The sequence below is a fragment of the Hemitrygon akajei genome, chromosome 1, assembly GCF_048418815.1.
Source record: "Hemitrygon akajei chromosome 1, sHemAka1.3, whole genome shotgun sequence".
Lineage (NCBI taxonomy): Eukaryota > Metazoa > Chordata > Chondrichthyes > Myliobatiformes > Dasyatidae > Hemitrygon > Hemitrygon akajei.
The window spans coordinates 106,142,313-106,286,491 of NC_133124.1; the positions used below are offsets into that span (position 1 = coordinate 106,142,313).

The window sequence follows — 144,179 nt, forward strand, 5'->3', positions numbered from 1 at the left end:
GAAATAAAAACAGAAAATGTGGGAAATAGTCAGCTAGTCAGGTAACACCTGTGGACAAAGAAACAGAATTAACGTTTGATGTCAATTGTCTTCCATCGGAATGAATGAAAGATCTAATCACAATTTGATTTCTGTTCAATATCTTCCCAACCTACTCCAAACTCAACTTTCTCAGCAGAAGATACGCAGAGTTTCTAAGTTCTTCTAGTCTACCATTCTGGCTGTCATATGATACAACTGCAACAATGTAAGGAAAACCTCAGTAATCCAAAGCTTTGTAAACATAGAAAACCTACAGCACAATACAGGCCCTTCGGCCCACAATGCTGTGCTGAACATGTACTTACTTTAGAAATTACCTAGGGTTACCCATAGCCCTCTATTTTTCTAAGCTCCGTGTACCTATCCAGGAGTCTCTTAAAAGACCCTATCGTATCTGCCTCCATCACCCTCGCCAGCAGCCCATTCCACGCACTCACCACTCTCTGCATAAAAAACTTACTCCTAAAATTGTAATTGCAGGTTAAAAGTCACCTGTTCCTCCAAACACACTACAGCTACCAGCTAGCTTCCTTCTTTTGAACATAATGATTTCTAGGTAACTGGATTGGTGAAAGGAATTTGAAAAAATGAGTTATCCCATAGACTACATACATATCAGGGATTAAAAGGGCAGGATCAATAAAAGTGGGTGCATTATTGCTGAGAATGAGAGGATCAGAGAGTGAAAGGGAGCGAGGGAGAGAGAGAGAGGGGGGGAGCATATGTGCAAGTCATAGAGTGATAGAGATATTGAGAAGTACAGCACGGAAACAGGCCCCTCGGCCCATCTAGTCTATACCAGAACCAGTTAAACTACCTACTCCCATCGACTTGCACCAGGACACTAGCTCTCCATATCCCTACTATCCATGTCCCCATTCAAATTTCTCTTAAACACTGAAATCGAGCTCACATGCTCCACGTGCTGGCAGTTCATTCCACACTTTCACAACCCTTTGAGTGAAGAAATTTTTCCTCATGTTCCCTTTAAATCTCTCACCTTTCACACTTAACCCATGACCTCTGGTTGTAGTCCCATCCCACCTCAGGGGAAAAAGCCTGCTTGTATTTACCCTATCTATATCTCTCATACTTTTGTCTACCTCTATCAAATCTCCTTTCATCTTCTGCATTCTAAAGAATACTGCCCTAGCCTATTCAATCTTTTCTTATAACTCAGGTCCTTCAGACACGGCAACATCCTTGTGACTTTTCCCTGAAACCTTTCAACCTTGTTCACATCTTTCCTGTAGGTAGGTGACTAAAACTGCATGCAATACTCCAGAACAGACCTGATCATCGTCTTATACAAATTCAAAACAACATCTCAGTTTGGAGTGTTTTCCGTGTTGGGTCTGAGGAAAGCAGGCCTCAAACTAAAATTGTTGAGAAGTTGGCACTGCTGTTCCTAACCAACTTATTTAGAGCCATAAATGAGAAGGGGAGCTTTTTTAAAGTTTTAGGAAATTGAAAATGAAATAGGAAATCAAAAGCTTATTGGTATTTATGCAAAATATCCCCAAGGTATAGAAGCAAACAGCAGAAGGGAAATATCAGGAATTTGTAAATTGGATACAATTGCTTGCCTGTCCTAAGCAGTTATAGACCCTATGGTGTGTCACTCTTGCCAGCAATTCTTAGAAGTTGGAGTAGGTCAGGTGGACCCTTCAATCTGTTTGTCGTCCACTGAGATAGGGCTCATTTGTGAACCAACTTTCTTGTACCTGACATTCTTCCAGATTATTGATAGTGGGTTTTTTTTTAATCAAAAATTGGTCAATTTCAGACATAAAATTCTCAATTTAACCATTCACCTGGCATCAATTACTCTTTGCAGAAGATGGCTCTAAATGGGGCAGCGCAGGTGCTTAGCAATTAATATAAGGCTGTTACAACACTAGTAACCCAGATTCAATTCTGCTGCTATCTGTAAGGAGTTTATACATTTTCCCTGTGACCATATTGGCTTCCTCCCACATTTCAAAGACGTACAAGCTGTGGAGTAATTGGTCACATGGTTACAATTGGGACAGTAAGTACACATTGGGCCAGAAAGGTCTCTTCCCATGCTGTATCTCTATATATAAATAAATACAACTTCGACCCAGTTCTGTGCAGAATCATAGAACAATACACCCTGGAAACAGACCCTTTGGCCCATCAAGTCCATGCCAAGTATCAAGCACTTATTTTTACAGTGATCCTACATAGACCCATCAACTCCCTAGATTCTACCACTCACCTACACGTTATGGACAACCCAAACAAAACGCACACAGTCAAAGCGGCAATGTGCAGCCTCGACACGAGCAATGCTGGAAGGCAGGATTCAACATGAGTCACCTGAGTTGTAACTTGATGTAAAGGCAGCGGCTGCACTACCAACCATGCATGTAGAAATGTTTCCTGAATTCACGACTAAAAGGCCTGGCTCTATGTTTTTGACTAGACAAACAGCTAACAGGAGGAGAATGCTCCAGTGGAAGTATCCAGAATATGAGCACTAAGTAAAGAGCTGAAGAGTTCACAGTCATTTTTGGCCAAATTAATGGCTGACACCAGTTTCCTCTGAGATGCACAATTTCACAGAAGCCTGTCTCCAGCCAGTTTCATTGGTCTTTATTTTAATAAATATGAAGTAAGAAAGTGGGAAAATTTTGGTGTACCTTTTGGGACATTGGTGAGCAATGTATATTATTTTGGTCTCATATTTAATGAAGGATGCACTTGCATAGGAAGCAGTGCAGAGGAATTTCACTTGGTTTAGGATTCACTGCTTTATAGATTGATACATAAAGAGCGATTGAGTAGGTTGACCTATACCTATGGGTGTTGAGATGACCTTATTGCTACATGTAATATTCTGAAAGCTGGAAGCCAAAAAGATACTTCCCCTTGTAATGGTTTCTAGAAGGAAGCAAAACAGTTTCAGAATAAAGTGTTGACTATTTCAGACAAAGATGAAGAGAAATTTCTTTTCTCAAAGAGTTTGTCATTCTCTGGAATTTTCCACCTTAGAAAGTAGGAGACAGAAATATTGTCAGTGTGAGGTTTTAATTACAAGGAATATGGAAAAGAGGGAAAAAAATGTCTTTAGGACAAAATTGAATCAGACATTATTTCATTATATTGTTGCAACAGTGAAGACACATGGGACAGAAAATGCTGGAATCTGGAGCAACCCACAAGATGCTGGAAGAAATCACTCAGCTAGGCAATGCCTATGAAAGGAATTGGACAGACAACATTTTGGGTGGTGACTCTTCATCTGTACTGAAAGATAGAGGGGAGATAACCAGCATAAAAAGCTGGAGAGAAGGGGTGGAGCAAGAGCTATGAAGCGATAGGTAGATCAAGGTGAGGAAGTGCAATAGGCAGAAAGATGAGAGGAGTGTGGAAATAATGAAGATGATGTGGGGAGGGTTTAAAGGGCAGACGGTGATGGAATCTAACAGGAGAGGAAAATGGATCCTGGAATCCAGTGAACAGGGCAGTGGGATCATGGAGTGGGAGTACAGGCTCCTTAGAGATGACATCAGAATTGAACTTCGAACTCCAATGCCACGAGCTGTAATAACATCACGCTAACCACTACACTACCCTGGCAACATTTTGGGATGTTTCAAGAAACCAGAACATTAAGAGAACAGCCAGTGGTCTTCAGGAAAATATGCAAACTACACACAGGCTGCCTCCAAGATCAGGACTGGATCAAGGTCTCCAGACCTATGAGGCAGCAGGCTTTCTAGATACACCACTATACCACCTGAGGCTGCTCGGGGAAGAGCACAGATATCAGCAGCCTGGGGATTCTTCAAGATCTTCCGAAGGGAACTGCAGAGGAGCCTTCTAAGTGCATGGTTCTATCCATGATGAAATGTTACTATGAAGTTTTTCACTATTTCATGTAATCCATGCATTTGTATAGCAGAAGAGAGGGAAAGCCCATTTTCTGGGTACTGTTCTCAAAAACCCACCAACCACAATTCTAATGGCAACAGCCAAAGGCTGTTCTGTGGGTTGGTGAATGCAAATATTTGTCTTAAAAGATGAAGAAATTAGCATTATCAAAATTGAGAGCAGATGCTGTCCACTTCGTGTTAGGGGTGCCCATGTCCTTTCTGACCACCATAACAGGGGTGCAGAACACTTGAGACACTATTCCTGCATATCCATATTTCCAGGTCAAGAAACAATGTCAAGTCTCTTGCTAACTTACACTTCCCTCTTTTCTCAGATCCTGCCCAATTTAACACAAGGGAATGTCTTGAATGTTTTCTGACAACTTGAAGGAGTCCCTGTAGTTCTGCTGACTGCTTTAAGTTGCTGCTCATAACAGATGATATGATTTCATAGCAGTGCATGAGCACATAGGCTTGAATTGTCAGTACCTCCAGTTGAACTTTGTCTTTTTGTGTGTTTTCCCCCTAGTTGTCAGTTGTATTGCCATGTGCACTTGTTTGTTTTCATATCCCATGTGCTCCTACCCTCACGCCTGCTCTACTCCAGCCCCTGTATTACTGATTACTCCACCTCTCACCTGTTTCTCATTATTACCCATCTTGCTGCCACCTGTGTCTCATTGTGCTCCACCTATCATCTGCCTCTCTGTTTATTGCCCAGTGTATTTCAGTCCTGTATTTTCATCTGTTTGTTGCTAGATTGTGCCAATGAGTTTTCCTGAGCCTTTCTAGCATTTGTATCTGAACTCTGTCTGTCTGAATATTAGCTCTGCTTGTTTCTGGATTCTGGTTTTTAGATTTTTCTGGAACTTTAATGCCGACTTTGTTGCCTCTTTGGATTTGCTATTCAGGAAAAGTACAGTGTGCACAGTACTTAGTCTGCATTTGGGTCCCTACTTCAGTGTCCTGACACGAATTCACATCAGTGACAGGCTGCAGTGAGATTCACCTGCCCACTAAAGAGCTAACTGTGGAGTAATTGTATCTGCTAGTTTTATAGCGAAATCAGGAGCAATTTGAACTTATCTATCCTTCTATATCTCTTTATATACTCAAGGGCATAGATTGGAAGTGTCAGGGAGAAAGTTTAAAGGAAATTTGTGAGGCAAGTTTTATTACACTGAGAGTGGTAGGTGCATGGAACTCTTTTCCAGGGAGCTGGTACTATACGTATACTAAAGAGGCACTTCAAACAGAAATATGAACAGGCAGAAATGGGACCCTGTGCAAGCAGGTGGGATTAGTTTGGACTGGTGTCATGGCAGGCCAATGTACCTCTTCCTGTACTGTACTGCTGAGTTTTGTGTTGTAGCCTGCTGAGAATGAGGGAGAATGCTATCAAAGAAAGAATCAGGCCTTCTCACTGTGTTCTCGCCCAATATAATTTTAAGAGCAAGGTTTTTTCTTTCACTTGGTGATCCATTTGCCATAGATGGAAGAATGCCTTGTTCAAACATTAACATCACACGCTGATAATGTTCATTTCTTTTTTTTTGGACTCAGTAAGGTTACACAACATATGAACAAAAAGTGGTCTAGCCTCTTGAACCTATCTTATGATTCAATTAGATCACCACACCTCTCTATTTCAACTACATTTACCCATCTTTTGCTGCAAGAACATGTTTTACATGAAAATCAGCTTCTTTGCCACAGGTCGGTATAAGAACATCTCTCATCACTTCTGTCTGCTGCAGAGAGCTGTGCTAAACAAATTATCAGTACCTTGTTCAGCTCCTCAATCTCAGCATCAAAAGAGAATTCTATACATCCATTCCAGAGGAATAAACATCATAATGAAAGTTAAGAGACCATTTGTATGATTATTGAGCACCTTAGGATAAAGCAGGGGTGTAGATTTCTCCATTGGCCTAGGAATTTCTGATATGATTCACCACAAGAATTCTCTTGTAGCACAGTGACTCCCTGCACTGCCTTCAGATATAAACTGCAGAGAAATGAATTTGAAGAAGACACAGAAGTAGATGAAGATCTCATCAAATGAAGAAGAAAGGGGGAGGACAAGAAGGGCAAAAGGAGGAGTAAAATTGATTCTTATGTGAACTTGAGATGCTTTTGAGAGGATGAGGAAGCAGCAAATTCCAAACACCATTCATTGCTCTTCCGTGTTCATTGAATCTCTTTTTGCATTGCACAAGACCGATGTTGATGACGCTGCCTCTTTCTGACATCTCTACTCAGGCATGCTTTAAAGCACTATTGTTACAGAGCTTCACAGTTATGAAACTCAAACATAACCTGACCTTTAGAAAGTCAGTTCTCCCTGTTGCCAAGATAAATATTGGGTCCCATCATTACTGTGTGCCTGGAATATACAGCCAGGGGTTGTAATTGTGGCAAATGCAATAGAGGCATTAACGATGCTCTCAGATAGGTGCAGGAATGTGCAAAGATGTGGACCTTGGGCAGGCAGAAAGGATTAGTTAGCCATTTGATTGCTAGTCTAATTAGCTCGGCAAATCATCATGAACTGAAGGGCTGATTCCTGTGTTGTACTGTTTTCTAGCCTCTACTGAGGCTCTACAAATGTTTGATTCTATTGCAGATGGCTTTTCAATTTTTGGGGAAAATTATGCATAGACTTTGCTTCGTCTGCCTCTTGAAAGCATGATCCATAATTGTGCAATGTAAAATTAAAGAAGAGTTGAAACTTAATTTTGGAAGATACCTACCTACCTTGAATAAACATCAGGAGCGGTACTGAAAGATGCAGTCTGACTTGCCATGTTGGCAGAATCTTGACATGTCCTGAGAAGAAAATACTGCCCAGCCCACACTTTAAACATATTATGGTTCCACCTTGAATAAGGTTAGGCTTTTACTTTCAAACAGTTATACCTCAATGGATCCAAATCAAAGCAGCATCAGCCTCGATCCACATGCAAACATCAGCACAAATGCCTTTTTTCAGTTTTGGGATGTGGAACTCCCTGCCAAAACCTACAAAGATTGCACAATGATTGTCTTCAGAAAGTGGTGGTGGACATCCTGGAACCACTGTCAGTAGTAGGTTATTTGCTCACTTCAGAGAGATATCACATTTCAAGCATTTCAAAAGCAGACTGGAGTCACCAATAAGTCAGTCTGGGTAAATAAACAACTTTTCCCAGGTTGTATTTTATAATTGCTCTTTGGCTTCATGTTCACTTCCATTGATAACCATTCTTTCTTATGAGTATTTTTAGTAATTGAATTAAAATCACAAAATGACTTATTTTCAATCAAGTTGTCTAGATTATTAGTCATAGCCTCTGTAGTACTGAAACAGTAAAGCACAACCCACTACAAGGCCGTACAAAGGCCGTATGAATCATCTGGTTGGCCTCAGAAACTAATAGCTCTTCAATGGCCAATCTCGCAAACCTCAAGTGTGTGCGCGTATGTGTGTGTGTCTCTATTGTCTTTCAGTCTGTTAGTGTGGTATACAATAACACAACAGAGACCTTTGCTCCTTCCACATCCCCTAAATCAGAAACCCTTCCAAAAGAAGGAACTTGATTTAACCCTGGTCCTGTATGAGAGGTAATCACCAATGACATTTTGACACTCAGCACTCTCGGTCTAATACAGCTGGACATTTTGTCAAGCATATTGTTGGAAACATTAATAAGTCTTGCTGTGGCTCTCCTACCCTGGCCTCTCTAAAACTCAAAGCACCTCACAGCACACAGTAAAGCCATCCAGCACCTCATAACTCAGAGCTCTTTAGTGAAAAAAAATAACCCCTTCACACATTGCTGCGTGTTTAGCACATCATTGGTGCAGTGAATGGACGCAGATTCTGGGCGTATGTGATACTTAACAAAGCGAATGACGTACTGCAGGGCCTAAGTGAGTAGAGGACAACTGCAGCATGTTAACCCATTCGTCAGCACTTACACTAGCTCCAGACAGATAACCCCATCATTTACTATCTCATTTTATCTTTACCATGAGCTTAAGCCACTAGTAAAACAACGAAACAATGAAAGAAAGTAGAGCTTTACAACTAAAACTACTGTTCTCTGATCTGGGGACACACCCTGCCTGCCTTCTTGTACCCCAGGCACGAAAGAGCTCTGTGCGATCAAAAGGAAAACCTGGATTTGAAGCTCCATTCACACTCAGTAGTGGATTATTCTGCCATAGCTCCCCCTCACTACCTGATCTGCTACCCCATTTTACCAAATGATGAAGCAGAATTATTAAATGTAGCATATATGCTAAACAAACAAAAATTGAAGTAGTTGCTTATTTTATGCCACTGCCCTGTTTTTCTTTTTTGTCCATCGCTTTCTTTGTTCCTTCCCGGACTGAAGTAAAGGAAATCATTAGCTTCCCAATAATCCTCGTAGGACAACTGAATATTCAGTTGACCACCATCATCAACAGCTTTCAAGCCCAAACTCAACATCCACTTGCTAACTTTAATCACCTATCCTCCCTTTGCTTCCTTGCATTTCGTCACATTTGTTCCTTCCACTTATGGTATTATTCTGCATTGTTACATTTTGGGCATCACAGAAATTTCCCCAAACTTTGCTTCTTTTTAACTTTCTATTTCTTTCCCTCTCCTTTCTAGTGACCGAGTTGGAATGTTTCTAACTAAATAAGAAACTGGAAAAGCTGATCCAGGTCAGCTGTTCACTCTGGTGGAGGTTCTAAATGCCTTAGTACATATGTGAAAAATTAAGAAGCAAAGAGGTTGTAGAAGGTCAATGAAAGGAAAAGTTTTATTGTTAGACACATGGAGAACAAGAGCCTAAAGGTAAACACCCTAAAGAGTGCTACCAAGCAATTAAAGAAAAAAGAATCTTGCATTTATACAATAACTTCTACAAACTTCAAGATATTGCAGTATGATTTTCACCCAGTGAACTAATTTTGAAATGCAGATGCTGCTGTAACGTTGTAGTCTAAATGAGCACAGTAAGGTTCCACGTATGGTAATATGATTATGGCCAGACTATTCATTTTGTTGATGTTGGTTGAGGACTCAACATTAGCCATTGGAAAACTCCCTTGCTCCTCTTCAAATTGGGATTTTATGATAAATTATTACAATTTCACCAATAATACAGAACTTCTGAAAGTATGGCACACCTTCAATGCCACATGAAAGTGTCAGGCAGGACGGTGAGCAGAATTTTTGTGGAGTGGATTTGAATTAGTGACCCGTGAGTTCATAGTGAAATTGCCATGTCTTTTCCAAGGCTGACATCTAGGGTAACTCACCCATGTCTTCCAGTGAGTGGCGACAGGCTGTAAGAGTGTATGGGAATATTATAGCAGAGCCCATTCCTGTTCCACCCAACATCTGCACAGAGCAGTCAGGAGTACAGATGGCTGATGATTTTTCTTTTTCCCTTTCCTCTCTCAGCAACACTAAAAATAACTGTGAACCCAGAACCATCACCTTCTCTACATACAAGCCCTTCATCCTCAATGAATTCAAGTTCTAACCAATAGATCGGGTCAATAGCCTAGGACTTTTTCCCAGGGTGGAAATGGCTAATATGGGGATGCATGATTTTATGGTGATTGGAGAAGTACTATATAAGGGTGATGTCAGAGGTACATTGTTTATACAGAGTGTAGTGGGTACATGGAACACCCTGCCAATACATTAGCGATATTTAAGAAACTCTTAGGTAAATAACTGTGTGGTAGAGAAATTGAGGGCTGTGTTGCAGGGGAGGGTTAGATTGGTCTTAATCTATATTAAAATGTTGGCAATGGGCTTGGACTGTGTTGCAGTGTTCTATGTTCTATGAAGGATGCTACAAAAAACCTTATACTTTTTGTCAGGCAGTCACTTAGGTTAAGGTCAAAGTTTACGTTGAGTGTATTGTCATATGCACAAGTACAGGTATGCCCAGGTGCAATGAAAACTTACTTGCAGTAGCATCACAGGTACATAGAAGCATAGACACAACAGTTACATTAAAAAAAAACATAAATTATGCAAAATTATATAACAGAGAACGTAATTATAACAAAATTGTCCATTGTAGTGCAAAGTAGGCACAGTGTTCTGATGATGAGGCAGTGATCAGAGTTGTGTGGCTTAGTTCAAAAACGGAATGGTTGAAGGGAAGTACCTGTTCTTGTGGGTCTTCAGGTTCCTGTGCCTGATGGTGGCTGTGATAGGATGGCATGGTCCAGGAGTTGGGGACCTTTGATGATAGATGTTGCCTCCTTGAGGTAGTACCTCATGTAGATGCTTCCAGTGATGGGGAGAGATGTGATGAATTGGGCTGAGTCCACTGCAGCTTCTTACATTCCTGCCGATCTGAACCTGCAGTTTGCTTACTTCTACTCTCATTTTGTAGGTTATGAGGCAGTTGACGAATCTACGTTGGGCCAAGAGGTGACTGATGGCAAGTGTTTGTGGATAGTTTTTTAGGCAGTATGCTCTTTCTGTTGCCTATGGATGGACTCAAGGTTATCAATGCCTTTCCAAATATTCCTTCTCCACTTTGAGTGCTCATGAGAAATGGACTCCCATTAATCATTTGGAATATTGGATTTTCTGATGCATTTACTTCTGTGGTTTTGATCACAGCTTTGAATGTTTTCCGGTCTCTTTAGTCTTCCAGTAACAGAACCGGGACTAGAGTGTGTGTTTCAGAATCTAGCGTCAAGTATGTGAGTGATGTGGCCTGCCCAATGGAACTGTCTGAATGTATTTAGTGCTTCAATGCTGAGGATTTTCCCCTGGGAGAGGAGGCTAACATTGATTTGCTTATCCTTCCTGTCAATTTGGAGAATGTATAGAGAAGGTGTTTGTGCAGATTTCTCAGAAGTGTCTACTGCAGGTGATTCATGTCTCTGAAACACATGGGAGGAATCATTGTTCTAAAGCCTTAGGCCAGGTATGACGTCCTGATCTTCAGATATCTTTGCCCTCAATTGACAAAATGCTAGGTGGTGTTGAGATTCTTCTTCAGTAGGAGGTGGCCCCTGAAGTGAAAGAAATGACTTACATTCTCTAGGACTTTACCATGAGCCTTCACTGATGGAATGCTATGTTATGCAGCAGGAGCATGTTACAGATGTTGAGTGTAAGGCCCATCATCTCTCAAGTTTCAGTGAATAAGTCAACAAACTCTTGGAGCTCAGCCTCTTACATCAACTGCTCATGGCATTTGGACTACTGAGGTTGAGGTGATCTTGGTTCTGCAGTGGAGTCAGCACAGGTTGAATAATTTTCCATTAGTGCTAAAGGTTAGTTCCACTCTCATGGCAATATTACAGCTGGAAGTACAGTACTTGTGAACTTCACTGTGTGACAATTCCAAAAATAATGCAGGATCTGTCACCAATTGTTATGTTGTTTTCAGTGACCCTGCTGAAGACTATTATTCCAATTACATTCTGCTTTGCTACAATGGTGCACTTCACTGCTAACAGAAGAATCTCCCTCATTCAATGCAAGCTTAAGTCCTGTTTGGGCTGTAAACTTTACAGCATTATTACTGTGCACTTCTTGGGTTAAAGATTGCTGATTGGCTATTTGGTCAAGAAGGAAATGTGAGTATGTCTGAATAGAGCAGGCATGGAAATTCAGATGGTAGCACTGGGGGAGTTTTAGACCCTACACTTAACCAAAAGGTATGAGGCTCTTGCAGCTTGTGTGAATGGGAGAAATTATTGCAAGGACGAGCAAAGTGACAATGTAACATGTTTCAGGGATCCTGTCAAGCTGGGGAAGCAAAAGGAAGACAGCAAAGACAGGAGACAATGTATCTGGGGAAAGGTATTGTTCTCTGGAGACATGCCAAGTGTTTGAGTATCTCCTCAGAGAAATTTAGAATGGAAGGGGAAAAGATCCTATTATTATAGAACATCTGGGAACAGAGAACTAAACAGGATAGACAAGGAGTTTCTACTGAAGAATATGAATATCTAAGGGCAAAATTAACAAAGAGAACCACAAGGTCATTACCTGTACCACTTGCAAGTTAGCATTGTCAATAACATTAGAGAGCTGGCGTAGGAACATTCAATTTATGGGGCACTGACATCACACATGAGCTTCACTTGAACTGGGCTAGGAGCAGTATCCTGGTCATTCAAATAACTTAAGCTTAAAGGTAAATAGGAAGGAAAAGACTAAGGAAGTGCTCGTTGAAATATTTAATGATTTTATAGTTTTGGGAATAGCGGTTCTCGTTGCTGGGGTGTCTCAGGAAGGGGTTGGTGGGGTCACAGTCTCAAAATTAGAAGTCAGACATTCATGATTGAGATGAAAGGGAATCTTTTTGCCTAGACAGTGGTGAATTCACTACTCAGTAGGGGTATGGAGACTAAGTCATCGAGTGTAGAAATGCTTTGGGATATCAAGGGAATCATCAGTATGGCAGTAGATCAGAAAAGTAAAACTGAGGTAAAAGAACAAACATAATCTTATTGAATGACAGAGCAGGCACAAATGTTTGAATAGCTTTTTTAATGCTCTATTACTTATTCACAATTTTATATACAGTCTACCAGTAGCACAAGGTTTCTGTACAAGAGCTGCATTGAGTGCAGGAGGTACTTGAGGAAGAATTCCTCTCTGGAAATACCTGTCTTTTTCCTGCCATGTTTGGAATTCTTCTCCACATCATCAGATTCTCCTTTCCCTTCATGTTATGCAGTTCCACTGTGAGCAGAAACCCTACACAGGTACATTTAATTTTCCTACTTTGTGTCATCATAATTAACTCTTCAGTTAATTATCGCTTGGTCTCTCCTTTTTTTGCGTGTTTGCGGTTCTCGGCTCTGCTCCTGGCAATAAGCTGAAATAAAAACAAAAGTGCTGCAATGACTCAGTGTGCCAGGTGGTTCCTGCAGAGATCAGACAGCTTTGTAGCATAGTGACAGTGGTAGCAGAAAGACACCAACAGTAGGGCTGCTGCAGCACCTCTTCAGGGACCCATACTCAATCCTCACCACTGGGGTTCTGGAGTTTGTTTACTCTCCCTGTGAATGCTTCAGCTTCCTCTCAATGCTCCAACGTCTTCCCACAATCTAAAGACGTGCTGATTGGTAAACTAAATGGCTCGTGTAAATTACCCATAATGTGCGTGGGTGGTAGAAGAATTAGGGCACATTTGGTGGGCAAGTAAAAGAGAACAGGCCACAAGGAAATAAACATAATAAATAGTGGAATGGGGATTGATGGGATTGCTCTGACAGCTGGCATTGTCTCAATGGGCGGAATAGTCTCCTATGTGGTAAAGAATTATGAGAGTTAATATATCATGCTTACTTTAAAAATGTGTACCTTATTACTGTTTTTATAATTTAATAAACAAAACCTGGGAGAACAAATTTTGCAGAGAAAGGAAGAGCAGTTTCCAAATGAACACTCCAGAATCTGATTTTTAAAGCAGAAGTCAGCTTCCCTATGCCTTTGAATGTTTGTGTTTCCTGGGGCTGGAGGGAAGATGATGTGGTTTTAATGCATTTTTCAAAATCTGTAAGTAACAGAATACAAGAGGCCTATACTGCCCTGAAACGTTCTTGCTTAAAAATGTTACATTTACTCAATAACAACATTCTTCATAAGAATTAATGATAACTCAAATAAAGCCTGCAACTTTAAGTATTTATACTGACAGAGAAAATTTCCCTTAAAGTGCTTTGATCAAGACCGACTCAAAGTGAAATCTTCCATGTCGGACAATCACATTATCAGAGCATACATTCTCCTATGAATATTCATACTGCCAGAGAGAGTCATCCCCTTCAAATATTCATACAGTTGAAGTGAATTTTCCTCTTTAAATATTCATAACGTAATAGAAAACCTTCAGCATGAGTGTCTTATCACTTCCATCAGCACTTACCTGCTGTTTCCTTTTAAACTAGGCACTCAACATTTTAAGCCTTTAATCATTATAATTTTACTGATGGATCAGTTACTTCAGAGGATTAAGAAAATTGCCTGTAAGCAATTTAGATGCAGTGCATTGGAGAGAAGGGTGGGAATCCTGAAATTTTCAATGGCCTAGAACATGTTGGGAAAGGAAGTATTAGAATTCCACTCTTTTATGTGAAGTGCTGCTTCCTGATTTTTCTCTTGTATGCCCTAACAGCAATATGAATAACTTCCATTGATATAGCATCTTTTACATAGTGAAAATAGCCCTGCTTGCCAAAAAAAAGATTTTGATCAAACCACATAAAGTATTAGGATGAATGATCAAAAGCTCTGCCAAACAGATTTGTAAAGAGCCTCTTAAAGGGAAAATGAGAGGCAGAGAGACAGAGGGTGCAGATTCAAGAGATTCAGACCTGGTGAGCTGAAGAACCGTTTTAATTCAGGGATTACTCAAGGGGTCAGAAATGGAGGACCAGAGTATCTTGACAGGTTGTAAGGTTAAAAGAGGTTGTTAAAATAGAGAGGTACAGGCCTATCAGAGACACAAAGTAGGAGGCAGATAAATCTCAGGTTACACTATTCCACTTAACCATCCCGAAACTACTCTATCATTTATGCACAGGCCAAGGGAACCACATGTTAGGTATTTTCCAGGAAACAATGCTGGGTCTGATACAAGACGACATAGATATAGAATGAAAAAAAATTAGCTCTTGACCTTTATAAGTCTACAGAATTGGAAAGCATTAAACCGCAGGTACTCCTGTACACCGGTATTAACATGTGAGGTCACTTATGTGGCGTTAGTTACATTGTTGTACCTATGTTTTCATCTTTAACAATGAAATCCACATTATAGCTCTTTCGATTCCTTAGTTTTACTACCATGCAAGGTATATTGCTCAGGAGGCAAGTGAAAATTTATTATAACATTGTACATTGACAGAGCAGTCTTGTTGCATGAAGCTAGTTCTGAGGAAAGGTCTTTGACCTGAGACAATAGCTCTGTCCCTCTCCCTACAGGTGCTGTCCAATCTACCAGGGTTTACCAACACTTTCTGTTTTCTTCAGCTTTATTTCTGTTGATTAAACTTCTACAGACCAAAGATGACACAGCAAGTAGCTTCTCCTCAGACTGAGCATTCTCATTTCTTATATATGATACCTTATATCTGAATATTTAACCTGCATATGCTATTGCCCTAGAAGCTGATATTTATACAGTGTAGTTTGTCAATCCCTTTCGGAATTCTGTCATACCCTTGAGGGCCGTAAATAGCTGCACTGCAATGCAACTTCAAAACCTTTGGGTTTGACTAAGTGGAGAATGTCTCTGATGGCTCCCATCTAGCTGACATAAACTATTTATGATTAAATTTACTAATTATTCCTTTTGTTCTGGTGTGTTATCTGCCATTAGTGACTGGCAACTCTGACAAGTAACTCGGGGTTAGAGCATTTGTAAATTTGGGGAGAAAAGAATACTGGCTGTGCTAAGGAGTTCCTCAGTGTTGAGGTGCTAGTAAAGAATGGGTCAAATAGAAGACACTGCAAGTTTTTTTTTAGGTAGAATATTGTAAATTGTAAATTGGAAGCCTGGGGAAATTAAATAAATGAAAAGACAATTTCTCTCCCCATTCAGATGAAGAAAGAAAAACAATAGCAGAGCCATGATATACCTTTATCCCAGCATTCAAAGAAATAGTGAATAGCTTCTATTAATTTCCTATGCCCTGTGGTTCCAATGCTGATGCACCATCAATAACTCACTCTGAGATGTAAGAAGCGAGGTATCGGCTTTTATTGACTGGAAGAATGAACAACACTACATCCTGGGGAATGAGGCCGGGCATCAGGCCTCAATCGCCTTTATACAGGGGTCTGTGGGAGGAGCCACAGGAGCAGTCAGCAGGGGTCTGTGGGAGGAGCCTCAGAAGCAGTCAGCAGGGGTCTGTGGGAGGAGCCACAGGAGCAGTCCAGACAGGTATATGTAGTTCACCACAAATGCAAGAGGTTCACTGCTGCGGAGATTGCTGGCAAGGCTCTATTCTCCCACTTTCTCCATAGCTCCCTCATTTCACAGGAGAAAAATACTGAATAGTTCACAGTTAAGAGTTGGGACATTGGGAAGGGTGTAATGGAAATTCAGAAAATGGAAATGATAAGTATATAAAGATAGACATAGAAAGTAGAAAACAACTATAGCACACAGCCCTCTCTGGAGATTCAATGTAACCTTAGTCTTCAGGTTGTTGGAAATTGTTATGTCCATTGTTTGAAGGGACCAGGATTTTAACCAAATTCCATAAAAGACATTGACAGGTAGGTGAGAATATTCAGAGTCTTGGCTCAGACAGAGTACATCAACTGTAATCCTTTTCTGGCTGTCAGAATCCACTTGAGGAGGAAAATTAAAATGAAACAGACTGGGCAGTGACAGGTGGAAACTTATCTACTTCACCTCTACCCAGAAACACCAAACTGTGCATTTAATCAGAAACAAGAGATAGAACATAGAGCAAAGCTCAAACTTCTGGAGGAACTCCATGAGTCAGGCAAAATTGAACAGTCAACATTTTGGGTTGAGACTTTGCATCTGGACTTCATTCAACAGTCCTAAAGAAGAGTCTGTTTCCCTCTTGGGATTTTAATTAGGCAGGGCTGGAATGGGCCCCTATTTTAGGAGGTTTCTTAAATGAAGAGAGGTGGTGGCCTTCGAAATTCCATGTTCGCAGCTTCCTGCTGACAATTTGTCGCAAGGAACTCTTCCCTCGGTCCCCAGAAGTAGGCCTGGATTGACTGATTTGGACATCCAGGCTGTCAGTTCTTACATCACTGCTTCGGCTTGGTTGTCATTCCATGATGAGTTATGAAGACCTAGCACGCAAGATTGGCAAAACCACCCCAGAGGCAAAACTCCACGTGGGACAGCTGCTCACTTCACTTCATTATCTCTGCAGCTCTGTGATAATAAACTGTGTAAAGCTAAAAGAACCACTCTGGTCAATCAGGTACATGTCAAATCTCCTAATCAGAGTAGAACAAAGGAGTTCTCCTTTGTACACTGGACCATATTATCACTCAAGTAATGGCCAAAATATATGATATTATTTTTATGTTGCAACGGTGGTTGTGCCTCATCAGCAATGAAGCACTCCGGGACAGTTTGAGATTGCAAAAGGCAGCGGAAGAGAGTCCTCATTTTTTTTATTTCAGCAGCCAGCAGGTGAAAAACAAGATGAGCACTGCGGGGGTTAAATGATGCTGACTGTTAGTGATTACAGTCAGAGGAAGGGGGAGTAACTGGAGTAGAGAGTGGGTCTGAGGTCATTCTTGCAACATTTATACAGCTGTTCTTCCAGGAGGAAGTGAGGGAAAAGAGTCTTACCACATATTGTAAAATAAAATGTGGCCTTTTCTGTAGAATTGGCTGTTTTTCTTTTTCAAGAGAAAAAAAAAGCCTGAATGTACAATTCCCTCACAAACTGTGGTATGGATTACTACAGCTGAACACATTCAGCACCTAAACCCAGTCACATCTCAATAGTGTTCCTGTAATGCTTCTTCAGCCACTGCCACGTCCAGTGTCCTTCCTCAAACACGTCAGTGCCCTCACTTCAGCTGAAAACACTCTCACACCAAACGTCACTACAGTCATTTCCCTATTACACTGCAGGGTTTGACTAACGGCCAGACTGAAGAATGGCACAGCAGGGGTGGACCCTGGTCTGCCTGCTGCTGGCACCTCACTCACGTTGCTGTCCTTTCCAAGTAGGGCTGATAAGTTGCCAAGCTGTGGAATGGTAGATGCTGGAGAACAGCTTGGTTATGATGTGGTCAGGGCCCATGGAGATCTGTGTTAGTCACCTGTCTCATAGCCTAACATTTTATCAGCCAACAGGCAGAGGGAGAGTTTCAGACGGGAGGAGGCAGACATCCAGGGAGCCAATGGAACAGTCCTCAGCATGAAGGTAAGTGGGTGGGAGGATGTGGAGGTGGTCAGCAGGAAAGGGAGAGGATAGCCAAGGGCAGGAGGGTCAATGTTTCCTTGTGTCGTTCACAGGATTATGCTTGCTTTTTCTACCCCATGAAGAAACCAAAAACCAAATTAAAATAGAGTTGCTTTTGTGGTCCTGTGTTTTCATCCCAACAAGTTGGGCAGGCAGGGAAGCCACAATAACCTTCCCACAGAGACCACAGGTTTTATAGTGAATTGGAGTCCAATCTACGTACTTAAACAAGCTAAAGACTGCTTACCCTGAGAGTGTACATGCAGGCAGTGAGAACAGGGTGTGTATTTTGTACAAGACACTTTAACTGCCTGACTGAGACCAGGTGTAGATTAAATTCCCTACAGGGAAAGCTACTGCTCTGAAGCTAACGATATTTAATGTTTTCTTTCAATTTTCTCGATTCCTTCACTACCTCGATGTGGTCAGGTTATTTGAACAAAATCCAGTCTCAGATGAACTGTAACTTCCTTCTGTTAGACATTTGGAACAACCAAGCAGTTAAGTTCAAACCCTTGTCTCCAATTCCTTCTCTGGGGCAGCTACCAAAAAGCTACAGTCCCAGCATCTTATTTGACTCTAGGACACGCCTCTGATCTCATTTAACTTTTCATTCATAAAGGCCATCATTTCCAAATCTATTACACCTCTATCTCCAATAACCTATCCACTGCTGAAAACTTCTTTCATGCTTCTGTTGCTCCCAGGCCTTTGAGCAGCACCAATCAGTGACCTGTAGAGTAATAAGGTGTAGCTCATTCAGGTTTTACCATTCAGTACACAAGACATCAATTCACAACAATGCACATGTGGTAAACTATGTATACCAGTCTGGGCAGGCCCCTCGGCTGACTGCTCCTGTGGCTCCTCCCACAGACCCCTGTATAAAGGTGATTGGGGCACTGCTCCTCCCTCAGTCTCCGACATGGTCGTGCTCCCTTTTCGCTGCTAATAAAAGCCTATCATTTACTTCCAGTCTCCTAGAATTATTGATGGTGCATCAATTTTATTAACAGCGAAAAGATAGTGGGTGATAGGTGAAACCAGCAGAGGGGGAGGGGGAGGGGGAGAGGTGAAGTAAAAAGCTGGGAAGTCGATTAGTGAAACAGATAAAGGGATGGAGAAGGGGGAATTTGATAGGAGAGGACAGAAGGCCATGGAAAAAAGGGATGGGGAAAGAGCACCAGAGGGTAGTAATGGGCAGGCAAGAAGATAAGGTGAGAAAGGAAAATGGGAATGGGGAATGGTCAAGGGAGACTGGGCAATTACTGGAAGTTCGAGAAATCATTGTTCATGCCATCAGGTTGGAATATAAGGTGTTGGTCCTCCAACCTGAGTGTGACCTCATCGCAACAGTAGAGGAGGCCGTGGACTGACATGTTGGAATGGGGATGGGAAGTAGATTGAAATGGGTGGCCACTGGGAGATCCTGCTGTTTTCTGGCAGACAGAGCATCCCAGTCTACGTCAGGCTTCACGGACATACAGGAGGTCACTCCAGAGTAACCGAATACAGTAGTTGACCCCAACAGACTCGCAGGTGACTCCCAATCTACGTTGGGTCTCATTTATTCATTAGTTTGGTGCTTTGAGTAGCACCAGTCTGCAATCCAACACATAACACAGGGTCACCAACTGAGTACATAAAGCTTCGATCTGCAGCAGCTTGGTGTTTTGAGCAGTGGCCAATCAATCATGATTGATTAGCAAGACCAAATTAAAATAAGACAGGGCCGTTGTTGGAGTGCTCAGTCTTAGCCTGAGGATTTTGAGGCTTTAGCTCTTCGAGGCTTCCGTGAAGGAAGGAAAAAAACCTGTAGGTAGATATTTATTGTTTTCCTTCTTTCTATTTGCACCATTAGAGCGGATGCCGGGCAGGATAGTTGAATGCTCCTCTTGTGACATATGGAAGTCAGGGAACTTCACCTGTGAGAAGTGCATCTAGGATGCAGCTTCTAACACTCCATGTTAAGGAGGTGGAGCTCAGACTGGATGAACTCCGGATCATTCGGGAGGCTGAGGGAGTGATAGATAGGACATATAGAGAGGTAGTTACATGCAAGGGCTGGACACTGGATGACAGTCAGGAAGGAGAAAGGGATTAAACAGCCAGAGCAGAGTACTCCTTTGGCCACTCCCCTCAGCAAAAGATATACCACTTTGTCTACTGTTGGGGGGAGATGACCCAGCAGAGGAAAGTCACACCTGTCAGGTCTCCACATTGAGTCTGGCTCTATGCCTCAGAAGGGAATGAGGAGAAGAAGCAAGTTGTGGTACATTAGGGGATTGTGTAGACAAGAACAAGATTCCCGGATGTTATGTTGCCTCCCAGGCGCCAGGGTCCAGGACATTTTGGATTGAGTCCTCAATATATTTAAATGGGAGGGTGAGCAGCCAGAGGTCATGGTTCATGTAGGCACCAATGACACAGGTAGGAAGAGTAACAACTTTCTACAAAGTAATTGTAGGGAGTTAGTTGTTAAGTTAAAAGTCAGGACCTCCAGGGTTGTGATGTGAGGATTGATTCTTGAGTCATAACATGACAAAATGAGACAAAGTCAGGAATCAAAAGGTTGAGTAAGATGCAACTAATGTTCTAAGCTGCATATATTTAAAAGCGAGAAGTGTTTTTGGAAAGGCAGATGAGCTCAGGGCATGGATCAACACCTGGAATTATGATATTGTAGCCACCAGTGAGACTTGACTGCAGGAAGGGCAGGACTGGCAGCTCAGTATTCTGGGGTTCTGTTGTTTTAGATGCAACAGAAAGGGAGGGATAAAAGCAAGTGGGGGTGGTCAGGGAAAATGTCACAGCAGTGCGCAGTCAGGACAGACTGGAGGACTCGTTTAGTGAGGCTTTAGAGGTGGAACTGAGGAATAAGAAATGTATGACCACGTTAGTGGTGCAATATTATAGACCATGGGATTTGGAGGAACAAATTTGTAGAGAAATTGCAGATTGTTGCAAGAAATATAAGGTTGTGATAGTAGGTGATTTTAACTTTTCACATATTGACTGGGAGGATAGCTAATGTTGTTCTGATGTTTAAGAAAAGGTCTAAAAATAAACCAGGAAATTATAGCCAGTGAGCCTGACATCAGAGATGGGAAAGTTATTCTAAGGGACTGGATATGTGAGTATTTGGATGGACATTGACTGATTAGAGATAGTCAGCATGGCTTTGTGAGTGGTGAGTCATGTCTAACCAATCTTATTGTTTTTCAAAGAAGTTACCAGGAAAGTTGATGATGGCAAGGCAGTAGTGGATGTTGTTCACATTGACTTCAGCAAGGCATTTGATAAGGTCCCACAAGGGAGGGTGGGTCAAGAAAGTTCAATTGCTTGGCATTCAGAATGAGGTAGTAAATTGTATTAGACATTAGCTTTGTGGGAGAATCCCAAGAGTGGTAGTACATGGTTGCCTCTCTGACTGGAGGCCTGTGACTTGCAGAGTACCACAGGGATCAGTGCTGAGCCCATTGTTGTTTGTCATCTATATCAATGATCTGGATGATAATGTGGCTAACTGGATCAGCATATTTGCAGATGACCCCAGGACTGGGGCTGTAGTGGGCAGTGAGGAAGATTATTAAAGCTTGCAGTGGGATCTGGACCAGCTGGAAGCTTGGGCTGAAAAAAGGCAGATGGATTTTAATGCGAGGATTTGCACTTCAGTAGGACCAACCAGGATAGGTCTTACACAGTGAACAGTAGGGCACAGAGGAGTACAGTAGAACAGAGGGAACTGGGAATATAGATCCATAATTCATTGAAAGTGGTAGATAGGGTCATAAAGAAAGCTTTTGGCACATTGGCCTTCATAAATTAAAGTACAGAGTATAGGAGGAGATGAGATTTTTATGTTGAGGTTGCATAAGACATTGATGAGGCCTAATTTGGAGTATTGTGTGCACTTTTGGCCACCTACCTACAGGAAAGAAGTAACTAATTTTAAAAGAGTACATAGAAAATTTATCAGCATGTTGCTGGGACTGGGTGATCTCAGTTATAAGGAAGATTGAATAGGTTAGTACTTTATTCCTTTGAATGTGGAAGACTGGAGAGATTTGATAAGAGGTATACAAAATTATGAGAGGTATAGACAGGGTAAATGCAAGCAGGCTTTTTCCACCGAGGTTGGGTGGGATTACAACTAGAGGTCATGAATAAGGGTGGAAGGTAAAATGTTTCAGGAGAACACAAGAGGAAACTTCTTCACTCAGAGGGTCGTCAGAACCTGAAATGAGCTGCCAGTGCAAGAGGTGCGTGCAAGCTCAATTTCAATGTTTTAGAGAGGTCTGGATGGGTACATGGGTGGTAGGGGTATAGAAGGCTAAGATCCGGGTGCAGATTGATGGCAGTAAACACAGACTAGGTAGGCCATAGGTCCTGTTACTGTGCTAATTTTCTATGACTCTATGACATAATGACTACAATGCTCTCCAACCTACATCCCATTCAACACCCCAGTTTTATCTCATAAACTAGATGCAGTTGCCCACATATTCTTCCACACCATAAACACAAGAGATTCTGCAGATACTGGAAATTCAGAGCAACACACAAAATGCTGGAGGAACTTAGCAGGTCAGGCAGCATCTATGGAGGGAAATAAACAGTTGACATTATGGGCAGGGACCATTCATAAGGACTGGAAAATAGTCAAGTCCTAATGATGGATCTCAGCTCAAAATGACAACATTTTATTCCCCTCCATACATGCTGCCTGAGCTGCTGAGTTCCTCCAGCATTATACAGTACATTTTTGAGATGCCTTGAAATACTTATTAATGATATAAATTGGTGTTAAAATGCAGCATTTTGTTATTCTTCCACACCAACTCCTAATAAGCCTGTCTTCAGTGTCTTTCCTGATGTACATTTGCTTTCAGTTCAAAAATCAAGTTCCCATCCCTGCATTTGTTTCTTTCTGATCGAGCCCACCTTCCCTCTTCAAACCATACCCTCGGTAAACTACAAATTTCCTAATGATTTACTCTGTTCTTGCTAATCTCCCTGATCTGTGCCCTCCAATCTCAGAATTCTTTCATCTATTCTTCAAAATTTCTTCTCTTGCTCATGAAATCTTCTCCTCCATAATGGCTTTGTGAAATCCACCTCTCTTTCTATCCTGCCTGACTCCAAGATTAAGTGAACTTCCAATCCCTTTGCCTACTGTCTCCTTCTTTAATTTGGTTTCCATTATTTTGATTGTACGGTACATTTTTGAGATGCTTTGAAATACTTATTAATGATATAAATTGGTGTTAAAATGCAGCATTTTGTTGCATAGGAAGTAAAATATCAATCTTGCTTCTGTAAAAATTAACTTTGACTTTTTCAAGTTTATCAGAGGTTTGCTGTACTCCTTTGATCATAATGGACTTAAAATGATAACTTGTTTTAAGTGGATCAACATTAGAAGAAGAATAAGATTCTTCCTTTGATTTCCAAGTTTCTATACATTTTCTCTTCTTGGTCATCTCATTGTCTCCAACCTTAAGTTTCAAAATTCTAATTCCTCTAACCACCTCTCCTTTCTCTTCTCCATACAAGATGTGCGTAAAACGTGCTTTGTAACTATTTCCTGCAAAATTCAAGTAATTTAGCACCTGCCTCTCTGATTTTCCTTCTGAAACAAAACTTAGCTCCATTTTTTTTGAAATGCCCCATTTTGAAAATTATTTAATGTAAAAATATTGAGAACAAGTATTAAAGGCTAGGGAAAACTATTTCAACAATATGAATTTTACTCTTTCTTCTTGCAGATTGGACATACTGTACCCATTCAAGTTGCATTATCCAATCTTAGATTCTAGCATTCGAGTTGTAGGCAAGCTATTCAAATCAAGTGACTTCGGTTGTGTAAAATTTTTTATGAAATAATTAAAAAACAAAAAGGATAGTTCAGTGGATAAATACAGTTAAGTCTGTGCTTATTTATAAAAGTCAAATCCTCATTTTGGACATCATAAATTTCAATTATTGAGGATAAGTGATGAATATGAAACAATATATAAGATATTTTGAGTCATTTGTCAGAGCTCATTGACTGGTCTTTGCAGTTACATCATGAAGTCTAATTACAATAAAAGTAATGTGATTGGTGTGTTTTACTGAATGTTACAAGGTGTGTGTGATACTTTCAACACTGAAACCACATATCGTAGCACCACCTGCAGGAATAACAGGTAATGCATGAAAGGCATGTTCCAACCCAAGGGTTAAACATATATGATACGAATGCTTGGGAGGGATCAGAACTTCTAGATTTACTAATGGCTAAGTCATACAGGATATATCTACACTGTCTTAACTGATGTCCCCCATTGAAAATGTTGGAGTGTTAGGGGAAAAAATCATACACCTAATGTTTGCATTTAAAATAAGATATATGGACTTCATTGTGGAGCATATGGTGGACAACAAAGCTGATTATGATCAAGGCCATATCCAATAGAAATGAATGAACAAAAATTGGACCTATATCTGATAAACCCCTGTGGAGATTTGTTAAAGTAATGAATCTGGCATTGTTTTCTAGAAAGAAGCAAAGTTCAAAGTTCAAAGTAAATTCATTATCAAAGTACATATCTTCCTCTTTTCGGTTGCCCATCAGAATCTGATGGCAATATCCACCCCTTTAATGGTGAGATCTTTGATGACTATACAGTCCTATCCTGGACCCACAAGTTCTATTGCAGGTGGGACATGAATATGTGGTAGTGGTGGTGGTGGTAGTGATGGCAACCATGGCTGCATTTCTCCTGGCTCTCTTCTGCTGTCTTCTGGTTGTTTTTTCCATCTCCAGAATAGGAACCCTATCCCTACACAGCTGTCGCCAGGTGGTACGGTCAGCAGCAACATCCTCCAGGTCCTCAGGTCTGATCTTGCACTTCCTTAAAGCATTCTTCATCTGATCCTTATAGCGCTTCTTCAGCCCTCCAGCTGAGTGTCGACCATGATGTAGCTGGCCATATAACACTCTGCGGGGTAGCCGACATGGGGGCATCCTTATCACGTGCCCCAGCCACTGCAGCTGATGCTGGGTGATCATCAAAGTACATATACTGTATGTCACAATATACGGCCCCGAGATTCATTTTCTTGTGGGCATACTCAATAAATCCATAACAGAGCAATAGCCATAATAGAATCAATGTAAGACCACACCAACCTGGGCATTCAACCAATGTATAAAAGGCAACAAATTGTGTAACTACAAAAAGAAAGAAACAATAACAACTAAATAACCAATAAATACTGAGAACATGAGATGAAGAGTCCTAGACAGTGTGTCCATGGGTTGTGGGGACATTGCAATCATGGGGCTGTGAAGTTGAGTGACATTATCCCCTTTGGGGTAATAACTATTCCTGAATCCGGTGGTGCGAACCCTGAGGCTCCTCTACCTTCTTCCTGATGGAAGCAGTGAGAATAGAGCATGTTCTCGGTGATGGAAGTCCCTGATAATGGATGCTGCTTTCCTGCGAGACGTTTCATGCATATGCACTCAGTAGTGGAGAGGGCTTTACTCCTGATGGACTGGGCTGTAGCCACCACTTTTTCAGGATTTCCTGTTCAAGAGCACTGGTGTTTCCATACCAGGCTGTGATGCAACTGGTCAATATACTCTTCACCACTCATCTTTGTCAGTTATAGATGTCATGCTGAATCTTCCTTCGCAAACTCCAAAGGAAGTAGAGGCATTGCCACACTCTCTTTTCAATTGCACTTACGTGCACTGATGAATTTGAAGCTGCCGGCCCTCTCCACCTCTGATCCTCCGATGAGAACTGGCTCACAATCCTCAGGTTTCCTCCTCCTGAGGTCAATAATCAGCTCCTCGATCTTGCTGACGTTGAGTAAGAGGTTGCTCAGCCAGAGTTTCAATCTCCCTCCTATATGCTGATTCATCATCACCTTTGATTCGGTCTACGACAGTGGTTTCATCAACAAACTTAAGCATAAACATTGGAGCTGTGCTTAGCCACACAGACATATGTAAGTGGAAAGTGAGCAGGGCAGGGGGCTAAGCACATAGCTTTGTGGTACTCCTGTGCTGATGGAGATTGGGGAGGAGATGTTGTTGTCAATCCAAAGTGACTGTGGGTCTACGTGTGAGGAAATCCAGGATCCAGGTATTGACGCCAAGGTCTTGGAGCTTATTGATTAGCTTTGAGTGGACAATGGTATTGAATGTTGAGCTGTAGTCAATAAGTAGCATCTTTGCTGTACAAATGTTCCAGGGTTGAGTGAGGAGCCAATGAGATGGCATCTGCTGTGGACCTGTTGCTCCGAAAGGCAAATTGGAGCAGATCCAAGTCACTTCTCAGTCAGGAGTTGATTTCATTCATCACAAACTTCTCAGAACACTTCAGCACTGTGGATATTAAGTGCTAGTGGAAAAAGATCACAAATTTTTTCACCTTAAATCAAGGAAGTCTAGAGGAAGATTGAATCCATGGATTATTATCTAGAATTTTCTGCCAAAAATATGGCGGGAATAGATTGGCAAGTTTCAAATATGATCGCAATATAAATATGTGGACAGTGAAGGCTGGATGAATACTTTGATTGTGGTGTTGCACAAGAACAACAGGCTGGATGCTCCATTTTAGCTTGAGTGTTTCATCTTTAAGAAGAAAGGAAAATAAACACAAGAGACTCTGTGGGTGCCAGATATCCAGAGCAATACACACAAGATACTGGAGGATCTCAGCAGATCAGGCAGCATCTATGAAAATGAATACACTGTTGACATTGTGGGTTGAAATTCTTCATCAGGACCGGAAAGGAAGATGAAAGATGCCAGAATAAAATGGTGGGGCGAGGGAAGGAGGACAAGTTAGAAGGTTAGAAGCCAGGTGGGTGGGAAAGTTAAAGGGATGGAGAAGAAGGAGTCCAATAAGAGAGGAGAGTGAAAAAAAGGAGAAAGGGAAGGAGGGGCAACAGAGGCAAGTGATAGGAAGGTGAGGAGATGAGCTAAGAGGCCAGAGTGGAGAATAGAAGAAGAAGGAAGAGGAAGAGAAAAGTAAAAGTGGGAAAACATACTGGAAGTTGGAGAAATTAATATTCATGCTATCAAGTTGGAGGCTACCTCGACAGAATATGAGATGTTGCTCCTCCACCCTGAGAATCACATCATCATGACAGAAGAGAAGGTCATGGACCAACATGTCAGAACAGGAATGGGTATAGGAATTAAAATTGTTGTCCACCAGGAAATTCCACTTTTGGCAGATGGGATTGAAATGCTGGACAAAGCAGTCTCCCAGTTTACGTCAAGTTTCACTGATATAAAGGATTCATATCGGGAGCACCAAATACAATAGACGACCCCAACAGATTTGCAGGTGAATTGTTACCTCAGCTGGAAGGAATTTTAGGGACCCTGAATGGAGGTGATGAAGGAGGTGAATGAGCAGATGTAACATTTCTCTTGTTTGCCGAGATATGTGCCAGGAGGAAGATTAGTGAGGAGGAGTGAATGGACAAGGAAATCACAGAAGGTGCAATCTCTGCAGAAAGCAGGGAGTGGGGGGGGGGGGGGGATGTAAAGGTATGGTTGGTAATAGAATCTCGTTGAAGATGGTGGAAATTGCAGTGAATGATGTATTGTTTGTGAAGGTTCATGGGATGATAATTGAAGACTAGAGGAACTCTATCCCAGTTAGGGCAAAGGGAAGACAGGGTGAGCGCAGATGTCCAGAAAATGGAGGAGATGCGGGTGAGGGCAGCATCAATGTTGGAGGAAGGGAAATCCTGTTCTTTAAAGAAGGACATCTCTGATGTCCTGGAAAGGAAAACCTCATTCTGGGAATGGAACCAGTGGAGATGAAGGAACTGAGAAAAGGGAATAGCATTTTTCCAGAAGACAAGGTGGAAAGGTATACAGTCAGGATAGCCATGGGGATGGGTAGGTTTTAACATATATTACACACATCATAAAATGGCTTTTGATAATGTCCTAAAACAGCTTTATAAACAATAGGCATGTCTTTTAGTTTGCCTTTATAGACATCTTGGTGGTCACATGATAAAATGATAATGGTTATTTATTAAACATTATATTCAGCCTCTGTCAATTGGAAATCACAAATCTATAGTCATCTGCTTCATCTCATCATAAGTCTAAATATATTGTCAAATTCTCTTATGAATTATAGGGGAGCATTTGGCTTTTTAAGTGTATGCTAACAATTGGATAATCCCATCAATCCCAGTTCCCCTATAATATGCTTGTAGCTTAGTTTCTTTTCCATGGCTGCCAATTCCCCCTGATTCTGGTACAAGGAGGAATAATAGAGTCATAGTATCAGAGCAATAAACAGTATGGAAAAAAGTCCTTTAATACAACTTACAATGATGACTAAATTGTCTTCTGGTGCTAGTCTCATTTGCCAGCATTTAGCCCATATCCCCCTTGTTCTTGCATCCCTTCTCAACTGAAGGCACATCAGCCACCCTCTAGTACCTCACCTATGGCTAAGGATGATACAGATATCACTGCCATGACCCGAGCAAGTGATTCCCTTACTTTGCGCTATGTCCTAGTTTACACTTAGGTCCTGAGGATTGATGTACTTTTATGCACCTTAAAACCATAACTCTCTTTTTGTAATATTGATTTGTTCCAGAATATTGCTGTTTTGTTCCCTGAGTTCCCTAGCTTCTATGATCTTGTCTATAGGGAGTACAGGTGAGAAGTATTCAACTTACTGATAGTTTAGCCACATGTCTGATCTCATCTCCAAAGAGGAAGTTGAATGGTGCCCTTCTCCTGTAGGACTATCTACATATTGCCTAAGAAAAACGTCCTCAACAATCTTAACAAATTCTGCCCCATTTAATGCTGTGAGATAAAATCACCTACTATTACAAACATATTCCTACAATCTCCATACATGTTTGCATTTGTAATTCCCATCCATTTATTGGAAGCTCCTTAGTACAATCCCATCAAAATAATCACCTCTGTACTTAGACCATAAGGCAGGAGCAGAATTAGGCCATTCAACCCATTAAGTCTGCTCCACCATCAGATCATAGCCAATTTATTTTTCTCCTCAACACCATTCTCCTCCCTTCTTCCCTTAACCTTTGACACCCTTACTAATCAAGACCTATCAAAATTCACTTTGAACATTGAACTTTGATACCATGATCTCTTATCTTGTTTAGCAGCCTCATGTGCGGCACCTTCTCAAAGGCTGTCTGAATATCCAAGAAGGCATCTGGATGGAACTCCCAATGTATCTGATCTGATGTTCCTTCCTTTACTTCTACAGATTAGTCTTGAAGTCACCCCTTTGAATATTTATTATTTTGTCTCCTTGGGGCACTAAACTTACCAAATCCAAACAGCTATTTGGAAAAGAGAATAAACAAAAAAAGACCAGTTAACACACACAAAATGCTGGAGGAACTCAGCAGGTCAGGCTTTGGCTTGGAATAGATAGTCAAAGTTGTGGGCCGAGATACTTCATCAGGATTCAGCCAGTAATGCTGAATGTTTATTCCTCTCCATAGACCTGCCTGACTTGTTGAATTCCTCCAGCATTTTGTGTGCGTTACTCTGGATTTCCAGCATCTGCAGAATCTCCTCTGTTTATGAAAATCCAGTTAATCTCAGTTTTCTGATGTGGTAAATTGGTTTCAATTCATAAAATAATTCTGGACAGGATAATGGCATTACTTTTATGTTCTTCATCATACTTTATTTACTTTCCAAGTGGATTGTTCAGTCAGACAAATGATATGTTTGGTCTGCATTTTAATCAAAGAAAGTGAGTCCAGACTTCCACAGCCATGGTAATCAGTGCTGTTAGAACTGTGGGAATATCATGGGTTTTGGATAGCAGGCTTCAGTGTTTGAGACAATGCTTCAGAGTGTACATAACGCCAGCTTTCTGGAGGCCGGAAAGCTTGGTGGTTGAATAGCCTTCTCTAAATTGCAGTCTGAATCCATATTGTTGAACTCACTGTGCCGGATCCCTGGATTTTAGACAATTTTTTCTCAGAATTTGTAAATTGGCTACACTCAGTGGTAGATCAGCCCATAAAAAATAATGGGTTTGACAAGTCAAACACTCTTTGTTCTATGTGCAATGTTCAGTAAACCCTTTTCCTGTCTCCACTATCTCTATCCTTTCCCTGTACAGTCTCTTTTATAATTCTACACATCACTGAGGTTTTCAAGGTCATAGATCAGAGATCAACCCTTTGATTTTACTGATTTGTGTGACCTAATGCCATGTGGAACAGTGTCCCACCTAGCCACAGTGGGAGTGTTCTATTTAGAAAGCCGCACACTCAGACTATTTTTTTCATGTTTTATAGGTCTTCAGAATGAAATCTGAAAGATCTCAATAAATTTTCAGACAGTTTATTATAAATCTCGCCAACTAATCTCTGTCTGCCCCAGAACCGATCCTCTGTATAGTGAAAGACTTTCTCTTATTTCCTTTCTTCATGCCAGCTAATTCATAAGTAATGTTAATGGGATGTTTTCAACCTCAGCTAGAGAGGCTGCACTTGATTATTGATGCATTCTTTGGACTGCTGTTGGTCTGTTTCAGACATGAAGCTGGTGTGCTTGACAGCAGTAAATAAATTTCACAGACCATTCTTAATATTTTCTTTATGATCTATCTCATGTACCCTTTTCGCTTCTCTGTCGCAACTGAAACACTCACTGTTGCCGGAGCATGGTTTCGTCAGAGTTAACCACCTTTGGACATTTCGCCAAAGTGGCCATACTCCACGGGAATGTTGTCAGGCTATTCGACCACAGAGGGACCCACAACCACACCCTTTACCCCATACTTACTCCCCCAACAACCACAGAGGCATACACAGCAGCAGAGGGTCATTTAATTCCAGTAAGAAGCCTTGGCTGTTTCCCTATTCTTTTCATCTCAAGATTGCTGAAACCATCTGCTATGTCATGCCTTTCACTCTGCTTCACATTGGTTGGACAAGGGTTGTATATTTATCCTTTTTCCTCTCTCGGCCAAAAGACTCAGGACAAGACCACTGATTATATACTGTCGGTGATGACATGGCTGCAAACACCATGAGGAAAATGCTGGAGATGGATTGGGCATGTGAGGAGAAGAGAGACCAACTCTGCCATCAGGACAGTACCTGAAGGGCAGAAGAAACGCGGGAGACCAAAAACTAAAAACAACTTGGCGCCGTACCGTAGAGGAAGAGATGAGGACTCTGAATCACACCTCGGGCACAGTAGAGAAGATGGCCGAGGACAGACAGAGATGGAGGACCTTCATTGCTGCCTTAAGTGCCAGTGGTGTTACGGGCAGAAAGTATGTAAGCAACTTGTTTTAATCTCATTTCTTTTTCAGAATGCTCCTTGGTTGTACACACATCGCATTTATTGTCCAAGCTATTTTACCTGAGAGGGTTAAAGGGTAATGGCATGGAGCCTGAGTCATATAATTTTTTTTAAAATGCAGATGTTAGAAATCTGAGACAAAAACCGAAAATGTTGGAAACACTCGGTGTGTCAGGGAATATCGGCAGAAAGAGATACAAAATTAATGCTTTCTGTCTTTATGATCTGAGTCATTTTTGGTCAAGCAACATTAAGTTAAATTCTATAAATCCAACACGTTCTTTTTCTGCATCACATAGTTCCCTGCTATAGGCTTTAAATCTGTTTGGTGTCAGCAGTAAACAAATCCATAGGCGTCCAAAACTATTCAGATGTGGCTCGATATCCAAGACCTGGGAGTGCAGTTTGGCCTCAGCAATGAACTGCATTTCAAAATTCCTTCTTCTGAATAACAGAAAATGAAAAAAAATGAATATTAAAGTTAGAGATTGGGCTAAATAAAGAATGATTAGAAATGAAAATCACTAATCTTCTTAATCTCACTGAAGGGAACTGGTACAACCTAACCTTCACTGAAAACACATGTTCTAAAGAATGTTGTTCAGTCTAACAATATCACTCTGACCCACTATAATTTTTCTGATCTATTCTTTACTTACTTTTATCTTTTGTTCAGTCCTTACTTTGGAAAGGGGAAATATCAAAACACCAGAATGAGGAGGTTGCCATTCTGCCATTTAAAGAGGCTATGGCTGATCCTGTCGATGGTAAAAATATTAATCTACCTTTGATCCAAATGGAAAGGAAATAATGGGAATCCTGCAGCATGGTCAGAAAACAGGAATCTCAAAAAGTTATGCCAAGTAAAGAAGGAAGGAGTTCCAGAAATCACGAAGAAGTGTAGAGTGCAACCAGGAAGGAGACACCGGTATTAATGGAAAGCGAGCATATGAAAACAGTATCACAATAACAGCATCAGCAAAAGCAAAAAATGAGGACAAATTCAATTCATCAGTTCACTTACGTGGTTGTTGCTGGTTTTAAATAGCTAGAAAATAGATCATCCATAAAACAAACAGAGCATAACCAAATGTGTATACATGTTGGAGTCATATTTGCATTTTGAGTGCAACTCTAAAATGATCATAGGCTAAAATGCCAATGGAGTTATTGTTGTAGTGTGGCACACTGACCTCTACCTTGCGGAGGCCAAGTGGCAATGCTCAGATGCCTCCTCATACCTACCCTTTCAAGAGGACCCACTCCAGACCATCAGAAAACTGTCTTCCACACCATCATCAACTCTGGAGAGCTCCTATCCACTGCCACCAAACGTATAGTTCCCTTACTCCTACACTGCTCACTTCTACCTCCTACCTAAGATCCTCAAAATGGACTCTCCGGGTACGCTGGTTTTCTTTGCCTGACATTTCTCATGCTCTCAATCTCTTCAGGAACATTCAATTCCTTGTCCCTGACCATGGATGTTCAGCCCATGTACACTTCTAGGCCTCATCAAGAAGGCATCAAGGCTCTCTGCTTCTTTCTTAACAAAAGAACCAAACGTTTCCCACGACCCCCCTTTTTCTAGCAGAACTGGACCTCACCCTCAACTATTTTTCCTTTAGCTCCCCCCACTTTCTCCAGATTCAAGGGGTAGCCAAGTGCACCCAAATGGGCCCTAGCTACCCAGCAATGCCTGATTCTTTGTTGGCTTGTAGGACAGTCAATGTTCAAAGCCTTCCCTGGTAATAATCCCCAATTCTTCCTCAGCTACATTGACAACTGCATTGCTGCTGCTTCATGCATAAATGCTGAGCTCAGCAATTTTATCAAATTTGCCTCCAACCTCTACACTGCCCTTAAATTCACTTGGTCCATTTCTGACACCTCCCTTCACTTTCTCCATCTCTGTCTTCATCTCCGGAGATGAACTGTCAATCAACATTTTTTATAAACCTACTGATTCCCACAGTTATCTTGACTTTACCTCTTCCCACCCTATCTCCTGTAAAAATGCTACTCCCTTTCCTCAGTCCCTTCGCCTCTGCCACATCTGTTCCCAGAATGCAGCCTTCCTTTCCAAGACATCAGAGATGTCTTCCTTCTTCAAAGAACGGGGTTTCCCTTCCTCCACTATTGATGTTACCCTCACCCTCAACTCCTCTTATTTCCCAAACAGCTGTGCTCTCCCCATTTTCCCACTTCCTAACAGTGATAGCATTCCTCTTGTCCTTACCTACCACCCTATGAGCCTTTGCATCCAACACACCATTCTCCACAACTTCTGCCATCTCCAAAGGGATCCTACCACTAACCATATCTTTACCTACCCCCTTCCCATTCTGCAGTGATCACTCCCTTCCCAATTCCCTTGTCCATTCGTCCCTGTCCTCCTTTTACATACCCCTGCAAACAGCCCAGGAGTTGCACTTGCCCATTCACCTCCTCCCTCACCTCCATTCAGATCCCAAACAGTCCTTCCAGGTGAGGCAACACTTTAGCTGCAAATCTGCTGGGATCATCGATTGTGCTTGGTGCTCCCAATGTAGCCTACTCTACAGGACCCAGCGTAAATTGGGGGACCACTTTGTTAAACACCTCTGTTCTGTCTGTTTCACCTCTGTTCCCGATAGCCAAGCATTTTAATTTTGACTCTTATTCCTGTTCTGAAGGAGCAACACCTTATATTCCATCTGAGTAACATCTAACTTGGTGGCATTAATGTCAATTTCTCCTTCCTTCCCATCCCCCTTCTCTGTTCCCCACTCTGGCCTTTTACCTCTCCTCATCTGCTTAACACATCCCTCCAGGGTCCCTTTCTCCTCCTTTCCTATCAGATTCCTTCTTCTCCAGCCCTTTACCTTTCCCACCCACTTGGCTTCACCTATTGCCTTCACACTAGTCCTTCTGCTCCTCCCACCTTTTTATTCTGGCATCTTTCCCCTTCCATTTCAGTCCTGAAAGAATGGTCTTGGCCTGAAACATTGACTGTTTATTCACTTCCATAGATACTGCCTGACTTGCTGAGTTCCTCCAGCATTTTGTGTGTTTTGCAACAGAGTTAGTGACTGGGCAACACAAAACAATTAGAAATCACTTCCATTCAAGATATGATTAAGCTAGAGAGGGCAGGAGATAGTAAGAAAGACTGATAGGCTGGATTTCATTTCCCGAAGCAAAGGAGACCAAGAACTGGCATAACAAGAGCATTTAAGTTATGAGAGCTGGAAATAGGAAAGGTAGCTAATGTCTATTTCCCAAGATAGTGGTGTCCAGAACTAAAAGGACTTTTATTTCAAAGTTCAAACTAAATCTATTATCAAAGTACAAATATATCACCATTTGCAACCATGTGATTCATTGTCATGTGAGTATAATCAATAAATATATAGAATAGTGAATAACCATAACAAAATCAATGAAAGACCACCCAACTTGGGTGTTCAACCAGAATGCAGAAGACAACAAATTGCAAATACAAAAAGAAAGCTGTAGTAATAATAACAAACAAATAAATAAGCAATAAATATTGAGAGCATGAGATGAAGAGTCCTAGACAGTGAGTCCATAGGTTGTGGGAACATTTCAGTGATGAAGCAGTGAAGTTGAGTGACATTATCCGATTTGGTTCAGGAACCTGACGTTTGAAGGGTAGTAACTGTTCCTGAATCTGGTGGTGTGAGTCCTAAGGCTCTCATACCCTCTTCCTTATAGCAGCATCGAGAAGAGAACATTCCCTGAGTAATGGGTGTCCCTGATGATGGATGCTGCTTCCCTGTGGCAGTGTTTCATGTAGATGTGCTCAGTGGTGGGGAGGGCTTTACCTGTGATGGAATGTGCCATATCAGCTGCTCTTTGCAGGATTTTTTGTTCAAGGGCATTGGTGTGTCCATACTAGGCTGTGATGCAACCATACTCTCCACTACGCATCTATAGAAGACTGTTGAAGTTTTAGATGTCATGCCAAATCTCTGCCAACTCCTGAGGAAGGAGATTCGCTGCTGTGCTTTCTTCATAATTGCAATTACATGCTGGGCCCAGGACAGGTCCTCTGAAATAATAACACAGAGGAATTTAAAGTTGAACCATTAATGAGGACTGGCTCATGGACCTCTGGTTTTTTTCTCTTGAAGTCTATAATCAGCTTCTTGGTCTTGCTGACATTGAGTGAGAGGTTGTTGCTGTGACACCACTCAGCCAGATTTTCAAACTCCCCCCATATGCTGATTCGTCACCACCTTTGATTCAGCCTACAACAATGGTTTAGTCAGAAAAATTATAATATGCATTGGAGCTGTGCTTAGCCACACTGTAATAAGTGTAAAGCAAGTAGAGCAGGGGGCTTAGCACACAGTCTTGGGGTCCACCTGTCCTGATGGCAACCATGGAAGAGATGGTTTTACCAATCGGAACGGACAGCAGTCCGCAAATGTGAAAACCCAGATTTAAGGCAAGGGTGAGGAGGTTTAGTGGGAATCTGGTGGGGTAATTTTTTCACACAAACAGTAGTTGGAATTTGGAAGGAATTGCCAGAAGAGGTGGTGGAGGCAGGGCTTGAACGAGCTGGGTACAAGGGAATTAATGCAAATGACATTAGTATGGATAGACATGAGTGTAGGCATTGATGCAGTGGGCTAAGGGGCCTGTTTCTATGCTTTACAACTGTATGACTTTATGATAAATCAACAAGGGCTAGTAGAACCAAAGCATCCATCGGATGTTCACCAAGGTGGCTTAGTCGTGGCTGGCAATTGCATCAAAGTGAATCAGCTGAGCCATTTATTCAATTATGTCACAGCTGCCATTTTACTTGATCCAAGGCAAAACTAATGATAAACAAAAAAGAAAAGCTGGATTCTACAAAAACAAACCACCCATTTACCAATAAAAGTGGTTAAGGGATAGTTTTCTGATGCTGATATACTGTGCTTCCAATGCAAATTGAAAAATTCTGGGAAAAGTTGCAATAAATGTTCCCTGTGTAAGGCGTGCCCATCTGTCTGGAGCCTGAGGCTTGAGATTTTTTTTCAGTCTCAAGAGGTGGAAATTTCACACAAGGTCTGCTGGCAAATTTTGGGTGTGTGCAGCAGAGAAAATCATGTGAGTAATAATCTTTTACTTTTGTTCTTGTGAACTGCAATACCCAGAAATGTTCTTCGACAGCCAAGCAGAAAATTTACAAATGGCAACTGGCAGTTCCTTTCCAGTGTGCTGATTTAAACTGGGCTGTAACTTTCATTTATTTAGTTAGGGGTACAGCACATTAACAGGCGCTTCAAACACAATGAGTCCGCTCCGCCCAATTACAGACATGTGACTAATTAACCCACTAAGCTCTACATCTTTGGAATATGGGAGAAAACCGGAGCACCCATAGGAAACCCATATATTTTGGGGAGAACATGCAGACTCCTTATAGATCAGTAGAAATGAATATTGCTGGCATTGTAAGAGCATTATACTAACCACCATGCTGTGATGGAAAAATATAATCATGCAATATAGTTCAAAACAAATAAGCAAAAAAATGTCAGCGTGGTACACATAGAGGTCAAGAGCTCAGGTTCAGTGTGGTATGGTAGTGCAGCAGTTAATATGGTGCTTTACAGGACCAGCAATCAGCGATTGGTGTTCAATTTCCAACACTGTCTGTAAGGTCTCCCTGGGATCACATGGGTTCCCTCCGGGTGTTCTGGTTTCATCCCACTTTCCAAAGACATGTGAGTTAGGATTAGTAAATTGTGGGCATGCTGTGTTAGTGCCATAAGCATAGTAACTTTTATGGACATGTTCCCATGCACATATTCTGACTGAGCTGCTGATGAAAAATGACGTATTACACTGCACGTTTTGATGTTTCAATGTACATGTGGCAAATAAAGCTAATCCTTAAAAAAATACACAGTAGACCAGGCAGGGTTGAAGGAGAATGAAGCAAAGTTTACAAAGCTCACTAGCCAGAATAAGAAATATAGCAATAATGCGATTTATGTAATGAAGAGAAAAGGATGAGAAGAATATAAGTGGGAATTATTGAACTCAGTATTGAATACAGAAGGTTGTAATTTGAAGAAGTAAGAGATGAGTTGCTATTCCTCGAATTTATGTTATGATTTTTTGTAATAGAGGATGAAGCCAAGAGCAAAGAGTGGAAATGAGAAATAAAGTGAGCAGGGGTCAGAATCCCAGAGTCACGCCAATGCAGTGAGATAGAAAATGCAAACTCATTCAATATTTTGACAGCATCTATGGAAAGAGGAACAGAGTTAAGTTTTCAAATATGAGGCCCTTTATCAGAACTGGTTCTGCATATGCCCTACCCAGTATAGGAGGGATTAAACTGAAATAACCAAATACACTATAGTAAATCGAAGGAAGTACCAGCAAAGCAGTGCAGAGTAAGAAGTTGTTGAAGGAAGAGGTGAGTGAAGAGCAGGTGATGCATCTGCTGCATTTGATGAGAAGACCCTTTGGAAGGGAGTAATCTGCTTGGGGTGACAGAGGAGAGGACTAAAGCATTGTGGAGGGAATGAATTGATTGAAATGCTGAAAGGCAAGTGGGGATAAAGATGCATACAGTATTAACGCTAAAGCTGCCAGATCAATCTTCCTTTAGTGAGCGTACTCGTGGCTTTCTATATCTAATATTAAGGTCTTTCATTTGAACATAGAACTTGGCAGTCAGCAAACCCAATACCATCACAGTTGGTGCCCAAAGTGGCCCCATTATACCTACAGTATTACTTAATTATGTATTATTATTTAGTAACTCAGAGTGCGCTCAACAACTGCTACGACACCCCACCTGGTACGATAAAATGGTTGTCATCCTATTTCCTGACATTGCATAAGCAAATGTTAGCTAATATTATAAATGTGTTAATAATATATCAGAAATATGGGATGATACCGTGGTTGATCCTCAAATTGAACATGATGAATATTTTGAAACCCGAGAAAATCTGTAGATGCTGTAAATCCAAGCAATCCAAGTTGGAAATCCAAACAACACACGTAAAATGCTGGAGGAGCTCAGCAGGTCAGGCACCTTCTATGGAAAAGAGTAAACAGTAAAGTGATGAAGGGTTTCAGCTCGAAGCATTGACTGTTCTCTTTTCCATAGATGCTGCCTGGCCTGCTGAGTTCCCTCAGCATTTTGTGTGTGTGTCGCTATGATAAATAGTTTATTCTTCAAGTCAGAATGATGAAGGGATACAACATAGGTTAGGATGCAGATTAAGCAGACCAACCCCCACTTTATGATCTGATGACCTCCAGACCATCCCGATTTGTAAAAGATCAGTAAACTCTAGAGGTGTTAATATAGCCTGGGGAACAGATGCACTGGAATTACTAAAATATTGACTACAGCCAGCAAAAGAAGAATACAGTGACCTGTTCCTGTACAGGGAACCGCTGTAGCTTCCTACTACAAGCTTCCTATCAAGTTTTTGGACCTTTGACTATTGAGAGTTTGCAGGCAGTATGTGCCAAGCCACCAGCTGATGCTGAAGGAATTCTGAAGTGGCAACTTCAGAATGCTGGGAGGTTGCAGGCTTTCTGGGCCAGTCATTCTCCCCAACATGTTCAGCAATTCATATACGGTTATTTCCCATAGCCTTGGCACCACGAGCATGAAGATCCACATCAGATAGATGTGTGCACTTGTAAACAAATTAATAGTGGAGACGTATGTAGAGGAGTTAGTATTGTACTGAGTGAAAGCCAGGGCTTACTAGCAGTTTATAGGTTCAGAGAACAAATGGCAAGGGCAGACTGGGACCTACTGTAGTTCATTCTATAATGTTACCTCTTTATCCCAGTGAAAGCCCTGCATCATGCGTGGAACAGCCCCTAATCAACACCCAACGCATGAACCATTTCAGGTTGTTGAAGAGATCTTGTGATCCCACACGGTGGTAGTAGGATTACAGCTTGTTCCCACGGAATGGCAATGAGGTGCCGATGCAGTGTTCTCACCTTTTCCATATCGGAAATGTAGGGACAGGAGCAAAGCCATCACAACAACTTCATTCCTTGGGTCGATCACAATCGCAGCATTCTCCTACATTAGGCCTTCAGCAGAGAAGCCGTAACCAACAAACCAGACAAGTTCCCCGGAGACTGCCTGCCTTAGGAAGAGATACCCACCCATAGCCCAGATGATTATTCGCAAGGTATAAGCTACAACATTTAGATCCATCCCCCTTTCCTTGCGAAAGGAAGTCTCAGAATGAGATACTCCTTCTGGGACAGAGGGAACATTCTGAGGCCCCACTGATATTATGGTGAAGAGTACAAAACACTTTTGATGGGCACATGTCATGGCCCACCTAATCCTTCACCCTCTAATATACTGTACAAAGGGACAGGGCCCACCTCAAACATGCACTCCCTCCCCTGCAGCTCAGTGAAATCAAAATGTAAAGCAGGGGAAAGCCAACATTAATGTAATAAAAATGGCAGAGGAAAATTTCAACAACAACTCTACTCAAAATGCTCCATCTGACAAATAGGACATAGGCACATCTAGTCTCGCCGTTTCATATGCCAAAGCTCATCTTTTTGGCAAAATTTGACCTTATCATTTTGATACACGTGCAGATGTTTCAATGCTAAATTCCGATATTAGTCAAGGTGATAAACAAGGGGAGCCAAAAGGGAAAATTAAAATTGTAGGCATAAATGGAAATGAGATAGAGTGCTCAACTAATAAAGTTCCTGTATAGATATACGGGATGAAATGAACAATAGAAGTAGCCGTAAAGTCTTTACATCAGTTTGCCCAGATGAAAGTAAACTATCACATGAAATAAGAACGTTGGATGTTTCTTTTTGGATTTGTACTACAATTAAACCAACAACTGATGCAACTGCACCGAATGAGGGAAACGTACATATTCAGAAACAGCTCAACTGTCATCAGGATAAAACGAACAGAGCAAAATGGAAATATTGTATACAAATATTATGACCACCTATAACAACATCCTAACTACTGTGGGATGGTTGATATTGAGGCAACTAAAATGGAATGCCATCCTTTCCCATGCCAGAAACAGTGGCAAGTTCCCAAACACAAAGGAAAACTATTCCAGCAGATTCCCCCTATAAACAAGGTGTTTTGATAAAAGAATCTTTTTGATTTAACTCACCCATTTTTGTCATAGCAAAGCCGGATGGAGGATAGAGATTGGTCATCGACAACATTGTTTTAAATAAATACTCAGTACCTAATCTGGCCCAGCAACAGGCGTTACAACAATGCAAAGCCTATTGTTTTTACATCAGAAGATTATGAAGCACTAGAGAAATTGATGAATGCAGTTCAGCAAGCTATAGACCTCAGGATAAGAGACCTAACCAGATCTCCTGTTCTGCTAATGCATGTTTCTCCAAAAACCGCTGTAGCTATCTGCTATAATGAGGGAGATGAAACACAATCCCCAATACACTATGGTACATATACATTGCCTTGAAAAAGTAGATAGATAGATAGATAGATAGATAGATAGATAGATAGATAGATAGATACTTTATTCATCCCCATGGGGAAATTCAACTTTTTTCCAATGTCCCATACACTTGTTGTAGCAAAACTAATTACATACAATACTTAACTCAGTAAAAAATATGATATGCATCTAAATCACTATCTCAAAAAGCATTAATAATAGCTTTTAAAAAGTTCTTAAGTCCTGGCGGTAGAATTGTAAAGCCTAATGGCATTGGGGAGTATTGACCTCTTCATCCTGTCTGAGGAGCATTGCATCGATAGTAACCTGTCGCTGAAACTGCTTCTCTGTCTCTGGGTGGTGCTATGTAGAGGATGTTCAGAGTTTTCCATAATTGACCGTAGCCTACTCAGCGCCCTTCGTTCAGCAACCGATGTTAAACTCTCCAGTACTTTGCCCATGACAGAGCCCGCCTTCCTTACCAGCTTATTAAGACGTGAGGCGTCCCTCTTCTTAATGCTTCCTCCCCAACACGCCACCACAAAGAAGAGGGCGCTCTCCACAACTGACCTATAGAACATCTTCAGCATCTCGCTACAGACATTGAATGACGCCAACCTTCTAAGGAAGTACAGTCGACTCTGTGCCTTCCTGCACAAGGCATCTGTGTTGGCAGTCCAGTCTAGCTTCTTGTCTAACTGTACTCCCAGATACTTGTAGGTCTTAACCTGCTCCACACATTCTCCATTAATGATCACTGGCTCCATATGAGGCCTAGATCTCCTAAAGTCCACCACCATCTCCTTGGTCTTGGTGATATTGATTTCACCCCCACAACTACCTTCACATTTTACTGTCTCATTTTCTAAATTTAAAATATATTGAGGTGGATTTTTGAGCTAACCTAAAACCATTACCATCAGGTAGGAGATACAGAGGCCTGAAGGCACACACTCAGCAATTCAGGAACAGCTTCTTCCTCTCTACCATCCATTTCCTAAACGGACATTGAATCTTTGGACACTACCACACTTCTTTAAATATACAGTATTTCTGTTTTAGCACATTTTTAAAATCTATTCAATACATGTAATTGATTTACTTGTTTATTTATTATTTTGTTTTATTTTATTTATTATTATTTGTTTCTCTGTCTCTCTCTGCTAGATTATGTGTTGCATTGAACTGCTGCTGCTAAGTTAACAAATTTCACATCACATTCTACAATTCTACCGCCAGGACTTAATAACTTTTTTAAAAGCTATTATTAATGCTTTTTGAGATAGTGATTTAGATGCATATCATATTTTTTACTGAGTTAAGTATTGTATGTAATTAGTTTTGCTACAACAAGTGTATGGGACATTGGAAAAAAAGTTGAATTTCCCCATGGGGATGAATAAAGTATCTATCTATCTATCTATCTATCTATCTATCTATGCCAGTGATAATAAACCTGATTCTGATTCTGAACATTGTACATCATGTCAAATCAAATGACAAATTCCAAAATCAGTCAACAATTTATTAAAAATTAAAGAACAAAATTGTGAGGCTGAAAAAGTATTCATCCCCTTTGTAATTGCTACTCCAGTTTTCCTCAGCTACAATACCATACATTACCTTACCAACACCCAATTTGTTGAAGTAGAAAACTGGAGGATCACCTGAATAAATACCCCTCTCTCTGTAAGGCCCAACAAAATGGTAGATCTTCAACAGACCAAACGAAAATGAATACAAAAAAAGCATTCAAGCCAAGTTAAGGAATTGGTATTAGAGAAGGACAAAGCTGGGGAAGGGTACAAGACCAACTCAAAGGCACTGAACACACCTTGGAGCTCAGAGTAGCAGATCATGAAAAAGTGGAATAAATATGAAACCAGTCACACTGCTTAGGTCAGCATGCCACTCTAAACCTAGTCACCAAAAAAGAATGGCACTTGTGAGAGAGGCGACTATGACACCAACAGTCACTCTCAGTGACCTGCAGAAGTCAGTGGCTGCAATTGGAGATGAAGTTCATGACTCCCCAGTCTCTAAGGCCTTGCATAAAAATGGTGTTTACGGAAGAGTGGCAAGGGAGAAGACCTGGCTAAAAAGAAAGGCAAATCCTTGCCCATAAAGGCTTTGCAAAGCGTCACTTAGAAGATACTGTAACGATGTGGAAGAAGGTCTTGTGTTCAGTTGAGACCAAAGTGGAAATTGTTGGCTTCAACACCAAGCGGTACGTGAGCATAAATCTAATACCGCTCATCGGCCGGGTAACACCATCACTACTGTGAAGTATGGTGGAGGCAACATCACGTTATGGGGATACTTCTCAGCAGCAGGGACTGGAAATCTGGTCAGGATTGAAGAGAAGATAAATGCTGCTATATACAGAGAGATCCTGGATAAAAACCTGCTAGCCTCTGCCAGAAAGCTTAAACTGGGGAGGAAGTTCATCTTTCAGCAGGACAATGACCCAAAGTACATTGCCAGAGCAAACATGGAGTGACTTCAAATTATGAAAATTGATGTCCTTCTGTGGCCCGGTCAGAGTCCTGACTTTAACCCGACCAAAAATCTCTGGCAGGACCTCAAGATTGCTGTCCACTGCCATTCCCCTACAAATGTGGCACTGTTTTACAAGGAGGAATATGGAAATCTTGCTCCATCATGTTGTGCAAAGCTAATACAGACTTACCCAAAAAGACTACTGTCTGTGATAGCTGTAGAAGATGGTTCAATTAAGTACTGAGCAAAGGGAGATGAATACTTCTGATCTACTAGCATTTCAGTTTTTATATCTTTAGTTTTTCATGCTTTACAATTTCCTCAGTTTTAAGGCTCTACTGTGAAAAAACAAGCATGTGATTCACAAATAAAAATTGTCAATTAAATTGATCAAAATCACTGGTTGCAATACTCAGTCATGTGAATAAAGGGTTGGGGGCTGAATACTTTTACAAGGCACTGCAATTTCACATCAATGGAACAGAAATTCACTGCCTTAGAACAATGTCTAAACACAGTGCAGTGAGACACTACAAGGGACAAACCATTATTATACAAACAGAGCTTGCAGCTTTGAAAAATGAAAGCAAATTATCAACAAATGCTACCATAACTAGATATGAGAAATGCAAACACTTTTACAAGACAACATCTTAATGTAGGAAAACATTCTTGGAAGCTATAACTTAGAATCCTTCCCTTTCATGGAAAATGCAAAGCCACCTTCTCTATGACCTAATGTAGCACAACATCCTTTAGAACACTATTCTCAAAAATATTACTGAAATGAATCAACAATGAAAATCCAGAAAGTTGGATCCATTCAATTATAATCACTACTCCTGATTATAAAAGGAATTTTTTTTTATCCTAAAACTGAATTTGAACTACGTAAGTTGTATGCACATCCTTTAGGAAATCATACAACTCAAATTGCAGAGGCTAAACCCCTAAAATTATGTCTAAAACAAGTGAATACAACAGAACTAGTCTTGATTGAAATGTACTGGCTCTAATTATGTTAGGAATACTTAAGAATTATTGTCTAAACCATTAGTACAGGTGTTACACTTCCTGAGACATACTGTAGGCCTCTGTTGGGATGGATCTTACTATGGTAAGGGAGACGGGGTTTTGGTGGTAACTAAGCAACAAATAAAAAATAACCAGGGTGCTGTTCTAAGAATTCTTCTCAATACTACTGAACTCAGTCCCAAAGGATTTCCAACACGGGACGAATACGAAGCTGAAGGTGAAGGCAATGTTGGCCGAGATGAAAAAGGAAGCAAATACATCCTGCCCACAAGCAGGAAGCACGGATTCAAGTAGACCATCGAGGATTCAAACACAACCATGGTGGTGGACAAGCCACTCATGCACAATTAGCTGCGTTATACCGGTGGCCTTACGTGTTGAGTGATTGTAAACGGTGCATTGCAAATTGTGAAGAATGTCTGGCCTATGATAAAGGTGCAGTCACAAGATCACTTCCTATTAGACAAACAAAGCCAAATACACCATGCAGATGTAGCAAATTAATTAAATAGGCCCAAATCCGGCATCCCCAACCAACCCACTTTATCAGAAAACTACTAGGTATATTTTTATGATCGTTGAACTTTGTACGGGGTATATGCAGTTAGTCCTCACAGCTTCTTGTAATGAGGCAGCAACAACCACAACACTCCAAAACTCCATTTTTTCACATGCTGCCACTCCCACACCCCCCCCCCCCCCCACCCACCGCCTGAGTACATGCTGATAGAGGATCTTCCTTTATTGGCAAAGGTTTTCAAGCCATGTATGAACAAACAGTCAGACAAGTGGAGTACAGCACTGCATTCCATCCACTATCGAGTGGCAGGGTGGAGCAAAGAAGTCAGAAGACTAAGCAAAGCCTGGCAAAACTGGTCTACTCTAGAGTCCGAAAGTGGACTTTACTTGTCCCTGAAGTTCATTGGTCATAAACCTTACGTCAATTGTGAAAATAGGAGTACACAGGAATGTTACACTTTATTTCTTGATGTACAATGTCTACCTAAATACACTCCTGATCACTAACTCACACTGACCATTGCCTATACCTGAAACAACTCTCTTCAAGTAATTGAGAGATTTTATGGAAATTCAAGAGAAAGCAAAAGAACCTGACAAGAAAGCTTGGATACAACAAAAAGGAGACTGACTCCAAGAAAAGGAATTCCATAAAAATAATTCCGACCCTAGTTTCCATCCTGGATGGAAACATCCTTGTCTCATTACCTAGGTTATCGACAATAGGACTGTGGTAATCAAGACCAGGAGAGGAAACAAGACTGTAAGTAAAACTGTTTCAACAAATAACATCAAACCTACCCCAGCAGGATTTATGCTCCTAGAATGAGTAGAACCCTTATGTTAGACCATGGAACCTCTATGCATCGATGGGAAGGGCGGGATGAGTTGTATTGAAAAGATAAAATACATGTTAAGATCCAAAAAGAAATGTAAAAATTCCTGTTTACTTCAGGATGATATCATAGATACATTGCCCAGGCGTAATAGATACTGAAGGTGGTTTCGTTTTCAGAATAACACAGACACAAATTCCAGGAAGAAATGGTGCTTATGATAATCTTTTTAGGAGGACTTGATATTCATCAACAATGGCTAGAAGGAACTCAGTCGAATTAAAATAATATTTCTCTATACATTACAAGTCACTGAACTGATACAATCAGATGAGTGAGACGTCTCCTTTTACAACACCTTATATTCCATTTAGGTAGTCTCCAACCTGATGGCATGAAAATCAATTCCTCAAACTTCCAATAATGCCTCCACTGCGCCTCCACCTTTCTTCTTTCTTCCATGGCCTTCTGTCTCTTTCACCAATCAACTTCCTAGCTCTTTGCTTCATCCCTCCTCTCCAAGTTTTACCTGTCGCCTGCCGTTTCTCTCTCCCTTCCCCCCACATTTCAGATCTACTCCTCAGCTTTTTTCCTCCGGTCCTGCTGAAGGGTTTCAGCCAGAAATGTCAGCTGTACTTTTTTTTCGTAGATGCTGCCTGGCCTATCGAGTTCCTCCAGCATTTTGTGTGTGTGTTGTTCAGGTTTCCAGCATCTGCAGATTTTCTCTTTTCCAGCTTTCCTTTTCAGACCAATACTAAGTCCCTGACTGGGTTAAAGCTCTAAATGAAACAATGTCTAAAACCATTCCAGTTGTAGCAAGTTTAGGTTCTGCTGTAACGAGAACAGTTTCCGAGTGGATTGGTATTACTTTAAGTTGGTTTGAAGATTTCTTTTTGCATTTTTCCAATGGACAATTGCCATAGTAATTGGAATAATTATTTCTGTAGTGCTCATTTTCTGAAATGTTCAAGCCTGCAAGAATGCAAGTTTGGTGACCTATCCTTTTCTGTACAATGGCTCACCCCAATCCTAAGACTCTTTAACTCCCATACCTGACCTGCACTGTAATGGGTTATCTCTTGTATGACTGCTTTGCTATCCCCTGTCCTGAATAATTGGTCTAATAACACAATCCCACAGAGAGATGAGCCAACAAAGATTATTTTTACTTACCTATTTGGATGTTCCATATTTACTTTCTAACATGGGTAACTTTATATATATGGTTCTTAAGATTTTAAGAGATTGAACTTTGTAAATCTGTTGTTCACTGCTAAGGATGGTATTAAATTATCATAATTTATATCTTTACTTTTATATGCAAACTATCTATCTTACTATTTTTTGTATGTTATGTTACACAATGGTAAAAGACTTACGAGTAGGAGAAAAATAGCTACGCCTGAGGAATGTTATACTTGTGCCAACCTTTTTACCTATTTGATTGTGATTTATTTGGAAACAGAGATGTAATCCTAGGGCCCCCAGGGGCTGCAAAGTTTTATATTGTTTTAAAGTAGAACTATATGAATGTGTTTTACTTACCATTTGGGTATAAGCATATACTGCGTATGTGGTACTCCTACAATGCAGCAAGTAGAACCACTAAACCTACCAAAATTGCTATTAATGTTATAAGAATAGTTTGTATATTGGGTTGACAAAATCCCATGATCTGACAGAACTGCCTTGCTCAGTTAGAGTTTTCTGGGAAATCACAAAAGTTGGAAAGGTGTGTCAAATTCTTCTCATTCAGGCCCAATCCTTAACGAAGTAAAGGGGGGAGACCAAAACAACTACCGTATACAAAGTCCAGAATCATGAAAATGGGAAGAAACATGCAGATGGTATGGTTGGTATCAGAATGTTCAGTTATAGCAATACCAGTCAGTGCTCACTCCCACAGGAGGAATAAAGCCAACTCTCATGTACATTGTGACATCTTTTTTTTCTGGGAGTTTAGACAGAAGCCTCAACAGAACTGTACTCTCCATAACTTTTGTCAATGTTTCCTTTTTTATGCATATTGTCATATTGTGAAATCATGTAACTGATGGATATAATTTTCTAAAATTAAAACGTGTGTCTATTAAACCTTGGGCAAAAGGAGACAGCAATACACAATCAGCAACTTGTTTGTGAGTCTTGCTTTCATGAAACCTCAGCAGAGTTGTGCATCATACCAAACACAATGCAAACACCCCTGTGAGAAGAGATGACCTGATGAACTAATGGCCACAGAGACAGTGATTTGAACTGGCATCAAAGGAATGGCAAGAACTGTTTGTGGGGAAGAAGATCTTAAAGATGGGCTAATATGGACGTTGATGCATCATTGTTGCGTGCTTGTGGACAATTATAATGTTTTAATTCCTTTTAGGTTTGGGAGAAGTGTCCAGCTGAGATTGAGGAAGTTAATACTCTGAAGAGAAATCACACAGAAACCTCTACATTTGTAAGTACTCAATAGTTCTTTGAGTATCAGATCAAAGATAGCCTTTCTAGCACTGGTAACCTACTGGAATATATGGAGAAGTGATAGTCTGTTCCAAAGAGGAGTCTTGATCTTGAAGCTGATGTGTGTTGGAAGAAGCTGGGCTAAAAACCTTGCTTAGCAAGAGGGGAATGTGATGGATATTCACTCCTGGCCAGTAGGCCTTTTGGTCATTTGTTAATCTTGCTTTCTAAACACAGTGGCAGCCACTTGTAAGATCACAAACAAATGTAATTAAACTTTCAACTAACAGTTGACTTCCAGTCATGAATGGAAGTCAGTCTTCAGTTCTTAAAATGTAAATGGCAAGCAGTAACCAGCTTGATGTTAAAACAAGTACTGTGCATAGAACAGCTTTGCATACATGCTCTATGGAGGGTAGATGCACTGTCTGTGTGAAATAAGACTTAGTTCACTACACCTGGTTTATTGCTGCTTGAGATGCAGTACAAGATACTGAGTTGTTTAATTTGGCTTGTTTCAAACAGACAAGCTGACTCTAAGTTGCTTGGTTCATGAAAAATTGCAGAACCAGATGGATAATATTATTTAGCATATCAAATAGCTGATGTATTTTTAGTTGGAAGATTTATATACTCATAGAAATTAGCTTTATAGCATTAATTGTGAACTGTGAACATTAAGCTGAGATCTATGTCTCTAAAATGTATTTAGACAATTTGTGTTAAAAGGGTAACTGAGGAAATATCATATATATGGAGGGTTATGGGGTAGTGTGGATTTAGTACTTTTTATTAAGGATTATATGGGTTGGCACAACATGGTGGGGTGAAGGGCCTGTACTGTGCTGTAGTGTTCTATGGTTCTATATATGTGTGAAGTCATGCAAGTGATAGAAAATGGATATACATTTAGGGAGCAGTAGAGGCTTATCAGATGTGGCTAAAGAATATCAAGAAGAATGATAGGAAGATGGGATGACTAGAATACCTTCCCCTGGCTTCAGTTTATTCAGTGGATGATTCATTCTGTATTATTAGTATCTGTATTTAATTTAAAGGAATTATACCTGTGTTTTGGAAATCCTTTATGTTTTAGACTGGTTTGTAATTTGGAAGTATTTTATAAGCTAGAAATCCTATATGAATTTTAAATGTGCTTTAAGAACATTGTTTGGATTTAAACACCTATCACTGAAAATAATTGAGCTGTGTTTCAAGTACTTTGTTTAGTTGGAAGTATCTTTTCCTTGGTAGGGAGGGGGCCCATTGCTCACTTAGTAGGTATTGGCAGCTAAAACTCAACATGCAGAATAAACAGCAAGGTAAACTAGTTTTTGAAGATTGGGTAATTACAATATAATCTCACTTCAGTGAGGGTTCGCGTGGCTATTTATTCTTGAAAGAGCTTAAGCCCTTCGTTTGAATTTAGAGCTCACCATCAGCAAACCCAATACATCACAAGGGAAGGTTGCCACAAGTATTGCAGAGATGATGGCCTTCTCTAAAATTATAGTATCATAAAGATGACTTTTACATTTGTTGTTCTCCCATAAATCCAACAAATCTTGGACATCACTTTATTAAAAGGCAGATTAAGGAAATTTTGAGATCTGTGGCTGCAGCATTAAATCTTCTGCACAAATTAAGAGGTAAGAACATCAACAAGTATTGGGAATTTTGTAGCCCGTACTCTCCACTGTTATCTGAATACTGTAACATTTGACTGCAAAATTCAAATTAAGTGTGCTGGCCTTTAACCCAATTTGGATATTCCCCTAAATGAGATCACACCTCAATTGGCAGTGAAGAAAATCATGTCTGATCACATGAAGTCACCACTTCTGATCATTCTAATATGAACTCTTTGGATAAGAACTAATCAACTCCAAACACAAGACTGGGTCAAAATAATTTCTTATTACTCTGGATTGGACTGTAGTCAGCACATTTAGTTGTTAACCATCTTATCAATTATTTGGAAGATTTAGTTGATACATTGATTAGATGTAAATTTCATTTGAATTTTTGTTCCTAGAAGCTGCTTGACTGGTGACTACTCAGGGAGTTACCCCAAAGTCAGAAAATTCATTAAAAATATTGTTTCAGTCTCCCTCTTAGTCTATTTTGAAGAATATATTGTTGCAATTTTTGGTTGCAAAGTGGAGTGTGGCTGCTGTATTGTGTGAGTATGATGTGTGGTACATGTATGGTGTGCTACCTGATGTGTGGTGTACCATTTGGCACATGATAGGAATACAGTGGGTCATGTGTAATATACAAAATCTAATATGCAGCTTGGGACCAGTGAGATGTTGACAGTTCACAATCATGTAAAATTGAGATGGCATGATAGAATACATGCAAAGGTGTTGGGCTACATTACTATCATGAACCTCAAACTCTAAAGCAAGCCAAAGAGTCACTTGCAAACTTTTGGAATCAGACTGATTTAAATGTTGCAGCATAATGTGAAATGCCCAGAGCTGTATAGACCTATGCCTCAGTTAGAGGAAAACAATTTTACTACTTCCCTGGGTTGCTGTGCACTCCCAGTCCCTCTCTCCTAAAAACTGCTGCGGCATCAATAGATCCCTCACACATGTGTTGCAACATCCTTTATCCCCAACTGTAGAACTATTTCACCAAAATGAAAGTTCAATGCCTCAGACTCACTGTCGTTGAAGAGAAAAGTGATTGCAGATGCTGGGATCTGGAATGAAAAGAAAATGCTAGAAGAACTCAATGAGTCAAGTAGGCAAAAGGTATATGTCAAGGTTAAAACTCTCTTTAAGAACTGAGAGAGGACAGGGTGGATGCCACGATATTGCAGGTTAAGGGAGATGCTCATATTGTCACCACCCTCCTCTCATTTGCTTCTATCTATCACCCTCAAATCTCTGGCCCATTCCTCTTCAATTATGTTTTTTTTGTAGGCTATCCTTAAAATCTTTCTTGGTGTGTTGAGCCCTCTACCATGAGTACGATTCTAGCTCTGATGCAAATTATTGATGACCATAAAAAGAGCTGGAAGATGTATATCCATCTCATGTACTCTCTGAAAAGTTGAAAATTTGGAGTCCCCCAAAGACCCCTCTTCAGCTTTAGATCATTTGAAATTCAGCCATCTCTCTCCCACCCAAACTATCCATGAAGCCTTCTCCTGATCTTTAACTGCCATATGAGTGTCCTTGCCATGTTGAATGCAAAACCTTCTCCCATTTTTACACCTTACAGATTTGAAATGAGAAGGATGAAGACAAAACACATTTGAAAAATAATTCACACTTCATTTATTTCCAAATTTCTCTTATTTTTGTTATACCAAGGTGTTAAATAATTTAAATACATCCTCCACAGTCACTCTGAAGAATCAGTACATTACCTACAAGCTATGCACATGAGGTAGAAACAAATAATTTAGGCTCCATTAGACTCTGTGAGAGAAAATAAAACACACACACACACATAACCTGGGCATGTTAGTATCAGGAATGCAATGGCTACATTTTATTTTTATTTTTCCACTTTTCAGTTAGATTAATTTGGGAAAGGGCTCCTGCTCTCCAAGTTGGATGTTATAAGCACTCCATCTTGTCTGATTAAGTTATATATCACAACTAACGCTGTAGTACTAAAGAAGTACTGCATTGTCAGGGATTATCATCTGCATATCAGAAAGATTTCATTGCACTATTTTAAGCAGACTACAGGGTTCTCCAAAAGGCAGTAGAATAGTTCAAAATAGCTGCTGTGCCTGACTCATAGTAACAGTAACTAATTCAAAGCAATTCATTACAACTACAACTAATTCATCAAAGCTTCAACAGCATTGCTCTAAACCAATGAGCTCCACAGTCCAGAATTGGGTCAGTAGTTGCATTGGCACATCATTAACCGTTCGATCACCTGCTGAAAACATAAAGGGAGTGCTTTCACTTCATGAGTTGGAGTGCTTCAAGCCAACTCATCATCAGCTTCTCCAAGCTGGCCAGGGACTAGTATTTATGCTCACATCTCAGGAACTTTTAAGTATTGCAATCCTTTTGCAATTAGAGATGTTCTGCTGGAGACATTAATTTATCACTAGTCAGTAGCATTTAAAACTGAATAGTCATTGCAAAATATTGCCTTCTGCCTCCAAAACCCCAAACTGAACCTTGAAAGCAGAGTAAAATGCACTCTTACTTACACATGGTATCTTTAGTGCTATCAAATGAGGATGATTTTCTCGGCAACAGTGATTTCAAGATGTCTTCTACTTGTCAGTGTAGTGAGATGTGGCATACTCCATATTAGAATGGTATCAAGATGAAATTGGCTTTCTGATACACATTGGCATGACCCATTAGAACAAAGTGTTCTCAGAGTAACTTGCTCACTTCACTAACATTGGGGTGGGGATTTGCAATTTCACAGGCCAAACATACCCCATTTTATGTGTCCGTCATACTTCATTAGATTGGGTGATTTTATTAAACTGCATTGAATAGTTCTTCACTGACAATTTTACATTGATTACAGCATCACCACTCAAAATAATGATAATATTTTATTTCACTTTGTCAAATATTATGGAATAAACTCCTGAGAAGTATGGGGGCCTTACTGTTTGTAGTTTCTATCAAATCATATAGTCAAGTTACTGTTTGAGCTTGAAGAAACATGGGACTATTGAGTGTAATGGAATTAAAAGTCTGCTCATTCCTGCCGCTTTCCTCTATCAACAGAAATCTAAATATCCTGGTTACACAGAAGACTCCAGGTGCTGGGATCATGAGCAACAATATCAGGAGCTCTTTGGCTCAGTTGAAGCATTGATGGCAAACTAATCCAAAATGAGTTGAGCCAGTATCTAAATGTTAAGCTCTTCCACTTTTACTGAACTAGTCCCTAATAACTAATATTTTCATCAGCCATTGGTCCTTTTATTTTGCCTCAAATTCTCAGGGGTGTCATCTAATGGCCGCCCCAAGTTAAGGTGCTTGAGGTGGTGGAGGTTCAGAGGGTGGGTGGTCAAGCAATTAGTGGCTTGTAGGCAAATGAGCATGAAACTGGCCCAGAAAGGGAAAGGCTGCCACCATTGCATTCCTAATTAGTGTCAATATAAAGTATATGTGCCGCACTAACTGAGACGTATTAATACCACAGGAGAACAGAGGAAAAATCAGTATTTACAATTTACAAGAGCAAAATATATCCACATTAAATAGTATATACTTAAATAATTACAGAAAGCATCCAGGTTCAGTGCGAGAAACTGCTTTTAAGTCAGGCAGCAACACTCATTCTTCCTCACGGCCATCACAATCATATCTCCATTCAGACATGCACACCTTCGCTCATACATGCACATCCTCATCAATACATCACACAGAGACAATAAAACTGGGTTTCCGTCTGCTCCCTCCTACTTTGGGATGAAACCACATAATGTCACGTAAGCATATCAATGCCTTATCCTTAAGTCGTTCCTCTTACAGTGAAGGAATTGAGCTGAGCTGTTTTGCAGGTAAGTGGCACAATAATCAATCTAGCAGCCCACAAGTATATCCTTGCAGCGTAGAAATATCTCAACACACTCAACATTCGGAAGTCAAAAAACAATGGGCGTTGAAGATGAGGGGAAAAGTGAAAAGACCTTGGAGAGTTGTGGTATAATCAGAAAATCACAGGGAGTTTTATTATAAAACAGTGATTTGAGTGGCAGGGCTAATGGAGTTTGGCTGATGGAGGAGAATGTATATGCAGAGAATGAGATAAAGCCCGATTGAATGCAGAAGAATATCACTAGGATAAGTGGGAGCGAGACTGGGGACATTTTTGAAAGCAAGTCAAATATTTATATGCTGCTTACTTAGGCATGAGAGTCTGTTCAGCGTGGCGAGAATAAGTGTGTTGGAAATGCAGAACAAAGCCATTTTATACAAAACACTTTAACCCTCACACTATGAGATTTCCCTTCAGCAATACTAAAGGAAAGGATCTGAACTGTAATGCATATTTGAGAATTAATATTTACATGAACATTCTATCCAACTGTGATTCAAATCTGATTAAAATAATCTTGTGTAAAAAGTTTTATGCTATACACTTTAATTATTTTATCCTTTTCTTATAACATCTTTTAAAAACACTTTTTTGCCTGTCGCTCTTCATAATTTTCCCTAATATACAAACAAAATCATAACTGGCTCAGTGGGTAAATGCATTGCCCTGCTTCTATGCTATTGTTAACTCCAGTTTTGATTATTCCAAATCCTTCCTGGCTTGCCTTCCTACTTCCATAAATTTAAGCTTAACCAAACCTCGATTCCAATTACAACACATCCTGTTCAACCTCCAATAGCCTCAACCATCCTAGCTGTAATCATCTGCAGTTCGCTTAAGAATTCTGGGCCCTAAATGCTGAATCTCCTTTCATGGCCCCTTTTGCCCCACAAGTTTGCATTGCTAAAACTGTTCATATAATAAAGTTTTGATCACCTTCTCTAATACCTTTTAACCTAATTTTATTTTAGTACACTCCAGTGAAGTGTTTCAGGGCATATTCTGACAAAAATTCGGAGCAATATGTGCACTTTGTATTTACTATGCCATGCAGATCAGGAAAATCCTGGGTTCAATTGTATAATGCTACATTCGACCTCTGTGCTTTGAGTGACAGAAGAATCAACATCAATCTATGACTTTGTACATTGATAGTCTCATTTGGTAAAGAGATAGTGTTCAATTGTTTGGCATGATTGGCAAAAGTGATACCAAAAGGAGAGAAGGACAGGGCCATGCCAGGATAAGATGGACTGCAGGAAAATCTACTCCACTGAGCTTGGTTTAACTGCAGACTGCTCCAACGAAAACAAAGTGGAAAGAAGAGTTCCATAAGGAGCTTGCCAAAACTCTTTATGGACAATGATAACTGACTGAATGGTCCCACCATCATGGGTGATATGGTTCTGGCAATCTGATTAACCTCCACAAAGTGAAGATTGTGTCTCATTTAAAAAATGCAAAACCACTCCAGAGGATTTTAAATGCAACATTGTACTGTTAATATAGAAACTGAACAGTACTGTAGGTTCTTTCTCACCTTTTTGGACTGAATGAACTGATCCAGATTGAAAGTAACTCTTCCAAATCGATAAACTGGATCGATAATGACATCAGCATAATTGACTCCTGCCCCTCAGATGTTCTACCATGAACAACAGCCAGGTAGCTATTTGATCTTTAAATAATAAGATACAACTTGTTCCTTAAATTTTAAATGTAAATGATCCCACTGAACTAATTTGTATTCTAGCTTAAATGTCAACTAGTTAGTCATAAACTCATTGTATAATGATACTTCTTTTGGTGCACACAAGTACATAATGTCTGCCAGAAGTGGCAGTCTCATCACATCAGGAAAGCATCAAAAAAGCTGTTTCAAAGCTTTTAATAAAATAGCTCTCTGGATCTTTAAAATCCTTGCTTTTGCGTCTGTTAAATCTTTTTCATTATTTGTTCAGTTGAGTTGGAAAGAGATTTCCTTCGTTCATTGAGAGTTAGAGATATTTTAAAGCTACTGGGGAGATTTTCTGTGATCTCAACGTCTGTGGCTTTGCCAGAAATGGCAGGTGTCTGCAAATCTTCCTATCAGATTTACAATTTTATTAACATACAGTAAGTGACCTGAAATAACCATTGCCTTGTGTTTTTATGAGGATCATCAAACCCAATTTTACACTCATGCAATTGAGCACATTTACACATATAGTCATTGCACCCCATCCCACCCACTAACAATAATATATATATATATATAAATATAATATATATATTTATATATATTTATGATTAGAACTGACTCGTTCTGTGACCGTTATAATATAGGTTACAGCAAAGGCCACTATTTTACCAGCCAGTGGTGCACTGTGGTAGAAAGTTAAACTAAAACTCTTCAGATACTGCTACCAGGGTCAATATACTCTGTACTGCACTAATCATTTATAACACACCCTGTAATGGTAGAGGTTTGTTTTCACCTTTATTTTTGTTTCATCTCAGAATATTGCGCTGGATGATAATCCACACCAACGTATGTTGCAATACTTATTGATAGAATTTGGTATTTTACTGGCTGATTTTTCCAAGATCCAAATCCCTACCCTTCTCTCATAATGACGGATGCACATGCGCACACACCTACAGCCACATGCACCTGCAGCTGGATTCACTAGAGAGCAATCAGGAGCAGACATAACTTCTGATCTTCCCCACCCTTGTACCACTCCATCCTTGAGCTAAAGTGTAGTTAGACAATTCCAGCTTCCTTTTGGTTGTTATCAGTTTACTGAGCCTGAGAACTCTCTGGCATAGATTGCACAGCGCATGTTTTGTAAAATCCACTGAAGGAAGCTTTAGTTCTCTGTCATACTGTGATCAACAGTGAATAATACGAGGGTGTGTTATAAGTGGGGCATATGGCACATTAATACATCATGTAACCAAAACAAAGAAGACATTTTTGATAATTCTATACAATACGAGGTTATTCACCACAGTTGCATGCATATTAAACACTCCACCCTCATTTCCACCCTCAATATAAGTAGCCCTTTGACTGGTTCTTGAATTACATTCTTAGTTACACCAGTCTTGGAGTTTTCCAACCTTATCTTGCTGAATGAATGTGACCCAAGTACTTTCTATGAAGTCATTTAAAGTATATCTTGACGTAAGGACCCACACGGTGCAATAAATCTTATTGCAGTCCAGAAGTAATAATCCATGTTCTTGTCAACGTGAGTTGAGTTAATGTTCCTTGCTATTCTTCGGGATAGTGTCTCAATGACACCACTCTGATCATGGTGTACTGTAAGTGTATAATGGAGCTTTATGCTGATTGGGTCAATCCTCTAGCCAAGTCAGCTTCAATATTTCATCATTGTACAGTATTTCTTATAGATTTGTTGAATAAAAGCAGGCCACTCTTAATTGGAAGCTGCACGTCTCATCATTCACCATTGAAGCTACATTCCAAGCTGCCTAAAATGGATCACATAACCATTTAATTCTACCGCTAGGTGTAACCAGCATATTTAATCAATACTATTTACAAGACATGCCGGTGACATCTAGGAGCAGGAAGCAAATTGATGCATCTATTTTGCAGTAAAACTATCTTAGTTTCAGAAGCTACAGAATGGTGGTCTCTGAACATCCTGCTGGCCTTCAGTATACTCCTGTTTTGTCGGTCTTCTTACTTCTTTTAAGAATATTACCCTAAAGAGGGTAGAATTGTTTCAATTCAGCCTGTAGAAATGAGGGGTGTCAGGATTAAGTAGTAGTTTGTGAGCATGCTCGGTGATTCGTCAAATTGTTATAACAGAGTGAGGGATATGCAGTTACTGCTAATCCTTACTGATCTCCAGCCAGTTAAATCCACTTAAATACAATATGTTCACGTCAGAGTCCAGTCTTTACATCAACACCTTCTGCCATTTTTTTTTAATTATCTGCCAGACTTTGGCCTAAAGAGCCAGAGTCTTGGAAACAAATTTGCATCCTTACTGCATTCAGTGAAAGTAGGCAGTGCTCCACAGTTGGCTCTGCACAGATTCTCATAAGAGCTCCATAGAATTATTGTCCATTGCTTTCATCATCACGTATAATTAGCCTGCAACTGCCATATTGAGAATTGCAGATACTGATCGATTATATGGTATTTGAAGCATTCTGAGACTTCAACTGCAATTACATCTTCACTGTGGTGTTGCTGAAGGTCTCATTGGGATGAATTAGTCTCTTTTCTGACAGACTGCAAGTAAATGATTGAAGGAAGACAATGTGCCACATCTCTTGTCTACAAGATACTTCTCTGTATGATTGCTGCTTGTCAAAGTTTTCGATTTGCAGAGAACCACAATCTAGTGGTGAACATTCAAATGGTTTATAGGCCTTGTTTTGTCAGGAATACCACAAGGTAATGAAATCATTAAATGCTTGAATATAGGAACTCAAAATGTGCTCTGGGAGCACATACTATCCAAGGTTCACATTTTGTAACCACTTAAATGAACTGTTTCATAACATTTGGGGCTAAGTCGACAATAGTCCCAGCCCCATAATAAGTAGAATGTTAATGTCAATTGCATGGACCCTGCTGCACGTCTTCCAGGAACCCAGCACTTCCTGGAAGCTATCAGACTGAAGAATCTATCTGATACCACTGCTAAATTCAAATGCAGATCCCAGGAATGAAATTACCACAAGAAATTGTCACTCTTCCTGGAACTTTTTACTTGTACAAACAGTTTTTTGGTTCCTCACTCCAATTGGACTATGGTGAGTCAACCTAAGCCCGAAAGAATACAAAAACCAAGTAACCCTGCAGAAAAGGCACACTGAGGTTAAGGAAACTTTTCCAAGATCTTGGCAAGATCTGTAAATAAACCTTGGAATTTCTCATGGATCTTGATTCTCATCAGCTTCTATTCCTCCTCTGCCCCTATCCCCTCACCATGGCCAACATTACCACCCCCACCCCCATTCACTCCTTGAAAGGCACATTCCTCACTGGAGGGCAATATCCTGGGAACCAGTCATCCATTGTCAGATTATTAAACAGGACTCATGAGAACAGCTGGGCGTGAGGGTATTTAACCATTGTGACCAGATTAGGATAGAGTTAGGGTGACAAAGGTTGGCTTTGGAAATATAAGCAACATTGCAATTTAAATCCAACTTGACTTTTTTACACTTACGTACTTCCAAAAAGTGTAATAACTAGAAAAGAAAGGTACTGTTAAGTTCTTCTCTGTCATCCCAAACCCTGCTATCACTTGTCCTGCTCAGATGGGTTAACACTAGCAATGAAGCCTATGGCCTTCCTGGACAGTCTGTCTGAAATTCACAAATAATAAATCTATTCAGCCACTCAACTTAATCAGTGATCCCACAAAGCTTCTTGGCTCTGATCTCCTACTGGAGAATCAGTCTTAAGGAGTCAGGCCACTACAGACATAAGGATCCTATTCTGTAACCAACTGAAGCATCCCTAGCACCATGTCAATGGAGATCAATGAATTCAGTACAGGGAGGGAACGAAATCCTGTCCATGAGGCCCACTTCTAAAGTACACAGTACATTTTGTATGAAAAAAAACTAAGGAACAACTTTAATATAATTTCCTGCTCTTAATGAAGCCTATTCATCTGAACCCTCACTGAATGTTAAATATTAGGGTTGTGGGCACTTTGGCAGTCTAATTTTAATGAGATTTGGTTATTTATTGTAAAATAGTTTTTCTTCATTCTTCTTCTTTTGGAACTGTTATGCCTTGCTGCCTCTTCTCATCCTGTTTCTATATTTGGAAGACATCTTTAAAACTCATTCATTAAATGAGCACCAAATGGTATGTTTTAGACCTTATAACTATTGGCCTGAACAAACCCAGTGTTAATTAATTAAAACTGAAGTTCTCAAATTCTTAACCATCTCAACTGTGAAGCTGTCGTTGTCATGTTCAATTCTGTTTGAGACGCATTAACTTTAAAGTAATTCATTATATGACACAACTAAAGTAGTTTACTTAGAACCCAACCTTTCATCATTCAATATCTGTCTAGCTCTGCGTCATCTGACTTCAGACTTTAGCTGGTTGAATGCAGAAGATCTGCAGGTTATACATCAGTTCTACTGAGAAACCGACATTTTCTCTGTACTACTTTTAGGAACATTTGGATTTGTTGCATTATTTCTTTGGGCAGATCCACCGTGCTCTTCACCCTGGTTTTCCATAGTTTTGTTTTCCTCTAGAAACTGTTAGTCTTTGCAGGTGTATATCTCTTCTCTTTGAGTACATTGTTTACACTCCACATAACAGCACCAGCGCACTTGGCACTGGCATGGGCGTGTCACTACTCGACTCTGGGTGTTGTGTCCCCGGCCACAGCAGATGCTCTCACAATTCTTATCCTTATAGCATTTCCGTGTTGCAGTACCTGGTGAGTACTTGCTTGGCCGGCAGAAGCTTGGTGAGTCATCGATATAGACTAAGTCAGTAGTCCTTGGGATCTGATTTTGCTGGTGGTAGGTAGCTGGAATGGCTTTCTTCGGTGGCGTAATTTCCCCTTCGCCAGTCGCTTCATTTGTTGTGCTGCCCACCTTGAGCGATGTCTCATATTTCAGTTTGAGTAACTTGCCAATCTCGTGGAATGGTGCCAGTTGCCTCCAGCAAGTCCGAACTGTGCAGGAACCAGAAACCCCATGACATTTGCAGGTGGTCTCCACCCCAGATTTGATAACCTGTAGATAAAACAGGAAGACAGGTCTAGGTCAACATGAAGAGTTATTTAGGGTAAATCAATAGTGAAGCCCAGATACTAAAGAGGTGAGTAACCATACATTTTCTTGTCCCATTGTACCAAAGTTGACTATTTACTATTCTTATTCTTTTGATTCCAGCACCTCTTCAACATAAGTTCCTTGCAGATGTTTATCTACAAGGACCTTTTCATGTACTTCTGGGCTTCTGGAAGTTTGTTGAGATTCTGTCTTCTCATTTTGAACTCCATGGTGAAAGACTTTGGCACCAGTAATAAAGTTGTCAGCCTCAAAATGTAGAGCAGCTAAATAAAGACAAAACTTTCTCCACTGGAGGAACTCAGAAGGTCAAGCAGCATCTATGGAGGGAAATGCATTGTAGATGTTTTGTTCCAAAACTTTTCATCAGGACTGGAAAAGAAAGTGAATGAAGCCAGAATAAAAGAATAGGGAGAAGGGGAAAGAGCACAGATCTCTCCCTATGACATGTCCGTCACCTTCATCCTCCTTCCTCCCTCTGGTTCCCACCTACTTCCCTACTGTCCTCTCTTTTCAGATTCCTTCTTCTTCAGCCTTTTTCCCCATCCACCTATCACCTCCCAGCTGCTCACATCTTTCCCTTTTCTTCACACCCTCCCTACCCTCCTGCTTTCCTCCTCCTACCGTAATTCACCTATCAACTGATAGCTGCTGCTCCTTCCCCTCCCCTTTTATTCTGGCTTCTGTCCAGTTCCTTTCCAGTGCTGATGAAGGGTCTTAGTCTGAAATATCAACTGTTTATTTCCCTCCATAGGTGCCACCTGACCTGCCGAGTTCCTCTAGCATTTTGAGTATGTTGCTCCAGATTTCCAGCATCTGCAGGTTCTCTTGTGTCTACTCTGCAGCCATTGTGAAGGCATTAGATACTTAAGCCTGAAATGCATCTCTCGTCCCTCAGTTTCAATGAGTCAGCCCCTTAGCACCTTGCTGAGGAAAAGCAGAGAGACAGAGACAACGTAAATGATATAAACGTAGCTTTGCAATATCGCTCAGGTCCCAAAGGCAAAGCAAAAATGTACAACTGGTTGATGTGGGATCCATGGATCTGTCAGGCATGTCACTAGCAAGCAAAGAGTTCAATGTAGAGATTTCTTTATAATAATTATGATCTTTTTACAGCAATGGGAGATATGAAATATAAACTATAAAACTATAATAAAAGCCAACTGTGTATGTCAAAGTGAAAGCTGGCATTGCTGGCATAAATCCAGTATTAATTCTACCTGTAACTCCTTCATAATTTGTATTAGTTTGTAACCTTGAAAGAGTTAATATTATGTTTGAACACTCACAGTTTATTTGCTGTGAAATTTACATTACTTCCCCCCTACCCCTTTGCTACCAATGGACTGCTCCACCGGTGATGTCATGAGTTGAATCTCTGCCATGCTCTGTGCATTATCTGTTAACCCCATGACATCATCTATGGAAAAGTCTGCCTGAAAAACAGGGGAATAGCATTTGGCATCACTATTTAAGGTGTGATATTTAGAATGCTTAATTAACTGAAGAATATTCTCTTTCTAATGTTGTCTATCATGTTTTCTTCAAGCGATCAGAAACATGTTCTAAAGCTGCATAATCCTGTCCTGGATTCCTCAGTGGGAGAGTTTTCCTGTATTGATGTTGTGGAATCCCTTTATCATTCAACTTCACTGATTGGGTGGCCCTTCAGTAATGAGGTGAGATTGAAAAGACTGGGTTTGCTTCCCCCGGAGAACTGGAGGCTGAGCAGTACCTGATGGAGATATGTGGAATTATAGGTAGCATAAATATGGTAGATGGTCAGAACCCTTTTCACATAGTAAAGGAATATTTTAAAGAACAATAGGACACAGGTTTAAGGTTAGAGAAAAGTGTTTTCTCTTCCTGCTGAGTGTTTCAGGCATTTTCTCATTTAATTTTAAATTTCCAGCATCTGCTGTCTTTTTGCTTTTCAATTTGAGGAGATTTGAGGGATGTTCTTAATAACATAGAAACCAGTTGATATGTGAGGCTCACTGCCGGATGAGGTCGTGGAGTCACATACAATCACTATAAGAGGCATTTAGAGAGGCACTTAATAGGCAAAGTATTGAAGGATGCAGAGGTAATGTGGGCAAATAAAGTTGGTGTAGATGAGCAGAAAGGTCTAATAGAAAAGAAGGTCAGAAAAGCCCATTTCTGTGCTTTACAATTTTAAGGCTCTATTACACAACTTCTAGTCTGCCACAGTTAGGAAAATATTTTGATTTATTTTGCTCGCATCCAAAGTTCATGACCTCATACTTCCCATGTTGAACTCCATCGGCCTGAGTGTTGCTTGCACATGTCCCATTATACCTCCCTGCTTCCGAATACAGAAAGCGTTAGGACTCACAATTACAATCTCTACTCCAAGACCACAACCACAAAAGATTTCTTGCACTGTGCAATCAAGCGCTCTCTGATCAAGGAGGTAGGATTGTCTTCGCTGTTAAATTCAGGACATCAGAGGTCAAAAATAACATCCTGCTTCTGTCTGCGTAATTAACCCTACCATCAATAAGTTCTGACCATATCTCTGTACACATCAGCTATTAAATAGGCCAAGCAAAAGCTTTCAGCAAAACACTACAAATAAAAAGTGATGAATAGGCACTAATGCTGCTTTTGCTAGTCTAGGAAAGATGGAAGGCCAAGTTAACAGAAGTACTCCAAGATCAACTGTGGAAAAGTCAATCACAAGAGATTCAGCAGATGCTGGAAATCCAGAATAACAAAATGCTGGGGGAGCTCAGCAGGTCAGATCACACCTACGGAGAGGAAAAACAATCGATGCTCCAGGCCCAGGGCCTTCATAAAGACTCAGACGGAACCTGTCTGACCTGCTGCGTTCCTCCAGCATCTTGTGTGTATCAGTAGCATTCACTAGAATAGACCGTAGTTTAATTTCTCCAAAAAAAAGACTAAGTTTCAGATTATTGTATTCTTTTAAATACTGCACTGTCAGCTATTTGTCATTAGCAGTGGGGAGATATCCATATCAGTCAATGGAGAGGAACAGAAATTTCTTTTTGTGGAACATACCCCTCTTTCTCTCAGTCTCTGGAAACACCGGTACTTCATTTGGCATTGCATCACCAAGAAGTCAGATGGGAATCTGATTGTGTGGGTGTCTGCCTGCTGCCAGCATACCATGCGCCGTTGCTCCAATAAATAGTACTGTGTTACCGAGACACTGATCATTTTGCAGAGGAAATGATCACTCATCAGCCAGGGTCTGACTTTGACAAGAGCATAAAAGGAAGTTAGTAGGAAGGAATCCATTTTTTAAGAATTTATGTGGGCATTGCTGGCAAGGTCAGCATTTTTTGATCATTCCCAATTCTTTGACAGACTGGCTTGCTCAGATATTTCAAAGAAAAGATTAGTGTCAATCACATTAATATTAAAAACCTAGGGCTATTCGTGGCCTGATGGCATAAAAACAGCAGACTTCCCTCCCAAATTAATACTGGCACAATTTCACAAGTGAATTTCAAAAGTCATTTTTATTAATGCTCTTACTTCCAGACTTTTTCCCAAATTCTCCAACAATTCTCAAACTGCTTTGGTGTTACCATAATACATATCATTTTGGATTCTTACTCCAGGACTCTAGATCATTATTTCTACTAAATCACCATTCATATTTCTATTTTATTTGGAAGGGAAAAGCACTTTTTTCCTTTATTGGACAACCTATGCTCTCCTGAAGTGGCATTGAGTTGATAATTGAACAATTATATCGAACAGGTAACAATCTATAATACATCCTTCTAAAGATGTGTGTTTATCTATGATATTTGGAACTAAAAAATTACGCTGGAAACTTTTTTCCAAGTCCCTTCTGTTATTCTTTTCTATTCTATACTTTTATTCCACAGCATTCAACACTAACCAAAAGTAATTGAAGGTGAGGATGCAGTAGTCTACGATCACAGTCTAAGTTCAACCCAGCCTGCTGAGATAAAAGAGAGATTCCACTATTCACTGGGAGATGAGCTGAGCAATATTAATCGACTGCCCTGAAGGCATATATCCACAACACAAAACCAATTTGGGAGTGAATATCAGAGAGATTACAGCATAACTTGGGAAGGAAATAATGACCAGTTGGGTAGAAACAACATTTAATATTGGGGGAAAATGATTCTTCTGAAGTCAAAGCTGGAAAACATCAGTCGAAAACGTTCCCTCCATTTAGCTGTGATGTACCCGACCTGTGGAGCTAGAGGCAGATCTTGAGTGAATGAAGTGAGTTGAGTTTCAGCTCCAACACTAAATAGCTGAGCTGTGTTAGCAGGTCATTGATTCCATAGAGAAATTGTTCCCTGTCCTCCTACGTACTCTGAGACCTAGACTAGATATGGCAGGCATCTTGAGACACTAATGTTAGCTCTGCAAAATCCTCTAATTTCACTGAAAGGAAAAGCCAACCAATGGGAGTGTCTTTTCCTAGGCCTACCTCCCTAGGTTTGAGGGCATAAATTATATCCAGTCTGCTCGACCGGACAGGCTATATTGTCTAAGTGTGCCACAGCAAATCCCATAGAAGATAGAGGTCCTCCACAGGTTACAGCAAGTATAAGACCATAAAACCATAAGATAGCAAAGCAGAATTAGGACATTTGGTCCATCAACCCTGCTCTGCCATTTCGTCATAGCTGATCGATTCCTGTGAACTGTTCGCAACCCACACTATTCACATGTCAAAAATGTGGCTGTGAACTGAGTTCCTACATGGCAGAATATACCTGCGGCCCCACAACAAGCAGAAAACCAAGCACCCTGCTGGTTTCCCAAATGCTCATTCATATCCACAGGTTGGACATAGTCAAGCATTCATAAGATGGAGAGGACCAGCACAGCATTCCAAGCTCTAGTGCAGGAAGATATTACCAGACAAAGAGGTAAAGCATCAATACTGTACTCAAAGCCCTCTTGAGAAACTGAAGAAGTTCCAGTTACTCCTAAGAATGAAATGCTGGCCCATGACCACTCTGAGTGCAGGAGAACATTTGGATCAATACTGAAAATCTTAAGTCCACGCAATTGAAGCATACGGAAGCCCTAAGTAACTGGGAGAAGACGTGCACTATTTCACAAACCATCCATCCACATTGCAGTTCCATATTGAGAGTAGCCAAATTAGTGGCAGTTTTCTCTCATAGATATGTAACCTCAGAAAACTGGATTCACTCTGCTAAATGCTGTACCCACAAAACCAGACTGGAAATAAATGATACCCAGTCCTGAAGGACTGATAAAGGAAAGTTTCCACTATTTGCATCTTGGAACTGTTCTGATCTGGTGATCGTAGCAGTAAGGCCTGCTCTACAATGTGAGCCATATGGCCACAAAATGTTCCTCTGACTATCAGAGTGGGGTAGCTGAGGATCCAGTGTAATCCAACCCTACATTTCACATCTGATAGGCTCAGCAAGTAATCATAAACAAAGAAACCTAGTTTGGATATAGATTTTGGCAACAATTATCAGAGACATATAGATCAAAAGGCCCGGATTGGTTCAGAGTCTGTCCAGAGCTTGCACTCTCCGCTGAGTGGTGCACGTACTGCAATTAACCCCAGTGACCCTCGGTTACATATGTACAGGTATGTCCTTAATCCATCTTCAGAAACCTCTGCACAGAAATATGGATGTGTGTTTGGTTCATAGTGAAACAGCCATGAATAAACAGGCTGCTCTCTGGGATCATGCTGAAACAGCAGCAAAATTAACACAGCTTGGGGGCAATAGTCTAAAAACAAAATATATTTAAATAGGAACAAAATTGTGGCGTACTGGGTAAGTTATTACTGGCCATTCCACTCAGGAGAACTTACAGCCTAAACTTGAGAAAGTAATTGCAATGCAGACTGCCAAAAACTTCAATCCCAAGTTAAGACTGACTTTCGTTTGTATTGAGATAAATATTTTTAAGCAGTTGTCTATTTCCTTGGGATAGTGTACTCAGGAAGAGAAAATAAATCTGTTTCATGAACAACTCATTGAGAGGAAGACTTCAACCTCAATGCACAGCAAGAAAAAAAACTGAAGAGGTTATCCTTAATTACCTCATCCTCACTCCAGACAAGCCCTGTGTCACAGTGAGCTGGAAAATACTTCTGGGCATTCAAGCCAGAGCATCTGTGCTTCACACTACTGGTTTTTGCCAGTCTTTGTACACGTAAAGATTTAATGAGTGTGAGGAGAAATGACAGACAAAATAAATTCAGATTGATGAGAAACAGACTGAAAAAAAAGGTTGAGATGAAGAAGAATAAAGAAAGTGAAACTGAAAAGCATGCACTCGGATGGACAGATGGAGGGAAGCAGGTGAAGAAATGTGGTCGTGAAGAGAAACAGATGAAGAACTGACAGAGGAGGGAAAGCTGAAGCACAAACAGATTTTGTGAGGTAAAGTGGGCTTACATACAGAACAAGTGAGAAATAAAACAACTAAAGTCGGAATGAGGAAGAGAAAAGCAAAACAAGGGAACGAATAAACTAAAAATTAAAGCGAAAGAACAGATAGAGAAGAGAGAAGGATAAAAGGGAATTGGACAAGGGACAGAAGAAAAAAGGAAGCAGAAAAATCCAGCTGGCAGTTCCAACATTAAAGTTCACTTCCTGATTATATACACCTGCCCAGCTTCTTTGAAAAATGATCATTTTCTCTTTAAGCAGTGAGTATTGGAGACTGGGGGAAGCCAGCTCTGCCAGTCTGCGAGGATAGATTACCCTAGTGGCTGGCTGATCATTTTCTGAGATGATGGAAAATTGAAATACTTGAGGTGGGATTCAAAAAAATAATGAAATTGCTCTACATTTTCATCACTTCTGACTGGTTCAGACACCTGCCTTTAAATCAGACGGTCATGGGTTCAAGCCCCACTCCAGAGATTTAAACAAATAATCCAGGCAGACTCCTTCATACTGTACTTGTGCAATAAAACAGAAAATGCTGGAAATACTCAACAAGGCAGGCAACATTGGCAGAGAAAGAAAGGAAGTTAATGTTTCATGTCCATGGCCTTTCTTCAGTGCTAATAAGTGATTATTAACCTGAAATGTTGGTATAGAAATAGCTTTATTACATTTTAATGCCATTAAAATAGTGCTGACTGTCCCCCAAAGCCACTACAAAAGGTCTTACAAACAGTACAATTGTTAATTGTGACATTCCGTGGCAAGGCTGCTTAAAGCTATGTTGTGTTAGTTTGATTGATCAACAGTTATTGCAGACATTTAATCTGGCAGCTCTGACTCAAATAGACAGCCCTTAGATGGGACATAAACATGTAATTTTCTTCCAGCTGATTACAAAGTGAGAGAGGGAAGGATTTTTCTGCAGAGAGCTTAGACATGGTTAGTAACATTTGTGTCAAGAGGAAGTATTGTCCACCAGTAGGAATGGGACCTGTAAGTAGAAGACCTATGTTTTTTCCATTCAGAAGTTATCATTGCAAGAAATGTCATGATCTGTCAAGAAAAAGCAAGTTTAGCTGCAGAACAATGAAGAGACTGGTCTCGACCAATTGCATCTTCGTGTCACTGATGATGTTATTAATACCCTTTCCGTCAAGCTTTTAAATGTATTTTCTCCATTTAGATCAAGTCAGTAAGTCCACACAGGAGTGAGGGATTGTGCAAGTTCAGAGCCTGAGTACTCTGCAGAACACAGTCCTTCTCAATATGGGCAGAGGGGCCACAGAGGACCAAGTTACTTTGGGGGAGAAGGTTACACAAAATCTGCAAAGTACACTAATGATGTTCAATTGTGACCACTGCATCCACTTTGCTTTGAGCTCTATTGCTGCTTTTGTCCTTGAGGGGCATTAGGGGAGGGCCCCTATTCCCCTCCCAGAATTATAAGGGGCATAGGTAGGGTAGACAGCAGGATACTTTTCCCCATTACAGAGGTGTCTAAAACCTCTGTAAAACCTCAGTAAAGCAGCCAGTGTAATCAAAAACCCCACCCAACCCAGACATCCTTTGGTCTCCAATCAGGCGCAAGGTTTAAAAGTCCGAAAGCAAGTGTCATCAGGCTCAAAGACAGTTCCTATCCTGCTGATATCAGATTCTGTAATCCAGCAAGATGGACTCTTGACCTCACAACCTACCTCATTATGATCTTGCACTTTATTGTTTAACTGCACTGTACGTCCTCTGTAGCTTTGGTCTGCATTGTTATTGCTTTACCTTGGACTGCATAATGATTTGATCTTTAGGAAGAGAATACAAGTCAGGCTTTTCACTGTACTTGGTACATGTGAAGATATTAAACTAATGTCAAGACCTGTTGACAGAGCCTGAACGTGAGAAGTAAGGGATTTAAAAAATAACATTTTTCCCCACTTAAAGGTTGGCTCGGATCTGGAAAAGATGGTAAAATCACAACGTTTAAGAAGCATCTGGATGAGCATTTGAATCATCAAGGCATGTTGACAATGGACGTACTGCTGGTAAATGGGATTAATATAGATAAGCACATGATGATTGGCGTAGACATTATGGATTGTTGGACTGTATGAGAGGGGTGCAGGAGACATTAAAGAGAAAGAAGGATGAAGGAGATTATGACAATGGTAACCATTAAAACCAACACCAGTTTATGTAGAATGTTAGATGCAAGGAACTTAGATTGCTGGGAAATACATGGGACACTAAAAGGGTTTATTTTGGCTCTAGACATGGTATATGGGGAAAATGTTGAGGAAGGGTCAATGTATCTGTACTACACCAGAGAACTAGATTGAAAAGCACAATTGGGATGCTTTTAGGCAGACCGTTGCAAATGGACAACAAGATAGTTTGCGAGTCTGCCTGGGTGAAGGCAGAAAAAAACTGGGAGAGTGGAGGAGTTCACCTTTAACCTTGCATAGTCGTGAGCTGGTTGACCATGGAGTTGGAGGTACATAAGGAGGCTACACAGAGTTTCTGCTTCTATCCCGTCATTTCCTGATCCAGTTAGAAATCTCCCTCTGCTGCAGAAGCAGGCTGAAGCCATTCAGGAACCTCCAGGCAGCAACTTAATTTAATCACAGTGGAGAGAGACACCACCCATGACTATATTCCTGCTCCCCTTAAGCAGCAAGATGCCACTTGTGAGCAGGTGTTTCTCCAGCAGCACAGGGATGCTGTACATGAGCAACTGGCTTCTCCACATGGGAAGAATGATGCAGCGCATCAGCAGATAATATCCTTGATCAGAGGAATACCATGAACAAGCAAATGACAGCAGCCGCCAGAAAGTATGCGGGTGCTCACACCTCGTCCATTACAGCAGCTCATCCATCCCGTCCTTATGTGCAGAATTCTAGCAGACTCCAAAGAGAGGAGTGAAAGAAGATCTCATAGCCTGAAATCTGTCAGATAGTTCAGCTTCACTCGGGAGGCAGAATCTGAGTGTCAGCGGATAACTGTACTCTCGTCCATTTACTTCCCTGAGAGGTCAGCTGATGCATAGGCTCACTACCGTCAATTGGATTACTCTGGTGCTAAGTAATCCAATTATTTGGCCATTTCATGTCATTTCAAGATCCCTCTGTCTGCAGTATCTTGCTTTAGAAAGGCGCTCCAAAATACTTTCCCTTAGATGGAAAAAACAGATCCCCATTCTCATGAGTATAATGTCCCAAAAGAGGCAGGTGAGTTTTCGCTGTTGCTCCAGTCACTGTATTTTTTCCCAGACAAACATTATAAAAAAGAAATCTATGTGATGTGTGCTGTACTTTTCAATGGAAGGTTCTGCATGTCCTAATTGCTCTGATGTCAGAATGACTTCATTGGCTGTAATATCATATGAGGCAATAGAGGGGAGGGGTTGGGTGTGTGGTGATAAAATGTACAATTTCAATAGCCATTCCTTCTCAGGGATATACGTTTTTCATTTTTGAATACAAATGTCTTTATATGGTACTATGCATGCCTTGTACATTTGTAGCATAGTATTGTACTGCAGAAAGTAAGACAGCACACAACAGGACCTTCAAAATGGCAATGAGATAATGGTAAAATATTTGTTTTAGTGATGATAATTTAACAGTGAATGCTGGTTGGAACTCTGGAACAATTGTCTGCTGCTTTTCAAATGGTTCTATGTGGATTTGTTAAGTCCATTGTAAAGCTCTTCAGCTATCAAATGAAGTGAAAATCAGAAGACATCTAACAGGTGATTTAATTGATTTGGTCCACATCATTTCTCAGCAATAGGAGGAGCATATTACAAATCAATATTTTTAAAATGAATAATTAGACATATATTAAATTCCACCATTCTAGCATTCTTTTATTGCACTTTGAACAAAGTTACTTGTTATTATGAGACACCAAGTGCCTTTTGTATAATAACCTCTTGTCTTTCCTTCCTATAAGAACACCAGTGAGCCATCTTCATGAACATACTATAGGGATGGAAGTCCACGGTCCAGGTGCAGGTTGATGGGACTAAGCAGAATAATAGTTTGGCATGGATTGGATGGGCCAAAGCAGCTGTGTCTTGCTGTACTGCTCTATGATCACATTTCTCGAGTTATGATCTTTCAAAATTAATTTTGTTGTCATTCAAAATCCTAAATTTTCGTGGTAAGATTTAAATTTTATTTTCGGAAGTTTTACTCTCAATCATTGGTTTACAAGCTGGGTAACAAAACCCCTACACTGCAGCCATCTTTGGGCATTTCACCTAAACAAGAATATCAACTCTCCTGTTTCCCAACATATTCACATTTCTATAAGCAACCAACAATAGAGCATTTATTTACAGACATTCTGTAGAATTGTTACCAACACAGCAGCAGAATAAAAAAAATGAACATAAACAAGCTGTGACTTAATGTTTTCTTCTAATACTAAGCTGTGTGTTTCATTTACTCCTATTTACCCCAGCATCAAATCACGTACCTGCCATGCAATTCTGCCTCATTAGGAATACAAATCTGAGATTACTAAGACTAAAAATTTTCTATCAATGACTTCTAATGGCAAAGCTTTACACTGAAAAAATGACTACGTGACAATAAAGACCATGAGCTCAGGGAAATTTTAAATTATGAATTTAAGCATTTGTAATAATAGAGTTCAATCTTTAATGATATCCCAACAGCTGCTTAACAGAGTTGGAGAGAATGACTTTCATTCCTTTCCTCCTGGACTGGGCTTCAGCCCAGCCTGGGCAGGTGATAGGCCACTATTCCAATCTGCTTCTCTGCCAACAACAGCAGAATAGGTAGCATGTAAGGACTGCCAGCTGTATGAAGGTAACACCAATTACAGTCTGAGGTTCAAGAATGGTGAGCGGTACCTTCAGTACTAGAAAAGCTAGTCCATTTCCTGATCTTGCACTAGTTTTAACTGGGCACATTGCAAAGCAAAAATGATTATTTAAAAAAAATATTTCCCCTCCCCATTTATCGCAAACAGCTGAAGATCCCAATCACATTGGAGTGCTTTCTCATCATTTTTCCTGTAAGTGTGGATGGCGATATATAACAAGTTCTTCCAAGTGGAGGTGATTATAGGTAAGCTAAATCACCTGCATTCAACTTCCAAGATAGAGACCATGAGTCCAAAGATTGTTTCCACGTAGCATTGATCAGCTAACTTGCCAGAGGCTGACATCCAACCTGGGATCTTCATAGAATGGTTGCACCATTGACGAAGATAATTTGTCTCATACAGTCCATATTGGCTCTGGATAAGACCAATTCAGCTGGTCCTAGTTCCCCCACCCTCTCCCTGTTGCCCTACAAATTCCTTCCTTTCAGATACTTATCCAGCAATACAGTTGAATCTGCTTCATCATTACCTCTGGCAATTACTCCATATCCAAATCTACTTTTTTCTCTTTTGGTTCTTTTGCCAATTATCCTTGTCCCTTAGGGTTCTTGACCAACGGGAGCTCAGTTTATCATTCATGATTTTAAACATTTCTATCTAACAATGCCTCACAATTCTCTGTATCTTGGATAACAAATTCATCATTCTATCCACAGAGGTACTTCTTCACTAGAATCCTTTTGGTAATTTTCTTCTGTACCTAGAGCCTTTACTTTTTCCTGAAGTGTGACACATAGAACTGAACATAATATTCCAGTTGTAGCAAACCAATGTCTTATAAAAGCTCTAAAGAATTTTGGTTAATATGACTCAATACCAAATGAGCCAGAGGAACTATGAAATAATGAGGATCAAATTGGATATGGGGAGGGAAATAAAACTAGAAAATGTAGTTATATAACTTCCATCTCAATTAGCTAACTGTTCCATTAATCCAGACAGCACAGGGACAATAATGGAGACACACTTGCCTACTTGCCCCCTCTCACTTGAATTCACCTGTCACCTACCAGCTCTTGCTCCACCCCTTCCCCACACCCTTTTCTATTGGCTATCTCCCCCATTTCTTTCCAGTCCTGAAGAAGATCTCGGCACACACACAAAAAAAATCAACAGTCTATCTCCCTCCACAGAAGCTGCCTAGCCTGCTGAGTTACCAGCATTTTGTACGTTGCTACAGTCAATAATGTTAGTACAATATGCGAAATCAGTAATCAATGTCGACCTCTCAACTAATTGCTAGACAGATAAACAGATACATTTTATCTCAGTTTGCTCTGAGTCCTGGCACCTACTTTCCCTACATTAGGAGAGCAAAGACATTACATAAAATGAACTTTTCTGGCTATGAAGTTATACTTTGGGTGGCCTATATAAATTAAAGTTCTTTTTTATGTGTAATAAAGGAAATAAAGTGAGCACATAAAGGGCTATTTGCATTGGGTGGAGTATAGGGTATAAGCAGCTAATAGATGACTCCACAGTTTATTAGTCTGTGAATAAGGAGTAATGTCTTGAGCAAGATTGCATTGGTCTGGATGAAGGGTGTATACAATGGACAATTTGCATGTTGGCATGTTTAGATCGTGACTTTACTACAAGTAACATAGGTCTGGAATGTTTTCCTCTTAACAGATGTTGAGTGTCTGAATAATTAATTGTCTCAAACCAAAATTCAACATGTGGAATTCTCCTTTAAACCGCTTGGTGTGGGCTTTCTTTCCCAGTATTCTATGATGAAATTAACTCCCTCAGTGAATTCTATAGTGCAATTAGTAAGACTTGCATTAAATAAAGCAAATGGTTTCCACTTCATCTCTTTTCTTAATAAATAAAAATGCATTTCTATGGCAACTCGTAGAAGCTTGGGTTGTGGCAAAACGCTTCAGGGCCACTAAAACATCTTGGAAGAGTGCGCACTTTACAAAGCAATAAAGTCCCACCAATGCCAATGAGATAAATAAATAAGGCCATTTATTAAAGTGAAAGAGAAAGAGCTTGCTTTCTCAACTTAAGATCATTATAGAACCTTGAAATAAGGACCATATGCAACAGAATCTGGTTACATTAAAAAAGTTACTGTGCTTCAAAGAATCAAACAAGCAGGCAAATCCAACTGTTTATTGCTATCAGTAGATGTTGCCTGATCTGCTGAGTTCCTCCAGTGTTATGGGTATTAACCTTTTCATTTTAACATCTCAACTAAGCTGAAGCACTTCTGGCAGTGCAGCACTCCCACAGTAGCCAGCTGAAGTATCAACTAAGATTGTAGTTTCAAGGAATTTAAGTAGGACTGGAACCTCTGACCTTCTGACTGCAACTTCTAACCTTCTGATTACCACACTAACACTAACAGGAGAGGCATTGACTGAAGCCAAGCAATGGAGTGAATGAAGTGGATTTAATCTTCCAGTGAGATTAGACAAAATAATTAGATTCAAGAGAAGATATTCAAGAGTTTAGAGTTAATAATAGAGATAATGTTGTATCTTCACTACCCATCATTCTTGAAGAGATTATTTAAAATAGGGGACAGATGAATTCATTTACGTAGTGGACAAAGGAACCTAATGAAGATGCAAGTAAAGTGTTTATGAATAATATCATCACTCACTGTATCTGACCATAGGATCCAACTGTGCACCGATTATATATGTGATGATGAAGTAAAAGGACGATGGTCTGAGTTCTTCTTTTATTGAATGATACAATAACAGCTGTTGGCATTTATAAGGTGCTTTTAAAGCATAGGAAAAATATTCTGAAGAGTTCACACCAGGATAAGAGACAACACACAAGCCAAAGAAGGAAGTGCTTAGTCAAGGAGATGACTTTTACAAAGCTGGAGAGTTTTGAGAAAGAACTTAGGAGTTTATAGTTTAGATACCAAAGGCATGGCTACCAATGAAAATACAAAAGGGGAGAATAAAAGCATCTCTGATTCTTGAGAGGAATCAGAGGTGACACACTGAATGGTACAAAGGCTGTCAATGTGATTTGAATGGGTTCTTAGTATTTTGAAACGTTGATTGGCCAGGAGGTAATTAGGCTCATCGAGACAGGTGAATGAACAAGATTTGGTACACGGGTTAGGAATTCATAGAATTAGGGTTACAGAGTACTGTATCATTTCAAGTTTATCAGCAGCAAGAGATGATATGCCTGCCATGAGAACATTAGAATATTTGCACTTGAAGGTAACTAAAGCAAGAGAGAAGGGTACAAACCAAGAGGATGACAGGTTCAATTCTCAGCTTGTGTTAAATTGGCTGAGAAGCAGCAGCCTGAATTTTATAAATGGCTCCAGTCTTCCAGTCTGTGGAAGGAAAAAAAATCAGCATGCTTCCTTTCTCTGATTAATATCCAGTATCCCCAGCTAGTAGGTGTGGACATGTAATGGGAAGGGTTGGGTTGGCTCTGATGTCTTCCATTAGAAAATAGCCTGTTGACCCTCACTGTCTGGGTTCCCATGTGAAGGAAGCATACTGATTGAGCTAATGGTGTTAGAATGAGCTAGTGCCTTGGAAGAGGAAGGAAGTCAACTGGCTTGGCGGACATATAGGAAAGTGGGACATGGGCTGATCTCCAAAACTGCCAGAACCCAGGTCCATGAAATGCCCCACTCCAAGTTGCTGAATGCAAACACGTAACTGATGGAAAGGGGAGGGGTGTAGAATACTATTTTAATGAAAAACAGGAAAATGCCTGATTGTTATTGATCTCCTTTAAAAGTACTGCAACCAGTTAGTAGGTCCTCATTGAAGAAAAATGAACATTCTTGCATTGAAAGATGAATTTTATACACTGGTTGTTTTCTTCTTGGCATGCATCTGCATCCAGGTTTACTTATTACCACTCTTTTCATGCTAACCTTGCATCTAAACCTCTAGCTTCCATTAACACCAGGTTATCAGGACCTTCCGGGACCCCTTTAAGACTCAGGACTGATTTGCCTGATAGTCAGTTGAAATCCATGAAAAGTCTGATCTTGCACTCTAGCTGAAGCCCCGACTTTCCCATCAAGAGCTGTTGGAAGCTCTGGGTTGTGGAATCAATATCCTGCCTCTAAATAGCACCAAACAATCCAGTACTCATTCTTTGCTCTTTGACATTCACATATTGCCTGCCACTTTCCCATGCAGTACAACAAACGTCATTGCTTGTGGAGTGCACAGTGACATTCTGAGGACTTGGAAGATACTACATAAACACGGGTGCTTTCTTTCTACCAAGCACGCTAAAGCAAATTTTCAATGCGGCAGAGAAGAATTTGTGCTCATTAAACTGGGAATTGCCAGTCTGAGGAAACACGAAATTCATATCCAGTTGCAATCTAGTACTGGTTATGTGTACTCCAGATGTAAGTTTATTGCCCTGTTTTCTTCAACTCTGCCCTGCCAGCCCACACTAACCTCTTGTCCAGGATTGGCCAATCCTAGTCAGATTGCTCATTTGTTTTCATTCTACCAGCTTTGACCTAAGGGCATCCTTGGTTGGAAAATAAATCATAATATGGTCTGAATTAAGTTGGCTGAAGCAAGATCCTGGGCCCAGAGAAGGAACTTTGCAGCTGTTGTATGATAAAATGGTGGACTATATGTTCTTCTACTGGGAGGATTTATACACTGGAAATGCATATTAGAATTTGTTTTTTTTTTCATTTTTGAATTCCCAATGTACATAAAGCCCTATACCAACACAGCAGAAACAAAAATTTACTCCATTTTCCTTTCATATCCAAGTCCTGGGTTCAGTTCCAAGCCAAACACTAAAAGCAAACAAAGGAACATAACGACTGGAAGAAACCATTGCTGGCTCATCCTAAAGTTAAAACTCTGTCTTCAAAAACACTTAATCATTCAAGTCAAATCAGAGTATTGATAGAATTACTTAATGTTTTGTTTCTTGGAAAGCAGGGAGAGAAGTTCACTTTTCATTAACGCAGATAATGTTTGCAAGGGAAGGCATTGGTAGAAGAGTCATACCAGGATTCAGTCTCAATGACGGGAACAACTTTCAGTGGTAGATTTTTATTTTGTGTAAAGCTGACATCATGGATCAAGCACCAGTTAAAAGGAAAAATCTAAATTTAGTGGCTACTGATTTTATACCACTTCTACACCAACAACTATTTTAAAAATCTCCTTCTGGGCTCTTATGCTGAATATCAAGTAGTTCCTTCTTGAATTTTGCAACTCATTATCTCCTAATGCTAAGCTAGTTAGTAATGAGGTGCTTGAAACTGGAAGGCATAGGTTTAAAATAAAGGGGTGAAAGATGTAGAGTGAAATTGAGGAGGAAATTTTTGCCCTGGGTATGGCTGGGATCTGAAACACTTGCCTGAGTACATGCTGAAGGTAGGCACTCTCAAAGCATTTATAAGCAATTAAGGTATAGATGACTGTGAACCAAGCATTATTAAATTGAATTAGTAAAATGGGTAATTGATGATCAGCATAATACTGTGGGTTGAATGGCCAGTTTCCTGCTCTCTGACTAATGACATTAGAAAAACTTTATATGCCATGAAAGAATCTGAAGTTGTAAAATGGAATCAAACCTCAAAGTACTTCACAATTAAGAATGGGCTGTTACTGGGCCTGGAATTTCCCAAGCTGAGAGCACTCCAAACATTTACAACTCCATCATACTTCTAGTGTGTAGGAAGAGCCACAAAATGAAGACAGCTCCAAGAAAAATCTCAGCTTTCTTAGGCACAAAGAGCTAATAATTCTCTAGATTCCACGAAGGGTAAAGCAATGACTCGCTAGTCTGTTTTGGCAGATATTCTGAGGAAACTCTCTGCTCTACTCTCAGTTTATCAATAGATCTTTAACATCCGCCTAAGCAGAGAGGGAAGATAAGTGAGTATATTTTTGACATGGGGATGGGGTTGGGGGTGAAAGTGGAAAGGGGGGGCTTGTCTAACAGTAAATTTATACAGAATGGACAAGGGCTTTCAGGTTAAAATCCATAAAGATAGGAAAAAATGACATCCTAATGGCTAGGGACCAAAATTAACACCGCCCCAGAATTGCTTTTCTGACTCTGCTTAATGCCACTATAATGGTAAGTGATAGAGATTGGAGAGGGAAGAAGGGTTTAGTGTTTGCAATGAAGTCCTGGAGTAGCACATCAATATGACTTCAAAATCAGGGGCTGGATATCCACCAGATGGGAATTGTCAGTAAGACGATGTTCAAGGCTCAAAACAAATTTATTATCAAAGTACTTGTATATCACCATATACAACCTTGTGGGCATGCTCAGTAAATCTGTAGTATAGTAACTATAACAGGATCAATGAAAGATCGACCATAGTACAGAAGACAACTGGGCAAATATAAATATAAATAAATAGCAATAAATAATGAGAATATGAGATAATGAGAAAAAGAGTCCATAAAGGCAAGATCATTATTTGTACTTGAGGGTGAAGTTATCCCTTTTTGTTCAAGAGCCTGGTGGTTGAGGGGCAGTATCTGTTCTTGAACCTGGTGATGCAAGTCCCGAGCTTCTTGTACCTTCTGCATGATAGCAGCAGCAAGAAAAGAGCATGACCTGGGTGATGGGGATCTCTGATCATGGTGGCTGCTTTCCTACAACAGTGTTTCATGTAGATGTGCTCAATGGTTGGGAAGGATGTACTGGGCCGAATCGACTACCATTTGTAGGATTTTCGATTCAAAGGCATTGGTTTTTCCATACCAGGTTGTGATGTAGACAGTTAGGGTAGCCATAGGTAACTTTATGATGGAGAATACCTTATAGACTTACTCAACTTTATGACCAAATCATCCACCCTCTTTTGCTGTAGTTGTGATTTAGGAATTCTGGAAGACATTATCATTTATCGGTACATAATGAAACAAACAATTACATGACTCAAGTTTTATTGGAGTCATATGTGCTCTTTTTTTTAAATGTAAACATCACAAGATATATTTCTGGAATAACTAAAAGGCTCATCAGAACCAACCTTCCTGAGAAATAGGCAGAATAAAGCTTCAGAACTTTTGCCAGTGTGAAAAGTATATATCAGCAATTTAAAAATATTCCAGCACATAGAATGGCCACTCATCCCATGAAACAGGGCACTAGTTGAAGCAGGCACCCTTTGTGTTGCACTCCCCACCTGCTCTAATCTGCACTATATCCCTTTATTAGATATCCTGTGTTGTTACTTTATGTAATCCTTGAAGATTCCCTGCTTTGCATGGGCAAGAATATTGCAACACGTAAGATTCCTTGATGCCAAAATGGAACCAGGCTTGTTGCCACTGCAAAGTCTAATTGCTTTTACAGGTGCATCCTGAGTTCAGTTGTCAATTTGAAATTTAGCAGTAAATCACAGCAGGTTATTAGCCTACAGCAGACCCCCAAATCATCCAGTGATTTTGTACATGTACTTGCAAGTGATTCACTAGAAAAATTTGCCAAGAGCAATCATGGTCAAGCGACTACGATCGCTTATGTCATACGACATGGCACATAATGATGATGATGAGTCTTGTGAGTATCAAGAGCCTGGAAACTGGACCCACCCCTCACCCAATAGTGATAGAATGCATGATTAGTCAACATTTCCATCACTGTACATAAAGCCTCTAGCAAATGGAAGAACATTTAGTTTAAATCTGTCTTCCTAGCCACATAACTTGCAGCAGAGACAATAGGGCCCATTTCATGCATCTGCTACAGAACTGCGACCCTGCGATTAGTTCTTCATCGGCAGAGAGCACCAGTCCAGGATGAGATGGGACGGTGCCAGCAGTGGAAGGAATTTTATTGTAACTGTAATTTCAGGACTAGAACTTCTGCTCCTCTTGACTCTACATTTCTTTTTGTTTATTTTTAACTCTCAGTGCTGCTAAACCCTGTTTGGAACTGTTCCAGTCCCTGCAGTGAAGATTTATTCAAGATGCTATTTGGGTAAAGGTTTTCAAGACTTTAACCCAGTGACAGTAAATAAGAGGTATGTTAAAGTCAGGTAATTAAGTGTTTTTAAAAGTTTACTTTTAATGACAACTTATTGTATTGAATGTGCACTGGGTAATTCTGGATACCACAAAACAGTAAGACATAGGAGCAGAATTTGGTCCATCAAGCCCGCTCTGCTATTCAGTCATGCGTTATTAATCTTCCTTCTCAACTCCACTCTCCTGCCTTCTCTTTGTGACCTTTGATGTCCTTTCTAATCAAGAACATATCAACCTCCTCTTTAAATATACCTAAAGAGTTGTCCTCCGCAACCATCTGTGGCAATGAACTCCACAGATTTACCTTCCCATGGCTAAATAACTTCCTCCTCATGTCTAAGTCCAGGACCTGAAGTGCTTAGATTAAGGCAATATCTAATCTGCATGCCAAGCAGCCATTGGTCCCATGATTCCTATATTCAAGAAAACAAGAGGCAAATTTTAAATGGTCGCCCTGAAGGCCTCTACAGCACGAGAAGCAAAGTGAAGGTAAATGTATTTCCACAATGCTTAATTACAAAAGCTTAGCCCCTTGAATTGCAATATACATTCATTTTTAACTCGCACTTATCCACTCTTAGGATAGGATGTTTTCGTATGGTACATACTTCCAGCGGCAGTGGATTAAGATGCCCCTGAGAAAGTCTGTTCAGTGCCAAGTGTCAAAGGATGAATGGCTTTCCTATCTTCCTGCATGTGCAGTAGAGATCCACGGTTGGCTCTATTTTGCCACTTAAATCTCAGCACTAAGACTTAGGTTATTTATTCCAATAATGCCTTCATCCCAGCTCTTAGTTTTGTATATCACAACTTTAAAATGTTCCGTCCACCCATGTTGCTGTTTGCCATGGCTGTCAATATATGAGTGCACCTGGTCTCTGATTTGCTGCCTGTGTGGGTGGCCTGGCATTTGGTAAAGAGGGAGAGGGAGGAGGTGATATTGAGCTGAAAGAATTTTTGCACAAGGGGAGGCAGAAAATTCGACAGGTGACCTACATACTGCACAGGGACTGAGTGGAAAGTATATGTCTGAAGCTGTGGTTGTAATGGAAGAACCTACAACATTGGGAACAAACAGCTCGAAAGAATTCAGACCAAAGTGAAAGCTGGAACCATTCCCTTTGCTTTTTTCCCCTGCCTAGCTTAATGCACTTCTACTTCAGAGTGGGCTCTTTACAAGTCCCACATTAACATTTAAAAAAATCTTAAAAGCTGTATTAGATTCTCTTCTGCTACAAAGGCACATGGCTTGGCAACTCATGGGCTTTATTGAAGTCAGCTGCATACTGCAAAATCCCGTGGTGATGTGGAAATCCAGGAGTGGCCATGCATCCTCCTGCTTAAAGATGGGCTTGTGCAGTCCAGAAAATCTTCCTAGAAAGCGCCTGGCAGCCTGTTTTCAGACTGATGTGATGGTGCAGGCACACTCCTGGACACAGGGCCCCCATTTCCTGTGCATGGTGCCAATGCCCTTTTGTGTGACAGTTCAAAAGAACCATTTCATTCTTCTGGAATATAATAAAAGCAAGAATATCTCCTTAAAGAAATCCAGTAATGGTGTTTGTGCCTTTTCGCCAGTCTTAATGCAGAATCCTGATATTAAAAACAGGAAGGTTCAGCTGGTAACAATCTTGACTTAGAGTCAATAGTTTCTGAATTGCAGCCACAATCAAGGGACAATCTGAGCCAGCATTGTAGTGCACCAGTGAAGGTGTCCAATGTCAGAGCCGTGGGATGAGGAATTTCAAAAAAATCTCAGTGCCATTTAAAGAAGAGCAGAAAGTACTTCCATCATCTTGGTTAATGAATCTCTCCAAAGCAAAGCCCCTTCACGTGTCTGAACCTGATTTGGAAAGTATTTCTGCCATTGTATATCTCACCTACTTGCTCCACGGTAACCCACTCCCTTTCCAAAATGTGACTCTTTAAAACTATTTTTGATGTTTGGGATGTGGGCATTGCTCACAAGGCTGACATTTATTGCCCATCCATTGCTGCTCAAGTGGCTAGATGTAGGTTTTTATTTATTGAACCACAGCAATCTCAGTGTTTTTGATAGACCTGAATGCCCTGTTTGAAATATTCCCCACTGGCCTGAATTAGTTTGTTTATCTGTTCATGATTTATTTAGCCAAGGCATTTTTGTGTTTGTTTTCATTTTCATGTCATCTCTAGGAGCACATCATTCATTTTAGTCACCTTGAAATGTTGGTTTCAGCATTGCTCTGGGAATTATTTGTGGATTTATGTTTGAAAGAATCTGATGAAACACAATCAGAAGCTGTACAAGCCAACCGATCACAAGTATGTGGTTCTCGTCTTGCTTCCTAAGGAAATAACTGCACGCTTTTATTCTCTGAAATGAGATAAATGACACTGGGGGAGAGGAGTGGAAATTCAGGGGAACTGATCTTCGAGGGGGAAAAAGAAACAGAAAAGATGGACTAGGAGAGGTTTGTGGAGTGCAGGAGGTGGGTCTCAGTAGTGTGTAATAAGGTCAGGAGTAAGACTGGAGAGGTGGAGGGAGTCAATCATTAACACAAGAGATTCTGCAGATCCTTCAAATCCGCAGTAACACACACAAAATGCTGGAGGAACTCAGCAGGTCAGGAAGCATCAATGGAAATGAATAGATTCGGGTCGAGGCCCTTCTTCAGGGCCGTGAAGGAAAGTGGGGGGGGAGGGGTGCGGGGAAGATGCCAGAATAAAAAAGCTGGGGGGGAGGGAAAGGAGTCTAGCTGGAAGATGATAGCTGAAGCCAGGTGGATGGGAAAAGTCAAGAGCTGGAGAAGAAGGAATCTGATAGGAGAGGAGAGTCGACCATAGGAGAAAGGTAAGGAGGTGGGGACCCGGGGAAAGTAATAGGCAGGTGAGAAGAGGTAAAAGGTCAGAGTGGAGAACAGAGAAAACAGCAGGAGGAATTTATTAAAGGAGAAATCAATATTCGTGCCATCAGGTTGAAGACTACCCAAACAGAATATAAGGAGGGAGTCAATGCCAAATTAGACCATTAGGCAAAAAGTGGTGTGGGAGTTTCAATCCAGCACTATTATTAAAACCTCATTGTCCCTGTGTTGCACAGATGATATTGGGGAAGGCTACATCACTCCAGAGAGTACACTGTCAAACTTCTGGAGTGATCCCAAGCAAAATAGATGGGTATTCAGCTCGTTTCACACCTGGTAAACTTATTTTTCAATTACATAACGTGAAAAACACAGCCTTGGGTGATCAAATTTCCAGGCCCACAAGCTTACACATCTGGATCTGTCCTTCCTAGTTTGGGAATTACTTTATACACAATATTAAACGTATTCTTGGAAAGATGTTTAGTAAGCAGTATTACTCATTCAGCCACTTGACCCTGAAGTGTCAGTCTAGCTGATGTAGTCATTTGGGCTTGGATGCAACTTGGAGTTGATAGTTACTAACTGATCAGGATTAACAGTAATAGAGTTGTTTCCAAGACTACCTTGACCAAGGTTCCTTTCAAAATGAACCATTGATTTACTTATACCACTCACCTTAACACCAACATTGGTATTGTGCAGATCTACACGTGCTCGTAAATCTTTGTTGGATTTCTTCTGTCCCATGAATTCTTTGACAAATTTATTGCTGTACTTGAGGTTGTCCCCGCAGCCTCCCCACTGCCAAGCTTCCCGGTTTTCCAAGTCGGGAGCTTCGTCACAGGTGCACCGCTCCATCCGACCAGCACTGCAGGCCTTGGCCAGAGCGTGAGTCAGCCCAGCCGAGGAGATGGCATACAAGAACGCAGTCTCTTTAAAACCTATAGGCAGAGAAAATTAAAGACATGTTTTCTCCAAGGAAGCACACAGTGGTGTAAAATGTGGAACATTAGGATAAAGAAAAAAATCATTAGAGTTACGCAGCATGGAAATGTCTTCCAGCCCACCAAATCCACAACATATTTACACAAAGCCTCATTATAATCTCCCCACATTGGTAGAAACCCCCTCCCCACACACCACATCCGCACCCAGATTCTAGCACTACACTCACTGGGGACAATTTACAGCAGCTAATTAATTCACCAGCTAGCATATCTTTGGAAGGTGAAAGGAAACCGGAGCATGGGGAGGAAACAGGAAGAATGTGCAAACCTCACTGAGACAGCACTGGAGATCAGGAATGAACTCAGGTCACTAGGCTGTGAGGCAGCAGCTCTGCTAACTGGGCCACTTTCTGGTTTTATAGTTTAAAAGCCTAATGAAATGCTGAGGGAGGTGAATAGTTACAGCAAAGAATTGTTTGATTTGAAATTGAGCCCATGGGCCTGTCATTCAAAAAAAATTATGTAATGGAGTACTGGAGCATAGGAGAAATTAGGCTGACACCTCTTACTACTCGATTTTCTTTTCACATACTTAATTGATGCCCCAGCTGCCCTGTCAGTTGTATGTATAGGATCCCATGACAGCAATTTGATGAAAAGCTGGGAAGTTCGCCTGATGTCACTGAAATAAACTACCTGATAAATGTTTAAGAAATTCTGCCACGTACAAATTGTCTGCCATCTCTCCCACACTACAGCAGCAACTGCAATTTAGAAATACTTCATTGGCTGCTAATGAAGTACTTTTTATTATAGGATGAGATTTAATTAAAGTTTACTTGCTTTATTTTTAAAGGATGCAGTTCAGAGGAAGAAAAAATTTGAGACACAAACATTGAGAAATTTCTCAACAAAGAAGGCAAGAGCAAGTTCATTGTGGATAAGCATGGATTTCTGATGCAATTAGTGGAGTCACCAAATGATGTAGATTCCTCCACACACAAGGTCAGAACTTGGATAGGTAGTTGTGCTTCTAGGCAGAGCTCAGAGCTCAAAGCTCCTCTCTTCCCAGATAGTGAAGAGTAGTTGTGGCACATTCACTACACTATGCAACTGTTCACATTCACTACATTGAACAACTATCTTTGTTGTTCAGTCATTATGTCCGACTCTTCGTGATCTCATGACCAGAGGGTCCATAGGGTTTTCATAGCAAGATACAGAAGTGCCAAGCCTTTCTTCCACGCAGATACTGCTGCTGCCCAGTTGGGACCCGGCTGGGCTTGAACCCAGGACCATCTGCCTTGCAGTCCAGTGCCGATCCCACTGCACCACCAGCCAGCCCCTACAACCGACCTACACACATCTATTTCAGCAACAACATATCATTCCTACTCAAATTAAGCACTGCTTAAAAGGGAACGACTCACCCGCATTTATTACTGACCAGCTTTGTGTGTGTCTCTTAGTATCAGCTCTTGCGAAAGGTGAGCAGACTGTGGAACAATGCTCCCAGGGGAGAGGTGGCAACAGATAGTGCTATTTATGGATATGCTTTAGGAAACCTTTTAGGATAAGGTTTGTGGGTAAAGTCAAAATTAAAATATGTAGCATGACTGCAAGGTGCAGGTGACTTTGAAACTCAAATTCAGAAGGTCCATCAATGAGATTTTTCTTGTGCCAAATCCGGTTTGTAATGGACTGATTTTGGTTGCTATGATTATGCATAAACTTTTTGATTATTTTCTCTAACTACCAAGGTAGCAGGGGCGAATTAGATGAATCCTGATCTATATTCATCTAATGATTCTCTATTCCCACCATACTTACCTGAAGAAGTCTCTGCAGGTGTGCACAGTGAGTAGAGGGGGAGTAAACATTCCCTTTAGTAATCACTGTCTTGAACTCAGTGCCAAGTTCTGAACACTAACAGCAGGCAAAGCTTCACTGTCACTTGCAGAAGATACAATGCAGCCTGCAAAACTCATACAAGACCTTGCAACATTCTATGGAAAGAAAGAATTTACACTCACAGCCTCATAGCCCTAACGTGATTTTGAAACATAATCTATTGATTTAAGCATCTTAGATGGAAAAGATGAAAATTCTGTACTCTGGTGTTCCTTGTTCTGTCACTTGAGTGCTTTATGTTTCATTTCTTAGTATATTGACCTATACAAATAATATTGAAAAACATTGAGTCCATGTCTCATTTAGTTATAGAGCACGACAGTGCAGAAACAGGCTATCTAGTCCATGTGGACTATTATTTTGCCTAGTCCCATGGACCTACACCTGCATCATAGCCCTCAATAGCCTTCCCGTTCATGTACTGCAGTTCTCCAAACTGTTGAAATCAAATCTGCATCCACCACCTCCAATAGCAACTTGTTCCACACTCTTGTCAGCCTCTGAATAAATCTGAAACAGGTCCTAAATCTGCTATGACATTTTCCTCTCCCAGTTATGCCCCAAAATAAGATAAAGTTATAATAATAACAACAAAACTCAGCAACAGCCTGGCAAGACATCCTACAAATTTTGCCCTGGCCCCACAGCCGGAATTGTTTGGAGTGGAAAATCCCTAACATAGGATAATGAAGGGCTGGAAATGAACTCAAAGGCTTCAAAGGTAGTGGCCAAGCAAGCCAATAAGGAATGAGATATTGCTGGCCAGGATTTGAAGACAGAATGGAGAACAATCGTGGTCATTTGGACAACATGAAATCTAATTCATAGGCACATGATAGCAAAACAGCTGAACGAGGCAGATTAAAGATGACAAAGAAGGAATTTCTATATGATTCAATTAGTATTGCTGATCGTTCTTTGTTTTTCAAGTTTTTCCAGTGTCACCTGGCCCTCAGGACAAGTGGATCCTCAAAGTTGCCATTCCCAAATCAAGGCAAAAACATGCACGGGAAATCTGTGCATATTTGAAGGGAATATTTTAATATGGATTAAACAATTGAAATATTTGCATAAGTGGGGAGAGCAAGCAGCTATCCTTCAACATTGAGAAGAGGCAGATGTTGCAATTAGATATAACATTTTTTAACCTCTCGGAATCGAGTTTGAATCCAGACCAAACTGATGAGTTGAAAGGCTTGTCTCTCTCTCTTTCTTCCTTTTTGCTGCCTTATAGGTGATGTGGGTATTCCCCATTCCAGTTACCAATGGGCATGAATCCACAACATAACATTAATCATCGATCAGTACAGAAATGTTGCTAAGTTGGCAGCCTCACTGACTTGGGCCCCAAGAGATGGCTGGTGCAGGAAACTGAAAAGTCTCAAGAGTACAGCAAGCACTGCTCTCAACATTTGTGAAGAGGCACAGTGACGGGGGCGGTGATGACCAGATTGGCTCTGTCTTTATATAACCCAGTCCTAGAAAACTGGCGATCAGTGGAGAGCCGTGACCCTCATTTGTATATACCAATTACAGCAGGTTCCCAAAAATGCTTTAATGACATAACATAAAGCAAACAGAAAATTGGGAGCCAAATAAAGCAAATTAAAGGACATAGGTGGTAGCAGAAATGGCTGAGAGAAACAAAATCAATAAACTCTCTGGGGTATCCATTGAAGTCAGTTCAAATGACTGAATTTGAGAGTCTGATTAGGTTCACTGTTTCTATTCTATTTTCTAGACTCCAAGGACACTACTTGGTTTTTTTTTCATGACAAAATCAACTGCCTTGTCAACAGCACTATCTTTGTAAAGAACCTTGAAAATTGTTTGGCTAAGAGTGTGGAGATATTTGAAGTTTGAAATAAAAAGTTGAATATATTGGGGGAAAATATTCAGACAGCATCACGTAAGAATGACCCAAAACATAAATGCTGTTTCCTTCCCCGCAGATGTTGCCTGATCTGCAGCATCTTTCTATCCACATTTTTTTTTAGTATCAAGGAAGCTTTATTCTGTATCCAGTCCAGGCAATAGCTGCCCAAGGCTTCAGTCTAACTATACTGGAGCAGGATACTGAACTGTTCCCTTATTACCAGAACTTCTCACCACTTCACTGCCAAACAAAAGATGAGATCCTAATTATTGAGGAAGACACACAAAATGTGGGAGGAACTCAGGAAGGTCAGGTAGCATCAATGGAGGGAAATGAACAGTTGACATTTCAACCTGAGGCCCTGCATTATGACTGAAAAGGAAGGGGGAAGAAACCAGAATAGTGGGGTGGGTGGGGGGAATAGGAGGGAGCAGTACAAGGTGGCAGGTGATAGGTGAGATCAGGTGAAGGAAGGGTGTGGATGGAGGAGGAGAGAAGCTGGGAGGCGATAGATGGAAGAGGTAAAGATCGCACTTATTATCAGCTATTTTATTGTTTGAGTAATTAAAGTGATCCTTGTTTTGTTTTTTAACTGGACGTAATGATCTACTTAAAACACATAGGTTAGTGGTAGAGTTAGATATTATAAGCATGTTCAGTGGAGTAGACAACATTGTGACAGTTGCCTTGTTTTATCCTCAGATATTGAAAAAGTCACAACTCTGGTGAGAGATTCTGTTTTTCCCGCATGTTTTATGAAAGAGAATGCAAAAAGTGTGCAATTTACTGTTTAATTAGGTGATATTGCATATGTGGAGTTTATCTGAAGTGTGCAGCTTGTAGAAGTCACAGCTAGGCTCATAAATCAGTGTGCTGCACACCAGATGTCCTGTAATAAACTCATAACCTTTGTGTTGGCAAGGCAAATGAAAATGGAAAAAATAATTACAGTCAAATGTACTTGTCCTCTTGGACTAAAAATGCTATTTTAATTTCTTATTTTAAAAAAAAAGTCAAATTGAATTGCCGTCTTATTAGAACAAACAGTTGAGTTCTATGCCTTAGCTTCTTGGTTCATTGTTCTTGCATGAATATTGTTGCACTAATCCATCTAAACATCTCATTACTTTCTCTGAATGACATTCTATATGTCCTGATGAAGGATCTCAGCATGAAACATCAACTGTTTATTAATTTCCATAGATGCTGGCTGACCTGCTGAGTTCCTCCAGCACTTTGTGTTTCTACCTTGGATTTCCAGCACCTGCAGATTTTCTCATGTTTGTGGTCATCTATATGTTTCATTTTTTCCTTCTGCATGTACTAGCCACAAGGGCTGAATGGCCTACTCCTTTTTTACAGTTTTATAGCTGTATCACATGTCCCTGGTGTTGCTTAAAGTCAACTCAAGTATTAAGCAGGTCAGAATGACCGAGACACCATGATTGTAAACATGAGGAATTTCACTCTTGACTTTCACAGTTCTTTTTATCCTCTATTAGTCCCAAGATACAAGTGTCACTGGTGATTTGCCCTGAGAAAAATGTTATCCAGCCCCCAAAAGGACATTCTGAGCCAGTAGGGTTTCCATAACAGCTCACAGCTAATACAATCATTACTCAAACAAATATTAAGTTCTCATATATCCGTGGCCTCTGGATATCAAGTCCAGTATCAAAACATGAATTGACAGAGGGTGGTTCAACACCATTTATTTTTCTACACTTTTTATCAACCGTAATGATTTCCTTCAATCATTTTTTCTCCCTCTCTCTCCTTTGAGGTGTCACTTTTCGTTCTTGCTTTAGGTCTATCACAGAGAGAAAAGTAATACATTTTAACTCAGAGATCAGTGTCAAGATTTTCTTGCTGACATCATGATTTTTCATTTTAACTGGTATTTTATCCCTTTGGCAACCTCTTCCACTCTTTCTGTCTCATCCTTTATTAGTCTGGTCTTTTTCTTTTGCCGAATCTTGTCTCATTCTCCCCGCCTAAATGTTATTTTCTCTCCACACCTTTTTGCCTCATTTTCCTGCTCTCTTCCTGTTATTCCCCTTTCCCTCCTCCCCATGACACTTCTGTTGCTCTGGCTGACGAGATTCCCCTTTTCCACACAGGACTTTGTCCCTTTTCTCCAAACTCTGAGGTGAGAGTCTGGCTAATAACTTGTCCTCCTTCTGTCAGTTATTAGCACAGCACATTAGATGTTTCCCTCCCCCTATACAGCACAACTTTAAATGCCACTAAATCCTTTGCTAGTTCCAGAAATGTGACTCAGCAGCAACGCCAAGAAAAATATCCATTACTCCACCAGTGTGATATTTAATTTCCGACATCATCTACCCTGGAGTTTTTTCCTGAACGAGACTGCCCAATGTTGAGTTGCATTAGAACGCAGCTTCGGGGCTACAGGTTCATGTCTACTGATAATGGATTGAGGTCATTGCACTTGGAACCACTTGCCCAGAGCTCTGAAAAGGCCATCAATCTCCTGAGAGATGCTGTTTCCAATATCAAGACACATAGTTCAGGTGTTGCCCTTGATGGAAATCTTGAAGCAAGTGACAGCTTGCAGTAGTCATATGGACTGAAGCGGCGGCCAAGGAGTAAGGAAAGTTGAATACCTGATGATAAAGCCAGTGGATCTTTGGGTACAATAGATTAATGAGTGGGGGCATGAGCACATTATGAAAAGTGAGGCAGTGAAATCAGTTAATACCGATTAAGTGGAAACTGGGGAGGTTCTTTTAGTATTCTGCAATATAGTACAAGCCTTTTCAGACATGCCATGTGGCAAGTTTATTCTTCTTGGGTGGAACAGTTCTTTGCACCTATGATTCTTAAAGCTGAAGTTTTGCCTGCCTCACGTCCGGGTTTGTTGAAAACAAATTGACTAAAATGATTTGTCAGCGGTACCATTGCTGCTGTATCATGCAGCCACTGGAAAATTAAGAGGGGAACAACATTAATGACATATTTCTCATCTAACAATTTCTTTGTTACCACATTCACCGAAACGGTGACCATCTGCTGAAAGCACTCTTCCACAATTCCTTTTGTCCATTTTAGCCTGCTTATTCAGAGGCAAAATGCTAATCCAAGACTAACTCCCGAACACCAGTGACGTTTCCCCTTTTCCACACAGGGCTTTGTCCCTTTTTTTCCAAACTCTGAAGTGAGAGTCTGGCTAATAACTTGTCCTCCTCCATTCAGTTATTAGCACAGCCCATTAAGCAGATAGTTCCCTCCCCCTATACAGCACATATAGGGGGAGATGTACAAATAATGAAAGGTGTTTAATACATTCACTGCACAAATACCCTCCTTCCAAAGAAGGAAAATTCACCTGAGAATTTTCACCCACTTTGGTAGGCAAAGCTTGGTTAGGGAAAAATAACTCCCTGACTATATACCTTTATACCTGTAATAAGACATAAAGTATGTGAGGTGGTTGGGGCAGGTGTTGGATTAACAGAATGGGAGGGATGACTGGGAAGGAAATTGAAAGACTTATTTACTTTTATTCTCATTGAGAGATACAGTGTGGAACAGGCCGTTCTGGCCCAACAAGCAGCACAATCCAGCAATCCACCTATTTGACCCAAGCCTAATCACAGGACAATTTACTAATTAACCTCCTAACTGGTACATCTTTGGACTGTGGGAGGAAACCCAAGCATTGAATGGGAAGAGCATGCAAATTCCTTACAGGTGGTGTCAGAATTGAACTCTGAACTCTGATATGCCCCAGGCTGTAATAGTGTCACGCTAACCACTGCAGTACTGTGGCACCCATTACACTACTGTAGTGCAAAAGGGAAGAGGTCAGGGTAAAACTGAACATAAGAACCAAATAAACAGCATAAAATGCTTAAAATTACATTGCCGTACAACTTAAGGTAACATTGGATCTACCATTCCATTTAAAATTTTGTTTCCAAAACACAAATCTATATTTTTCCCCTATTCTATTCCACTGCTGTCAATTTAATTCTGTGGTGTTCAACTAGAAAACCAAAGTCTATCGGAGAGCATGTTGTACCTCAATGAACAATGAGGTAACCTTTTTCACCATTGTTTTCCCACTTCCCCATCAAACACATCGGTCGCCAAAGATGCATAATGTAAAAACAAGAGTGACTGACCTCTTCTCAAAAGGCTCGTCCTGTATCGTCCTTCCAGAGTGCAATTCCACCTCTCAAATCTGAATTGGTACTGACATTCAAGGGCACTCATACTGATTGCTTCCATTAGGGTCTCGGCCACTCCTGGATCCCGCCGACACATTCGTCGCTGCTTTCGCTCCAGCTTCAGACGATCACAGACCTTGAAGTGGGCCTTCCCGTGTGTCTGCTCTGTTTCTTGTGTCAGAGGCAAGATGGTGAGTGGTTCATTACCAGTTAAACTGTGAAGGAGAGGAGAGAAAGGGAAATGTGAGGACTGAAACTTCAGGAAAGCAAGGACCCCCATGAAGAGCACTTACAAACGGTTATTTCCTTTTATATTGTACCAAACATTTTCAGACACTTAGAAGCATGTTACAAATGAACTGCTCACCAGTTTAAACTTATCAGCAAGAAATATTGTCAAAAGTCTCAAAGAGGAAATCACTTGCCAGAAACTTGAACACGTAGCAATGTCTGTAGTCTACAGTGAGGAATACAAGGATATTGACAGAAACATTATTTCATTGAGCCTTTAAATTAAGCCCTGCCAGCTCTTAGAGGCATGGTACTCCTTCAAAGTCAATAATTAGATTGTATCTTCTGTTTATCACTTAACAACTTCAGTTACACTATCTCATTTCTGGAATCTTGTGTAAACTGGGCCTTGAATTTCATTCATTACAATATTGGTTACACTTCAAAAGTATTTTCTTATAATGCTCTTCACTCTGAATTTCAACTTTCTAATAGATTTAAGGCAACATCTTTTATAACATGTCCTAAAATGAAAACCAATGAAACAGGACAAGATTGACATGCTTATAAGTAAATATCAATAATACAAATCAGGAACAAATAAATATCAATATATCAACACTAATCAGGAAGGTAGGCTCATGAATGTGTGGAAGAGAAATACTACAAATGGGTTATATTCCATTTTGGATATTAACTTTTGGAACCAATAAGGTATTGTTTAGTTAAATAGTCATAAAGGCCTTATCAGCTCTTCCCACCGGTATGCTCATGTCCAATCTCAGGCACTCACAATACACCAACATAATTTTCTTCACACCATTCTGCAACTTCTTACATAAAATGCTAGCAGGAATGCTAGTAGGCCAGTTGTCCTAATACTCATTCAACTGCTGTTTAAAGTAAAAGAGATACATCCAGTTATTGTGGGGTGCATTGGAATCTAAGAATCAAAAAGGAAAGTATCAGAACAATTTCAACACCCTGGTCCTCGTCTTAGATAGGCAAATCAAGACTTCCATGTGCCGTTAGTCTTGGAATACAGATGTTAAAGCAAGGTTTTAAACTACAAACTTTAATTAAAAATTCCAAGAACCTTGCTAGAAGATACATTTGAGTGTTTCTAAATCCAAATTAAAGGGTATAGGTCTATTCCTTTGCTTCCCAGCTCACTGATTTGAAAAATGCCAATATGAGACTCTTGAAGTGGGACTTAGAAAAGATAAATAACCTGAGAATTTTAAAATATCATTTGAATGTTCCATAAAATTCATCTGATTGCCAGTCTTCTGGGGATGCAAAGGGACATTTTGGTCTCAGTCACTATAGATTCCACTACAGCAACTGAAAACTCAGTCTCCTGATTCTGAGTCTGCAGATACAATAGCAATGCTTAAGAAGCATTTAGATATGCACTTGTACAAGGAAAGAAATGGAGGGATATGGACAGTGCAGACTGATGGGATTAATTCGGATTGGCACAGCCTTCATAGTTTCTGCCCTGTGCTGTTCTAGGTTCTGTGAGTATGGTAATTCTCCTCTGCTTTTGTCTTCTGGCTTATGCATAGAATCGTGCCCATTGGCAGCCAACACCAGGTAGTCACAGAACAGAGGAAGGCCATCCCACTTGCAGGTAGGCTCACATTTTACTGCTTCAACTCACGCAGATCACTGCAGACAGCTTCCGTGCTGAAGGCTCAGGTACACACAAAGTAATACATCTGGGATTTAAGCAGGGCAATTACCGCTCCCCACATTAATAGTGCTGCTTTTGCAGTCACATATCCATAAAACCAGACTTTGCATCTGCGGAATTGCAGCCTATTTCTCCTGTTAGGTTCAGCAGCTGCAAAAATCTTTTGTTGAAAATTGACATGTTCGGTTGATAAAGAGATCTAATTTTGTTACACTTGAGCCTCCCATAAAACTGCAAACTGAACATTTCTAGTGAAACACGCATTTTTTCATTCTTTTTTCCCCCAAACTATGTACTTGATTTAATGCTGCATGACCTTTGCGTGCTATTTATTATTTCAAGAATACTCCTTGAAACATTAATGATGAGCTCTGGGGAAAATGATATATCGTAAACACATCAAATTAGTTTAGTTTTGTCTACTCTGTCCCACTAGTGCACCTTAACCCCGCCAAATTCAGAATACACTCTGCCAAATATTTGCACAAGTATCTCCACTTCCTTCAGTGATATTTATACCAGAGCAGGATTGCAAAAGATGTAGAGAAAGACAAAGAAAAAAGAAAATAAAGTAGACAAAAAAAGATAAGTTGAGCAAAGTCTAATACAAAAGGATTGGTTCAAAGGGGATAAATAGGTCAGGAGAAGTAGAAATGTAGTAAGGCCCCAGAGGGACAGGGAAATAAATTGAAAAGAATGTGGAAAAAGAAACAGCAAGGAAGATAAAGTTCACGAAACACCATAGAGTGTTATGCAGAAATAGAGTGAAGGAGAGAGAGAAAGAAAGCAAGCGAGACAGAGTGAAGAGAAAGGGTTGCTTCACCCCTGTCACTCAAATCTGAACCCAGATCAAGGAGAGGAATGAACACTGTTCTAACCCTCATTACATTTCCATCCCATCAGCCTGGGCTGGACTTGGATGGAGATCAAGGAGGTGAAAGTGCAACATTCTAATCCACACTGCCTTCCAGTCTCCATCAGAGAGAGGAGTCCCAAAGATACTCTAACCTAGCGCATTTCCCTTCAGAATGAGCCTTGATGACATCATTACCTTATGACATTATTGGCTTAGTCAAAGGCAATAGACCATTTCTGACAGTTCCACTCATTGCAAGTTGGCACTGGCCCATCTCGTTTTATTTTTATAAGGAAGCATTATAGCTACAGCTGCTTCGCTGAAGCATTTTTCCAGTCCCTGGTTTCACTTAACTATTGATGCTCTCTTGATGGAGAAATTATCCCACACAAGGTATGATCTAGTGTGCTCCATAGCATCATACACCTAATAAAGGCACATTCAAGCATTTGACCTAGACAAGGCCCAAGAACCTACAGAATCTGGATTTTTAAAAAATGAAAGGGAGCTACATGATCACAGTTCAAGACGATAGACAGACACCATCTGGAGTGCTTGTGCAGTCATGGCTACCTGATGCAGCGCAGGATCCATGTGTCTTTGAAAGAGGTAGACATTGTGGAAAAAGTTTTAAGTAATCTAATTTCTGTTTTTAGTTATAATGAAGTAAACTGCCAAAATTGATCAGAGTAAGTTGTTCGTGTAGCACTATTTTCAAACCCCATGGGAACATGAACTAAAAATGAGGAAGTGAAAACTAAGAAATCACGTGGGGCAAGGAAAGGTAAATTGAGCTGAGGCTTATTTTACTGAAAACAAGAGTAGGTTAGGGTGCAGGGGCTATTAGCAGAGATTCCGGTGAAAGAAAGGGTTGTGGGCTATAAAGGATACAGTGAAAAGATGGGGAGATGGAGATGACCCAGAATGTGAAATTCAAATTGCATCTAGGAGCAACGTACAGAGAGAGACTGAAGTCAACAAAGGTGGACTTTTAGGGAGAGAGTTTAGGGTTCGAAGTTCTGGGTTCAGAGTACAGGGTTCAGAGTTCAAGGCACAGGCAAAGAGAGAAAGGAAACATGCGCCAAGAGATGAAGAGAAAGGGTAGATCAAGGAGTTGGTTGCTGTATGATGTGTAAAAGACAAAGTTCAGGTACAAATCCTGCTTCAGGGACAATACACCTTAAAGTCACTTCTACTGGGATGGGACCAAACCAGTGATACAAAAGTATTTACAATGCAAATTGTATCGTCAATTTCACTGTATTGTATCCTCTTTCTTTGAAACAGCTGGAGTAGGGATCCGATGGTAATTAATCTGCTGTCTCACTGGTTAATCCTGTTCGCTGGCTTTGATTGTGTGGAATAATGCATTCTGTCTGTGACTTCCCTACCCCTGCCCGCCCCACCCCTCAAGGAGGCCACAGTCAGTAGAGCTGCTGCTCAGTGTTAAGAACCCAAGTCTAATCCTGAACTGCTGTGCTCTGTACGTGGAATTCGTGCACTTGCTCTGTGACTGCATGAGTTTTCTCCAGCTACTCTCGTTTGCTTCCCCCCCCCCCCCCCAAATCCCAGACACATGCAGGCTGGTAAATTAACTTGCCGTTGTACATTATCCCCAGTGTGTAAGTAACTGGCGGAACCTTGCGAGCTGATGGAAGTGAAAGAGAATAAGGAGAATAGGATTGGTGAAAGAGGATAGGTTATGGTGGGCACAGACAGTGGTCCAAGATGCCCATTTCCATAATGGGACAAGAAGCACATAAGTAGTAAACAGTAAACAGAACACTATTCCTTTTCATCCGAAGGAATATAAAAAAAATCTCTGGGACTGTATTTCAAATTATTATAATTTTGTTAAAAAAAAACCTACATCTTACATAAGTAGAGAAGCTAAAACAGATTGGATAGTCAGGGATCATGAACAGCGTCCTTTCACATCCTGGCAAAGCATATGCAATTTGAAGGCTGAGCAGAGCAGCACCCTCTTGTGATCATCCTATGTACTGCAGCACAATTTGTAAATCAGAAGTAGATAAAAATAGACTTGCCCATGTGATCAGTAACTACCTTGGCTGTTAATATTCCAGATGCTTTGTATGCTTAAACGCAATTTTTACCAATAAAAACAATAATAAAAGAATTATGACTAAAATGACTTTACAGCCCAATAAAGACGGCTTCCCAAGCTTCCCTTTGGTGAATCATGTAGAATCAGAATTCAGATTTATGAAATTTTAATTCATTCCAAAGGCCTCAGCCCCTACCCATCCCCTCGTGTCTTGAGGCATGAGGTTGGCAGCTTTCCTTTACCACATGGAGAGTCCAGAGTAACAAGAGCTAGGTTGGATAGTGAGTTCAGTTTTACTTCCCTTCACCAGATTCAATTTTTTTTAAATTTTAGTCAGAATAGAAATTCATTTCTCTGTATTAGTTCAGTCCATTGTATTACTAACCTAATTACATAACTACACTAGACTGTCCCCTGACCTTTCCCCCACATAAAACCAGAAATATTCCTGCAGCTTTAGGAAGACTATGGAGGAGAGAACTCTCCATGGGTGTGGGCAAACGTACCTTGGAAAATGCTTGTATAGATCTCAAATAAGTGGGAGTACCACAAGTATCTGTGACTTTGAATACTCAGTACGAAGGGGGCCAAGCACAGAGTGCAAGATAAAGCCAACACCTCTGCTAGACTTAGAAACAGAAAGAACTCAATTTTTTCAGTGCTTTTAATGAACTCAAGACATTCCAAAGAGCTTTACAACCTGACTACTGCAAACAAAACAATACAGTAATAAGATTGCACTGACAAAGCTTCCGCACGTTCTACTTGCTCATTTGTTTTAGTGGTGTTAGCTGAAGGTTTGGCATTGGCCAACACACCAGGGAGATCCTTTCTGCTCTTTTCAAAACTTTCTGTCCATTTGAGAGACTGAATTCAAAGTTCCAGCTGAACAAAGGCAGCCCTGGCAGTGCAGCACTCCCCAAGTACTGCACTCACGCATGAGCCTACATGACTCATGAAAATGAAATGTCCCTTCAAGCCCCATGCTTCTGATGCAGAAGTGAGAATACCAATGCCAAATGAACAATTCATAAGTTGCCAGCTTACTGAGTGGCCCAACTTTTAGAGATACAGTGCAGAACAGGTTCTTCTGGCCCAATGAGCCACACCAGCCAGCAACCCACCCAGTTACCCTAGCCTAACCACAGGGCAATTTACAATGACCAATTAACCGACAAATCGGCACTTCTTTGGACTATGGGAAAAAACAGAGCAATCGGAGGAAACCAACCGGGTTCATGGAGAAAACATAGAAGCCCTGCTGGAATTGAACTCCAAAACGTCCTGAGCTGTAATAGTGTCGCGCTAACCATTACATTATCTTGGCATCCAAAATATTATTAGTAGAAAGAAAAAGAGCACTAAGAAGCAGGGTAGCTCTTTCTGCTCATAATTCTTCTCATTAAGATGGCATTAACCTGGAGATGACAAATCCTCCAATTAAAACAAAAACTTCCGGTCACATTAAGCCCACTCCTTAGATAAAGACCTTCTGAGCCTTCAGTTCCATTTCTCCCAAATAGGACAGCTAACCGGTCATAACTGAATCCTCCTGACAGCTTAAGGAGTGTTTTACACCATCTAACAATGAACAAAATCACTAATTTGCCACTCTCGTACATCAACAGCTGGGCACATTGTGGGGTTGGCTGAGCTATTTGGTGAGATTGCTGTCCAAGCTATTGCAAGGGACCCATTTGAAATTGCCCGATCCTGCAGATAAGGGAAAGCCCCTGCCAGATGTTGACTAAGCTGGTTTTGATGAGGGCAGAGGTGAGATGTTGCTGTGGGTTTATGCCATTGCCGCTTTCCATCTCAGTCTATTAAATCTTCATGGAATTGAATGAGACCTGACGTGGTCTCTCTGCTCCAGAGGTTTCAGAGTATCCAATTAATAAGCTTATAGAAGGAAAACTGAAGGTTTTTTGACATGTTAATCGCTGTTATAAAAGTTCTATTGTTGCCCCTACTGGTTCTGGAAACAACAAGCTGAAGCAAAGATTACATCTGATATGTAGAAATGCTCCTTTGAACATCAGTATTTAAAAATGTAAGGTGACGAGTTGCTTTTTTAGTGAACGATTAGATTTTCAGTGCAAAGACACAGAAGAATGAAAAAGCAGCAGCTCGCTCCCAGCAATCAGGAGCCCACACTGTGTGGTGTGAGGCCTGGTCTCAGACTGGCACACCAGATGAGATGTAATGGTTACCCTCAGTGTCAGAGTGTTTTAGAAGTGCCAAGTGAGTCTAGTGACACACCTCTTGGGTAAGACACTGCAAGACTGACAATGCTGTGGATTCTGCAACTTACCAATAGTAGCACCTTTGCAATGCTTAAAGGTAATTACTTAGAGCACTGAGGGGGAAAAGAACAGGAAAAGAAATAAGATTTTATTTTTGATTACCAGAATTTACCAAGGCTGATGTGGCTAAAACATAGGAAAGCATTTTTCTGAAACAACCCCCGAACTAAAAATAACTCTTCATTCTCTTGTTAAATACCCCTGAGGCCTTCAGTAAGGGTCACCACAATTGGAAGTTGCTACATCTATGCGTTGCCTGGTTATGACAGCTGGCGATCATAAAACAAAGACCATTGTGGCTCGGAGGAGATGGGGTATTGGCAAGAGACATTGAACCTTCAGCAAAACACAAACTGCTGGGCTGGAGGAACACGGCAGGTCAGGCAGCATCTATGGAGGTGAATAAACAGTCGATGTTTCAGGCCAAGACCCTTCATCAGGAGTGGAAAGAAAGGAGGAAGAAGACAGAATAAGAAGCTAGTGGGAGGGGAAAGAGTACAAGCTGGCAGGTGTAGGGATTATTTTGTGTATTGCTCTGGATTTCCAGCATCTGCAGAACCTCTTGTGTTTATGACATTGGATTTTGGCTGTCGGCCTCTGTTGTGTGCGTGGACCATCTGGGGTGGGGTGGCCATGGGATCCCAAAGGTTCAAAGCTAAGAGACTGTCTCAATCCAGCACTGTATTGTGAAAATGTTGTCCCAGGAATGTTTCACAATATTAATCTTGGGACAACCTGGCCTAATTTCCCCACAATGCTCCAAAGGAAGCAAAGCGTTGGAAATTAAGTCATCCTATGTGTCAGACATGCAATGATGAATCACCACAGGAAGTCCAATATTGAATTTCCTCAGTGGTGCAATTTGGCCTGGTAGTGGTTGCAATCATGTTCAACTCAGGGGGAAAAGAAAATCAACAATTTTCAGACACATATCACTGAAAAATAAAAGTTTTATGCATCCTGGCCCAGCAGAGTTTACACTTATTTATTCCTTTCCAAAGTCTCAGCATCACTGGCAAGATCAGTGTTTATAGCCTGTTCCCAAATTGCCTTGAAAGGAGTGACATGCCAGGCCATTCCTGTGCATTTCATAGTCAATCACATTGTAGGTTTGGACTCACATATAAACAGATAGATTTCCTCCTTTGATGGGTTTTTAGAACAGTAGAGCAGCTTTATGATCGTCATTATTAGCCTATTAAAATTGTGTGATTTTAAAATCCAGTTCATTAATCTGAATTTAAATTTCAGAGCTCCAAATGGATTTGAATTGGGTGTCTTGACTGGTAATCCAGGACTCTAGATCATTAGTCTAGTAACTTAACCACCACCATACCCTACATACACAAAGCAGATCGCTCTGCTGTATAGCATCAAAGACTAGGTTGATCACGACATGGATTAGGTACATGGGTTCCAATCGTAATTTCTCCAGCAATTTCCTGGCAGGCGCACCATGAAACAGCAAAGAACTAGCATTTGCGCTATCGTACAAAAGCTCCCCGATTCGGGATGGTTAGTATAAACTATTACATACTTGCAGATCGTACGATTAACAGCAACTGCCCTTTCCCAACTGCACTCCTCTCATTACAGATATAAACTCTTACAATCCCTTATTTGTAATACCAGAATTATTGTTAGGACAGCCTCATCCTGAAGTGAACATGTGATTTTCTGACACTAACATATCTAAATGTTTGTAATTTATAATATGTCTCTAATTCATGACATGAAAAGCAAGTTCTGAGAACTGTAATTTGAATTGATTGTAAGCTGTGATTATGGTCAGGAACAAATGCCAGTTTCCATAATGAGCAATAAAGAAAACAAGCTCTTTGAGAAGTCATCTTCAAGCAGTAACATCAGCCAGGAGAATAAATAGTAGTTCTCAGAAGACAGCACTAAAATTATTTATAATCTACACACACCTGATTCAATAATTTGCCTCCGGACTAATTCTTGTCTCATTGGGTACCTCTGTTTGGTTCTACGACTGTGGAAATCATGCTGGCAAGTGCACTACTCCCCTTAGCAATATCTGAACCACACAGGTTGAAGTGAAGCACTTAAAGGCAAACATTCAATTCTCCTGGTAGGGTCTTGCCAAGCAAGCTAACAGTTCACTGAGAGATAACACACACACACATATATACAGAAACAAGAGTCAGAATAAGTTTAAAGACACTGACAAGTATAAACACCAGCTGTAAAGAAAGCTTCAATAAATTTGACCAGATGCAAGATGACATTCCATCATCTTGCTTGTGACGTAAAAGAAATGGATCGGCTCAGGTGCCACGAGGCACAGGAACAACTGGATAATTATCTACTCATTCAGCACATTGGAGTTTAAAACCCCAAATCTTTTACCATTCAGCTTCACATACTTGGCGCTGAATCTGTGCAGCCAGAGTGGTCATATTAAATAACCAATCAGCAACAAGAGAGATCTGTAATAAGCTAGCAAAGCCTCTCACATACTAACTCCAATGATAGTGCACCCAGCCTCCCTAATGCTATCATCTCCATGGAATCTACCTAGAGGTTTATTCCCAATTTCAAATCTGGTTTTGAACAAAGCAGTTTTTTGTAGCTATCAAGGATGGCTCTGGAACCGAACACAATAAGCCTGGTATTTATGACAAGATATTAACTTCTACTGTGCCTTAAAGAGCCAAATAATTCATTATTGTCTTTCAGAAAAGGGAGAGAAGCTGCCTTTTCTACCTGTCATAGGCTAAATGTGACTTTGGTTGTAGTTTATGGCTCCCTCTGCCCTCAGAGCTGGCCCAATCATTTGCAAAATTACTGATCACTTCTAGAATTCCTATAGTGATAATCCATAACTGTGACTTCAAATCGATCCAACTCATATTGTTGTTTTTCTTCTCACTTTAGTTTGGGTTTTGTCCAACTTGATATTGAGCATCTATGTATTAGCTCGCTCCAAAGTAGTTTTCGGGTTTTCTGTACCTTGGAGGGATTTTTGTGACATTATTTGTTGAAGTCTGCAGAACCCTTAGTTGTTTCATAGTCAATGATCTCCACAATGAGATCAGTTGGGTTGCATTTCCCAGGACATACTCATATAGCTATAATTCTTATATTAAAACAAGTACACGGCATTCCTGTGGGAGACTGGGAGACAGACTCCAAATTTGGTGCTCCCAGAATGGAGCCTCATTTATTGGGAGCAAAGATTGTAAAACCATGTGTGGATGATATTAGAAATCCCATGCACACGTGAATTTCTGATTTGAGCTCCAAATGAATGGAACTCATTAACAAGAGAGTAGTCAGGAAAATTGCTCTTCAGGTTTGAAAGCTGGTAGTTAGAGAGCTAGACTCATTCTTCAGATGTTGAGGGTTAAAGCTGCTGCCAAAGACCTTGAGAAATTGAATTCAAGAAACGTACTGATTTTTGGTATCAGTTTATGGAAACTCTGGCAGATTTCCTTCAATAATTGTTTTGATCAACATCAGTCAATGTTTGCTTTTTCACTGAATATCCAGATTTGTAAAATTAAAGGCTGAGTTTTCTACTAGTGATATACACTTGTACGTACTTACTCTAGTGCTGTTCAGTTTCGGTGCACAGGTCTTGCTTTTGAATATTGGTCCCATATCCTTAATTGAACATCAATTAGTCAATTTTGCTGCTGCGTGATAGCAATGATTTCAAATAGAACAGATAAATGAAAGCTGATTTATAAATAAAATAACAATGAATAGGGGCCACTCACAAGTGGCCAAGTAATCTACCAATCTGCATTAAGGGAAACTGGGGAACCCAGATGAAAAGCATGCAGTCACAGGGAGAAGGTGCAAACTCCACACAGACAGCAGAGGTCAGAACTGCAAATAAGTCATTAGAATGTTTGGCAATAGCTCTATTAGGTACACGATTGGGTCACTCCCTGGTAACTGAAAAACAATTATTCTTTACGTGACACCTATACTGACGGTAAAGTTGGAGGTGACAGAAATAAAGATATCTTCACCGGAAAGGCACTTGGTCTTGGAATCAAAAGGTTTCAAGTCTCACCCCTGAGGCCTGAGTGAAAAATTGAGTTTTTGTTTGTGGAGAGGTGTTGTACAACACCTTATACTGTAACATAAATGGCAGATAAAATTTTCCACAACACTATTCAAAGTATATCAAGGAGCTGAACACACGTCTGGGTACTGCATATATAGGAATAAATGGTGAAGGCCAATAATTTGACATTATTTCACCATCACTACTTCTGTGTGTCTACATTGCAACATCAGCTCACTGAGAAGCATACTGGGGTCATCAAACATGCCTCATCAGGCACATTGAGATACTGGGGTTAACAAGGATACCACATCAGTACATATCTTTCTAATTAGAAAGAGAAACATCTTATCCCGGACAATCTGACACTCTAAGAGAATGGTTGAGATACATTTCATTGGGTCACATGCTATGCTCACTACCTCTGCTGATAGTGAAAAGACACAGAATACTACAGAAAAGCAAACCAAGGTCTTGGTGTGCTGATTAGCATCCTCTCATTCTGTACCATGTAATGAAATAATATTAACCTGGAAGAATGAGAGATTAAATCACTGCACATTCAAAATTCGTAAGGAGCCTGGTCAGAATTCTGAAACCAGGGGCCGTACTTTCAGATACAGTCAAGTGTGACGGAAATTTCTTCACTCAAATTCTGTAATTATTTGTAATTTTCTGTACCAAAGGATACAAAAACTCAATGAGCATATTTAAAACTGATATCATAAGTTTTACTGACAATGGGGTAATCAAGGGATCATAAGGATACTGTAGCAAGAGAAAAAAATACATAATGACCTCAGGGTTTTCCAAACCTCCTTCTAGCCATTGAAGTACTGTAAGGTGTGGCCCCTGTTGCAAAATAAGGAACATAACTACCAGATTTTACACAAGAGGCCAGAATTCCTACTTCATTGATAATGGTTAGAGCCAACTGCCCTCCTCTATTAAGATTTATTGAGGGAAATACATAAACATCCTTAGTATGCAGATAAATTCTGTGCTTAATGTCCCATCCAATAAGGAAGCACTTCAGATCTCCATCAGTACTGCATATGAATGTTGGCCAAGGATTCTTTATATTTCTGATATTTCTCGAGCAGATTTTTTCTCTAATAAAGGCGTGAGTGCTGCAAAGTTAGCCCTGGATAAGCCAACAGATAGATGTAGATGGTTAGCAATGATGAAGGCCTGGAGGGCTGAGCATCATTATTGCTTTGGGGAGGTAGGGATGGGTTGTGTGCAGTTTGCTAATTGGTTGCTATATTTGACTGTGACAATAATTGCAGTATCTCAGAGTAATCTCGTCATTATGAATTGTTTTGTGGTGTACTAAATGAGCCTGCACTGGCACAATACAGATGCAGCTGTCTTTTTCTTTGTGTTCCTTCCCACCAAGCCACAGGAAGGACCGCCAACAAACGGGTTCTTTAAGTCACGGAAAAAAAATATTAAGACATTATGCTCTCTCCCCCACTTCAGCCTTCTTCCACATGCATCTAATTTGCTGTTACTGACGCCAACAGCCAAAAGCAGCAAGACCTGGGTTTGAAAGTCAAGTCAGAAACACATTGGAATGATCTGCAGTGTGCTGATAGAACTAACATCAATCCCAGGCAGACTAGGCTCCCAGCCAGAAACTCATTGGCTCAGGCTCCCAGTAGAGCATGGGGTTGAGCCAGTGGCACGCTAACAGGTGACTGCTAAGCCCGAGCACTGCCTACTATCTAAGCAGATACTTCAGGGTCACTGAATACAAGTGTTAAAGGCATCATTTCTTTCCCACCCACTCTCTAATGTGCAGTTCCTACTGGGTCGATTGTTTTAGGATAGCCCTTACACTCTGCACAAATAATCACTCTCAATTTATAGAAAAATCATTAGATATTATGCCAGAGGAAAGAAGAGCTCTGCTACACACAGATCAATTACATTGTTGAACAGCGAGCATTCGGTATCATTAGTCAAAGTAGGCATGTAAGATCAAGACACTGGGAAAACACTCCAGTCTCTTTCCGATGTTTACTGGGCTGACAAGCTGTATCTTGATTAAACGTTTTCCCTGACAAAACAAAAGTGATCCTCCAACATTGCAGCAGTCCCTCAGTAACACGCTAAAGGGTTGGGTTGCCTTGTGTGCGCAAGCTCCAGAACTGGGTTCTACCCCTGCCTTTTTTGCTCCTTCGAAACCAGCCTCAGTACACCTCAGCAGGAAAAAAGAAATCAACCTGGTCTCCCTGTTCCTGATCATGATCTGAGAAACAATCATAAGTTAATCACTTGTGGATTTGGGTGGGGACAGTCTGGTATTTGAAAGCTTGGCTTAGTTGATGGTGCTCGCTCTGCTGGATAAAGAAAATGAGTTGAAGCCCAAATCCCGCACCAAGTAAGAAATCTAGGCCGACTATTCAAAGTACCTATTGGACTGCCAACCACCACAGAAAGAAGGCAGAAGAGACCCAAGGACATGAACCATCACATTGCTTTACGCAAAGATGACCAAAGATTCACTAAATATTTTGGAGCCAGCAATAAAAGGAGACAGATCAGGTCTGCTGAAGGGTCTCAGATTCAAAGCATTGACTGTTTCTCCTTCTACAGCCACTGCTGCAATTGCTAGGTTTTCCACATATTCTGTTTTTATTTCAGAGGTCCAACATATGGATCCTTTATTTGACTTTCAGCTACAGAGTACACTTGCTTGAATGATCCCTGAAGCTTAGTACTGGTGGACATTGACTTAGAAAGAGCTGACATAGGAGAAGAGGATGAGATATGAGAAATAAATCTAACCAGCACTCCGTGGCACTGTATAAGGGTCTAAATTAAATGTTCCCTGAGTACTCATTGGCTCCAGTCTTGGTCAGCATGAACAAAATGGGCTGAAGGGCCTGTTGCCATTCTGTATAACTCTATAACTGCATAACTTTGCTGATTCTTCTGCCTCCTTGTCACAGGCTTTTCTCAGTGAACGCAGTTGATTTCAGTAACATCTTAACCAGATTAGGAATGGTCATTACTAATAACCAAAGATAAGAATTGACAGTTCTATAAATTAGTATCCCAGGAACTGCAAGGCTGAGCAGTGGCAAGTTCGGGTAAGAGGGGACTTGATATGGGTACAAATGTGTGGTTGTTTTCACTATTATAACTGTACTCTGCATTTCCGTATATTCTGTGGTGTACCCACCTGTACATTCTATATAGCACATGTCCTGAGCAATTTCTCTACAGCCCAGAGGCTTCAGGATATTCAGTTTGCTGAGGTATGAAGAGCCACGGAAAAAGGAAATGAGTAGAGGAGGAAGTGGAAAGGGAGGAGGCATTAAAGGAGAGGGAAAACTGATGAAACTGGTTAGAGGAAAGGAGAGAGAATTTGAGAGAGGGGAGTGGAGAGAAACTGAAAGAGGGAGATGTGTGTGTGTGTGTGTGTGTGTGTGTGTGTGTGTGTGTGTGTGTGTGTGTGTGTGTGTGTGTGTGTGTGTGTGTGTGTGTGTGTGTGTGTGTGTGTGTGTGTGTGTGTGTGTGTGTGCACATGTGTGCTCCATCTGTTCAGCAGAGTCTGGTATCCAGTTGTGCAGGACTTTCTCGAGATTGGACAATGATTCTGTGCTGGTGGTGTGCCACATCCACCGCATTTTTAGAAAAATCATACATAATCATCTTCTATGCCTCAAGCAAGTTGTCCTCAATTTCTAATGAACTGTGTGTGTGTTTTGCTCTGCAAGCACAAAGGTACATTTCTGAATCTGCGTGACTGGCTCTATATGAATTGCATGCCCGTGTCTCACTGTGAACACACTTAGTCTGGGTTGCTCAAGCATGTTGAACTCCATCGGCATATTTCATATTCTGCATGTCTGATTATCCATATGTGTCTCTGTACACATCACCGTATTTTTGAACATGTCCGTAACTGTGTCTGCACTCCTGTTCCTACATTTAAGTTAAAACGTTTTATTGTGGAGGAAGCAGAAATCCTCCTATAAGACACACAAGGAATCCTTGTAGCTTCAATGTCAATGACTACCCATGATATTATATCATTTGATCATCCCCTCCCCTCTTCCGTCTTCTCTCCATCTATGAACCTTAACAGCACCCACAAAATTAACAGTTCTACTATAGTCCTCCATTGCAATTGCTGAACTTGATTCTAGGTTAAGTTAACAATGGGAATAATTTATTGAAAAAGATCATGGGAAAATCACGTCCAGCAGAGCATGATTTGGAAACTCCCACTACAAGAAGGTGATAAACTAATTCCCCGTTTAAAACAGCAGGGGAATTGAAGTTGTGTCAGAGATCCCAAGGGAAGAGGCTTAGAGAAAAACAAAGGCAGATACTATCCCTATCCTAGAGAACATAGAACACAGATCAGTACAGCACTGTATAGGACCTTTGGCCCACAATGCTGTGCTGATCTTTTAGCCTGCTCCGTGATCAACCCAACACTTCCTTCTCACATGGCCCTCCATCAACCTTTCATACTTGTGTCTATCTAAGACTCTCTTAAGTGCCCATAATGTATCTGCCTCTACCACCACCCCGGCAGGGTCTTCCACACATCCACCACTCTATGCAAAAAAACCGGTATCTCTAACATCCCCCTACGCTTTTCACGATCTCCTTAAATTATGCCTGCCCATATTAGCCATTTCCACCCTTTGAAAGAGTTGCTGACTGCCCACTCTATCTGTGCCTCTTTTCATCTTATACATCACTATTGAGTCATCTCTCATTTTCCTTTCCTCCAAAGGTAAAAGAACTGGATTGCACAAAACTTCCCATATAAAATAGGTTCACTAGTCCAGACAGCATCCTGGTAAATCTCCACTGGCCCGCTCTTTAAAGCTTCCACATCCGTCTCATTATGAGGCAACCCAAACTGAACACAGGAGTCCAAAGGGCACAAAAACCCAGCTGAATTATGAATACTAAGCAAAGACAAGAGTTGTACATGAGTAAACCCAGAGTGAAAGGTCCCGCATGAACACTGGTCAGTTAGATGAGGCATATTTGGACAGTGCACTGATTTTAACAACAAGGTGCTGGCACCAGTCACCATCTCAGATGAGTATTGAGAAGCTAATGAGGAACAATTGCAACACTTCTTCCAAAAAGAATACAATTAGTTTACACTGACACAGATACATAAGCTCAGGCCCCCAACTGTTAAGTGCACTGTCTGTGTAGAACTGAGCAGTTAACTAGGAAGGTCCGTAGCCTATGCTGCCATAACTTATCCCAGCAAGGTAGGCTTGCAGTTTGGTTTGGTTAAGGAAATTAAGCACTTGCATTTATAGCGTGCCTTCGCTGACCGCAGGACATTCCAATGCACATTGTAAACTATGACACACTTCTTGAGGTGTAGTCTTGTTATAATGTGGGAAATGTGGCAGCCAATTTATACATTGTGAAGTCCCACAAAAATAAGGGAGCTCAAAACTCAATAATCTGTTTAAGATAATGGTTGGGAGACTTCCTTTTTTGTTCTTCTTCAGAATATTACACATTCACCTTTGAGCACAGACAGTGTTTTGGTTTAACGTTTCACTTGACAGTGTCCCCAGCAGTGCAGTGCTACCTCAATGCCGACGCTGGAGAGCTAGCAGAACACCGAGCTTTGAAGGAGCAACCTTCTCACCCAGAGATGACAGGGACATTGAAAACATCCTAACACACAATCCCAAGAGAAGCAAAGGAATTTTCCCTAGTTAACCAGCCAACATTCATCTTTCAACCATCATCATAAAACAGATTTTATTCATTATCACTTTCCTGTTTATGGGGCATTATGTCTAAATTGGCTGCATGTTTTAACTATAAAATGCTGCCTCGGCTTCAAAAGTATTTCATTGGCTGTGAAGTGTTTTGAATGCCCTGAAGTTCTGCAGATACTAATTTCTTTTATGAGAAATATAAATCTCCAATAAAATACCTTCAGGTTTAAGACTCAGAACTTGTGTGCTACAAAAACAAATGTAACTAATATCCTATTACCTCGACAGAACACAAATAGTCAGCAAAAGTCTGAGAACTGGTGGCTTCTCCCTACTTAGAACTGAGCGCTGGGGTAACCAAGGAATTGGCAGCATACACAGAGGAAAGCAGAGGATGAAGATTGATTTAAAATCATCAGCTGCAACACACACATGCATACACACGCATAAAACGGTTTACTTGCCACATGTGTAACACAGTCAAGAGAGTTCCTGGCAGAGCTGGTGTTAGAACCCACTGATTGGAGGCAAGCTCAAGGGTGGGGTTTGTTGAGCACATTCAAGCTTCCTTCCATCCTTAGAAGTGGGTTTCAGAAGTTGGCTCACTAGGGGGCCAAGCCAACAGTCAGCTATGGAGGAAGCAATGAATTCATCCTATGTTAAAACAAAATACCCTGTATCATTCTGAGACCAATGGACAAGACATCAACCGGGCACGATTTCTTTGCTTAATCATGAATGGGGCAAGTTTTGAAGATCTGTAGGGAAACCCTATTTTCAGAGAAACTTGTGAATAGTTACCACTGCAAAAAAATTATCTTATTCCCACTACCATTAAAAATTGTTAGAGCCTTTGTGGTTTTACCTGGAGTAACCTAGGAACTCCAAGTAACAACCTTCCACTAACTTTATGATACTAACCATAGCAGTTCATTGAAGACAAATAATAACATTGATGTTATAACTGCTTAAGCACACATCCTTTCTGTATCTGACCCTTCAAGTACAGTGTTATGGGGAACTATGCGTATGTCAATCAGACAGTTTTCTTTAATTGGACGGGAAGATTACAATGGGAAATGTCTCCAAACAACGCCTGTTCCCCTAAATTCCGTCCACAGAAATAACAGTAATTTTATCACGATAAAATAAGCAAATCAATAACCCTTCTTTTTTATTGAAAGGAACAAACAATGGGTGGGGGTAGCACAATTCGGGAATGACCCATTCAAGGCAGGTGCGCCTTAACAGGAACATATGCCTGCACTATTTCCGAAGCATAGTTTTCTCTGATAAGAACATTAGATTTTGTTTTTCCAGTTTGCTGAAGACTATACCCTGAGTTATTTCTCACTGCACTTTAGGCGCACTTCCCAGTTTTAAAATCGTTTAACTTTGCACTCAGTTCAGACGGTCAGCGGTCAGCACGGCTGGATTAAATTTGTTATGTGAGGAGGAAGAAATCAAACCTGCCCTAATTATCGCGGAGATAACTGTACCAAAACTAATAAAATCACGACAGAACTCCTTGGGTCATTACAAGGGCAATCATTAACTTAAAACAAACTTGGACCGTTTATTTCCATTTAACGTGTGCTGTAAAAGTTTTCAGTCAACGCGCTAATTAGTTTGATTGGATTATACTAATCATTTCCTATCTGTCCGAAATACTGAGGATATAATAGACTTCGGTCTTAAACAGTTTGCTTCACGTCACACGGATTGATCAAGTCTCATTCCAAACCTTGATAAAAACAGAAAACCAGCGGAATAAGCAGGGCAGAGAACTCCAGATCTTTCTCTTTAAGAAATAAGATTCCAAAGTTTTCTTTTGTAAAACAGCATGTGCTGGCGTGTGTTATTATAGCTGGTAACTGTAAAGCTGCTTCCAAAACACAAAAAAAAAATCTGGTGGTCCCACTAAAAGGGGAGGAAGGTTTCAAGGGAAAAAGAAAAACTGCATAACTTGAAACTGCAAAAAGATGAGTTCCAGACCGGAGTCTAACCCGGGGTTTGATGTAAACCGCGATCTAGTATTTCATTTACACACACAATTCCACCCTCCCAATACTTAGTTTACTATTCTCATGTCAGTAGGTTGAGCAGATGTTTAAATATTAGTGGGCGGGAGCAAAATAGAAGTGTGTGTGCGTGCAAGTATATTTTATAAATAATGAACCTACAACGCATGCATCACACTGTCTCCTAACTCAGCACTGAATCGAACTACGGTGACACGCGACATAACGCAGCGATTCTCGAGACAAACACTGAAAAAGACCGAGTGCGTTCAGATGAAATACAGTAGACAGTCTCACCTATCGGAAGAAAAGAAATGTTATCATGTCCAAAAGTGCAAGTGACTGCACCGGAGTGATCAGAGAACATTCGACTTTAAAGAATTATCAAAAGTCTGATTACACACAGCAACCTGTAGCTGGAAGCTCAGTGCAGATCGTTTTAATTCCCCAAACTACGAACACAGAGGCGCACCCAATCAATTTTAAAACTCGTTTTGTACATTTCTGTTTGCGTTACAAGAAATCCATAACAAAAATCTGTGAGAAGAGACCTTCCTGAGGAAATAAATAGAATAAAATGTTTGAAAACAGTTCTGAAAGTTCAGGAAAGTTTTGAAAGTTTGTAAAATGTTTTTTTTTTAATTTTCAGGACGTACCCAAAATAGGCAGTGGTGTTGCCGATGGTCAGAAGGACTATAACAGCGACGAGTTGCCATCCCAGAGAGCAGTGTCCATCCAGCATTTTGCTGTACCGGCTCGAAAGCTGACCATCTCGTTTCGTATTGAGGTTAGTTTCTGGTGAGTTTCGCGATCGCGCCGCCTTCTTATAGAGCAGACGGACTGAGCCCCAGATACAAGCGCAGGCGCGCTGGCCGGTCCGCCTCTTCCCCGCTCAGCCAGCGAGCACCACAACGAGCAGGGTGGAGCTGGAAGCAGAAAAAGGGAGAGCGGGCGGTGGAAGAGGGAGGAGGGGGTCGGGTGGGGTGTTTGCTGGTGTTGTATCGCGTCTGACAGCCAGGGAACGACAGGGGGAGGGAGGAGCAGTGGGAGCCGCAATCAGCCTGGGACCCGGCACACTGAGGAAAAGCCAGTTGTCAGATGTAGTGAGCTGGAGTCTGAATGAGGCAGAGGGGACAGAGACAGCGGGAAAGAGCCAGGATTAGAGACAGGACTGCAAGTGCTAGGAGAGAGAAAGGAACTTGCAGAAATAGGGGTGAGCACGAATTAGCCAGAAGAAACAGAATCAGGCGAAGTTAGAGAGATTGGATTGGGGACAGAAAGCGAGACTGAATTGGACCCAGGAAGGAGGAACTTGAAGTTGAACCGTTTGAATTAATTGATGCCAGCCGTAAAGAAAATGAACTGCGATTAGATAGCGGGAGGTGGATTTAGAGAGAGAGATCATATCAGGAGGAACTGGACGCGAACGGAGAGGGAGAGCACTGGAATCAGAGAGTGGGGAGGGGTCCTTGGATCAGATGGAAGAGCTGGAATCAGCGAGCAAGATGGAATGAGAGATACAGCGCACGGTGGAATCCAATGGAGAACTGGAGACAGGGTGGATGCAAGGGGAAAGGAGAGCAGAAGATGAAACCAAAAGAGAGTAAAAGGAGATGCAGATAGAATCGGGCAGAAGCTGGCGAACGGCTCCTGCCGGAATGAGGTACAGTAGGAGTTGACCCCTGGGCGCGCCATGGGAGTGACAAGAGTGAATCGGGGATTCTGGTTTAGAATGAAGAAAGTACAAGGCGGAAAGAATGAGAAGCAACAATCAACAGACTCAGGGGGTCAAGCAGCACTTGTCCACGGATACGAATTGACGACGTTTCGGCTCGAATCCCAGCAACGGGAAGGAACGGGCGCTCAGTGACCCAGCGAATGGGGAAAAAAATGAACAATGAAAAAGGGAGCTTGGAACATTACATCTGAAGGAATCACAGAAAGCAATAGAGAGGAAAGGCTTTGTCCACGGTGGACAACATCACTGAAACAATGTAAACTAGGACAAAAGAGAAAATGGAATATATAGCGAACAAGCATTATGAAGTGAGCGTACTGGCTAGAATAAGTTAAACGTAACAGAGATCGCCATGTAAATTAAAGAATGCGTAATTAAATGTAAATATGGGAAATAGAAAAGTGACCAAGGAAATTTGGAGTGAGATGGAGTTCGGAGCTTGTGGTAACGAGTCTTAATGGTGAAAAAGACTTCCACAATGTTGTGGGTCCAGAATGGAGCTTGTAATTTCATATCCTCCTTACTGCTATGTGCTTTCTGCCCGTCTCCATCCCTCCCTTATGAAAGCTACTTCAGAAGCGTCACCCGCACCTTTGTTATTGCCAGACTCAACAACTCTAATGCTTTCCTGGCTGGCCGAATTCTCCAACTTCGGCCAACTTGTGCTAATCCAAAAATCTCCCGTCCGTATCTTCACTCACACCAACCTTGGTTCGGCCCATTGGCTCCCCGTTTACCACATTGTGATCTTATTGTTTCAAGTCTAACTGAGGCTTTGACGGGCACCGTCACTGTTGTCCTCGTCTGTCCTTCATACCCGAGAAGTTAGTTACGTTCAGCCGATTCAGGCTCCTTCTGCTCTCTGATTTCCACTATTCTTTCAGCAATCTAAGCCCTGAGCTTCCTAAACCTCTATCCCCTATGCTTTCTCAGTTAGAGGGGACTCCTATCTATCATCTGTCCTCTGTTACAACTCTGCGTCATATTATGCCTAATTATTCTTCTTATTCTTCAAACTGTTTCTATTTATTGAATTAAAAGTTCTACAATCTACTTCAATTTGTTGCTGCCACGCTGGGATTAGAGGCGATGTTTCTGAATCAATGATCCGAAACTCTTGCTATCAGTCCATTAACTTCCCCACATCGGCAAACTTTATCTGCACGGACAAGAGAGCGAGGGGAGATCTTACAGCAGTGTACGGAGTTATGAGAGGGACAGATGGGGAGCTTCTCCACGCGGAGGACAGGATGCGTGTGGAGTGAGCTGCCAGCAGATGCAGATTCAATTGTAACGTTGGGAAGAGTGAAGAGGAGTGTGACCCAGATGCAGGGGAATGGGATTAAGCAGACCAGGTTGTCACAACCCAGATGAGATGAAAAGCCACCTTCTGTACTGAAGAGCTCCATCACTTTATAAATGTAATTTGTTGACGATTGAGTAAAATAGAATGGAAGAGCATGAATCAAAAAAAAAAAAGAAATAAATCTGTAGCTTTACTACTGTATCTATCTTTTCTGTCTCAGGACTGAACTGAAGTGTAGACAGTGGAAGAATGCAGGATTACTAATGTACAAACGGCAGCTCATGCAAACAGCAGGAAAATACATGGTCAGATATTTTGTTTTGTAATATAGGTTGAAAATAAATTACAACCAGGGCTGAAGAATCTCTTAGATCTTTCTGAAAGGACATACATGGCACATCTGTAATTAACTATCAAATCAAACACTAGCATTTTGGTTTTTCCTCCTCAAAACATTCCTTTCTCAAAGTAAATCCAAATGAAAATATTCTAAATTTATAGATCCATTTATATGTTATTATCCTGATCTCTACTAATAAATATTATTATGAGCCAGACCACAGAAAATAATTGCAGGGTTTTGGAACAGCCTTATAAAATATGAGTAAGTCACAGCTGAAGCTGGAAGGATCGGATTGCACCTGGGAACATGGAGAGGAGATAGTCCAGGATGCTGACTGGGTGAACCATTTCACTTATGAAGAAGGGCCAGACAGGCTGGATTTATTTTCTCTGAAACAGAGAAGGCTGAGAGGGTACCTGACTCAGGTACACAAAATCAGGAGGTCATAGATACGGAGAATTGTAAGAAGCTTGTCCCCATAACAGAGGCACCTATAGCAAGAGGGAGTAGGTTAAAGGTGCAATGTAGAATAATTAGAGAGGATCTGAGGAAGATTCACACCACCTGAAGAATATTAGAGGTAGTCACACTCACAACATTTAAGAAATATTTAGATCAGCGCTTGAAATACTAAGGCATAGTTGGTTATGGCCTAGTGCTGGAAGATGAGATTAGAATGGGTGAATACCCGATAGCTGGCAGAGATGAGATTTGCCAAATGATCTGGATTTGAGCTGTAAACACATCTCTCTAACCCACATGCTCCTGTAGTTGCAACCTGAATATTCTGTGTACTTCATAAAATGTTCACAGTTGCCACTCACTCCTGTAGGCAGAGGAGAGACTGCAGATGCTGGAACTTGGAAACAAACTTGTAGAGGAGCTCAGTAGGACAGAAGCATCTGCAGAGGCAAATTGACACCTGGCGTTTCAGGGTGAGACCCTGCACGAGGACTTGGCAGGCAAGTTTATGATCCTTCATGGATTCTGTGGACATGAAGAACTGCTGGAGAAAGAGTGGATCTGGTGGATGACAAAGAAAAATTGTGGGCCAACCAGAATAGTGGAGAGAGAGAGGGGAATTGACAAGAGGTACCAATGTATAATGGGAGTGCTGGAGGGAAAATGGAGAAGAAACTATGTGGAGAAACCATGAATAGAATGTTTACACCTGACGTCCTGCTGGGACCAGAGAGACCTGAAAACAGAGCTGGAAACCACATGGGACAAAATGGCTGCAAAGCCAAGTTCTGAGGAAAAACACATAGCTGCAGCAGCGAGTCTTCGTAAAAATATAGTCAAAGAGTAGAAGAGTAGTAAGAATGACAGAGGGTGGAGAGAGAGACCCACAGAACACTAGTTGAAGAGATGAAAAAAACTTCCTCGGTGGATGTGTCATGAAGAGACTTCAAGTAGAAGCAGCCATTCAATGCTGACACACAAGAGAGACCACAGATGCTGGAATTTGGAGCAGAAAAAATGGTTTCTGGAGAAACTGTGAAGAGAAAGGGAGAGCCAACAGTTTGTAGCAAGGGCCTGCCCCTAAAATATCGATTACCCCTTTGCCTCCACAGATGCTATTTGACCTGATGAGTTTCTCTAGCAGTTTGTTGTTTGCCTGTTACACTTCCCAGGTACAATTCCAAATACCACCAATAGATGGCACACTTATAGGAAGCTAAATATTAGTCTTACAATTCAGTTAAGACAACCACTAACCACAAATATGAGTACTGATATGATATAAGTTTTAAATCTATAATTTAGGACCTTTTGTACCTCATCTAGCTTTGATTCCAGATTGCTGTGTCCCATCCCCCACAGCCTCAGCCCACAGTGAGACTGCCTTGGGATATTAGATGCTCGATCGTGCTTCGATAAGTCTGAAAAGAATCACTGGCATTCGATATTTCCCCCAAATGATTTTTTACTAGTAAAATTTGTTTTGACACAATAACAGAATATGCATTTGTTGACAACAGCTATTCCAATATTATGTTACATCAACGCAGGATCAAATTTTCAACATAAAACATTCTAACAGTAATAAGCTTGAGATATTATTACACAGGGCTCTGCATTTCAACGTCTAGCAAAAGGAATACCATAAACCATAGAAACATTCCCATCTGCCCAGTTGCCCCATTTAAAATGGTGACCCCATTTTTCAATGTCTGTTCTCCTGTCCCACTTGAAAGTTATGCAGGTCCAAAGCTTGCATCTCTTATAGAAAATATCCCCATTCTCTTGCTTGCCTTAGATGTAGAACATAGAACAGAAGTACGTACAGGAGCAGGTTTTTCAGCCCCAGTCTGTGTCGATTGCAATGCCAAGTCAAGCTAACCCCATCGGTGTGAGCATGGTCTATAAGCCACCATTCTCTGCCTAAATATGCATCTATCTAAATGCCTCATAACGATTGTATTTGTTTCCACCACTTCTCGTGGCAGTGCAGACTAGCTCTCTGTGCAAAAAAATGTAAATCTTTTGAAAACTTCCCCCCGCTCACCTTAAAGCTACAGTGTGTCCTCTGGCAGCTGACATTTCTACTTAGGGAAAGAACTTCTAACTCTCTAAACCTCTCATAATTTTATATACTTCCATCAGGTCACTTCCCCCCCCCCCCCCACCACCCCCAACCTCTCAGCCTCCACTTCAGAGTAAGCCATCCAAAATTTGGCAACTGTTCCTTAGTACTGATACTCTCCAATCTCCAACATCCTCGTGATCCTCCTCTGTACCCTCTGCATAGTTCCTCTAATGTGATGACAAGAGATGTGCTCAGTTCTCCAAATGGGGCCCAGCCAAAGATTTGTACAATTACAATATAACTTCCCAGTATTTATGCTCAATGCACCATTTGATAAAGGCAGATACTGCATGTCTTAGCCCTTCTTTATACACTTGTCTTCTTGCATTAACACTTTCAGAGAGCTATGGATCCCAAGATCCGTCCATACATCGACTTTTTGTCAGCAATCACCCATCACCCATCAGAATCCGGTCTAATATCACTGGCATATGTTGTGAAACGTGTTGTTTATCACAGTCGGTCAGAGAATGGAGGGCAGAATAATTGTATCCAGTGAGAACAGAGTTTGGTCTGTCCATCTGAACTCAAAACACCGAAATATAGAGAACAGCAATGTACGTTCGTCATCGGACCACCTTTCCAATAAATGGGAGCAATCCATTCAGCCCCTCTGGAGATCGGCTAGAAGTGGCTGTGACGGAATTGGATCGAAACATTATCAGAGTGATGGTAAGCACAGCTGTAAACCATTGGACACCAGCATTAAATCAGAAGGCTCATAATCAGAATCAAGTTTATTATCACTGATATACACACGGTAGTCACTTTACTAGGTACCTCCTGTACCTAACAAAGTGGCTACTGAGTGTATGTTGTGGTATTCTGCTGCTGTAACCCATCCACTTCAACGTGTTGTGCAATTAGAGACGGCCTTCTGCACACCACCGTCGTGACACGTGGCCATTTGAGTTACTGTTGCCTTCCTGTCAGCCTGAACCAGTCTGGTCGTTCTCCTCTGACTTTTTTCATTAACAAGGTGTTCTTTCTCACAGAACTGCCACTAACTTGATTTTTTTTTAAATTTTTGTTTTCTGCTTACTCTCTGAAAACTCCTGTCGTGAAAATCCTAGATCAGCAGTTTCTGAGATATTCAAACCACGCCCTCTGGCACCAACAATCGTTCCACAGTCAAAGTCAGTTAGATCACATTGCTTCCCCATTCTGACACATGGTCCAACCAACAACTGAACCTTTTGACAATGTCTGCATGCTTTTCTGCACTGAGTGTCTGCCAAATGATTGGCTGATTATATATTTGTATTATCACCAAGTGTACAGATGTGCCTAATGAAGTGACCACTATGTGTAAATTTTGTTCTTTTGCGGCAGCAGTGAAGTGCAAGACATTAAAATTTTCATAAGTTACAAAAAAGAATAAAATACGCAGAAGACAAATAATGAGATCGGGTTCATGGATTCATCGGAAATCCGACAATGGAGGGGCGGAAGCGGTTCTTGAAAGGTTGAGTGTGGGTTGTTGCGCCTCTGTACCTCCTCCCCAATGGTTGTGCATGAAGAGGGCATGTCCTGGATGATGAGGGTCTTAATTATCGATCTGTCTCTTGAGGATTTCTCAATGGTGGGGTGAGTTTCTCTGATGATGAAACTGGCTGAGTCTACAGCCTTTTGTGATTCTGTGCATCGGAGACTCCATACCAGGTGGCGGTACAGCTAGTCAGAATGCTCTCCATCTGCCAAATCTCCTCAGACTCTTAATGAAGTAGAGCTGCTGGCTTGCCTTCTTCATGATTGCATCAATGTGAAAAGTTCAGGCTGATTCGCTTGAAACAGGAATTGTAAAACTCCAACTGTGAGGAGTATGTTGGATTTTGCAAGAAAAGGGTGAATTCCATGAGGTGCCGCTTGGTTTAACACCTGCTTTTACTTTTAGCTGATTGTTTGAAGTTTGTGTTTGAAATGAAAATGAGATTGCAGGAGGCTGAGAGAAATTTCCAGAATGAAAGCATGACGTGACTTAACTCAGGACTTTTCACAATGATCCTTTCATCACTCTAACTGTTGTTCCATCAAAAATTTCCATCGTCCACCAACTTCTAATTCTTCTATCTTTTTTGAAGGTGTTCTGGAGGCCAAAGCCATTCTCTAATACTTCATTGTAGTGTTTATGTGTGAGCCTGGTTGTGATATGGTACCAGTGCATGGCCAGGGGAACTGGGAGACTGGAAGTTGCGAACTTTGGGAATAAGTGTCATCTTCAAATTATTAGTATGTTGAGCCTCTAGTGGATGGATGTCAGCCGCAGATCTAATCTTATCACTATCAATTCACTGATTTTCTCGATTTGTGAACTGGAGAAGATCAGGAACATGCAATTAAACCAGGCAAACTAAGGTTGTCCGTGTATTAGGTCTTATCCTTCCCAGAATTTGAAGCCTCTGGAACGCACTGCCATCTAGTGCATTATTAGTTGATTCCTCTTACACTCTCAAAAGGAGGTGATATGCTGGCTGTCATGGGGATGCTATCATAATAAGGGACATTATCATTAACTATATGTATGATCCATTCATTTCATTAATCATCCAGAGAGGAAGGAGAGGAATATATAGATTGTGGGGTTTATTTTCTCTTTTTTCATCACTCATTTTGGATTGGGAAATCAAGAGATGGAGGACATGGGTTTCAGCTGATGGGAGAGGGTTTAATCAGAACCTGTGGGACACCTTTTTCACCCAGAAGGTGGTCAGAAAATGGAATGAGTTGTACCAGAGGAACAGGCTGAGGTAGGTACATTAACAACACTTGAAAAGACACTCTATATTCTATGTATGATTCCAGGTACGTGGATAGGAAAGGGTTAGCAGGATATGGGCCAAATGCAGGCAAGCTTTGATGAGCACTTTGGGCAGTGTGGATCAGTGGCTGAAGAGCCTGTTTCCATGCTGTATGTCTCTACGACTCCATAACTGAGGAGGAAAATGTTCAGCATACTAAGTCCATGCCAGCTCTTCAGTCAGCTCCTTTTTCCCGCTCAATTCCACAGCGCTGCCTGTTTACGTGTCTGATTTACTTCTGAAATCACTGGTAGTCTCCATTTCCACCAGCCTCACGGGCATTCATTGTTTAAAAAGAACATCCTTGTTTTGACAGCTTTTCATTGCCTGTCTTATCTTTAGTGCATTAGTTGTTAAAAGGGCAGTGATGGCAGTCAGTGGAGTGGAGTGCTCCTGCTATCAGATTTAGGAGATCAGGGAGAGGTCTGGGAAGTTATGTGGCTTGCCACAGCTCCTCTCAGCCCACATGAATAAGCTGGAGCAGCAGCTGGGCTTACTGAGGAGCATAGGACAGGCAGAGAGTGTTGATGACAGGAGTTTGGGGGAGGAAGTCACGCCAAAGCTTCAGTCAGATAGATGGGTGGCAACCAGGAAGCATAGACAGGTAGTGAAGGAGTCTCCTATGGATGTCCCCCTTTCAAACAAGCATGCTACTTAAAATACTGTTGGGGAAGATGGCCTCAGAAGCCAGATAACTGGCACCACATCTGGTACCGTTAGTAGGGTAGGTCAACGGCAACATGGGCAAAAGTCAGAACCAGATCGAGAATCAGAATCAGATCTAATATCACTGGTGTATGTCATGAAATTTCTTTTCTTGGTGGCAACAGCACAATACAATGCATAATAATAGATAGATAGATAGATAGATAGATAGATAGATAGATAGATAGATAGATAGATACTTTATTCATCCCCATGGGGAAATTCAACATTTTTTCCAATGTCCCATACACTTATTGTAGCAAAACTAATTACATACAATACTTAACTCAGTAAAAATATGATATGCATCTAAAATCACCCTCTCAAAAAGCATTAATAAATAGCTTTTAAAAAGTTCTTAAGTAGTTTACTTAAATACATTGAGTCCTAACCCCGGCACTTTAACATATCTTACTCCTGGCGGTTGAATTGTAAAGCCTAATGGCATTGGGGAGTATTGACCTCTTCATCCTGTCTGAGGAGCATTGCATCGATAGCAACCTGTCGCTGAAACTGCTTCTCTGTCTCTGGATGGTGCTATGTAGAGGATGTTCAGGGTTTTCCATAATTGACCGTAGCCTACTCAGCGCCCTTCGCTCAGCTACCGATGTTATACTCTCCAGTACTTTGCCCACGACAGAGCCCACCTTCCTTACCAGCTTATTAAGACGTGAGGCGTCCCTCTTCTTAATGCTGCCTCCCCAACACGCCACCACAAAGAAGAGGGCGCTCTCCACAACTGACCTATAGAACATCTTCAGCATCTCACTACAAACATTGAATGATGCCAACCTTCTAAGGAAGTACAGTCGACTCTGTGCCTTCCATCTGTGTTGGAAAAAATGTAAGTTGCAGTAATTATATATATAAAGTAGTTAAATTAAATTAAGTAGTGCAGAATTAAAAATAAAAAAGTAGTGAGGTTGTGTTCATGGGTTCAATGTCCTTTCATAAATCTGATAGCAGAGGGGACGAAACTGTTCCTGAATCATTGAGTGTGTGCCTTCAGGCTTCTGTACCTCTTCCTCGACAGTAGCAATGAGAAGAGGGCATCTCCTGGTGATGGGGGTCCTTAATGATGGGTGCCACCTTTCTGAGGCATTGTTCCTGGAGACTACAGAGGCATCATGATGGAGCTGACTAAGTTCACAACCTGCTGCAGCTTCTTTCCATCCTGTGCAGTAGCCCGCGCCTCTAATACCAGACGGTGATGCAGCCAGTTAGAATGCTCTCCATGGTATATCTGTAGAAATGTGTGTCTTTGGTGACATATCAAATCCCCTCAAACACCTAATGAGACATAGCACTGTTGTGCCTTCTTTATAGCTGCATCAATATGCTGAGCCCAGGATAAATCTTCAGAGATATTGATACCCAGGAACTTGAAGCTGCTTACTCTTTTCATTTCTGATCCCTCGATGAGGACTGGGTGTGTTCCCTCGTCTTACCCTATCTGAAGTTCAGAATCAGTCCTTTCGTCTTACTGTGTTGAGTGCAAGGTGGTTGCTGCAACACCACTCAACCAGCTGGTATATCTTGCTCTTGTACACCCTCTCATCACCATCTGAAATTCTGCCAATAAGAGTTGGGTCATCAGCAAATTTATTGATGGCATTGGAGCTGTGCCTAGCCACACAGAGAGAGTAGAGCAGTGGGCTAAGCACACACCAGCGCGGTGCATCAGTGTTGATTGTCAGTGAGGTGGAGATATTATCTCCGATCTGCATATGTTGTGGTCTCCCAGTGAGGAAGTCGAGGATCTAGTTGCGGAGGGAGGTACAAAAACCCAGGTTCTGGAGCTTTTCAATCAGAACTGTAGGAATGATTGGGTTAAGCACTGAGCTGCAGTTGAGAAACAGCATCCTGACATCGATATTTGTATTATCCAGGTGATCCAAGGCTTTGTGAAGAGCCAATATTATCGCATCTGCTTTAGACCTATTGTGATGATAGGCAAATTTTAGTGTGTCCAGGTTCTTGCTGAGACAGGAGTTAGTTCTAGTCATCACCAACCTCTCAAACTCTTCATCACCATGGATGTGAATGCTACTGGATGACAGGAGACCTTTTAGTTAAGGGCATAGACAGGCATTTCTGTGGCTGTGAATGAGACTCTAGGATGGTGTGTTGCCTCTCTGGTGCTGGTGTCAAGGATGTCTCTGAGTGTGTATAAGACACTTTGAAAATGAAGAGTGAGCAGCCAGAGGCTGTAGACTAATCAACACGTACAAACACGTACAAGAAGCTGTAGACTATATAGGTATTAATAACATAGGCAGGCAGAGAGATGAAGTCCCGCAAAGAGAATTTAGTAAGTTATGTAGGAAGTCAAAAGACAAGACCTCCAGGGTTGTAGTCCCAGGGTGGCCCCTTGTGCCACATGCCAGCGAAGCAAGAAATAGGGTGGTACTACAGTTGAATGTGTGGCTAAGGAACTGGCGCAGACAGTAGAACATCAGTAATCTGTATAAGGATAGCTTGAACCTAAACTGGAAGGTCACATATACCCTCCCAGAGAGTCTTGCTAGTGTACTTACCAGGACTCCCTTACTGTTTTACAAGGGGCAGAATTTGGTAGGTGAATCCAGAGAAGTTTCTTGAGACACGATGTAAAAAATCCACCTAGGAAATGGATTAAGCTAGACCTTATATTTGGAAATGAGCTTGTTCAGAGTTTCCGAGATGGACTGTGAGTCCAAAAATCTAAGTTTTCGGATGGAAGAAGATAAAACTGGACTTCAGTGGAAAGTGCTAAATTGGGGAAAGGCTAATTACAACAGCAATTTCCCCAACATAAGCCGGAGGAGGGGAGAGCAGATTGGGACTGGCTGTTACCGGGTAAGTCCACACATAACACGTGAGAATCATTTGAAATGCCAACTGGTCACAATCCAGGACTAACATGTTCCTAAGGGGAAGAAAGGCAAGGATGGCAATGACTGCAAGCCTTGGATGATGAGAGATGTTACAAACTTAGTCAAAGGAGTAAAAGGAAGCATATGCAAGGATTAGAAAGCTGAGACCAAATAAAGCCCTTGAGGGCTAAAAAGGAAACAGGAAAGATCTTAAACAGGGAATCAAGAGAGTTAAAAGGGGTGATGAAATGTCCTTGCCAGGTGAATTAAGGAGAATCCAAATAAATACATTTGTATTAATAAAAGTATAAATATATTTTACATAGACATATATTAATAGCAAGAGGTAAGGCTGCACATGGGCAATTGCAGGAATTTATGCCTGGAGTCGAGGAGGTGGGGGAGGTACAAAAGGAGTACTTCACATCGATATTCACCAAGGAGAAGAATATGGAAGACCGTGAGATCTTAGAGGTTATGCTGATACTCCAGAGCATGGAGGTATCAGAAGGGGGTGGTGGGATATATAGCAGATTATTTATGGAGTCAAGAAGAGATTTCTGTGGACTTAGTAGGGATCTCGGCATTCTCATTAGTAAAAGGCAAAGACCCAAATGACTAGGGAATAGTCAATGCTTTGCTTTGTTTAAAAATGACAATCAGTAGTAGAGATTCTGAGGGATGGGAAATCTGAAAAGGCATAGATTTATTAAGCATAGTTAACATGGCTTTGTACTGGGGAGATCATATCTTACAGCCATGATTGAGTTTTTGAGAAGGTGTTGAAGATCGACGAGGAAGGAGCAGTGGATGTTGTCTTTAGTAAAGCATACAGTACAGGTACTCATGGTGTACCTATCAAGAAGATTAGGATACATGGGATCTACAGAAATTTAGATTAGATTCCAACAGAGGGTAGCGATGGAGAGGAGTTATTTTATCTTGAGATCTGTGACCCATGGTGTTCTACAGTGACTGATGCTCTAGTCTCTATTGTTTGTGACATATATATAAAAATGTTTTGGACAGAAATGTAGGTGGGCTGATTCATAAGTTTGCAGACAATATAAAAATTAATGGATTTATGGATAATGAAGAAGGTTGTCAAGGGATACAAGAAGATATAGATCAGTTGGAAATACAGGGAGAGAAATGGCAGATGGAATTTAATCTGAAGAAGTGTGAGGCATCATGCTTTAGGATGCCCAATGTTAGAAATAAGTATACAGTAAATGGCAGGACCCCTAGGTATAGACAAATATTAGGGTACCAACCCTCAACTTCCTGAAAGTAGCAACACAAATAGAGAGGGCGGTAAAGAAGGTGTACAGCATTCTTGGCTTTATAAATTGGGGTATTGACTACAAAAGTTGTGAAGTTATGTTCCAGCTGTACAAACCTTTGTTTAGGCCATATTTGAAGTAATGTGCACTGATTAGGTCTCCGTGTTACCATAAGTTATAGCATCAGGATTTGGCCATTCAGCCCAGCAAGTCTGCTTCACCATTTGATCATGGCTGATTTATTTTCTCTGTAAACCCCATTCTCCTGTCTTCTTTCCATAACCTTTGATGCACTTACTAATTAAGTACCTATCAACATCCTCTTTAAATATACCCAATGACTTGTCCTCTGCAGCTGTCTGTGGCCATGAATTCCTCAGATTCACCACTCTCTAGTTAAAGAAATTCCTCCCCATCTCTGTTCTATTCTGTGGCTGTGCCATCTAGTCCTAGACCCTTCCACTACTAGAAACATCCTCTGCATGTCTACTTTATTTGGACCTTCAATATTCGGTACATTTCAATAAGATCCCTCCTCATCTTTCTAAACTCCAGCGCGTTCAGATCCAGAGGATGTGGAAGGTGCAAAAGATGTTCACTTTGATGTTGCGTCGATCAGAGAGTATTAGATATAAAGATAGGTTGGACAAGCTCAGTTTGGTTTGTCTGAACCATTATGGACTGAGTAACAACCTGAAAGAAGTAGTTAAAAATATGAAAGGCATAGAGTCATGGGCTTCTTCCCATAGTGGATATATCAAAATCTAAGAGTGTATAGTTTTAAGGTGAGAGGAAGAAATTTGAAAAAGAGATATGTGAGGTAAGTCTATTTCACACAGAGAGTAGTAGGTGCCTAGAATGTGTGGTATAATAAAGTGGAGGCTAATATGATAGCAGTGTTTTCGAGGTATTTAGCTAGGTACACATACAAGCTGGGAATGGAGGAACCTAATTCGTGTGCACACAGATGAGATAAAGTGCAAATATTCATCAAGGTTGGCACAGGCATCACTGACCAAAGGGCCTGTTTCTGTACTGTACTTCTCTACACACAGTGGCCACTAGAAAAGCCATTTCACTCAGATTTTCCTTTTGTTTATGAGACAAATTGTGCCACATTGTTTGTCGATTGGGTCTGTGAGCAGCAATAAAAGTCGCCTTTTCTCCATTAGTAAAGGAAATTCACTGAATGAATCCAGATTCCCACTCAAGAGAAGAAGATGTGAAATTAATTTGGCTGTACATCTAGAATCTTATGAGAAAGAGGAGGCAATTCAGTTCACTATCCCTTAGCCAGTCTTTGAAGGAGTTAACTAATTAGTTGCTCTTTGCTTCACTTTCCACAAATTCCTGCAATTTTTTCCCTTTCATATATTTATACATAATCCTTTTGAAAATGACTAATTCCTCCCAATGGACACTACACCAAAATCTATCATAAACTGAACACTGTAAAATTTCTACTTGACTTTCTCGACTCCATAGAAAGGATTTGCTGCTCCTTCCCACAAATCATCCCGAACCCTTAAGTGATTTTCTTAATAAATGTCATCTGCTACCTCTCTAAGGTCTTCACATCACCTTGAGATCAGATTCCCAGATTTGGACATAGAACTCCAGCTGAGGCAAGCAAGGACTGCTGAGCAAGCCGTGCTCTGCATGGGATTGCTGAGCAAACTGCCTGAGGAACAAAAAGAAAATATAGTTAAGAAAGGGCTGAGATGTCCAAAATGATCCAAAAGTGCTGATAAGTAAACAAGTGAGGAAAGTGGTTTCATGCTTTTTTTCTTCGTTTTCTATCAATTATATATGCAATAGAGCTGGTTTTTAATTTCTCATATTCTCTTACAACAAAGGTTATTCATCCTATCAATTCTATGACAGCTTCCAGATCATCACCCCAACTTTTTCCCCATTTACTCTCTCACATGATTATCACATCTACTCTGATTCTCATACCTCCCACCTACACTCAGTGTCCAATTTATTAGCTACCTCCTGTAACTAATAAAATGGCTTCTGAGTGTATGTTTGTGGTCTTTTCCCACTGTAGCTCATCCATTTCAAGGTTCGACATGTTCTGCATTCAGAGACGCTCTTCTGCACAACACTTTTGGACGCATGGTTATTCGAGTTACTGTTGCCTTCCTGTCAGCTTTAATCAGTCTGTCCATTCTCCTCTGACCTCTCGCATTAACAAGGTATTTTCACCCACACAGCTGCCACTCACTGGACTATTGTTTTTGGGTTTATTTGAACCATTGTCTGTAAACTCTAGAGACTATTGTGTCTGAGAATCTCAGGAGATCAGCAGTTTCTGAGATACTCAAGCCAACCCATCTGACACCAACAATCATTCCACCGTCAAAGTCGCTTCAATCACATTTCTTCCCCATTCTGATGGTTGGTCTGAACAGCACTGAACCTCTTAATCATGTCTGGATTTTTTTATGCCTTGAGTTGATGAAACATGACTGGCTGATTAGATATTCAAAATAGTGAGCAGGTGTACAGGTGTACCTAACAGAGTGCCCACTGAGTTGGACAGTGCGGGCAATTGATAAGCCTACTAAGCTAACCACTTTGAGATGCATGAGAGAACTGAGGAAACCCATGTGGCATGGGGAGAACATGCAAAAATCACACAATTAATCTAGCGATCAGTTTTGTGCCTGGCCATTCGAGGTGAGAGGCAGCAGCAGTGCCTGCTGAGAGTTTGTGCTCTCCCAAGTGAAATGGGCAGACAATTACATTACACATGATTACACATTTGCATAACTGCCAGTGCCCTGAACAATATTAATGTGTCAGTTATTGCTGTCTGAAGGAACTTGCTAACTGGCTGTCGGTCTCGCCTATAGTGTGACTATGAATGCATCACACAAGTTAACCCTTTGCAAACATCCAAAGTCTATAAACTGTGCAGGGAAGATGACAGAATGATCCTGCAACAAAGGCCTGTGTGTGATCCGTATCATGTCATTTTCCCAGTATAGTAGGAAAAATTGCTTTTGATTTAAAGTATTTAGAAATAAAAAGCTTGGATCTAAGTGAGGACAAGAGCTGTTGAAACTATGTAAATCTCACCTGTGAAGTAACAAATCCTGCTCTTGCATGTGTGTTCATTCCCAGCCAAGTAAGGTGGGCAACTTCCACATCCTCAAGGAAAACTATGGACTATAAATATCAGCCTTTTTAAAACTAGCCACAGTTCATTTCGTTCTATATTCCAAAATCACATACGGGGCTTGGACCCACAAACTTCTGTCTCAACTGACAGCTGAATGACTCAGACATGCAGGAGAGACATATCTGTACAAGCTAAACTGAGATCAGCAAAGTCCTGTGTTCAAATGTCAGTCAGTAGGTGTCGTGGATTGAAGCCACATCTCCAAGCCCTTCATACCCTTGAGATTAGCTACAGATGTGGGATCAATGAATTCAGTTTTGACAAAACCACAGCTCAATGGCAGCAAATTGGAAACACAAGAGACTGCAGATGTTCTGATACAGGGTTTTGACTCAAAATATCGACAACTCCCTTCCCCCACAGATGCTGCTCAACCCATTGAGTTCCTGCAGCAGGTGGTAATGTTCTGGCCTCTCAGTCAGCAGGTTATAGGTTCCAGTCTGCTTCAGAGAAGTAAGCACAGACTCTTGATTGATTCTTGAGTGTAGCACAGAGATTTCAGCATGGTTAGATGTGTTTTTTTGATGGGTGAGATAATTAACTGAAACCTGGCTCTCTCTAAAAGGCTGCAGAGAACCATTGGCAGATGAGTTCTCCTGGCCAACCCTTGCCCCTCAGCTAACACCTTACACAATTATCTAATCTTTTATCGCCTTGCCTTTGGCTCTGGTGTGTGCAATTTAACTGCCAAGATTTCATCATTACAGAAGAGACAAACTCACACACATACGTAACTGGCTATAACACATTTTGAACTGCCCTGAGGTCATGATAAGTGCCAAATAATGTAAGCATTTCTTTCCAATAAACGTGCATTCTATGCATCTACAGATTCGAGGGGTTGCCAAGCAACAAATGCCATGAACATCAAGTTTTGTGTAAACAGCTCTGTGTGCCAGTCCCTAGCCTGATGGTGGGGTTTATTCAGTGAGTATATGAGTGCACCTGTCAACATACAACATTATTCATATTCTTATGCAATAACAGAGCATTCATCTAAAAATGTACCCAGTGGTATTCTGAAGCAAGCTTGAGGGTCAGATGGAAAAACATGAGGCAGACCTAGATGATGTCATGAATCAGAATACAATCCATTCACTGCTGGACTGGAATGGAATAAAAATTCCTCTCTCATTAATGTTTGTAAAATATGGAATGAACTGCACCACACTTCAACTCAATTCCTCGTGACTTCTGGTGGGCTTCCACTCAATATCCTTGGAGCCCCATTTCTGTCTCATCTGCCCCCTCATTATGCTCTGTCCTGTATGCTTGCTAACAGATCCCAGGAATCTACAGGGTAGCTCAAAACCTTAAAAGGACTGGGTCATGATATCATTGGGTAACAGTGCAAAGACCAGGAGGAGTACTGTGGGCATTACAGCTGAAAAGCCAAGTAGTATTTGACTCCCCTTGCCATCTCCTCATCCTGTGGGCAAACCAAGACTGGTCCTGGTCTTTGTCTCTATCCTAAAGCTGGGTATACTCCTGGTCTCCAGATCCCACTGGATGGTGGGTGTTAGGAGAATAAACTGCTTCTGAGACCAGAAACCTACAGTTAAGATAATCAGCAACCAACTCAGGCTTAGATTAATCATCTGGGACTAAGACCAGATCTCAGTCTATATGCAGCTCTAGATGAGTGTACCATTCTAGTGGGTATAGATTTGGCACTCTCTTTAAACATGACTGAAAATATCAGTATTTGCTTATAATAAAATAAAACACGAATTCCCCTGGAAAATGCCCCTTCACAGAGTTTTCCTATTATGTTCTACAAGGTTAGCTTCTCTGGGTCATTGAAATGTCATATTTTTGACTGTTGGGTAAATTAGAAAAGATTTGTCCAATGAAGATGTTAACGATAGCTCAGTGGTTATATTCTACACTGGAAGCTAGGTCACAAATCATCCACAAATGCTTTTTTTTCCCTACATTATGAAATGGTTGCACTAACATTTTCTTTTAAAGTGCTCCTGCTAGAGTGGGGTTAATTTATAATCAGATTCTTTCCTCCCCTGATCAATGGTGCATTATCTAGAAGTTCACATTGAATGACAAGTGCTGAAAATTCTGCAAGCCAGAGCTTGGAACTTTGAAGACAGCAAGAATAAAGTTACAGAGTCACAGAGAACCACAGCACAGAAACAGACCCTTGGGCCCATCCAGTCAGTGCTGAACTATTGATCTGCCTAGTCCCATCTACCTGCACCTGAACCATAGCCCTCCATACCCTTCCCATCTATGGATCTATCCAAACTTCTCTTAAGTGTTCGAATTGAACACTTACGCAGGCAGATTGTTCCGCACTCTCACCACCCTCTGAGTGTAGAAGCTCCCCCTCATGTTCCCCTTAAACATTCCATCTTCCACCCTTAACCCATGACCTCTAGTTCTAGTCTCAACCAACCTCAGTGAAAAAAGCCTGCTTACCTTTACCTTATTTATATCCCTCACAATTTTGTATATTTCTATCAAATCTCCCCTCATACTCCTACACTCTAGGGAATAAAATCCTAACCTATTCAACCTGAATGTTTGCCATTAATCATTAATACTACAGTAACCATACTATTATGACATAAAGGGAGGCCTTTTGACATAACCAGTCCATATCACCTCCTAATTCCTCTTCATCTTATTCTCCTATAGCCCTTCTCTGCCGTGTGCACTCTAACTTTCCCTTTTGGCTCTCATGCCATTTACAGTCATAATGTGGTTTATAATAGCCCATTAACCTACAAGGACATCTTTCAATATAAAATCATACCAGAGTTCCCAAAGGAACTCACAGGTCATGGGTAGAACATGGGAAACTGCTCAGAGACAGCCCACAAGGGCAGGGTGGAACCTAACTTGCGTCATAATGGTTTTGTTATTGGATTTATAAATCAACAGATTATGGAAACCCCATTAATGAGCTACCTCAAGATCTCCTGGCATGAAGACTTGTTTATAGGTTCATTCTCCTTCTGTGAGCATTACTTATCCTGCATTGTTTCTTGTTAATATCTTGGATTGCCACTCTAAATTCATGAGTCAAGTTACTTCCAGAAGATGAGATGAATCTTGTCCACTTATGTTGTAAATTCTTGAACATCAAAGGTGTGCTAGCAGGCAATAATGTCCCAGTGGAGACTCCTAATTCTCCACATGTTCTCTGTGCTAATGCATATTTGCTGACTCAGCACACTGTACTCAGGTTTATTTAAAGACCATGACTTTATCAAATCCATGTGTTCTACAGATCACTTCTGGTTGTACTGCACCCGATCCATTTCATCTCATTAGGAAAGGCTCTTAAAAATTTCTACTTTAGTGAAAGCATTAGCTAATTTATGGTCAGGTTTTCATGTTTTAAAAAAAGACACTGCACTTTTTGAAGACAAAATTTTACATGGGCATGTGTAAATAATTGTGGACAGCAAGAATAAGAGTCATAGATTCAGAAAGCATGAGACTGAGCTCTTATACCAACAGTTTTATCACTGCTGACCATCAACCACCCATTTACTTTACATCGATACAATTCCCACTCGTTCTCCCAACATTTACTTCAGATTCAGCACAATTTACAGTGGTAAATTAACCCACTAATTAGCGTGTTTTGGGGAAGTGGGATGAAATTGGAGCACCTGAGGGAGACTCATATGGTCAAAGGGAGAATGTGAAAGTTCCACGTAGGCCGATCGGACATTAGGTTCGTACACGGTGTTGCTGGAGCTGTGAGTCAGCAGCTCCCTTGTGAGCACAATTGTATTTAAATTGTGATACAATCAATAAAGTTGACATTCCATGAGATCTAAGGGCCTTAGTGGATTCAACACTGATCAAGTCAAATAAATGTTCTTAATTTAAGGAATTGTTGGAACTGTAGAGGTGATTGAGAAATTAGAAAAGGGTGAACAACTGAAGCCGATGCAAGATCTACCAAGTCTACAAAATATTTGGGAAAATAAGTGGAATCACATCAGGGCACGTTTTAAAAATAGCTGCTTAAATCACGCACAAAAAACTGGCATAATGTGCTAAAACCCTCTGCAGAAAGGTTTCAATGATGATTAGATCATCTCATGAATTTTGGAGCTGCAGTACATGGAGGAAAGAAGCTGATTAATTCATTTGCTTTGCGAGTGACTCATTTTGCCCCCATTTGTTGAATGTCACTTATGAAGTAAACAATATCTCCATTGCTTGACCTCCCACGCCATCAGTGGATTTATTTACTCGAGTGACCTTGGGGTGGAACTCGTATTGCAGATGAGTGTGTAACAGTGTGATTACCACATTCTCTTTCCTTCACTCGGTTAACAAAGAATTTAAAATATAACTGCTTCAAGTGGTAGAAGGAGAAAATTTTACATTAATACATTCAGGGATTAATTGCTGAAATTATGCCCTTTAAACTATTTTCTTATTCAAATATCTTCCAGTTTTGGAAAGTTCCTTACAACTGAAGCATTAATTCTATTTTTCTTTCCACAGATACCTCTGTTTGAAAAAGTTATGTTTCAGTTTTGGTTTGATATAGTGCTGTGCAAAAGTCTAATGGAACATAAATATAGCAAAGGTGCCTAAGACATTTGCACAGCACTGTATTTCTCAATGAGCAGGTTGGTAACCCTGGTGGAAGTGAAGGATATTGGGAAAGCTGCAGGAGGGGTGTTGGACATGTGGCAGAGAAGGAGTGCCAGTGGCGGGGGTTGGCGTGGGTACAGGCACACCCAGCAAGATCTTTCGATTCTAAACAAGTGGTTTGTTGACCAGGTGGCATGGTAGCATAGTGGTTAGCACAGCACTTTACAGTTCCAGCAACCCAAGTTCAATTCCAGCAGCTGCCCGTACGGAGTTTGTACGTTCTCCCTGTGACCACGTGGATTTTCCCTGGGTCCTCCAGTTTCCAAAGACACACAAGTTGGTAGGTTATTGAAAATTGTCCTGTGATTAGGCTAGAGTTAAATCAGGAGTTACTGGGCATCTTGGCTCGAAGGGCTGGAAGGGCCTATTCCACACTGTATGTCAATACAAGCATAGAACATGGAAATCTACAGCACGTTACAGGCCCTTTGGCCCACAATGTTGTGCCGACCGTGTAACCTACTCTAGAAACTGCCTAGAATTTCCCTACCGCACAGCCCTCTATTTTTCTAAGCTCAGTAAAACCTATCTAAGAAGCTCTTAAAGGCCCTATTGCATCCACTTCCACCACTGCCGCCTGCAGTGCATTCCACACACCCACCACTCTGAAAAACTGACGTTCCCTCGGTACCTATTTCTGAGCACCTTAAAAAACTATGCCCCCTTATGTTAGCCGTTTCAGCCCTGGGAAAAAGCCTCTGTCTATCCACACAATCAATGACACACAATCAAAAATATTTAAAAATTCCTACTCCCTCCCCTTTTCCCTACCATGATTCCCCCTCTACTCCTTTCCCACTCTCAGTCCACAATAGAGACCCATAGCAGAATCAGAGTTATCATCTCTCAAATATGTCATGAAATTTGTTTTTTTTGTGACAGCATTATGGTGCAATATATAAAATTATTACAGTACTGTGCTAGAGGCGCCCTAGCTATATATACATATATGCATATGACTAAGACTTGCACTGTACTGAAAGAAGTTAAAGTGTGCTGAAACCTGTTAGGATAAAGGCAGATTATAATGGTTAGACATGATGAGGACTTTGATTGTAACTTGTCAAAATAAGTTATAAACCTGTAAAATAAATTGTGGGGAAGTGGGGTGTTAATGCTTTGTTTGATTTTCCACAGAATTGATAAACATTTCCTTGGAAAATTAAATGGACAGTGTCCTTTATATCATGAACTGACGTTGTATAAAGAAGAGGAAGGATACCATGTCCATGGAGTGGTGCAAACATGGGTGCACAATGGAGTAACTGATAGAGCAGCTGCCTCACTGCTCAACGACTTAGAAGCCCACTGCTATCAAAATAGAGTTTCACATTCTTGCTGTGACCATACAGTGCTCCAGCTTTGTCCATCTCACAAGGATGTGAGAATCAGTACTCATATTGGTATTGGTTTATTATTGTCACCTATACCAAGAAACAGTGAAAAGTTTGTCTTGCATACTGCCTACGCAGATCAAATCATTACGCGGTGCATTGAGGTAAAATAAGGTAAAACCAGACCAATGCCAAATAAAGAGTAAAAGTGCAGTGCAGATAAACAATGAAGGGCAAGATCACAACAATGTAGCGTGAGGTCAAGAGTCCATCGTATGATACAAGAGTCATTTAACAGCCAGATAGAAACTGCCTTTGAGCCTGGTGGTATGTGCCTTCAGGCTTTTGTATCTTCTTGCTGATGAGCGAGGGGAGTAGAGACAATGTGAGTGGGGTCCCTGATTATACTGACTGCTTTACTGAAGTAATGAAAAGTGTAGACAGATTCTTTAGAGGGGAAGCTGGTTCCCATGATGTGTTGAACTGCGTCCACATCTCCCTGCAGTTTCCTACAGTCCTGTGCAGACCAGTTGCTTATAAATTAACCCTAGTAGCATAATCAGGGGAGAGTTGATGGGGAATATGGGGAGAATAAATGTAAATAGTACTTCATGGTCAATGTGGATTTGGTCAGCAACAGGGCCTATTTCCATGCAGTATGACTGCATAAATGACTAATGGAGATTTATTACAGGTGTTTTGAATAATAATCTGTTTTAATGCAATAGAGAGAAACTATTTTCACTGGTAGGAAGTCTAGGAACCAAAACGTTTCATGAACAGCCTTCAGGATGTCACCATTGGCCACATTGGTAACTGGTGGTAAATCTATGGAATTCATTACCACAGGTGGCTGTGGAGGCCAAGTCATGTCGGTAATTGGATATATTGAAAGCGGAGATCGATAGCTTCTTGATTAGTAAGGATTAAATGTTATGGGTAGAAGGCTGGAGAATAGGCTTGAGAGGGATAATAAATCAGCCATGAACGAATGGAGGAGAAGACTCAGTGGGTAGATGGTTTAATTCAGTTCCTATGTCCTATGTCCTATGGTCTTACGGGCCGACTAGTTAAAATAAAGCAGTGAGAACACAAGGAGTATTTTTAAAATGATGGTCAACAGTGTACTGATTAAAAGGGTATGAAAACAAATCCACAGTAGTTCTTCAGAAAGGAATTAAATATGTAGCTGAAAAGAAAACATTTGCGGTATTGGTGTAAGTGGATCTTTGAAGTTGATCTCTCAAGGTGCCAATCATGATAGGACAAATGACTTTCAGTATACTAAAAGTTGCCACAAAATTAAATGATTCTATGCCTGTACTGGGGACTATTCCCCATTTTCCAACAAAAACAGCAGAGGTCAATTTGGAGGTCTTCTGAGTCTGAGGAAAAGCCTAATGTTGGATACCAGATGGTTAATAACAGTTTTGGACATCTTGGCTGGACCTTATTGATACATTTTTGCCAGTGTACCAAACTTGCCCCCTCAGTTCAGGCGTGAACTTTACCTGAGAATACCATTGATATGCTCTACCACGTTTCTACCTTCACTATGCCAACCTTTAGATAGATAGATACTTTATTCATCCCCATGGGGAAATTCAACATTTTTTCCAATGTCCCATACACTTATTGTAGCAAAACTAATTACATACAATACTAAACTCAGTAAAAATATGATATGCATCTAAAATCACCCTCTCAAAAAGCATTAATAATAGCTTTTAAAAAGTTCTTAAGTAGTTTACTTAAATACATTGAGTCCTAACCCCGGCACTTTAACATATCTTACTCCTGGCGGTTGAATTGTAAAGCTTTCTCAGTAAGGTAAGCTAATATCTACACAGGTAATTCAAATGATGTTGCACATGTTTAATGATGTAAAAAGTACTGGTGTAAAACACTGACATTGTGAGCTCCTTTGGGTGTACTTGATCAAGGTCCTAGTGCACATTTGTGGGACAGAACCCCTTTCTGTTCAAAGAAGGAAGCCCAGAGAGGCCAGCGAGATAAAGTAAATGTATGTTCCATGGTGAAATTTAGAGAAATTAAGCATTTATGTCATATACTTTGCAGTATCTCCTGCTGTACCTTGAAAGGAACCATTAACTTATAATGTTGAAGTTGTGCTTTCCTAGAAACTTACAGAGTACTAACCACAGAATGTATTGCAGCAAGTTGCCATGGTTTCTTCAGTAACAGTCCTTAACCTCCTCACATAGAAAGACAGGATATCAGGTTTGTGGAAACATTACCAACCAAGAAAGATTAGGGCTGTTAGTTTCTTTCCTGAATGCTATTAAGACAGCATTCACATTTCTCTGTAGTGGTATTTAAGTTACCCAACCAAGGAGGAACAGTTAAGCTCCAGCGAGCTTACACAAGAGCAAACGTGCTACTCCTGAAAACCAGCCAACACCACTGAACCATGCCTGAGATCTACCGTGCCAGTCCTTTTGGTGCAGCACTAGGTTATGAGAACACTTTGAGGCAATGGGGAGCTGTGTTATAGTGCAGAGCTTGTTCAGCATGTACAGGCTTAGGACAGGCTGAGGATGGCTTTTTACTTCTGGAACTGTCACCAGGTTTACAGATCCTTCAATATTCCATATTTCCATTGATTATGTTCTTCAGCAATGAGCAGAAATAAGAAGATACACAACCTCATTCTCACTTGGCTTAGACAATAGATGCCAGGCCATCAGTAATACCCCAACCTAAACAAAAAAGTAAAAACGTAAACACAGAAATTCCCTGGAAAGGTTCTTTTTTTTAATGTATACACTTTACAAACCAAACATTAAATAAGACAAATTTGTTAGTGCATGTCAGAATTCACTATTTAATCATGCTAGTGAAGATAAAGCATTTGAGACAACTGATTTAAAGTTTAGGTCAACCAATATATCAGAAAAAAAGTTTTGTTTAGACTGCATATCAAGACCTTTCATGCAAGTATATTATAATTAAGCAAGTGGAACAACCACCTGTACTAACAGTAAAGAAATGAAGCCAAGCCTTTCAGCTACTGTTGTGAAGTGTCTCAACATTAGATTGACAAAGAAGAAGACATCAAGACTTGTGACTAAAGCTTTATTAAAATCAAGTTAGGTTTTAAGAGCCAGCTTAATTGCAGAGTGGTCTGTGGCAGTGTAATGAGCAGGATGTATGAGATGCTTAGGAGATCAGTGAATTGAATGGGTTCTCTTGTATGAAGAAGGTTATGGAGACAGAAAGAGGCATTAGTTAGTGATCTATCTTAACTTCAGGCTGCCAGCTCAGAAGAGTCCTGAAGAAAAGGAACTGCTTTTGAAGGTATGCACATTCTGTGCTATGACATGGATTCAGGTTAATTGGGCCATCGATTAATCGGAGTTGCCACTTATCTGGGACAAATCTTAAAGAACACAAACAAATCAAGAAAATAGCTTGTATTCCCTTTGCTTACTTGGGAAACTGTGCTGCTTTGATTGGGAATGTAGGCTGTCGCTGAACAGTTTCTAACTAGCTTTAGTCACGTGCACTTGTGTGGCCATTAGACACGACACCGTGCTTAGAGAGAGCACTTTTTAAATAGCATTAGTTATGTAGGCTTGTGTTTAAAAAGAGTATCTGTCCCTGATTGCTGGTGAGAAATAAGCAGTAAGACAATACAGAACTGCTTTGCTTTCTGTCATTTCAAGCATTCTGGAGATGCCAGAAATGGCTGGGAGTGAAAATTAAATGATTTCACTACTTCAACAAGTTAGGACCTACAAAGAATTTGTAGGTACAGACAATTACCTTGAATGTTACAATGAAAATGAAGATCTGGAGGATGCAATCATCAATGTTATTGTATGAAGGCAGTCCGTTATCTCCATTGGATGTCAGCATTGATTTTGTTCATTTACAGTCAATCCAAAGAACACGGCAGCAAACACGGCAGTGATTTCCTCCACTGATAACTATTAGTAACTAATACAGGTTTTTATAGTACTGCAGTGACATTGATTGTCCTAATTTGTTCTGTATTTTATTTAAATACATTATTTATTACTCGGTTAAATGGCAGTTTAATGCATAATTGGGGCGAATTGTACTGGTCATGATGTTAACCAGAATCCACTGTATTACAATGTACTGAACCACCTGTTCCAGGAGATCTATGATGGATTTTGCATTTTAATGAGTCAGTGAATGGGAATATCTGGCAACGTTCTTCCACCTGAGTGGTAAGCAGTGACACCAGTTGGAAGATGATGTGACTAAAGGTCTGATGATACTCGATGGACTGTGTGGATATGGGAGATCAGGAGCCTATATTTGTGCTCTAGGACACTATGCCTTTATGATGTTTCAGTTAAATACTGCACACACAAGTTCAGCTTTTTTCCATAATAAATGTAGATTCTATTTACTGTGTACACAAGCCCTGCTCTTCTTTAATATACATAGGATTTGCTAATTATATATCACATTAATAAGGTTTCCTGTTTCTACAACATATATAGGGGATGTTATAATCCACATTGCGATTCCTGCAATCATACAAAGAAGGAGGAACTATTTCCTACAGAGTATACAAGATCTCTGTTCCCTGTAAAATATACTGGGTCTGCTACTTCCAACAGAATAGGCTGCTTCTGCTGTTGACTAAAATACAAACAATATCTGCCATATCCTACTATCTTGTTAAATTTGACTATTATATATTGTTTACTAGGTCTTCTGTTCTGTACAATATGAGATTTGCATTTCTGTCTAACATAAATGGCTTTGTATTTTGCTTAATGTACAGAGGGGGTTTCTGTTACATAGGATAATAGATTGTGCATTTTAGAAACATAGAAACATAGAAAATAGGTGCAGGAGTAGGCCATTTGGCCCTTTGAGCCTGCACCGCCATTCAGTATGATCATGGCTGATCATCCAACTCAGAACCCTGTACCTGCTTTCTCTCCATACCCCCGATCCCTTTAGCCACAAGGGCCATATCTAACTTCCTCTTAAATATAGCCAATGAACTGGCCTCGACTGTTTCCTGTGGCAGAGAATTCCACATATTCACCACTCTCTGTGTGAAGAAGTTTTTCCTCATCTCGGTCTTAAAAGGCTTCCCCTTTATCCTTAAACTGTGACCCCTTGTTCTGGACTTCCCCAACATCGGAAACAATCTTCCTGCATCTAGCCTGTCCAATCCCTTTAGAATTTTATACGTTTCAATAAGATCCCCCCTCAATCTTCTAAATTCCAGTGAGTATAAGCCTAGTCAATCCAGTCTTTCTTCATATGAAAGTCCTGCCATCCCAGGAATCAATCTGGTGAACCTTCTCTGTACTCCCTCTATGGCAAGAATGTCTTTCCTCAGATTAGGGGACCAAAACTGCACACAATATTCTAGGTGCGGCCTCACCAAGGCCTTGTACAACTGCAGTAGAACCTTCCTGCTCCTGTACTCAAATCCTTTTGCTATGAATGCCAACATACCATTTGCCTTTTTCACTGCCTGCTGTACCTGCATGCCCACTTTCAATGACTGGTGTCACCCAGGTCTCGTTGCATCTCCCCTTTTCCTAATCGGCCACCGTTCAGATAATAATCTGTTTTCTTGTTCTTGCAACCAAAGTGGATAACCTCACACTTATCCACATTAAATTGCATCTTCCATGAATTTGCCCACTCACCTAACCTATCCAAGTCACCCTGCATCCTCTTAGTATCCTCCTCACAGCTAACACCGCCGCCCAGCTTTGTGTCATCCGCAAACTTGGAGATGCTGCATTTAATTCCCTCGTCTAAATCATTAATATATATTGTAAACAACTGAGGTCCCAGCACTGAGCCTTGTGGTACCCCACTAGTCACTGCCTGCCATTCTGAAAAGGTCCCGTTTACTCCCACTCTTTGCATCCTGTCTGCCAACCAATTCTCTATCCACATCAATACCATACCCCCAATACCATGTGCTTTAAGTTTGCACACTAATCTCCTGTGTGGGACCTTGTCAAATGCCTTTTGAAAATCTAAATATACCACATCCACTGGCTCTCCCCTATCCACTCTACTAGTTACATCTTCAAAAAATTCTATAAGATTCGTCAGACATGATTTTCCTTTCACAAATCCATGCTGACTTTGTCCGATGATTTCACCTCTTTCCAAATGTGCTGTTATCACATCTTTGGTAACCGACTCTAGCATTTTCCCCACCACCGATGTCAGACTAACCGGTCTATAATTCCCTGGTTTCTCTCTCTCTCCTTTTTTAAACTTTTGTTTTCCAATTTTATATTATATGCATTCAATTCAGGATCAATTATTCTCTGTACCATATGAAGCATCAGTTATTCTATTTTACATTATATATGTTGAACCTGCTGTTCTCCTGATTGTTCTGCATTTTCACTATTTACTGATAACACTAGAAGTTGTCTACATTAATGCTTCATGAACAAAGCTTTATCAATGCCAGCTTTGTATCCACTCAATGTAACCCTTTACTGATTCAAACCTACTTTTCATTAAAAAAAAATTCAAATATCATATACATGTGAAATTATATCATAACAATTCTAAAAATCTTTAAAATGAAGCTAGGATTAGATGGCATCACTGAGTACAACTTGTTCCCCGGAGAAATAAGCAATTATTTGACAGCAATGCCTGAATATCGAAACAGAAGCTCCTTTCTCAACAAATCACAAGTGCTGAGATCCCTTGTCAACCAACAGGACATGAAACCTTATCAAAGTGACCACACATGTTGAGAGGAAAGCATTTTCTATTTTCCACACTGTCTCTGCGAAGTTGACCTTATTTAACACAGAGTCATAAAATGGTGTCCAAAAAATCTTAAAATATGTGAGTTCTAATATATATTACCACTTTTTCATATTTATAACAACCCAGTTTAATGCTTAGACAAGAACCATCTAAACATTCCAGGAAAATTGGTTTAAAAATCAGACTATGATTACACTATCTCTCCATATACATAGGGACTGCTGAAGCAGGTAGAAAATCATGGGTCTACTGTGATCCGACCCTAGAATAAACACTAAGGTCAGCTAACCTCAATATTCAGATTCTACCATTTCCTTGAATACAAACAGAGTCTACTGTTCTCCATAATACGGCTTGTTATTTCCTATAATATGCAATAATATCTGGCCCCTCCACATCAAACTCACACTACTTCCCTCCCATTCAGATACTTACAAGATACAGTATATTGTGTCCAACTTTTATACATGACCACTGCGTAATCCCTAAACTGACTGTAAGCTTTAATATTCTATAAAACTCATATGGTCTTCCGTGTTTTGAAGTATGCACCTAGTCTATTTGACTTTATAATAAAGCTCTGTCTGGTAGTGTCAGTGACATATATAACCTATGAAAGGTTTAAGCAGGCAGTACTGAAATGCGATAATACGTTCCTGCTCCCTGAGCCTGTTCTTCCATTGAATTAGATCATGATGGACATTCAGATTAGTCACATGTACATTGAAACATACAGTAAGACATATTGTTTGTGTTGTGTCACCTCACCAGCAGATCACGCCCACAATGCTCGGCAGAAGAAGAGCAACGAGAGAACAGCAAAACAAGCTCCTTCTCCTCCGTCCCATCCACCCAGCCGCTCACTCACACACACAGACAGTCCTCCAACCCCAGGACAGGCCGCCCCAGGCTTCCAGTCTCCGTTGGACTCAGGCCTCTGATGCCTCTATGTACTTTAGCTCCAACTATCTAACTATGCCATTGCTCTGTGACTTAACTGCCATGAGAAACCAATCAACTGAGCATCCGAGGCCTTCCAGGCTTTCCATTGCTTCTGTAAGAGAAAGTGTCCTAGGTGGACCCAGCTCTGATTTTTCAATCCAGCTCCTTTGTTCTGCTTTTCCTCACCAAGGTGTTCTAAAACCACCCTTTCAGACCTTCTGACTCTGAGGTGAAAGTGTTTCAAGAGAGCCAAGCTGACACTTATCTGGAAGGTGTTAATGTGCTGAAAGCCTGTCAACCGACAGCTGCTGCTGACTTTAACTGACTTCAAGCCATGGATTGACTCCATTGAGTGCACTGGAGCCATGGAACAGGGCTAACTGGGGAGAATGTTATCCTTGGAGCAGGATTATACATCAAGGGATGTTTTTTCTGGATGCTACAGTCGGCATATTGAGTGTGAATGGGAAGTGATGTGCCTGATGAGAATGTTATGCTGGGTCAGGTTCTGCGTGGGGTTAAACGGACACGAAGCCATTCTCTGAGCAAATCGCAGGTGTTCTGTCTCTCAGCCTATCCGGCATCGTGGTTCAAAGCAGTGAGGTCCCCTGCTTCCATCCAACCTTTCACTCTTCTGTCAGTCGCATTCCTTCCTCTGAGCTGGAAAGCTAGGCTTTCATTTTAAATGGAAAACAAAAATCTCCAACTGTTTGTGACAGTACTTTGAAGATGAACGCAGGTGTCTTGGCCGATATTTATACCTCGACCAGCATCATTCCACAAGTTGCCTGATGCATTTCCTGCAGTACAGCAGTTACATCACTTCAAAAGTACAACATTGGTTGCAGAAGGGTTTCAATATCCTGAAGCTGGGGAAAAATGGCAGCTAAATTTGACAACAAAAACACTCAAAGAATTGTATTGATGTATCATGGAAAGCATTCTGACAGGCTGCATCACTGTCTGGTATGGAGGGGCTACTGCACAGGACCGAAAGAAGCTGCAGAGGGTCGTAAGTTTAGTCGGCTCCATCTTGGGCACAAGCCTACAAAGTACCCAGGACATCTTTAGGAAGCGATGTCTCAGAAAGGCAGCATCCATTATTAAGGACCTCCAGCACCCAGGGCATGCCCTTTTCTCACTGTTACCATCAGGAAGGAGGTACAGAAGCCTGAAGGCACACACTCAGCGATTCAGGAACAGCTTCTTCCCCTCTGCCATCCGATTCCTAAATGGACATTGAACCCTCACTTTTAAATATGTATTATTTCTGTTCTTGCACAATTTTTAATCTATTCAAAGTACATATACTATAATTGATTGATTGATTCTGTATTATGTACTGCATTGAACTGCTGCTGCTAAGTTAACAAATTTCACGACACATACCAATGATAATAAACCTGATTCTGATTCTGAAATTAAAAGATGCTATATCAAAGCTATATTTATGGATGTTATAGCTATGTAATTTATATTAATAGGTGCTTTCACTGGTAGCTTTATTATATACTGTTACATTAAAGTTTATAAATAGATGTTTTATTAGTGATATATTAGGAGATATTATGTCAATTGAGTTTATTTTAGCGTGTACAATATTAGTAAATGCAGTGCTAAAGGTATATTTATTATTGCTCTGTGAATGGAAGGTTATCTGTTTCACTGGGGTCCATTACAAAAGGGTCAGAACAAATTCTGAATCAGCATTATAACTCCTTTTGAAACAGAAACATTTTTTAAAGATTCTGCAACAGAACTGATGAAGGAATTCCCCAGTTAGATCTTCGGTCTGTGCTAAGATAGCTGACCTCAACACTCAACGACGTAAGGACGGATACAAGAGGCTTCAGTGCCATGGCGACTGGGAAGAAGCCAAGATGCTACTCAGGGTCATTATCCAGGCTGAAGTCTCACCATGTTGGGTGTGAGTACAAGAGGTGCTGCTTCAGAGGCTCAATGCATCAGCTCTCAAAGAAACGAGAGCTGCGTACTGTAGATGGGGTCACCTTTAGCTGTGGAACCCCATCATAACAAAAAAACAGTGTGCTCAGCCAACAGCGGAGGATAATAACAATCAGCTTTTTTTCTGAACTTTCCTGTATTCACTATGTCAAATCCCAACAAACACAGATCTATCACTCTCTTGTCATTTTTACTACATTGCTTAGGTACTGTAAATATTCTTGTTGTCTCACTAGATTCTGTAATGCATTTTTCATGCATCCAAGTGATCCCCTGATAGAAGGACCATTACAAATATGTGCTTTAAGCCATATGCCCTTTGGGACACTTGTTAACATATTCTGTCAATAGTTTTGCTCTAGGCAAGCAAACAGTAACAGAATGGGCCCATTCTGCCATGTGCCCAGTTCACTGCACCTGTTCTCTCTAAACAAGGAGCGTGGCTGCTTTCTGTGTGACTCTGCTGCCATCAAGTGGCAGGACCTGGCATTCTGTTTTACTCAGCCAGGTCAACAGTCAATCAGGGATGCTTGACTTCAAATACAACTAACAACTCTTCTCTCTGGTATTTCTTTGCTTTCAGTCTCTGTCCTTCTTGTCAATGTTTTTTTAATTCCCGTGGAATTTCAGTGCGCCCTCATGTCGCTAAGATTATTTTACAGAAGAAACAAAGAATGCCAGGAACAGTCAATGAGATCCTCCAAAAGTGAATCAGCAGGGAAACTGAGGGCAGATAGTTAACAGATGACATCAAAAAAAAATGTGAGAATGAGACAGAATTAATGAATATGAATGATGGAATAATGATCAGTAAGTTTGCAGATGACACATGCATTAATAGTATTGTTGATAGTAAAGTATCAGGTAACAGAAAGATATTGATCTGTTGGTAAAATGGGAAGAGCAGTGGAATGTTAATCCAGATAACGGTGAGTTCATGCACTTTGGGAAGATTGACAAGGGTAGGGCCCTTGGAAGTACTGAGGAACAGAGGCACAGAAATCCAAGGATCCCTGGAGATACTGTAAGCAGCATGGTGAAGAGGACATGCAGGATACTATCCTTCATGAGCAAGATCATGGAATATAAGAGCAAAGAGGTCATGGTCTGACATTTTAAAACACTGGTTAGCTCGTAACTGGAGTAATGTTTGCAGTTCTGTCATCTATTACCAATGGCAGGGGAATTGATACAATTCTAATTAGGGCAGATTTGTGGTTTATACTGTAAGACCATAAGATATAGGAGCAGCATTTAGTCGTTTGGCCCATAGAGTCTGCTCCGCCATTTCAC

The 144,179-nt window shown here is 40.8% G+C and overlaps 1 protein-coding gene across 1 annotated transcript; it reads right to left on the minus strand.

Annotated features, from left to right (window-relative positions):
- Positions 1-51,312: 51,312 nt before the first annotated feature.
- wnt9a (wingless-type MMTV integration site family, member 9A) lies at positions 51,313-111,299 on the minus strand. Its single transcript, XM_073048977.1, has 4 exons — positions 111,088-111,299; positions 91,447-91,706; positions 83,240-83,505; positions 51,313-60,334 (listed from the first exon to the last, which is right to left on the minus strand). Exons 1-4 carry the CDS (start codon positions 111,171-111,173, stop codon positions 59,852-59,854), a joined length of 1,095 nt encoding a protein of 364 aa, XP_072905078.1. The 5' UTR covers positions 111,174-111,299; the 3' UTR covers positions 51,313-59,851.
- Positions 111,300-144,179: the final 32,880 nt, after the last annotated feature.

What these genes read in the sequence shown, in the direction of transcription:
- wnt9a (XM_073048977.1), bottom strand. Translation starts at nt 111,173, where the DNA reads ATGCTGGATGGACACTGCTCTCTGGGATGGCAACTCGTCGCTGTTATA. An exon ending in GACGAGCCTTTTGAGAAGAG is followed by an intron (nt 83,506 to 91,446) that starts GTCAGTCACTCT and finishes CTCTGCCTATAG; the next exon opens with GTTTTAAAGAGACTGCGTTC. An exon ending in ATACCAATGTTGGTGTTAAG is followed by an intron (nt 60,335 to 83,239) that starts GTGAGTGGTATA and finishes TTTTATCTACAG; the next exon opens with GTTATCAAATCTGGGGTGGA.